The sequence below is a fragment of the Aptenodytes patagonicus genome, chromosome 10 (genome assembly GCF_965638725.1).
Source record: "Aptenodytes patagonicus chromosome 10, bAptPat1.pri.cur, whole genome shotgun sequence".
Taxonomy (NCBI): domain Eukaryota; kingdom Metazoa; phylum Chordata; class Aves; order Sphenisciformes; family Spheniscidae; genus Aptenodytes; species Aptenodytes patagonicus.
In genome coordinates, this window is record NC_134958.1 from 8,865,680 (window position 1) to 9,009,858 (window position 144,179).

At 41.7% G+C, this 144,179-nt stretch overlaps 1 protein-coding gene and 1 long non-coding RNA gene across 3 annotated transcripts in view; both read left to right on the forward strand.

The window, feature by feature from the left end:
• The first annotated feature begins 2,421 nt into the window (after positions 1-2,421).
• On the forward strand, positions 2,422-110,364 carry MCTP2 (multiple C2 and transmembrane domain containing 2). 2 transcript variants are annotated; one of them, XM_076347985.1, is made up of 23 exons: positions 2,422-2,518; positions 3,357-3,859; positions 7,876-7,938; positions 9,095-9,203; positions 21,691-21,833; positions 22,628-22,704; positions 23,885-23,996; positions 26,071-26,106; positions 34,571-34,735; positions 36,574-36,704; positions 43,393-43,579; positions 47,152-47,245; positions 51,003-51,105; positions 53,486-53,588; positions 62,731-62,832; positions 63,569-63,643; positions 64,443-64,562; positions 88,844-88,966; positions 91,800-91,841; positions 102,358-102,467; positions 104,847-104,956; positions 107,278-107,375; positions 109,640-110,364. In XM_076347985.1, the coding sequence occupies exons 2-23, from the start codon at positions 3,386-3,388 to the stop codon at positions 109,706-109,708; spliced, it is 2,646 nt and encodes an 881-aa protein (XP_076204100.1). In that variant the 5' UTR covers positions 2,422-2,518; positions 3,357-3,385; the 3' UTR covers positions 109,709-110,364. The 2 variants fall into 2 exon arrangements, with proteins under 2 accessions (XP_076204100.1, XP_076204101.1); XM_076347986.1 differs by lacking the exons at positions 2,422-2,518; positions 3,357-3,859; positions 7,876-7,938; ... (2 more) ...; positions 22,628-22,704; positions 23,885-23,996 and having other exon boundaries at positions 25,979-26,106; positions 36,639-36,704.
• Positions 110,365-136,211: 25,847 nt separating this feature from the next.
• LOC143165296 (uncharacterized) overlaps positions 136,212-144,179 on the forward strand; it is a 14,721-nt gene continuing 6,753 nt past the window's right edge. Inside the window, exons 1-2 of the long non-coding RNA XR_012996234.1 lie at positions 136,212-136,268; positions 137,143-137,328. This is a non-coding gene — a long non-coding RNA (uncharacterized LOC143165296). The remainder of the gene's footprint in view (positions 136,269-137,142; positions 137,329-144,179) is intronic.

Here is a 144,179-nt window from a genome sequence, read left to right on the forward strand (position 1 = left end):
CTGTGATTGCTTAGGGAATGTTTGGCGATGCGGTTGGCACTGAACTTCTGAGGCTGTAGAAGGAAGAGGGAAAACTTCTGGCCTGTGGAGGATAAGGAGTACATGAACAACGTGTTGGTACCAAGAACACACTTTTTACAAGCAAGGGAGAATTTCTCTCTTTAAAATTATGTGTTTCTATTGATGTTGCTCAGTATGGAAAAGAAAAGCAGAGAAAAAATGATGTAGGAAGAAAGAACAGTTGTGCATGTGAATACGTGCTGGTGTGGCACGCGGGTACCCCAGGAAGCCTGGCACCCCTGGCTCCAGCACCATGCTGGGGAGGGAGGGTGGTCTCCATCCCCGATCTTCCAGCGACCTCTCTGGGGAACAGATTTCTGGGCATGGTGGTGATGTGTTTTTTTTCTGCTTGAACTGGGGAAACGAAAAAAGTGCCAGTCTGTGGATGGCTGATGTCAGAGTGCATTTGCCCTTCAGACTGCGTTTACCCTTTTCTCAGATTAGAACAGATTGTGTGTTTATTTTTATTTCTGTATTATAACCATCATTTGGACTAATTTGTTTGTAATTACAATATTTATAAAAGAAAAGTTATAGCTGCAGCAGGAGTTGTGGGTGTAAGGGTTCAGAGGCGGAGTATGGCCAAACTCCTTGGCAATCCAGGGATGGGTTTGCTTCTTCTGTGGCCTCAGTTCAGGCAACCTGGTGCTCCTGATGCAAATATCACCACCGTGTTGCCCCAGCGTGGGAGCTGGAGTGGGAGCTGCTAGGTGGAGCCGTCCCTGCTATCTTGACCAAAACCCAAAACTTTTCCCCCAATTTTTTTTCTGTGGGTTTTTTTTTTTTTCCTTTCATTGTGATTATGCCTGGCTTCAGGACTCTGCTGATTCTTGGTTAAAGGCAGGTGGGTCTCAGAGATACAGTATGGTCCCTGGTCCCTGCACCGTCCTTGCTGAATAGGCATTTCTATTTAGCAACTGAAGGAATGTAACTGGAGAAAACATTCAGCTGGGGGAAAGTAACTGGAAAAACCTACAGGAACAAGTCTGCTGCTAGGAAACAAAACCTCAGAGCAAACAAAATAAAAATGACAGCAGTGGGTCGTCAAAATGAGAGGGGTGGAGAATAACAGGAAGGGAATAGGAAGCAGTTAAGATTCTTGGGAAGTGGATGTTGTGAGCTGGGTCCTGCCTTTACAATGCCTTTACTTCAGCAGGTTTCTGTGCATGTAGGCGAGCAAAGCAGAGAGCACTGGCAGTAGATGAGTTGTTTAAATGAGTCCCAACAGCGGTGTTTCATAATGTTTTGTGCAAATGTGTTTAGCCTGATAATTTCTGTTATTGGCCATGTGATGTAACGCTACCAAGGAGGCCTGTGGCTGCTTTGTCAAGTTTTTATTTAAAGAGGGAAGAGCCTAAGTGAAAGCGATCAGCTGATTAGAGCAAATTCAGCCACGTTTGAGCTTGCGCAGGGCATCAGCTGCTGCTCCAACATGGGCATTCCCGCCTCTCCGGTCAAATGTGTAGGGCTGGCATTTATTTCTTTTCTGCTCCCCCTGTAAGTCTGATCATCTTGCACTTCACCCCGAGTTCGGTGAGAAAAGAAAGCCCCGCCATGCCTTTGTGTGCCTCAAGTCTCCCTCTGTGAGATTCAGAAAGTTGTTTTTGCTTCTCAGTGATGCTGTGAGGTGAAAAAAGTAATTTCAGTTTGTCCACGTGCGCTTTGATACTGGGTCTGACGTCTGGAGAGAGAGGTGAAAATACTGTGTTAAGCTGATATACTAGCACGTGTTCCTATTTGGGCAAAATTTGTTACTGCTTTGTGAATGCATGTAATGCCATTAAAGCTTATTATTTTTTGTGTGGAATATAATAATGCTGATATTAATCATTTATATACCAATATAAATGGGGGGAGGATTGTGCAGCTTTAGTTATGTAGTAATACAGTTAAAGCATTTTTGTAGATGCCTGAAGACTCTGCAAGTATGGTGGGGTGAGTCATAAAATTATTTCAGTAAGTTATTAAGTAACTGGCTATACAACCTCATTCAAATTAATAAATGTTTCTTTGAAAGCAGACAGTGATTTCTCTGTCTGGATTAATCCAACAGTTGTATTTCTATTGCCTGTTCAGGTGTTTTCCCTAGTGATCAGGAAAACAGTGGGAGAAGTAATTTTTGGTCAACTATGCAATTGTTAGAACGTAAATATGCTGAGTTTTGGAAGCAGCAGTCATGTAGTTAATGGGTATGCATTTCTAAGGACATAGGTATATACTGTAACCTCTGTGTTACAGTATATACACACTGTGTGCGTGTCTTTGGGACTGTAAAGAAGTAAATCTGCAGGTTTCATAAGCTTTTTTCTTAATGAGTTTTGATGATGATTTGACTGTCTCTGCTTCACAGAATAAGGATGATTGCTCGCTCAGCTGTTAGCTGTGAAAGACACTGTCCGTGAGGATATTCCTGTGCGCAGAGGTGTCCATTTGACCGCTCCCTTACGATGCAGATACAGTAGGTGATTTTGTTTTGGCTCTTTTCTTCTTGTCCCTCCCTACTGTATAAATGCTCGGTATGAATCAACTCAGACAAGAGTCCACCAGTAGGTTTTAAAAATCTTTAAGTGATCCATCCGTCCTTTTTTGCCCTCATTTTTCTCTCAGTTGCCTTCTTTATGAGGAAGATTAATTCTGCAGCGGCAACTTTCACTTGCAGTGGGTTAACATGAGGGAGTGTTTTGGGGTTTCAGCTGGGATTTCTCATGTCGCATGTGTCCTCTTCAGCCTCAGCCACTTAGTTTGTGGAGCTGTTTTTCGTGTTGTGCTTGTCCACTAACATGTTGTGTAAGAATCTATGTAGCCTAGGAAATAGCCAAAAAAACCCCTACATGGGCTGGAAAAGCATCAGCAGAAACTACGGTGCCAGCTTTGCCAGCATTTTTCGTGTGCTAGCATTATCGCGATTTGACTGCCATGAGTAAGTTTTGTACAGAAACAGTTTCAGATTTGATAAATCTCAAATTTTCGCAAATCGAGACTTGGCAGAGGAAGAAATACAATGTCTCCTCTTAGCAATCATAAAGTAGTGGGCAGACATTGCATTTTAGTGTAGGATTAAATACTTGTTCTGGCTGTTTTCCTCCTGAATAATCAAACTTACCCACCAGATTGTATTTGGAAGCACTTGCTAATGCGGCATGCTTTGTTTTAACTGTTGAGGAAAATGACTGAAAGTTTCAAGATGAGACAACATGAATCATAATCTTCAGCGGCTGTTCACTTTCGTGATTGACTTGCCTTCTTCCCACGTTCCTTTTAGTCACCCTGGGAATTGCTAAACCTGTTTTGTGCAGGAGGCATTGCTGAGATTCCCCTTGCAGCAATGGACTTGGATAAACCATCCGTCTGGGGATCCCTGAAGCAGAAAACTAGACCATTCCTGCAAAACCTAAGCGTGAAGAAGACAAAGAAGAGATCTAGCAAAATGGTGGAGAGGAAGGTCCGCTCCTTGGACCGATGCCTCAGTGTGTCGGTGCCTGACATGCTGGAGGTGGAGACTCTTATGGAAGAAGAAATGACTTATTCAAGTACTCAGGTGTTGTCGAGCTGCTCCCCCAAGAGCTTCTCCAGGTCTGTGGTGTCCCTGAAAAGCAGAAGCACTTCAGTGAGGCCAGCCGGAGAGGACTGGCCGTGGGCGCCGCAGCAGGCGACACGCATGGAGGTGACGGTCACCCAGCCGGACGCGCAAGTCGCGGGCAGCCCCATGTCCCAGGAGAAGAGGAGATCCAGCAGTGACCTCTTTGAGCTGCTGCAGAGTGCCCGCCTGAGCGCTGCCCTGTCTGACGAGGGGGCAGAGGTAGGTGCTTGGGCATCAGCCGGGCTCAGTGGCCGCCCTGGGCTCGTCGTGCTTCTCCTTAATTGTCTGGGTTATAAAGGGATGGAGGAGGGGGCCCTATTAAAGGAATGAATGGGGGGGATAAAAATAAGCATAAACCATACATGATAAATAAATTATTGGAGACTAATTCAGATATCCTTTCTGTCAATCTGGAGCTGCAATATAACCCCACTCCATTTTTTTTTTTTATTTTGGCAAGGTTATGATACTTCAGATTTTTCAGAGTTGTTGGAATTGCTTGCTTAAGTCAAAAGTTCTTGCAGCCCTCTGAGCTCTGAAACGTGCTGCTGATACATTTGCCGTAGTATTCTTTTTAGTTAATATAGCTTTATCAGGATTGCTGTATAGCCAAATCAACTTACCATCCATCCACTCAATATCCAGCTGAAGGCAAGAGGTGAGAAATGACAGGTGAGCAAGGTGAGCTCCACCTGTACCTGGAATTAATCAAAATAAGCATGATGGAGTATAGTGAACATGTAGTGTTGTGCTCAGGGCTGTCCTTTGGGTTTGCGTTGTGATTAATTAGAGGTGCAAAATCAAAAAGCTTCCTCTGCATTCCCCATCTTGTCCTCTTTCTTCCCTTTCCACCCCCCTTTGCGGTAAGTACTTCTGTGGCTGGACAATACTGTCCCATGTACAGGAGGATCTGAGTCCAATGCGCTTCAAATCTGACATGAAACAGTAATTCCTGCCTGGCCTGAGCAAAGTGGGGGAATCCTGTGGAGTTGCATGATGGCTTTGTAATATAGACAGCAGGTGAAGATTGTGGCTGCATGAAACACCAAAGTTAATCCTAAATCCTGCTTTGACTTTGGGCAAACTAAGTCCTTCAGGAGAAGGAGGTACCTGTATAGTGATGGAATAGCTTAACTTCAAGTTTCCTCCAGACGCACAGTCTGAGTCTGGCTTATTCTCTGCAGCATTTAAATCTTTCCCAAATTGTGTATTTGTATATGTGCTTGTGTGTGCAAATCATTTTGTACTTACTTTTATACCAAATCATCTTGCTATGTTGAATATCCTACCTTCCTTCCTATAATCTGCTTCCAATTACAACTTCTAAATGCAGATTTTTTTTTCTAAAAAATACATAGCAGAGTGAAGCAGAGAAAAGTAGAAATAGATAAGGAATATTGAATTTAATTCAATAATTTAATATTTTAATAATTTAATTATTTTTAAGTTGAATTTGGTAAACCCCTCAATATTCAGCTTTTCATGTACCTCATTGAACAGCTACAAAATTTGTACTCTGTGTGCCTTGGATGGGGACGCTTTATTGCAGAGGTTATTGGTCTCCTAATACTGGGTGGGGTTGCTGTGAGGAGCACGACAGTAGCTCGCGTCGTTCTTTTGTGGGCATTATTCACTGATCAGCACCTCAGAAGGCAGGCAGATCCCTGGAACAAAACAAACTAAAAAAAAAAAAAGCAAAAATGTAGGTTGAGCTTTTTTCCCCCTGAATTGTTTCTCACATGCCACCTACTCATTTCCTGGTTATCTTTGGTCACCCAATATCATCAGATACTTTCCGAGCCTCATGCATGAGCTCAGTGTGGGCTTGTGGTTTTTTACACTCGTCTAAACTGTCAGTACAGAGCTGTCAGTGCTCGGAGCGTACCATCTTCAGTAAAGGCTCTTGCCACAGGTACCGTATTTCCATTTGCTAAGAGGTTTACTTTCTGTTCTCTACTGCAGCCCAGCTAGGCAAATTTGAAGGGTGAAGAAGCGACCGAAGTTGCATTGAACCCCTCCCTGATTGATTCAGGTTGCAAAGGGCACTGTTAGTGCCACTTTTTGCAGTGGGGTTTTGTCCGTGGTCACGTGTCATTGCTGAAGTGCTCTAACACCACTTACTACTTCGTCTTCTTACTAACACCTTGCAGTGAGTCACTGGCAACCCAAAGCCAGTCCCATTGCTGATGCACTCAAGTGCCTTTGTATTTTGAATCATTCTTCCACAGAAAACAAGAGATAGAGGTTGTAGATCTTGTCAGGAGGAACATTTGATTTGATTTTTTTAATATATATTTTTTCATATATATACACACTCTGGTTTGATTGTTTTTACACAGATACATTTGGGACTATGACGTGCTTGGTGGATGTGGCCACATCTGTTTATACTTTAAAGTTCAGAAATGTCACTGTAGTTAGATAAAAATCAAGATTTCGGGACCATATTTTCAGTGAGGCTTTTGTCTGTAGTCAGTGATCTTATTGCAATTAGGTACCTAGAATGATAGCAATTTACGTTATATGGAGCTAAAATGAAAAACCAAGCTTTTTTTATTTAAAAATTATAATCTTTGTTCAAAATCTGTCCATGTAATGCAAGTAAACAGAAAGCAAGACAAAATCATAACTTTGAGAGTAACTTTTTTATTATTAGTTCTATCAAGCTCGCAGAGAGGGTACTTTTTTATTATGTTCTTTGATTCTGTGTGTACACCATGTAAAACAAGCTGTAAAGAGAAACCATTATCAGTGCCAATGATGGTGCCTGAAAGAGATTCCTGTGAAGCCAGACACTACGAGAAATATTAGGCTTAATGCACATAAGTGAGATTTTATGCATACTAGTCGGGAAATTCAAAGTTAGGGTTCCCCTAGCAGCTGTAACTCAGCTCTGTTGTGCGAGAAAACTCTTCTGCTGCTCTTTATAATGATAATTTTTCTACTTTTAATGTGTTTTTGCAAGGTGGCCAAGTTACGATTACTGTGGGAACCATAATGTTAAATTTCATCTGTCATGCAAGTGAAATTTTACTTGCAATGCTGGATTACTGTACTTCCTGATACGTAATATATGTATTTGGGGGTAGGAGGAGGAGAATTACACAAAAGTGTATTTATTTATTTCAGCATATCAATATCTCTAAGATTTATGACCTGTGGTGCAGGAGCTGGTTCTTTTTTTATGTTTGTATGGTGCTCCATACAACGCAGCTCTCATCTGAGAGATTTGGATGTTACCATGCTGCACATAATAACATTTTTCACATGAGGATTGAATTCCATCTTGTGTGCATTTCTGTAGACTGAGGTTATTCTTAGCATAAATCTTTGTATTTGAATGGGCTGTGATTGCTCTGCATTAGACCAAAAGAGTGGCCCAGGCACGTAGGTCCTCTTCAGCTAAATGATGATCATAGGCTGTTCTAGCAGTCAAAATAGCATCCGAGGTGTCTTGACCGATGAATCCCTTCTGTGTGTCCGGACAGTCTAGATGCTGTGCCACCGTATCCTCAAGTTTTCGGAAGAGTCAGTATTTAGGAAGAAATGTTTGACTTCCTCTCCTATGCTGGGCACTAGATAAAAATCCTTTGGATCTTCCAGTTACTGCAGAAAGTGGGGGGAAGTACATGTCCAACATCTTTTTTCCCTTTCTCTTTGGCCATTTCTTTCTAACTTTTCCCCTGAGCCTTTTTTTTTCCAAAAAAAACCTTCTGGACCTTGTCTTTTGGGTGATGGAGAAATTGTAGTCAAGTGAGAGAGCAGCCGGCTCTGCAACCCCAGGACATTGCTGCTGCTGCTCCCACTTCTGGCATTTTTTTATTTCATCTTAGCGAGGACACTTGGAGATTCAACAAATAAAATTCTGCTCAGGAATAGGGGTCAGCGTTGCAATGCTGACTGATAAGTCACCAGATGCAATAACCTTCAGGCATCAGGAGAGTTTGTGGTAAGGACTTTCAGCACTGAAAGCACAGGTCTCTACTGGGGAGGAGAAGATTTTGTCCAATAGCTGGAAGCAGGCACTTATTTTTTTTAGATTAAACTCAAGAGACTTAAGTGCAGTTACTGTAAAACAGGAAAAAGAAATATCTGAATTATGGAGGGGAAGGTTCTGTAAGCAGAAAAGAATTTCACTGGTTACACATATGTATGAGTACTTTCTTGACTGATACTAGGAGTATTTTCTTGATCCCTATATTACTGTTGTCTAATTAATTTATCTTTTTTTATAGTACCCTTGTGGAGAAATGGATCTAGACTCTTCCATATCGTCTCAAATTTTTGATGATCAGATGGTAAGTCCTTTCATTTTAAAGCATTTTGAAACTTCATCAGAAGGACAATTTTTTTTTTTTAGGTTTAGGTTCTTTGCTTCGTACAAATTTAAAAACCCAGCAGGTGAAGAAGCCTTCTATAGATTTCTCTGGTGTGGTGGTTTTGGTTTGGGGTTTTTGTTTGTTTAGTGGGTGGGTTTTGTTTTTGTTGTTGGCTTTTTTTTTTTAGTAGTGCAAAGCAGTTGCTAATGTTTTAAATAGACCCAAATGTTCTGGATTTTTTTTAAAGTATTCTATAATTTCTATGTTGTACTGGTAACTGATGAAAGAATCAGCATAAATATTCAACTAGCATCCCAGGAACAAACTGGATTAAAATAAAGACAGCAGATACCTTAACATGGCTGTAGGGTTTGACGGACAACAGAAACGGTTTTAGGGCGGTGCAAAAAGTCATTGGCAGTTCTGACACGTGGTCTTCTCATGTAAAGCATATTTGCCTATTCCGGATGAACTTCTCTACCTTTGCCCTCTGATAACCTCTCAAGTGCTGTCCAGAGGCTGTTTTCACAGCTGATGCACATGCCGGCTGGATGCTGCTGCTGCTGAGGTGTGTAACCCTGGCAGCATCTGTGATGAACAAGAATCCTCTCGAGTTTGCTACTGCAAAACCTCACAACTAGCATTACCCACTGCTGCATTTCTCTCTTTTAGAACTGTATAAAGAAATGCTGTCCTCTCAGTAGCTATGTGAAACGTGTACTTCCTCATGAGGTTATCAGATGAGTACGAATGGAGTCGATGATCCTTATGTGGGTCCCTTCCAACTTGAGATATTCTATGAATGCACAAGAAACAGCTAGAAAAAAAAAATGCAGTAAGTTGGTAGGATTTGGAAAACCTGTGCATGCATTTATGATTGTTAATATTACCACTCATTTTCAGGTTTAATCCTCCTTGTGTTACCTCTTGCTTTGTTGAACGTACCTGATGCTGACAATTAGCTATTTGCATAATGAAACAAAGCCTGGGAAAGAAATCTTTTTTTTCTTTCTGTAAAAGGTTGCCCTAAGGAAAGATGAGAACTTTGTCTCTGCAAAACCGAGAGAACACCTGCTTCATTCATGGTCTGCTTCAGGAGGTGTGCAATGGTGACTGATTTCTTTGTTCTCCTTAGGCTCTAGAGGAAGCAAATGATTGCTTGAGTGACCTGCCCAGCCCCTTTGCCTACCTGCTGACCATCCACCTGAAGGAAGGCCGGAACCTGGTTATCAGAGATCGCTGTGGTGAGCCCCACCTTTCAGCTGATTTCTTTTAAAATTCACATGGCTCTCCTTTCACTGACTTCAGTTTGGCAGCAGCTGGCTTCTTAATTCTGATGCAACAAGTCATTGACTTGTGTCCCTTGCCCGGGTGGGAGCGCTCGACGACTGGGTTTATCCACCTTAGGTACACAGGGGAGGGAGCTGCCCTCTGCTTGCTGCTCCTCCTGGCTGACTGCACAGCTGCAAAGCACCTCCTTGGCTGGCCTTAGCATCTGTACCTATTCAGGAACTGCAGAGTGATTAACCTTGAGAAATTCTATTTGAGATTTAAAAAAAAAAAAGGGCCAAAGAATATTTTGAAATTTATTAAATGATGGAGCTTCTCTAGGAGTGCTTTCTGGGTTATCTGCAAAGATTTTAATAAAAGGAAAACCGTGGGAGCAGGGCTTGTAAGCCAACCATCCCCTCTCTAATCTGGGATGCAACCTAAGGAGGACAAAAAAAAAAAATACAAACAATGTTATCAAACAAATTAGAAAAGATTTAGGGAATTCCTGGAAAAACTGTGTGAAAGTGCCTACTGCTAGCCTGGCTCTTTTTCCAGCTGTTGCAACACGGAGTAAAAGTGCTTATAAGCAGGCAGTTGGTACTTTCTCCGCTTGCTGCAGAGGGAAGAACTGTCCTGCTGGAGGCTCTGTGGAGGCTTGTAGGGCTCTGCAGCAGCAGCAGCTTCAGGACCTTTGATCTGAACCTGTCAGAGAGCTCTTCATACGTCCAGTCTTTCTGCATTTTAGATTTATTCTTTATTTCATATTTTTTTTTCTGCATGTGGAAACAGTTCTAATACTTTTGCATTGCGAAATGTATGAGCAATTTCTCTCTTCCGAGATGAAGCAATAGGGTTTATTCATACAGTTTTAAAGAAAATAAGCTTGCACAGCTTGAAGGCCTGTGAAGGTTTGCATCTGGAGGGACCTGTATGGATTTAGAAACCTTCTTGCATGGGGTGCTTGTTGTTGGGATTTCCCGTATCTATTATCTCAGTTAACTTTTTCCATGCTGGTTTTTCATGTCTTCACCAAACAGTAACTCTTGGCCAAGTGTATGCTTGTTTTTGCTCCCAGCTTTTGGAAGGAGTGAATGAATACTTAGATTAAGATCTTCACTCTTTAAACAGAAGCATGTGTTTCCTAACAGTGTAGCAGTTCATCAGATTTACTAGCAAGCTGCACAAGCCAGGACACATCCAGCTGCTTGTATGGAAAAGATGCTATAAATCATAGAATCATAGAATAGAATGGTTTGGGTTGGAAGGGATCTTAAAGATCATCTAGTTCCAACCCCGCTGCCATGGGCAGGGACACCTTCCACTAGACCAGGTTGCTCAGAGCCCCGTCCAGCCTGGCCTTGAACACTTCCAGGAATGGGGCACCCACAACTTCTTTGGGCAACCTGTTCCAGTGCCTCCCCACCCTCATAGTGAAGAATTTCTTCCTTTATATCTAATCTAAATCTCCCCTCTTTCAGTTTAAAGCCATTACCCCTCGTCCTATCACTACGTGCCCTTGTAAAAAGTACCTCTCCAGCTTTCTTGTGGGCCCCCTTCAGGTACTGGAAGGCTGCAATAAAGTCTTCCCAGAGCCTTCTCTTCTCCAGGCTGAACAACCCCAACTCTCTCAGCCTGTCCTCATAGGAGAGGTGCTCCAGCCCTCTGATCATCTTCGTGGCCCTCCTCTGGACTCACTCCAACAGGTCCATGTCCTTCTTATGTTGGGGGCCCCAGAGCTGGACGCAGTACTCCAGGTGGGGTCTCACCAGAGCAGAGTAGAGGGGCAGAATAACCTCCCTCGACCTGCTGGCCACGCTTCTTTTGATGCAGCCCAGGATATGGCTGGCTTTCTGGGCTGCAAGCGCACATTGCTGGGTCATGTTGAGCTTCTCATCATCCAACACCCCCAAGTCCTTCTCAGGGCTGCTCTCAATCCGTTCTCCGCCCAGCCTGTATTTGTGCTTGGGATTGCCCCCACCCATGTGCAGGACCTTGCACTTGGCCTTGTTGAACTTCATGAGGTTCGCACGGGCCCACCTCTCAAGCCTGTCAAAGTCCCTCTGGACGGTATCCCTTCCCTCCAGCATGTCGACTGCACCGCACAGCTTGGTGCTGTCGGTAAACTTGCTGAGGGTGCACTCGATCCCACTGGCCATGTCACCGACAAAGATGTTAAACAGCGCTGGTCCCAATACCAACCCCTGAGGAACGCCACTCGTCACTGGTCTCCACTTGGACATCAAGCTGTTGACTGCCTTGATGAGTAATTCCAGCATAGTAGTATTTCTAAAGAAGACAAAGCATAGTTTGCTCTAGGCTGTGTTTTGTTGCGTAAGAAAGCAAATGCTTGTCTTAGTGAAGCATTGGACAACACAGTGAAGCAACATAAGCAAGGGGGAAAAAAAGCTTTTTTGATGGGTCTCTGTTGCTTTGTGGCAAATGACCACTCATTTAGTAAACTAAGTATGTGAGGTGGTGCTTCATTCAATAAAGTTCCTGCTTTTTTTGCACAGACAGTGGGAGGGGGGGGAAACAATGACTTAATGATTATTCTTCAGTCACCATCATGTGGTGGCTCCTTAAAAAAAGCATGCTGCTGGTGCCCTGATGCACATCTTTATAGGTCTCTGCTGTCATACTCGTTACTTAGGATCTTTGCGTGATGCTCAGGCCTGACCTGCAACCACTGTGCTTTTTGCGGTGTGCTTTTAAAAGCAGGAAGTTGTAAGCTTTGCTCATCTCTCCAACATGAGAAAACCTCAGAGAAAACTTGTGGGCTGGGAGAATGTGACTTCCCTCTTCTCCCCCCATCACGACGCCGGATACAGCTGCTGCGCTGGGGTATACCAGCCTGCTCCGAATAATCTGAATATAGGAACATGTTGTCCGCAGCCAGCGTATCCTGCGAGTCAGACTGCGGCTTGGGCTGAAGGCCAAGTCGTCCTCATTCATGTCTTAGAACAGCAAACCTCTGGAGCTAACCAGGCAATGCTGGCTGACGCAGCCGGGAGAGGATTTCAGTCCCTCTTCCCCATGGTTTTCTGTGTGCAGCGAGGCCCTGGAGCTCTCCAGTGGGTAACGCTGAGCTGCTGGTTCTGTGTTGTGTGTGCTGGAGCTTGAAACCTCCTCTGGTCAGCCTTGTGCGAGCAACTGCAGAGGCGCTCTGGGTAGGCAGGAGTGGTGGCAGGGTGTCAGAGTCCGTGGGTAGGAGTAGCAATGTCCTGCTTTTACTGAAATGAAGTGGTCACACCCAGCAGTAACTGCTTGAAGTAACAACTTCACTGATGGAAACTAACTCCAAATACTGAGTATGCGATACGCTAAATGACAATGTTCATGTGAAAACCACAGAGCCTGAGTGAAGGGTGTATGCCAGCATCTTTAGCCTAAATCAGGTTCAACATAAGTTTTGTAAATTTCCCAAATTTTAATATTTGGTTATTATGATACCAGCAATTGCTCTAAAAAAAAAAAAAGTCTCTCAGCAGTCATTCAAACCCATCGGTTTACATTTTTTGGGGGGTGAAGTTCTGTATCTACTCACAAGATAGTGTCGCTGGAGCCTGGCCTCCTACCCTCTTCTCAGGCGTGCACCTTTCCCCTCCGTTTTAACTTAGGACTTTTTAAAGAGCCCGAGCCGGAGGGAAGCAGCCCCACGCCGCGTGTTCTCGCTGCCCTCTCGCGGCCGTTCCCCGCGCTGCCGGGGCGAGCGGGGGGAGAGGCGGGGGTCCCACGGCCCCCCCCCCGCCCCGCTCAGCCGCCGGCCTCGTCCGCTGCCGTAGATGCCGCAGCTTCAGGGCCGGGCGAGGGTGCTGCGGGTTCCACGTTCGGCTCTACAGCAACTTTCGGTGCGAGAAGCGATGAACAAGATGTAGCTGAAATTCGAGCGGACGGGGTAAAGTCTCTGGTACTGGCGTTCAGTCTTTGCTTCCGCCCATGTTTTGTCCCAGCGGAAGAAGTATATCTCTGTCTGCGTAGGTAAGTATATAAAGATAAATCTAAGGTGTGTGACAAAGGAGAAGTATTTCTGCCATCGGAAACAGCTGTTGCTGGAAGCTCCTGGTTCTACTCAGCAAGTTCTCAGGGCTCTCCCTCAATTTACTCGTTATATGCTTAACAGTTATTAAGTAGGAATTAATTACACTTGGCTGAGTAAAGGTGAGCAGTAGTTCTGCAGATGACTGCAGGCTATAAGACCAACATGTGACTTTACTTTTTCCCAAACTTTCCAGGTATTTTTCTAGACTTTTTGACTCCCTGTGTACTGCTCTTTCCAGGATGTGTTCCCTTTGGTGTGATTTAAATTTCTCTTTCACTTTACCAGATTTTTATTACTCTTCCCCCCTCTCCTTCATAATATTATCCCTGTTAACCTCTGTTCTTTCCTGCTTTTCTCTTCACCTTTTGCCTCCTGCGTTGTTTTTTGTCTGTCTGTTGTCTCTCCAGTCCCTGACTTTCTGTAGCTGCTCTCCTTGTACCTGCTCTCTATAGAGAGGGTGCAGTGCATCAGCCCACAACTCTGGCTCAGCTGCATGTGCTCCCTGTTGCTTCCTGTAGTGCATAAGCAATGTAGGAGAAAAATCAGAATTGCAGCGTTTCCTTCTCCTCTTACCCTTTTTTTTTTTTTTTTTTGAAGGGAAAGAAAAAGCCTCCATACAGCAACACCCAATATATGTACTCCAGCTAAGGAAGCAGAGTGCTGTTAGGATCTTGGTTCTGGTGGAAAGGGGAGAGGCTCCTAAAAATCCCTCTCTGGGTTGAAATTGCAGTGTGTCCCCTCTTGGGGGTGCAGGATGGCAGAGGTGTAACCCGTTGGTCATCAGTTTGCTTGGAGTCCGATTTATTTGCTTCTTACTGATGCTTCTTGGGATACAGTCTAACTCAGTCATACATTAGAAACTGCTGAAGCAGATGGTAAGGTGCACTTGGCAGGCGTTCACATCACCTGCGTGTACGTTTGGTGCCTAATGTTAGACGGTGCATGGGTCCTCCCGTATTTATAGTTTTTGTAATTGATGAACCAAATACTGAAGGTTATAGATCTGTGCGTGTACCTACACAGTGCTAAAAGTTGGGTTTTTGTGTACTTTGTTTTGTATTACTGTTAATAGATGACATGATATATCATGGTGATGGTGGGGAGTTTCTGATCTATGTAGTTTTAATACTGTAAGTAGTAAGAAAGGAGAAATACATTTTATTAGTTAAATATTTGTGGAGTAGTGGTAGTTCTGCAGAAAACAGAGATAATTATATCTTATCTGGCTTAAAAAAATATTAAGCAATCTTAATCACCAGTGCTCTGTTATCACTTTGTTGCACCCTTAGTGGTTTTATGGCCTCGTTGAGCCTTGCTTTTGTGAAGCTCGCAACTTCCAGCTCCACACGCTTTGAACTGGGAGAGGCTGGAGCCCATTTCTACTTGCTGGTTCACTTTCACAGGGCAGGGTGATGCCTGATGTTCATTTGAGTCAGTCTAATGAAATCTGAAATGTCCTGCTCCCTTATAGCTCTGAGATGCTCTGATTGTGCACTTTGCTGCTTGTATGAGTCACCTTTGCACAAGGGTGATGCTGTGACACCGAGCAGCAATGTGATGCCAACAGCTATAAGGAAGTGTTACCTTCATTCAGTTGGCAAACGTAGCCTTACTGCTGTAAGAAAAAACAGAAACTGGGTTTTGAGTGCCTGTAAGGGTGAGAAGCCCCTCCTGTTTCCAAATCCTGTACTTTCAAGGTTTGAGTATATTTTTTCATCTGTTAAATAGTGTGGTTACAAGAAATATGTTTCTCGGATGTGATGTCAGCTGGTGAGTGGCTGTGGTTGCCGTCTTTTTTTTTTTTTTTTTCTTTTTTTCCCCTCTCAGCTGCATTGCTCCAGCCTGAATTTTGTGTCCCTCTTTTCCACATGGTCGTGTGTTTTCTAGATTTTTACAGGACCTTTGTGCCCCGTTTCTTTCTTTCAGGTTTCCCTTGTTGCTTCCTGTTGCTACACTTTGGTTTTGCTCTCATTTCTTTCCTCTCGTGATACAGCTGAATGTGCGAAAGGAGCAGGGTGGGTTGCAGGGGTACAGAAAGTGCTGTCACCTTTCTGGGTGCATCCTGCCTCACCCGTCCAGAGCACATCACCATCTGCTCTCACATCTAACACCACCCGCTGCCAGAGGGTCCCGATGGGCTCCTGGAGCTGGCAGAGAGGCCGTGCTGATCAGCTGCATGGGCAGCTCCTAGCATCACTGCGAGCCGTGTCAAAGCTCAGTCCCCAAGGACAAAATAAAATAGGACAGAATAACACGTACTTTTAACTTTAAGCAGTAAGAAACCTCCAGCAGCCCACCACTCATCGCTCTGGGCTATCCGGTGCCCAGGTCCATGCTGATACCAGAGTGCTGGAGGAAGGGATGTGTTTGTGCTGCGACGGGCGTTTGTCAGCTTAGAGCAAGTCCATTGTTTGGAAAGCAAATGCTCAGAGCAATTAGGCTGAATCGCTCCCTGCAAACACGCTGATTAATTTAGACTTTCTCTGTTTTCAGGGTATTTGCAATTAGATCATTAGTCCTTCAGATTTATTAATTATTGAGATGTATTAGGCAACTTTTCACACTTCTTTTTGAAAGGCGTAATCATGGCTAATTTACAAACGCTAAGAATTTGAGCGGTGCTGGGTAGTTATTTTGATGTTTTCTGGATCCCGTGTAGCTCTGCGTACAGCGGCTTGTGCTGTGAGCGTTTGTGTGCGCCAAATCCGGTTTCTGGAAGTGCAATGTGTGAGGCTGAAACTTTACCCTTATACACGGTGATCCCTGCAAGGCTCCCTCCTGGACTGGCCGTGGGAAATGAATGCACAATTAAGTTAAAACAAAAGCAATTAATCCAATATGTGTCTAGCCACCTTTGGTAAATTAATGTTAGATTAAGAAATACAGGGACGGCAGCACTGGAAGAGAATACGTAGGGCCCAGAGAATACTCTATGACTCTTCTTTTGTAGGTAGTTGTAATTTAGATGAGAGGTTTCTTAAACTGATCAAGCTCTGTCAGTTGTCAGAGTTGGCTCTTGGGGGCAGCTGCCTGCGTTAACAGCTCATACTGGCTCTTTCTGGGACCCCTATAGGGAGGTTTTTATAAGGCCAAAGACTGAGAATATAAGAAGATGCAACTATTTACACCAAAGGTCCTCAGTGCTGGCTAGTAATGTAAAAGTGGCTTCTGCCTTATCCTCGTGCCTTCCTGTGCGTTCGTACCTGAGTCCCGACTGGGAATACGACGTTCGATTGGACTAATGGTGTTTTGGTAGGGTCTTGGGTTTTTTCTCGGTTTGCTTATTTTAGTTTGTTGGGTTTTTTTTTTTTTAAACATTATTTGAGTGTCTTGCGTGGAACATCCTGCATCTGCTTCTTTCGTTCTACTAATGTTCAGTTCAGGCTTTTTTTCCCCCATCAACTGTGGGTTTGTTTGCATTCTTCACACTTCTCTGGTCTCTTTGGTTTATTGGTTTTTGTTGTGGTGGGGTTTTTTTTTTTGCTTGTTTGTTGGTTTATTTTCCCTTGGAACCTATTGGTGATGCTTGTTTCCAAGCAATGTTTCACTTCCATCTGGCCATGTAAAACTAGCTAGGCACAAAACTTTCCAAAATTACCTGAATTTCCTGCCAGCAGAATACTTTTTTTTTATTTCCCCTTTAAACCTTGATCTCAGCTATTTCACTACAAGAATATAGTGGTTTTCCACTTAAAAAGAAAAGTGTGTGTTCCATTTTAAAGTGTCTCTTGCTCCTTGTTGTAAATAACTTCAGTAATTCTATTTCTAGGAAGATTTTAAGAAACTTATTCTTTACGTGCATATAAAATAAATCCTTCATTTCCTTCTTCAGATTAAAGTTTAGGTTTTTAATAAAAACTTAAGATGTTCTAGGTTATATTTCACACTGTTCTTTGATTTATTCTGCCCCCCTCCCCCCCCCCCCCCCCGGGCTTTTAAGGCAACTTGGTGGTAACTTTTTTATTTATTTACGTAACGAGACTTGTTTCATGTGCTACGTTTCCAGTAAGTTTACTCCTATGAAATAGTCCGTGGCTTGAAATCATATCGGGTCTTCTGGTTTGGGTTTTTTTTTCCGAATTATGAAGCAAGTGTGTAGTAGTATTAAAGCCAGTTGATGTGATACATCTCTCGGTAGCTGCTAGAGGGCAGCAGTATCCATTTAAAAACACCGTTAACAGTTTCTTGGGCTACTAAACCCTGTCCTGCTGCTGTGTCCCGGCAACTTCTGCTCACTGAAGCTTGCTCAGATTTTAGCTGATGTTTGGTCTGCCTGCATTGCTTTTTAGTATTAGTGAAAGAAAATAGAAGTAAAATAGATATTACGGAAATGAATTCAAGGGAGCATCACAATTGAGATGCATGTTCTTTCTCTAATGAGAAAACAGGTCTAACTGATGGAATGACTTTTTTAGAGGTCATCCTTTCTTTTTACTCTTACTGGGTTTGTTTTAGGCTGAGAAGCAGATGATCCTGTTGGTTTTATATATTTTGTCCATATATTTTACTGTGTGAGAACCTTCTTGTCATTGCGTAACATTTAAATTAACCTCAAAGCATCACACCTTGCCTTCCCACCAGAGAAGTGTGTTTCTCGGGCTAAATTCTCAACTGATTTCAAGAAGAATCAGTCTCCTCACGTTACTCTGTTGAGACGTGGTTACAGCTGATGTGACAGAGATGAACAGGTTCAGACCTTGCATTGCAGAAGAGCCTGGGTGCATGTGCTTAAAAGTTGACTTGGTTGCCTTCACTAAGAAATGGCTGCCGAAAAGCTTTATTTTACTTTTTTTTAATGGCCTGGCTTCTTCAGAAAATTATTGGGTGCCTGTCACGTTATAGGAAAATTATGGAAAATATATCCTTTTCTAGCCTGGTTCATCTCTAAAATCAGTAGGCGCTTTTTGAAAAGTTATGCTTTTCTGGCTAGATTGTAGATTGTCTCTAATAAATAGCTTTTAATAGATCCAGACATCTTTCCAATCTTGAAACCAGAGGGCTTCAAGCCTTGAATTCAATTGCAGTTAATAATTTGCAGTCTGTGCTGTTTGTCCCGTCAGCTGGGGCTTGTCCACCTGGCTTATTTGTCATTCCCTGTCTCCTTTTTAACCTATTTTGATCACCTGGACCCAATCTGGAGCATCTTAAAGGAAAACAGAAATGGGCATGCTGACCCAGGGAGGTACAGGAGCTTCATCAACATCCCGGGAGCAACTTGGGGAAAGCCTTGAAAGCCCCAAAAGGGGCTGTGGTGCCATATGCAGCCCCATCAATTCTCTCCTGGCCATCCAGGTCCACCCGACCAAATGCCACCGAGCCCCGGTGCACGCCAGCTCCCGCTGCGGAGGTGAAAGTCCATCTGTTTGCCGGCGTGGAGGTGTCAGCCCGTCATTTGTATGATCCTGTGCCGCCGACCCCTTTCCCCCGCCTGCCTAGTTGAGATGTTACCCCTCTGACAGCCAGACAGGCGAGCGCCACCGAAGCCCATGCCCCTCCGCAATTATTTTCCCTAACAATTAACACCGGCACTAACTTGACACCTTTTCCTTGTTTGGCTTTTGTAAACCATCATCCCTTTTTCTATTAATTCCTGGCATTAATATTTTCTTTCGCGCAAGTGCCGCCGTTCACCCGTGAAACAGTTTGAACATTATGTAGCTGTCAAGATAGTAAGGGATTACCCAGTGTGCCTTGCCGGAGTAAGTGACACCACTGAGGCCTCGGTTTGAGATGTTTATTTTGAGAGTAAGCTGACAAGCATGAAGGCCTGATCCCAGAGTGGCAATCCTTTTTAATTAAAGGCCTCTTTTTATTATCGCTTTTTTCCCCTCACTGTTTTTTTATATTTTATATAAATATCTATATTTTTATATACATATATATTCCTTTTATATGCATATATACATTTTTATATATAAAACATATATAAATTCATGTAAATATAGAGGCATTCTTTTTTATACAGATATGCGAATGATTGCTAAAGCCTGGCTCACATGAGCGGTGCTGGGCAGCCCTTCCCCCTCTTTTATTTTCCTTTACTGTATAACAACATGGAAAGCTTTCAGAGCAATAATGCGATTGGGATGCTTACTTAGCTATAGTCGTCTTGCTTCCCATCCTCGGAGAAAAGGCTGGGAGTTTTATACTTGCAGATATTGAACTTGCTGGCTGTTTGCTTTCTCTGTCTCTTCTTTCTCTCTCTCTTTTCAGGTTTTGCCCTCGTTCATGGGTTTTCTGTGCCAAAAGCGGTTGAGTTACGGCCATAGACCACCTGCCTCCATTGCTCTCTTCATGCTTTCGTTTCATCAGTTGCTTTCCTTGTCTTGGCCAGTTGCTATTTCATGCACAGAAGAGGTTGTGGACATTATTATTACTACTGTTGTTATTTTTAATAATGCAGCTTGCTCCTGCTTATCCTGTAAATAAAAGCCAGTTCTTTTTTTTTTATTTTATTTTATTTTTAAATGAGCTGGAAGAAACTAACACCAAAGAGCTCAATGCTGTTATTAACTTCTGCATCCTCTGAGGGCTGCTGCCCACGTTGTGGGACTACGATTTATCTGCGTGTTCCCACTTGTGGAAAGTGTGCTGGTTTTAAGCTGTACGTTTTATATAAGAGTATAATCATAGTTCTGAGAAGTATTCTAGGGAAAGGTCTAGTCCTAACCCATTGAAAACAATAAGAAGCTGCCCTCTGACTTCCCTGGCTTTGGATCGGGCCCTTATTATTCTCTCTTAGAGGAGCAGGAAAGGAGACGTCTTTTTAAATTTGCAGCTTTTTTCACAAAAAGGGGTTGATTTCAACAATTACTATTTAGGAAAAGAATCAACTGTAGGTAGTAGTTGAAAACCAGCTGATAATTTCCTTCTGTCAATGAAACACCCTTTATATGCAGAATTGGCCAGGGCTTTACAACTCTTCCCTTTTGAAATTAAAACAGAATAAAAACATTCTATAATTCTTAAAAATAAGTCTATGTCCCAGGAGCACAGTTCTTTACAGTACTATGTAATTCCAAATAGATGCTAACACATAGCTATTTTTTCTTGAGTCTAAGTCTGCCTTCACATAACACCCATCGGGGCTTTGGATGTTTAAATATGGATTTTCCACATTCTCACCGTTTCACCAAACTACTGACAAGACTGAGTATTGGTCTTAGGCTGGGTTATCCTGAACTGCCATGCGTTTGTCGGCCAGTATCTCAGTGGGACCCGGGGAGGACGGGTTCAGATTATTTCTGAATGTCAAGTCTGGTGTAGGAGTTGGTCTTTTCCTGCCAGCAGCCCACACTGCAGGCTGGGGGGCAGCCAGGACCATCGCGTTAGCTGTTATTCTTCTAATGAAATTGAACTGTTAGGAGGGAAGCTTAATTCCAAACATAAGGTATAATACAGACAATATTGACTATGACAGATGAATGGCACCTGGGATCAGTTAATTGTATAGGCTGCTACACCCCAATTTTATTCTTTCCCTTATTTGCAGCTTGTGAGATTTTTTTTGCGAAGCCTGTGTGCATTACTAAATCAACCATCTAGTTAAAGCCTTCATGCACTTTGTTCCCCCTTTTGTATGGTGTCTTGCACAGTGGTTGGTGTTAATGCAGATGCCACTGGTTTAATAATAATAAAAAGTTGATTCCCTCTTCTGTTTTCCTTTGACAGCTGCAAGTCTTTCTATTGCTGCCGAGTGGCACGAGCCTTACGCTCTGTCCATGGACATCTGCTCCATAAAAATATGGGACATTATTGCCGTGGCAAATTGTGCCACTTGGATTAAAAAATGTGTAACCTGAATATTGTTTGTTTGTCTTTACAGAGTCTATTCTGTGTGTGGTTTTTATCCTGAGCGGGTGAATAATGTCAGTATTTTTTCACTGGAACTTCAAATTTGGTTTTAAGTGTACTGGCAAGTGACACCACTGATGAAATCCTGATGAGCGTTTTAGCTATTGTTACTGGTTTCCTTGCAGCTCCTATCCCAAGTTACGATGCTTTTGAGTTTTGATCTTTTTATATATTCATAGTCACAGGATCACATTTTCTCTCTTCCACTGCCTGTGTGGTTAGTTGGCCTGTAAATAGTCCCTCATCCCTGCTTCTGTTTGCTCTTTTCCCTAATTAAAATGTTAACTATGTTACTAAAGGATAATTAACGTTCTTTAAGAATAACACAGCAGAGATCAAGCAAACTATGAAGAATTTTTGTTGCCTGCTTTCAAACAACTTTCTGGTTCTGTTCTATAGATTTCCTGTATGAACTAGCAATTTTTATATAGGTAATTAAGTATATGCACGTATATATAAAATAAGTCATTACCATTTATTATTGTTTATTGTTTTATGAATATCTAATTTAAAGTTGTGGGGTTATGGGGGGGCATGCTAATCTATTTTTTTATTAATTATCACAGGTACAAGTGACCCGTATGTGAAGTTTAAACTGAATGGGAAAACTCTATACAAAAGTAAGGTAGTCTACAAGAACCTCAACCCAGTTTGGGATGAAACTGTTGTGCTGCCTGTACAGACCCTCGATCAAAAACTCTGGATCAAGGTAAGTTTTGGGTTTAGATTTTTGAAAGATGGGGCAATATTTTTTTAAGCAATTATTTTCAACTTTAGAAACGTATTGATTTTTATTCACTGTAGCAGCGTAACGTAAAACACAATCCGGTTTAAGAGTTTCAGCAATTTCAAATTAAAATGCACATATGTCTGTTCCAGATTTTACTCGCGTGTTTTGCTTTCCATCTGCAAAAACCCAAGTTGAAATAAAACTCCTTGACTGGATATGATTAAAGCTATGGAGCTAAATTCTGCTCGCTCTTACCGTGCTTGTGCAAACTCGGTGAAACCAATCACGGTTTCATAAGCACGTTTTAAGAGTGTAATTTGGCTGGGTTGAACAGAATTATTACCTGGGATGCAGCCGTGACAAGTAGCAAAGCCTTTTCTCATTATGAGTAACGTTACAGTTACCAGAACTGCAAGCTACCAGTTGCGAGCACTAATTGCTAAAACATCTGTAGCCAGAAGTACCTGATTTTTGTGCAGCATTTCATTATGCTATCGCGCAGAGCATAAAGGAACAGGCACAATCCATAGCAGCACACATGTCTCTGTTTACACAATATTAAGAAGATACTTTCAAAATGCTGTTTAAATATTTAGTTAAAAATACAAATTAAAGCAGGGAGATGGAAAATTATCCCTGAATTGTATCTAAGCTTTGATCTTTCAAATACGAAATTGAACTGAAAGGGCTCAAAATATCTGTTCTTTTATTGGCCGGGATAAAACTGGCTTATGATGTGAAAATTATCAATATTTATTTTATTTTGCTACCAGGTGTACGATCGAGATTTAACCTCTTCAGACTTCATGGGTTCGGCATTTGTAACGCTCGCTGAACTTGAACTCAATAGGTAATACACTTGTTTAATTAAAGGTTATTAATGCAGCTTAATTGAGAAACATAGGAAAATAACGAAACGCTTTTGCTCTAGCTTGGAATTTGTCTATTCATGAAAACTTATTTTGATGGAAGGGTGGGGAGCACATTTAAAAAAAAAAAAAGAAATAGCATGGGATAAATCCTGTGCGCGCATGTTTTTATCCAGCGTTACGTACAGGATTCAGCTCCAACCCGGATGAGCCCAGTTCTGCAGAAGGTGCCCTTTCCTTTTCATGTCTAGGAAGAATAAGAGTTTCTATATGTGGCATTGTTTAGGGAGAGCTACACCAGAATAATTTATGGAGGTGGAAGAAGAAAGGGGGGAGAAAGTTGAGACCCCTTCTTAGCCCCACGTAGCGCGGGGTGCCTTTTTCTGTATATAATTGGGCTGGGGAGCGGTTTGCCCGGCTGGCTGCGAGCGCCCCGTTTCCAGCCTCCCCCCGCAGCCATCCGTCCCCGCGGCAGCTCATCTGGCCCTGATTTAGTGCGGAGGCAAGCCCTGCGCCTTTTGTCTGCTGCTGCTGCTCGGTCTCAATGTGGAGCTGGAAGCCAGGAATTCAAGTTTTAGTTCTCTCTTTTATACTCCCTCGCTGTGCGACTCTTTTCTTGGAGAAAATGAGTTCTCCCTGTGTGGGTGTGTTACAGCTCCCATGGCTGTTGTATCTGAATTTCTGAAACACTAATGAATTTATCTGCGAGAGAGTGCCACCAGGTAAATACCAGCATTCCCGTTTTCAGAGAGGGAACTGAGTCACGGAGGGAGATTAAACGCAGGCAGAGATAAGGCAGAATAAATATCTCTGGAGTCGAATCCCAGCCATTAATGTTTGAAAATTCACTTGGATGGGTTTCCCTGTCACTCTTCTTCCCTGTGAAGTGGAGGTAGTAGTAACTTAATTCGGCGTGTATCCGCATATGGAGAGTTATGAGTATTAAGCAATGCTATATAAACACCACGCTGCATTATTAAAAGGGGGGTGTATTTTGTCAGAACTAAGGAGGAATCCTCCAGATTTCCTGTTTTAACATTTAAACTCAATATTGGGAATTTCAGACAAGAAGCTGAAATTTGCACAGCTCAGTGTGACCTTTAATAATGAACTCGAGTTAACTGGAGTCAATCAATGCACGTCTTCTTTTTTTGCTTGTAGAACTATTGAACAGGTTTTAAAACTGGAAGATCCCAACAGTTTAGAAGATGACATGGGAGTTATTGTATTAAACTTGAGTCTAGCAGTCAAGCAAGAAGACATCAAGAGAAATGTAAGTGGCTTAGGAAATCAAATTTATAGCTGGAATGTGTGTGTGAGGGGAGAAGAGCTGGCCTGATCTGCTTCACTTGGAAATGCCACCTTTATTTTCGTCCTCCGAGATTCAATATTGAAATCGAGATAGATCATAGCTTTAAAAAAAGCCACATATTTAACTGGGTAAAAGTTGCTTAGACATCTGTAGCTGGATGGTTCTCTCGTAGCTGGGATGCGCGCTGTGCAGCGCTCTCCGTCTATCAGGGGTGTGGTATCCGTTACTGCGACGTGCAGGTTGCTGAAGTGAATGTATGAACCGTACCTGCTGTGATTGCTATTCCAGAGCATACTATTTTCTGATCTCCACCTGGGAGTTTAACACTTTAAAAAAAAAAAAAAAAGTTGTTATTTTTTCTTTTTTCTTTTTTTTTTTCTCCTATGACAATGGAAAAATATATCCGTGTGAAATCTAAAAGCAGAGATTTGATGTTAAGACTTAAACTGCACCAATCCTGCGGAGGAGCACACTGGCTGAGAGGAAGAGATTGCTTGTAAAAACCCTGATTTGGCCACTGAGAGTTTCTTGATGAGTTCAGTTGAACTTGGCTCCTGGTGCTGAAATATGGTGCATTTAATGATGCTAGAAACCCAGAAGAACCCGGGCAGAAACAGGGAACACCACAACTGAAGCTGATAGTTTCTAAATTTCAGGCCCTGCATGTGTGTTTTTGCTGTTGTTTTCATCTTTTAAGATTCCTACGGGTGTTTTACGTAGTGTGTGGAGCATACCTGTGTTGGTGAACTCATCCTGCCCCTGGCCAGCAAGGGATGGGGAAAAGCCAAGATCAGGCATTTACTTGGACTGGCTTGAAAACCAGAGCTACACATATAGAGCTTACCAATATTACACGTATTAAATATGTGTAATACATATGTAAAGAGAAAATATTCCTACAAGTCTTCTATATAGTCTAGTATGAAAGTTGCTGTTTACAGCACATTATTGAATTATAGGTATGGAATTCCAGTCTGAATGGGATTATTTATAGAAACGTAAATGTTTCAAGGGGTTAGAAAGCAAAATAAGAAAAAGCTGATGTGGGGCGTCTGCCATTCATTATTTATTTTTCAAATAATTTCAATAAATAATTTTCGAATAATTCAATAAATTGCCTTTTTGAGAATTGTAAAATCTCAATTAATATTAAGATAATTGTAGAGCTATTTCTACCTCAATATGTGATTATTTAAAAGCTTAATAACAACATTCAAGACACTGTTGTTGTGTTTATATATCTATACTATGAGATGGCCTTGATCTGGGATGTGAATTCCCCCTCTAACTTGTACAGGAGGGTGTTGCTGGTGGCACACATGTCGCTGGATGGCAGGAAGGGGTGAAGCAAAGACATAAAGTTTCTTTAGCGAAAAAGCAGTTTAGCCAAAAGAACCTCAGGACTTCTTCTGGCATTTTTGGGAAGGCGTGGGCTAAAGTGGACCTAGCCAGTGAGACAGAAAATACATTGGTTTAAAGTAACAGCTTTTGGTACTCTTGGGTGCTTAGTTAACATTCAGAGTGCAGATGATAGAAGAGTTGGTGCGCACTGTAATTTTTTTTTAAAGACGATGTTTTAAGCCCTCATATTTCAAATGCAAATTGCTCAGCCATTTCCAGTGGAATCAGAATAGTGAAATGGCTCTGTCCACATTAGCACTTAACAGCAAGACGATTTTTTTTTTCCCTTTTTAAATTAGCTTACTGTAGAACCAGATGGCACCAAAAGTATAAGCCGTGTTTCTTACTAATGGCTCTGGGTCCCTCCACTTTTTATTCTTGATTACTTTTTTTTAATTTCTTCTTTTTTTTGGTACAGTGCAGGTATTTTGAGTTTGATTGCTTTGTTCCATGAGGGAGGGGGGAGGTAGATGAATGCAGCCATAGATCCAGCCCCCTACTTAGTAATAAGCTTTTCTAACACATTTGACAAGCTGCTGTTTGAATTATGCTACTAAACACTTTCTCCATTTTACTCCTGCTCTGTTTCCTCTCTCTGGGTTCTTTTGGTACGGTGGTGGGGACCCATGGATAGAGATGGTCAAGTCGGAAGAAGCGAACCTCATCCAAGGTAATCCATATTTTTTTTCTCTTAAAAAAAAAAAAAAAGTCCCCTCCCAAAATCTGTGCCCTCCTCTGAAACAGAAGGGGTAAACATAGGAAAAGTCTGAAGTATAGGTGCAACCTGTCTTAATGTGGTGGCTGTGATACCCTTCGCTTTTTTGATTTTTTTCGATGTGATGAGAAATTGCTGCTGTTTTCTTATTGTAGGTGCTATGGTAGCGTGTAGTGGCAAGCGAGAGTAAGACCCCATTCAGCAAAGAGCTGTAGAAAGAGAGAAAAACCGTTTGTACTAAGGAGATGGATGTAAATTCCACCAAAAAAAAGGAGCTGTGGAGGATTTGAGTTGTTTAAGGACACCCAAAAGGTTGCCAATAGTTGGTACTGGAGTTGAACACGTGTCTCCTGGATCCCAGTCTAATCGTTTGGGTCGCCTCTCGCCACGGGAGGACTTTTGAGGCAGTATTTCTTCTGGTCGCTCCTGTGGGTTTTTGAAATTCCTTTTGTTCTTGGGATGGAGACCGAGCAGGCAGTTTTCATTACCAGCAGCGTAACAGAATTTCCAAGATTTGTGTGTTGCTACATATCTACATAACTTGCTTTCCTTGGTCCTCTGTAGTATCCCTGCAGGCTTCCACTACTTTTCTATTCCTGTACTGTCTCATTCTTGCATTAGATTTTAACTTGTTCGGGAGACAGACTGTGGCTTTTTATTTGTTCTGTAAAGCTTTAATTTGCCATTGAGTAAATAACAATGATATAGAAACTGCAGGCCCCAGTACCCAGCTTGAGAGCTATACAGTCTAACTTTCTAAAAAGCAGAATTTGGCTCTTACGAGAACACATATGCATCTTGATATTTTCCCTATATAACTATTGGTTTGTGCCTAAATAAATTGAATAATTAACCTCCTCTTGTTTTATTCATTACAACTGTGATGTGCAATGTGAGGAGCCAACCCTCTCAGGTATTGTGCCAGCAAGTATATTTTTGTCAATAGAAGAAGTGCAAAGTACAGCCCTTGGAGCTGGACGGCAGCTTGGCGAGCCCTGGTTCCAGGGATAACGCAGCCCTTCCCGCAGTGCTCGGCGCAGAGAGCCGCCAGGCATCCCTGAATGCTGTATGACAGAAAGTGATGGAATAATTGAAGAGCTCAGCACTTTAGTTTTTAACTAAAGCCTGGAAATTGCTCTGCCCTCACTCAATCAGTGTAGCTTGATTCCCCTTTTTCTCACGCGTGCACACACAGCTGTCTCTTGACGCTGGTTGGCTTTGCGTCCTGGGAAAGGGAGCCAGGTTTTTAAACTCTGGTCTTTTTTGTCCAGAACAACCAAACTTCTGTCTTGGTTGCTGTCGCTGGAATTCTTTTTTTGGTTGCGCTCTATATCTCGTTGCATTTTGAATAATTTTTTTTACGTACAGGTTTTTGGACCTTTAACTGTAAACCATACCGGCAGGTCGTTCAGTTCTCAAGACTCTGGCTTGTGCCTTAGCATCTTTTTAAATAAAATTAAGAGATGCTGAAGCATGGTACTGAGTTAGGAGAAGTGAAAGTATTGTTTAAAAGAGGAAGGAGGAAAAAAAAAAGAGCTGCAACCCTGTGCTCTATTCTGTTCCAGTCACTAGAGGGTAGGAGAGCTTCAGTTCTTCCTAGGGAAGACAGTTCATGCTCCAGTGTGATCTCTAAAGAAAAGCTCTGTGACCATCCAAAGGCAGTAAAAATATTTCCCGGCATGCGCTGGAAAAATCTGACAAAGCAGTATTTCCTAGTTTATTGATTCTGCTACTGCACTAAAACACTAGTACTGTACATCAATAACCATCTTTAGTTAGGAAACTCTGGTCTGTGGAAGCAGTACTAGCAGTTTGTGGCAGAACATAAAGGCTAGAAAGAAAAATTGTGTGCATGGGGAATATAGGTGTCTAGGGAAGGCGCAAGAGGTTATGGAAGAATAGCCAGAGAGTATGATGGGGTAGAAAACAATGTTGCTGGACGAGATAAAGATACAGGAATAAGGGGGGCAGGGAAAATGGAGAGAGCTCTGTAACAGATACACAAACTCGTCTCTTTTTTGGCTACTGAGCTTGACTGGTTGTTGTGGGACAAAAAGGCCATATACTTTCTATTTGAGCAGCTGAACTGAGACAGATCTAAATTTCATCTCTGTAGGTTTAGGCAAATAAAAGTTTTCTATTTGAAATGGTTTTCCTGGGGTTTTTTTGCGCTGAACTATAGCTGACCTGTATTGTAATGTTTAGCTTTTCTTCTTCTACAAATACAGGGAAAATTACTTATTTTAAGGATGGACAAAATGAATATAACTTTCACAGCTTTTTTTTAATCTGTATTGCCTACATAAAAGAAGTCTGGTTATACTCTAATTTGGCCATTTTATGTTATCTTAGTGCAGATTTGGCACAGCAGTGTCCTTAAATGAGTCTTGTCACATCGGTCACGGGATTCTTGCTGGCTTCCCAAATTCACCCCAAATGGTTAGTACCCCTGTTTGATGGCATTAATACCTGATGCAACCCCATGTCAGACTGGCGAAGGGGTTCACGTGGGCGGTTGTGGATGCCGTGCACTCTTCACCTGCGTTCTCTGAGCTCACTTGCTTTTAGAAGAAAAAGCTACATGTCAGACAACAATGAAAACAGCAGCAGTACAAGGTCTCCTGTCTAGCTATGGTTGTCTCACAGTCATTACAGATGGTATGCAGGAAGGATTTCAGCAACTGAATATTGTCTTTTAAATCACTTTGGTGCAAGAGCTGTTGAACAGGATGACTTAGCTATCTGTTGATTACACAGTATATATTTTTCACTGCCGCTAGAAGGGAATCATCACACGCTTGTGCAGATTCCCAAGACATGGGCAGCACATCCAGATCCCTCATTTTTCACGGGAGCTGAGAACAGCATTGTCCTCTGTGGGAGCTGTCTCCAAGAGTGCACAGCTTTCTTCTTTTTCTCATGGAGGGTAGCACTGCAGAGGGAAGAAGATACTGTTAGGCAGTATTAATATATGCACTCGTATCTGTGTGTTGGCAAGCTCTCCCCTCTTTTCATTTTTTATTTCTGGGGCTATCTGGGGCGCAGGGGGAGTTGGTAGCTATCTCTGCTGGAGCCCAACACGCTGATGCTCAGTAGCCTTGTTTGTCCCGGGTGGCTTGAGTCTCACCTTGAGCGCCCTGCGTGCTATTTCCAGCATTTGTACAGCTGACTAACCTTTAAGTGTTGAACATCTATGAAGCAAATAAACAGGTTTGCTTGGGGTGGATTGACCCGCAGCAGTTCAGTCCTGAAACAAAAGCGACGCCATTGCCACCTTGATAGCCTAAGCTGATTGAATAAATTGGCTGAAAGGCTGACCGGACCCAAGCACTCCTCGGCGTCTCATCACAGGGGAAAATACCTCGCTCTTCTTTTATTCTGCGTGGGCTGTTAGGTTTCATTTTTGCCTGCCTCATTGTATTTGGCTTTCTCCCACAATACCCCGTGGGCAGCGGCGCTCTCTGAGTGTTTCACGGAGCGGAGGGACTCGCTTGCCACAGGGTCACGCATCGTGGCAGCAATCTCGTGTCGGTTCACTTGCCTTTCTTGCTGCCCTCTCCTCTTTCCCAGGGGGAGACTGCCTCTGCAAAATGGTTTCCCTGCCTAATGAGCAGAGGTCCAAAGAGTCTTCCCATTTGCGTGTTGTTGTTTTCTCAAATGGCAAATTACGTGGCCCAGTTTCGATGTTGACCTCTTCACAGGGATTGCAGCAGGCTTTCTGTTGTCCTGTCTCATCCTTTTAAATGAAAGATGTGAGAGATGGGTTTGCTTCACACTTGGCCACCTCGCCATGTCATTTAAATGTACAATTTCTCTGCATCTCTTTATTGCTTCAAAAACAAGTTTGAACTTGGGGCATGTATGTGTGTGTCAGAAAGAGACAGATTTGAAAGCAGCCCTGATGCACCAGAGGGGATTCGCTGGGTGCCTATAGAGGGAGATTATATACAAATGGTGTTAGCAGGGAGACTCAAGTTCCCAAAGGATTCTGTGAAGCCGGGTCAATGAGCCGGTTCTTTCCCCTCCAAAGCTCTGGCATTCTTGCTCGTCTCCTGTTTTTGCCTCTGTGAAGGCAGAATATGGCCCACCTGCTCATTCTTGTCCAGCTTTCTTCTTTAAACCAGAAAATAACAAAAAATCGGAAGTTGGTGTGCAAAGCTTTTATATTCGTTTTGAAACCGGAAACCAGATTCTGAGAATGGTATTGTGAGCACTGATTCTTAATTTTTCTGTTCAGAGACGTGGGATGTTTTCTGGGGAAATGTTCTTTCTAAGCAGCAGGGAGAAGAACTGTCTTCTGTTCCTCACATGGCAGGGTCCTGCTCTATGACCAGGCCATACTTTTGCTTCAGAAAAGATTACTCATTACTTACCTGATGTTGCACAGTCCCTAAATCTGCACTAAACATGGGCTCCTAGACTTTAAAAATATCTAGTTTGTTTTTTTAAGAGTAAAGCTTTCTGGATATTCTTGTGCTTACTACTTTCTTTCTGTCTGGCTTGTTTGATGGATGCTTTTTCTTCAAGTTGTTATCCATTTTAGAGCAGTGAACTGCTCACAAAGGTGACCTTTATGCTATCACTGGTTATTTGCACCCAGAGCCCAGCCAAAATCAGAGCTCTATCTGGAGACAGCCCCTCAAATTCTCTTCTTAAGACTGTCTTGATTTCAGAAGTAATGGGAGGGCAGGAAGGAATAAGCAAACTTGTCCAATGTCTTGTGCTTGGGACGTGTGCCAACTTCCATCATAAAGCATATGTTTCCTAATTTCCAGCCCTATAGCCTGATCCTAGCTTCAGCCAACTTTTCTGTACCTCTGCAAGGCACCTTTACTTTGGTCTGGGACGTAGCCAGAGTGTGAGCTGGCTGACTGCAGAGAGTTTACAGGAAAATATAGCAGCAGAGGTCTGAAGGACGTGGCATCCAGTCTGGGAGCACAGCTGAAAAGAGCTCGGGTTCAGCAGCAGGAGGAGCTGAAATACCCAAGTGCGGAGGCGTCCGTAGCCTGGGAGGTAACAGGGAAAGGGAAGAGCTGGAAAGATAAAACCACTTTAGAATTGTCACTGATTAAGCAGTTATGTCCTCCTTTTCTGGCCAGTGTAGAGAGGGGCTTTGACTTTTCTGGTGTCTCATCGTGAAGGCAGATTAGTGTAGTGCTTGGGGTGGGTTTTTTCAGTGCTTGTTTTGCCCCTGAGTAGCTTTGGGCTGATGAGTGCACTCCTCTGTGCTCTGCTGTGTGATAGTTTTTCCAGCTCAGAGGGAGGCTGTGAAGTTTAATCAATTAACTCTGTGTAAATCAGTTTGAAATGAGTAGGTGTGGAGTATCAGAGAGGAGGTAAGACTTTTAAAATAGATAATGCAATAGCATTTTCTTGTCACCGGGGAGGCATCTTCCCTAGTGCAGATTTCCCCAGGCAACACTAAAGTTGTCTCATTGATGGTCCAGGTCCGTGGGTCTACCACACATCTGGGTTTCCCCAGCCATGCTTCCTTCCAGAAACTGTGAGTGGAATCTGAGACACCGCCTGTTTGGCTGGGATTTCCATCAGGGTGGTCAGAGGAACAGCCTGCCAAGTGCCTGGGGAGGCTGGAGAGGTGGCCACAGAGCATGCACAGAGCGGGTCTTTGGTGTGCGCGTAGACGATATGAGACACAGGAGACATGCCAGACCTGCTGAGCACACGCTGTGGGAATGACCTGGGCATGTCCAGGAAATCCAAAGCATTCCTAAGGTGATGGGCTGGCTTGCAGGGGTGCGAGGCAAGCGGCCATCCCGGGCTCTGTGCCGCTTCATTTGAAGAGAGGCTTGTGGCGGTGGCAGAGCTGGGTTGGGGGAGGTAGGAAGCAGACTGCAGTCATCAAGCCTGTGTTGAGGTGCTGCAGATCAGCACTATGCCCTAAACCAGTTGCAGACATCTTAGCTTCTCTATCCAGTGTGATGCTCTAAAGTGATGCTAGATCTTGTCCAGAAAGTAGCCAGGTCCCGTTAGCTGGAGATCAACATACCCCTCTTCTGAGATAAGCACAGAGCACTTTTGCAGCTGTGCAGCCATCCAGAAAGGGGGTGCACAAGGCCATTTGCTAGGGGCCACCTGTTTTGGAAAGTCAGAGTTGATAAATTGCAATGTGCTCTAGTAATACGGAGCTGCAGGCGCTGATTTTTCTCGGGACTGTGTGGAATCTGGGCTGGTTTGGGTACCTCCCAACAGTCCTTTGAACTGTCAAGTCAATGGCTAAAAGGGTGGGGTTATGTATGCTACAGAATTTGGGTTGGAAGACCCCCAACGCTGAGTGACTCCCTAAAATACTGGCTTGGTTAAAAAATGAAAAGAATCCAAATTTGATTTGAAAACTGAGTGATAACAACTGTCTTTCGTGTTCAGCCTGGAAGCTTTGAAGAGAACTGGATGCTTTGTTTTTAAAAGAAATTGTAACGCGGATAATAAACTTTGTCTGTTTTTTTTGTGTGACCTAACATCAAATACCTCTTCCTCCTCTGAGGAAGGAGCGGGGGGGAGGGAAAATCCTTGGTCCTAAAGCAGCAAGTACATCACATCAAACATGACTATGTTAAATACTAAAATGTTCAAAGTACAACCGAGATAGATAAAGGCTTTGATGGGAAGTGGATATTTCCCAGGGACATTACAAGCAATAATCCAGATGTTATGGTGTAATGCAACGAGTGTCCATGGATAGATGGGGAGCTCAAGCCAAGCAGCGCCTGCTGTAGGCCTTAGCCCTCCACTCCCATGCTGTTACGCCATATGGAAGCAATCTCCAGGCCCCTTTAATAGCCAGCTTTGGATTCCATTTTCACAGGGCTCATAGAGCTAAGTGGAGCTGTTTTATGGACAAGTTAGATAGAAGCCTTTCCAAGATAAACATCCAATTCGAAATTAGGACATACCAAGCTGCAAAATTATTTTAGGGCATATTTCATGGAAGCACTGCCATTTTTCTAAGGCGATTGCCAGACTGTAGAATGCCCTTTGATCCCTTGTGGACATTACTCCCTTTTTTATAAAAAGGATGTTGAAATAGTTCAGTGTTTAGGGAGGAATATATCTGCCGGGACTTTGAAGTATGTCCATGGGAACAGTCATGCTCTAGCTTTTTGGCCTAAAAGACGAACTTTAAAAGAAAAAAATAAAAAAGAAATTACATTGCAGCTGGATTTATGAATCAAAATCTCGTTTTCTTTTTAAAGGTAGGAATTTTTAATCAATGTGCCAGGAAAGCCAAACGGGATGTTTAAATAGAAGTATATTAATATGCTTGTGGGATTCAAAGAGTTGGGTATTTTAACCAGTAAAAAGCGAGTAAAAAATTTGTGAGTTCACCACCCATGATTTAAGAATTTTGTTGCTGGGTAATTGATCCATAAAAAGTAATCTTCAGACATCAGGTGCTTTTGCAATCGTTTTATTTAGCAACAATATTTCTTACTTGCTTTTAAAGCTAACACATCCTGTTTTAAAGTGACTTGTGAAATCTTCTCCTCCGTCTTGCTCCCACCTGTATATGACATGATTGAAGCTCTGAAGTGTGGCGAGTTAAAAGTTGCTTCACGAGAATAAAATACGGCAGGATTTTTACTGCGAGAAGAAAAGTATAGCCTTGAGTTTTAATGTTTCCAGCTCACTCCCCCCAAATAAAGGCCTATTTAATCATCCTCTGTCCAATAAAATATTGCCAGTTAGCAAACTGTTAGCGCAGCCGGGCTGTGTAGGATGAAGCTGCGAAGGTAACAAATGCAGCTACCAGGTAACCATAACTCCAGATAAAGAGCCCGGTGGTGTCAGTGTTTTTTCAGCTGGCATCAGTATTTTTGATTCGTGAGCTCGGTTTCTGGAAGCAGGAGCTGCAAAGGCACCAGGCAAAGAGCTAACGCGGACGACAGGCGGTTGAGTGATTGAGGAGGTGGAAGATGCATGCCCAGCCTTTCACCTGGCCATAGACTTTATGGTTGTGGGCTGTCTCCCCAGAAAGGACGGACCTGCATTTTATGGACGTAGCTGGAGACATTTAGGAGTTTTGTTTAGTTTCTCCCCTCTTCCACCTCTTCTCCCTGTCACGGTCCTGTGTCTTTCCCTGAGCCAAGGTAACAGAGCGCTCTCGACACTCAAGGTCTGCTCTTGCCGAAGCTCAGCCAGGTTAGGTGAAGTCGACTTCTCTGGTGGTTTAAGCTAACCCTGCTGATTTTGCCCCGATGCTGAGCATCATCCCTTCACGGGGCCAGCCGTAGTACAGTACAGGCAGAAAATCCATAGCACCTTTCTGCCCTCCATTCCCTCCTTACTCCTAGGGGATCGTGGTACCTCTCTCACATCTGGTGCTTTCATATCGTAGTCAGTTTGAGCATAAAAATGTGGGTTTGGGTGTATAAATGTTTCACGTCACTGACTTGCTTTTCAGTCGAGTTTCATGCGGAGTGTGCGACTCTCCGACTCTTTGCGCAAGAACCAGTTGTGGAACGGGCTGGTCACCATCACGCTCTTGGAGGGAAAGGACATCCCTGGAGGGGGCTTGGCAGAGATTTTTATTCTCCTCAAACTGGGAGATCAAAGATACAAGAGTAAGGTAAGTATTAAGGATTTCCTTAAGTTTGCTGAGGCCAATACAGAACTTCGTGTTTCTTTTACTGGTGTTGCTAACTCAGATGGAACTATTCTTGAATCTCTTTTATATAAGTGAAATCAAAAGCAGGAGACCAGATCAGGGACATTAACATTTTACTAATATGTTTTATATGCCAATATAGAAATAGGAAGTTAGGAATATTGTGTGTATCTGTTTTTGTGCATTTAACATACTCATCACATTGATGGATGTTTGACATTAATATGAAATGAAATAAAGCTATGTGTGTTTTGATCTCTGCCAGTACAGAAGTCAAGTTTGCAATGTTAGGTGTGCTGGAAAAGCAGACCTGAAATGGTTCCCAGTGCAGGGGAATTTTTGTTTTTAAAGCACCTTTCTTGAAAAAGATGTTACATGTAGCAGAACCTGCCCTCCCCCCCCCCCCCCCCCAAACACACAGAATATTCCACGGGTTTGATTTGAATTTTTATTCTTCTAGGCTGTGTTTACTTGTATCCAGTACTGTTTCATGGGAATCTGAGAAAGGAATGGGATTCCCAAAGATACACACTTTATCTCCAAAGTCTAATAAGGAGAGGGGCTATAATTAAAATAATACTCTGTTGAGAAAGCAAGAGCTTTGCATGTCATGAACTGGAAGTGCGGAGGGAGGAGGAGGAAACAAACAAACCAACCCCCTCCTGTACAAAACGTACAGAGCAAGTTCACAGAACATAAAGTTCAGATGTAGGCGCATCTGAAACCTGCACTCTGTCCCCCACATCGGACCTCAAACCAAGGTCATGATACGATGTTTTTATTTAGAAAAGCAGCTTTGAAAAATAACAAATGGGTTAGTTATTTTAGAAGAAATATACGTTATTCCCATTAAGATCCCTTTTTATGTTTCTCTTTAATGGTTCATAGCCTGTGTCATGAATCTGCAAGACTGCGCTGTTTGCAATCACAGAAAATTAAAAAGTTTAAAATGGGGAGTCAAGCACAACGTTGTCTGCAATGAGTTAATTGCTTAGTATTTCTGTCTGGGGTCCAGCGAAAGTTGGGGCCTGCTGCCTTTACACCCTAATAAGATTTCAAATTGGCAGTACTTCATGTTCTTTTCTGGAGTTTATTCAACTTATGAAGTACCATCTCTCATGGCCTAGAAAAGCGGACAAGGTGGGAGAAATCTCAGCCATGGTCCAGCTAATCCTATCTCCTGTTCTCTCAGTGGCCGTGCTAATATTGATGGTGGGTAGCGTAGTGTGATACGAATTGCAAGTGATATAAGTCCCAATCCGGTGAATACTCAGAGTAACCTGAACACATGAACAATCTCGCTGAGCTCGGAGGGACAATTTACAGATATCAAATGGATGTTAATAATTTCAAGGCTTCTCCTTCCTTGCTATATCTTAACACAGAAGGGTAAAAAATACCGGTTTGGGTTGCTGAATTCATTCAAACCTGTTTTCAGGTGATTGTCCTCAAAAGGTTTATTCTTGATTTCTTCCAGTGTGTGAGTGAGGTTGAATGATGACCACGGTTCACTGAAAGTGGAGCTGGTGGATCCACTTTGCATTTCAGAACTTCTCCAGCCATTCATTCACATCGTGCTTGCATATTTATCGTTATTGGGAGAGAGGAAAGAGTTTTTGGTGGTTTTTTTTGAGAAAGATGAGGCTCTGCATGATAGGCTGGGGAGCTTTGGTTGGAATGACCTTAGTACTTGATGTCCTAACATCCGGCCTTGTTCTTGTAGAAGAATTGATATGTGCTTTACTGTGGAAATAAGTACCGTTTAAGAAAAGTAAATATTATAACTGCATGTTTTCTAGACACTGTGTAAGAGTGCAAATCCTCAGTGGAGGGAACAGTTTGATTTTCACTACTTCTCTGACAGGAAGGATATGTTGGACATTGAGGTCTGGAGAAAGGATAACAAAAAGCACGAGGAGCTTTTGGGAACGTAAGTTGGGTTTTGTTTTTTTATATTTTGGAGGGGATGCAGTAAGTACAAAAGACAATGTGACTTTTATTATTACTTTTAAAATTGAGTAATTTATTTTCATTACCAGCATCATACTGTATGTTTCTCTCCTTATTCCGGTCATGTCCAGATGCCTCTGTAAGGGTGTGTTTATTAAAACCAATTACTGGGTAACTGATTAACCACGACCTGAATGCGGAGACAGCCAAGCTGACTCTGCACATGCTGACTGTAAAATCCCAAATACCATCAGTGGCAGCCGTTTCTGGGAGAGCCGGTGGCAGCAGGGGGGGCAGTACTTGTCTGCATTTGCATGGTGATATTGCTCCAGACCCCTTGTGCTTCACAGGGCTGATTCGCTGCTTCAGGCTGGCGGCAGCTCAGGGATCTTTGTGCTCCTTTTGAGAGTGGCACTGGTGTCCCTCTTCTCTGTTTGCACCTTGGTGGTGTGTTCTTGTAGCCTTGTTTACATATGGGTCCTGTTACCTGGGTTTGCTTTATTTGGGTAAGCTCTTCCCCATTGCCACAGAGGACTGATCTCTGGGGGTTTGGTGCCCCATGCTATTGCACAAGCTCATGTTGTTTAAAGCATCATTTTCAGGGGTGGCCTCACAGGTGATTTACCTATCTCCTGACCGATACCAGATTTTGTCCCACTGCATTATTCCATTATAGCTTCAAATTCTCAAGTAATGATCTTATGCCACGTTAGCAGATGAGACTTTTTGTGGGATAGCAGTCAACATTTTCTTTTAATTTTTTAATGGGAATAGAATATGGTTCCTACTCTTATGTCCTGCTCTTTCCTTTCCGCTCTAACTCCATCTTATTTTGTACAGTATTAGTACAGTCTTAGTTTCCTAGTCATAACTGTATCTTTTTCCTTCTTTTGGCTTGCAGCATTGTCATCTAGACCCATCTCCCCAAACTGCATCTGCACAGTTGGCTACATGCAGCACCACCAAGACCCGTTTAATTTACTGGAGCCCTTCTTGGGTCTGCCCGTGCTTATCTGCTTGCAGGATCAGTGCCACAACCTCTAAATTCTTAGGGGCAGGGATCCTGTCTGCAGTTGTTTGCTGTTCTCACCTGGTGAGGGTTTCACAACTTGCTGACTAAATAACAGTAACTCATAAGAACGTTCTCTTACTTTAAGCATTCAAATAGTTTGAAACTATTCACTGAAAAGAACAATGCCCTTTGGCTCTACAAATGTTTGTGGTTTTGCAGAGCAGGAAATGCTTTCTGGCTGAATGCTGTTGCTCATCACATGGAGAAGTGGCTGAAGATGAATCTGTTCCTTCCATTCTCACAGTTACTTTTATTACTTCTGATATTCTGTTTAGAGTTAGGAAATGTAGCAGTGTTTGCGGCTTGCCTCTGCTCAGTCTCCCTGATGCTGGAGCAATTCTTCCTTAGGTTTTCCCCCCCACTTTTTTTTTTCCTACTGGTTTCTGGCAAGCGGTGTTCAGTGTGGAAAAAAATTATCAGCAAAATGCTTATTCTATTATTAAAGATTTCAGCACTGGGAAAGCCTGCGTCTGTTCGATTTACCTTCAAGTTATTTTTGCTGTCTATGTGGAGAGAAAATATTGCTGTTGTTGCCTTAAGCACAGCAAATTCTCTGTAGCATCAAAACAGGAAAAAATTTTACTAGATTTTTAAAGAGCAATTGCAAGAATAGGTGAACACCAAATGCATAATAACAAGCCTTGTTTGTACACTGTAGAAACTTTTGACACCCAATAAAATTTTATGAAGGGTTCAAGTGCAGTCGAATCTGGAAAAGGATTCTGTAGACAAAAAAGCATTATGAGGTGCCATGTTTATTGTCTCCATGGCTTCCAAGTTGAGTTTTGAGATTTCTGGATTTCACGACATCATTGTAAGAAAGATTCTTTAGTAAAATGTTTGTGGGTTATATTCAGTCATCACATACAGCAGTACAACCCAACTGCCCTCAAATAATTTGCATGGTTTTAAGGAAAAGGCAAAATTTTCTGGATCTTAATTAGTAATTCTGTGGTCAATTTGTGGATAAAGGTAGGATTCATTATGCTCCCTCAGAGCCACGTAGGTTGAACTGTGTTGGTTAGACCCTTATATATATATATATTTAATATTTAAATGAAGTTGAGGAGATGCACAAGGTGGAGTCATGTCTGATAATCCAGACTGCTGAACTTTTGTGGAATAGACTTCTGTTAATTCCTTTAGACCCAGGATTTCATGTAGGATGGATGCCTTAAGCCCCTGGAACATGGCTTTTCTCCCAGGCATAATTTGGTTTCAAGGTAAAATATTGTTCTTGAAATAGGACCTGAAGCATCTGTGGAGACTATGGAACATGTAGAATAAGAAATGTGTGGGACCTCTGGTACTAAGCATTAACACCTGGGGCCTTTGCTTCTGAATTAGTGAAGAAACATTTGGTGTGATTTCATGACACCCTTCTCCTATCACGAAATGAACCCTCACATCGTAAGCTAAATTATTACATTCAGCTTACCTGTGTTCGCCTTAGATTTTCAGCTGGATCCAGTTTCTCTTCCTCGCTTAAAATACTGCAGCATAGAGTGGTTCAGCTGCCAGGGTCCAACGCTGAGGGGTGGCTGTGTTTTGGTGCTGGATGAAATAATCCCTCTATTTAGTCTGCACGGAACTGTTGGTAACATTTATTGAGTGCTTTTTTGCGTCCTTTGGGATAAGAGGCATGCTATAAACAGGAGATGATGTTAATGTATATTAATAAACAAAGGTGTTAACGTGTGCGGAATTTGTCCGGGCAGAGTTAAATTGTTTATGCCAAGTTGTTAGAGAGTGTTTCTGCATTAAGGGATATGTTTTGAAAAAGACATGCTGCAAAATGTTGGTTTTTTTTTTCCTTCACATATTTACCTCAAGAAAGAAGTTTTACAAAAACTGCTAGACTTAAGACCATGAGCTATGAGATTGGAGTGCATCCAATATTTTTATGATGAATGCCTCCAGGAAACAGTGTCTTTGCAACAAGAAACAATCCTTATTTTAAAGGCCATGCTTTTGGGATGGAGCAGCAAAATCTACTATGGCTGCATCCAAACCTTTCATTTAAATTTCACCAAGCTATAGGAAGAATCAGACAACCCTTATCTGTAGAGTAAGTCAGAATAAGACCTTATTAATTGTCTCCCTGACACCTGTGGCATTTATTCCTTTTCAAATATTAATCATAGATGCATCTTGCTGTATACTGTGATAATGATTCTGACCTCTTTTGTGAAGGGCTTTCAAGAATTCTGCAGGGGGAAAAAAAGGCAATGTTTTGTGCAGATTTTTTCATAGGTATTTATATATATTTAAGGATACTTGCTCATCATAATTTGATGAACTGTGGATTGAGTAATAAAATACAACTCCATAATTACTGGTAAGAGGCTAAGCCCAGCACCTTTTAATGAAATTTTAACATTTGATTCCCTGATAAAGTTAAATAATTTAATCCCAAATTTACTGTATAGTGTTCTCAAGTAATACTTCTCTGCAAAATGAATAAAAAAGGGGGAAAAAAAAAAGTTTGGCAGCTAAAGATGAGGGCTGTAAGTCAAAAGAACAGTCTTAAATTAAAGCTGTGGTGTAATCCTCTATGGGACTAAAGGTCAATATAGAGGTGTAGACCTAAATATTGATCAGGAGGAGGAAGGAAAGCATTTGATTAATTGTGGTTAAAAAAAAAGTGATACATTTGCGTGCACAATGCACTCTTAACTTACAGAATTGTATCCACTATAGATCATGCATATAGCCATGTGTGTGAAAGATTATACCTGAATTTAATATGTAATATAGCAAAAGATGACGACAAGCAGAGCTATCGTATTCTGAGATAGGATTACTATGTTGAGAATTTAACTCGAGATCATTTGCATCACCTAAAATACAAATAACCTGAGAGTTTTGCCCTTTGCATTCATATTGGGCAACTTTGAGCAAAAAGTGGGTTGCCTCCATTAGTTTTATACTGTGCCCATCGCTATAGTCTCTTACCACTTTCCTGTGAAATAATTATTTGTAATAAGGTCTTGCAGATAGAAAGCTGAGAGAAGGAAAGGAAAGAGTTTCTGTTTCAGGAGGATGGGGGAAGTAGTTTGGAAATCATTAGACTTGTTTTAATAGTGTAGAAACGTTTGTGTGGAAACTGCTGAATTATATAGTAAATTGAATGTCTAATTGTTTTTACCAACCTGCATTCTTTGCAGTCTGATCAATTATGTTGTGTAACCTAAATGAAACAGCTGTCTTTTTTTTTTCTTAAGCCTTTTGCCATTTGCAAGTGCAAATGTTGGATTTTCTTTTCAGTTCCTCAAAAGAAAATAGAGGCATACCATCACCTTGAGTGAACACAGATGTTTTAAGGAAGTTAGTTTGCACAGAAATCAGACATGATTTGAGGAAGAAATGCTTATACTCCACCTCCTGCTGTTTTCCCCTCCACATGTGCATCCCTCCTACCCCCACACCCTTATACTTGATCTTTTCTTTAACCTTTGGCTAATCAAATTCTTTTAATAAGAGAAACAATTCCTATTTGCCAAAACAAGCTAGAATTATATTTAACTTTGTCTTTGAGATACGAGAGATTTCTGAGGTTATCTATTGGTGGGAGATGCACTGTTGTCTGAACGAGTTGTCTTTTCTGTCTTACCCTATGGAAAGTTCTTAACACAAAAAAGCAAATGCAGCTTTTCCCAGTTGTGGACTGTGAGTGGGTGGTGTATGAAATGCTGATGTGGGAGACGTGGCCTGTATTGCCAGCTGAACCACAGACCAGCTGGGTGACCCCAGAGTTTTCCCCTCTCCTTGCTTCAGTTTCTTCATCTGTAAAATAAAAAAAAAAAAACCAAACCACAAAAAAACCCAACCCAAAACGCCAAGATAATGATACATTCCCCCTTTTGCACTGATACCTAAAGTATCAGTAAAACTGCTGCAGTCTGAGAAGCAACTGTGTTAATGCAGCCAAGGTGATGTTGACCTCCAGTGTGGAAGTGATAAGGTCTTTTTCTCAAATGTTTGCCTTTTTTGTTGTTGTTTTTTATTCCTTTCTGCTGTATTGTCTGTTGTCATATCTTTCTGAAGAGTCTAGGCATAGCAATGAGCTTTAAATGCAACCTCTCACACTTGGAAATTGTGTTGAGAGGCAGCCTACGCGCCAAACAGTGTCGGTACTCTTCCTGGTTTGTTTTCTTTCTCTTTCAAAGCACTTGAAAGCAGTTAATAAGAGTAAACTTGCAACCTGTTGTACATTCAGTGCGGTGAATAGCAAAGAGCACACTTAAGGCAAAGTCACCCCCATTGATTCTGGTCAGAAGAAGCTTACGCAAGAGCTGTGTTTTAATACACGGAGTTACTGGATGACTTAAAAACTCATCAGAGCAATGACTTTTACTTCATAACATAGTTTGGGTTTTCAGGCTGAAATGTTTTGGGATTTTTTTTTTCCGCCCCCCTTAGCATTCGCAGAAAATAGGCTGTTAAGAAGCGGAAAGCATGCAATTTATAGCAGATGGGTATAAACCGCTCCAGCTCTACTACTGGAATGGGATCAATCAGGAACACTACATGCACCATTTACCCAGAAGAAACCCACCTGGGGGAACCCTGTGGAATTTTAGCCTATTAAGACAACACCTTAACAAGTTTAGTTTAAATAAAAACTTGTCGGCAGGCATTAAGCGGAGCGAAAGCTCTCGCCCTCCATCATCCGCTCGCTGTCCCTTTGAGAAATGTGACTCCCCTTGCACTGTGGCAACAAAGCTTCTCCTTCCTTAATTTTTTTTTTTCCTTTTTCATCTGTAACTTTTGTTCAGCCTGTTCTTAAAAGCCAAGCCCCACGGAGGTTCAGAAAAGTTCCACTCCATTTACTGGACTTCTAAATAGAAGGCATTTAGCCGAGCCAAGTGATTAGGCTTTCTGTTGCATTTAACTGCTCCCTTCGTGTATAACTGGCTGTCTAGTGATCCTATCTGTTTTAGCCCATACTCTTCTTTTATTATTGTCTCTTTATGAATTCCTCTTTTTTCCCTCCTTATTTTTATTTTTTTGGGGAAGTATCAGGTTAATGATATATATTATATGTAGGGGTTGGGGGGGACTTTTAAGGCAATCCTTCCCTTTGGGAAATATAACAGTGCACTGAAAATGTAGCTCTAGTAAGGCTTGTAAAAGAGATTGGGGCATACAGTATAATGTAGCATAAAATGGAGTATGTGACTTTAAAGAAACTAATCTATTTTAGGCTAATGTTTTAAATTTTGCGTTGCCCCTTTTCTTTTCCCCTAGGTGAAATAAAATTGTGTTTCAAATCCATCACAAAGCACTAGGGGATTTTAGAGGGGAAGTGAGGCAGGCCAGAGTTAAGTTTTCCTACTGTACTTGCAGCCCAAACCTTTTACCTCTGCTTACCAGTAGGTGAACCAGAAAGCAAAACTGACAGTAAGTGCAATAGAAACTGGCTAATTGATTTCCCATGTTTAACTTTGAGATGCCTTTTTTTTTTTTGCATTCTTTACATCCTGAACAAGCAGCAAGTTTTGGTGCCTGCTTGCTACCGAAATCAAGCTGGTTGCTTTATTTTTTTTTTTCCCAGCTCTTTTTTTCTTATTAACCCTTGGCAATGTCGTTCTAGGTGCCAAGTTGACATTACTGCCCTGCCGACGAAGCAGACCAATTGCTTAGAGCTGCCTCTGGAAAAACAGCCAGGGTCCCTGCTAATGTTGATTGCTGTGGCCCCGTGTACAGGAGTGTCCATTTCTGATCTGTGCGTCTGCCCTTTGGGAGACCCCAGTGAAAGGCAACAGATTTCACAGCGCTATGTGAGTTTGCATTTTTTTTCCTCCTTTAGTTATGAAAGTAGTCAAAATTGCGGGGGGGAGGGGAGGGATTTGTCCAGTCATAATAACATGTCTCCTACCAGAGAAAACTATTACACGGAATAGTTATTATGTTTAGAATGACGAGGAGATTGGCAGGGCAGATAGACCCAAGCAATTTGGCTGCCTGTATTTGTTGATTTTTAAACTAATACTTTTCTTTGCAAACTTGAATTGTATTAACAGATTATTATAGGGAATGAGGCACACTGAATATCACAGAGAGATCATAGCATGCTTAGCTTTCTTTCCTCCTTTGGGGAGGATATGTTCTGGACTTTCAACTGTTGGAAGATAAAGCCATATGATGGCTTCCACGCCTCAATCCTCAAAAGCTGGGCAAGAAGGAATAAGCATGTATCTCTCTAAAATGGGGTGCAAGACTGAGACACGAGGAATTTGAACAACACAAGTCGTTGGCAGGGGAGACGAGGAGGGGGTGTCGCCCTCTATGTCAATGACCAGCTGGAGTGCAGGGAGCTCTGCCTGGGGATGGATGAGGAGCCGACCAAGAGCTTATGGGTCAGAATTAAAGGGAAGGCAGGGACAGGTGACATTATGGTGGGGGTCTGCTACAGGCCACCTGACCAGGAAGACTGAGCGGATGAGGCCCTCTATAGACAGATAGGAGCAGCCTCATGCTCACAAGCCCTGGTCCTCATGGGGGACTTCAACCACCTTGACATCTATTGGAGGGACAACACGGCAGGGCATAAGCAATCCGGGAGGTTCCTGGAATCCATCGATGATAACTTCCTTCTCCAAGTGGTAGAGGAGCCAACAAGGAGAGGTGCTACGCTGGACCTTGTTCCCACCAGCAAGGAGGGGCTGGTGGGAGTGTGAAGCTGAAGGGCATCCTGGGCTGCAGTGACCGTGAAATGGTGGAGTTCAAGATCCTTAGGGCACTGAGGAGGGCGCACAGCAAGCTCACTGCCCTGGACTTCAGGAGAGCAGACTTTAGCCTCTTCAGGGATCTGCTTGGTAGAGTGCCATGGGACAAAGCCCTGGCAGAGGGGCCCAAGAAAGCTGGGTAATATTCAAGGATCACCTCCTCCAAGCTCAGGAGCGATGCATCCCAACAAAGAGGAAGTCTGGCAAAAACGCCAGGAGGCCTGCATGGATGAACAAGGAGCTCCTGGACAAACTCGAACACAAAAAGAAGCCCACAGAGGGTGGAAGCAAGGACAGGTAGCCTGGGAGGAATACAGAGAAATTGTCTGAGCAGCCAGGGATCAGGTTGGGAAAGCTAAAACCCTGATAGAATTAAATCTGGCCAGGGACGTCAAGGGCAACAAGAAAAGATTCTATAGGTATGTCGGGGATAAAAGGAAGACGAGGGAAAATGTGGGCCCTCTCCGGAACGAAACGGGAGACCTCGTTACCCAGGACATGGAGAAGGCGGAGGTACTCAATGACTTTTTTTGCCTCGGTCTTCACCGGCAAGTGCTCGAGCCTCAGCACCCAAGCCGCAGAAGGCAAAGGTGGGGACTGAGAGAATGAAGAGCTGCCCACTGTGGGAGAACTTGCGGTTCAAGACCATCTAAGGCACCTGAAGGTGCACAAGTCCGTGGGACCCGATGAGATCCATCTGCGGGTCCTGAAGGAACTGGTGAATGAAGTTGGTAAGCCACTATCCATCGTATTTGAGAAGTTGTGGCAGTCTGGTGAAGTTCCCACTGACTGGAAAAGGGGAAACATAACCCCCATTTTTAAAAAAGAAAAAAGGAAGACCCGGGGAACTACAGGCCAGTCAGTCTCACCTCTGTGCCTGGGAAGATCATGGAACAAATCCTCCTGGAAGCTATGCTAAGGCACATGGAGGACAGGGAGGTGATTCGAGACAGCCAGCACGGCTTCACCAAGGGCAAGTCCTGCTTGACTAGCCTAGTGGCCTTCTATGATGGAGTGACTACATCAGTGGACACGGGAAGGGCTACAGATGTCGTCTATCATCTGGACCTCTGTAAGGCCTTTGACACGGTCCCCCACAACATCCTTCTCTCTAAACTGGAGAGGTATGGATTTGATGGGTGGACTGTCCGGTGGGTGAGGAATTGGTTAGAAGGTCACATCCAGAGGGTAGTGGTCAACGGCTCAATGTCCGGATGGAGATTGGTGATGAGTGGTGTCCCACAGGGGTCCGTATTGGGACCGGTACTGTTTAATATCTTCATCAATGACACAGACAGTGGGATCGAGTGCACCCTCAGCAAGTTTGCAGATGACACCAAGCTGAGTGGTGTGGTCGACGTGCCAGAGGGATGGGATGCCATCCAGAGGGACCTGGACAAGCTGGAGAAGTGGGTCTGTGTGAACCTCATGAGGTTTAACAAGGCCAAGTGCAAGGTCCTGCACCTGGGTTGGGGCAACCCCCGGTATCAATACAGGCTGGGGGATGAAGGGATTGAGAGCAGCCCTGCCGAGAAGGACTTGGGGGTGCTGGTGGATGAAAAGCTGGACATGAGCCAGCAATGTGCGCTTGCAGCCCAGAAGGCCAATTGTATCCTGGGCTGCATCAAAAGAAGCGTGGCCAGCAGGTCGAGGGAGGGGATTCTGCCCCTCTACTCTGCTCTGGTGAGACCCCACCTGGAGGACTGCGTCCAGCTCTGGAGCATAAGAAAGACACGGACCTTTTGGAGCGGGTCCAGAAGAGGGCCACGAAAATGATCAGGGGGATGGAACACCTCTCCCGTGAAGAAAGGCTGAGAGAGGTGGGGTTGTTCAGCCTAGAGGAGAGAAGGCTTCGGGGAGACCTTATTGCAGCCTGTCAGTACTTAAAGGGGGCTTATAAAAAAGATGGGGACAAACTTTTTAGCAGGGCCTGTTGCAACAGGACAAGGGGTAATGGCTTTAAACTAAAGGGGGGTAGATATAGACTAGATAAAAGGAAGAAATTTTTTACGCTGAGGGTGGTGAAACACTGGCCCAGGTTGCCCAGAGAGGTGATGGATGCCCCATCCCTGGAAACATTCCAGGTCAGGTTGGACGGGGCTCTGAGCAACCTGATCTAGTTCAAGATGTCCCTGCTTATTGCAGGGGTGTTGGACTAGATGACCTTTAGAGGTCCCTTCCAACCCAAACTATTCTATGATTCTATGATTCTAAGTCAAAGTTACTTTTGAGGACAGATTCCTCACTCCCGATTGAGTGTGCTGCCTTCCTGACCAATGCTGCTTCTCCAGGTCTACCTATGTCCCATTTTCTGTTTTAATTGGCAGATGATACTTGCATAAACATGCAGAGCTCCTTTCAGTCTCCACCATAAAGTTAACATGTTAACTTAGGCGAATGGAGAATTTCCTTAGGAGCAGGTAGCTTATGAAGTTGTGAACCTCAGGGTCATGATGCAGTGAGACTGGGACAGTGGAGATGTATTTATGGGTATATCAGCTGCTGAACTGAAACATCACAGAAATAGCAATGGATATAAAAATGTAAATCATTTAGTAGTTCAATATTTTCTGTTTCTTACTGAATTACAAACAATATATATCTTTATGTTTTCCTCCTTGCAGTGTATAAAGAATTCCTTTCAAGACATAAAGGACATTGGCTTCTTACAAGTCAAAGTTTTAAAGGCAGTGGACCTGTTGGCAGCAGATTTTGCAGGTATTTTATTTCTGTTTTCCAGCATATTGATGCTATAATATATTGTGAGTGCCATAATATATTGCGAGTGCTACTTAGATTTTGTGCAGATCAAGGAAAAGTAAATCTCATCATTTCTCCAGTGGTGAAACTTGCCTCAGGGAACTGAGATACTAAATGGTTTTGACTCCAAAAAGTATGTGGGAAGGTCCAGTGGATGGAGATCAGGTTTCCCCTTTAGATCTGAGCGGCGTGAGCAATAACTTAACACTTAGCATGGTGTGCTGTTGTATTTTCCAGCAGGAATATGTAAAATAAGAGTTGATATAAAGTGATGGTGCCTGCAAAGCAGCCTCTGCATCTTTTATTGGGTGCCTTGTGAGTTCATGAATGAGAGCGAAGGATTTTGGGGGCATCTGACATGGTGCTGAGTGCGTGGGTTTGGGTGGTGCTGCAGGCTGTCACCTGAAAAAGAAAGCTTGCTAGCGATGGGGAAGTGAGTGCGATGGTTTCTCTTACAGCTTGTTTGAGGCTTCGATTTGGGATGATCTTTTTGGTGCTCTTACTCCAAGAAAAGGATGGATTTTCCACTGAGCTGCACCTCAAATTGTGCTTGGTCCTGACAGCAATGGACACTAACACCTTTTAAAAATACAACTTTATATTGTTTCTCCAGGGAAGGTCTAGGGAGTTGATACTTATCTGTAGCGACTGCCTGGATATTATTATTTTTATTATCATCTGCTCCAGAATTCTGGAGACCTTTTAATTCCCCTCTGTATCTTGCAGCAGCTCGTAATTCACAGACACAGCATGGTGTGTTGTATATTTGCTGACATAGTCATTTTTTTTAAGATAACTTGTTGATAAAGGCAGGAAGGATACTAGAGAGAAAACACTCTTGCCCCATTCTCTGGTATTCATGCAGATATTGTAACATATATGAACGTCACTCCTAAAATAAGGACCAAAGGAGAAAGCCCAGCATTAATCACGATACTCTTTCAGTTTCAATTCGCTGCTTAACCCTGCAGTGGAAAAAAAAAAAGGTTACTGCAGACAGCAGTACTTAAAAAACTGAAGAACTTAATTTGAAAACAAACAAAAAACCTGCCAATAACGAACGGTAGTTTGTACAGAAATGCACTTCTAGATTGATAGAATGTATACATCTATGCGGAATTAGGAGTGTAACTGCACCTTACTAACAAATTTAATAAGAAGTGTACCACAGCACAGCAGAACCTTTGGCAAACGGCAAGGCTAGGGCTATCTAGAAATATGTGAGGTTTTAAGGTAGACAGTGTCCAGGGAAAGAGCTGAGCCCAGAAGGTTATTTACCCTTTGGAAAACTTCACTGATGCTAATGCAGTTGCAGTTGCATCAGTGATGGATTTGGCCCCCTTTCCCTCAATACTTAAACAGGAGCATGTGGGTGGATAATGAACATTGGAAGAGACACGCAGGTTCTTGATTCTGCAATTCAAAGACTTTTCATACAGAGTATGTGACACACATTCCTTGTGCATAGCACAAAATGAAATTTTGCTTAAGTAAAAGGTTACTCAGTCTGTCATTATATTCAAAATAACCCAGGCTTTGAGCCTGATTCATGAAGCAAATGACAAATTGTTTTTCAATGGCAGTGCTGAAAATATCCTAGTATTATGCTGTAATAGACCCACCAAATTGCAAAAGGATGCAGCCATTTTAGGTAAAAATAGCATAATTTCTGATCGTGAAATGAGAGACATAAAGATTAATTATCTGTTCTGAGCCATTCATAAATGATTAGTGCAGCAATTATGGGCTTCCATAATAGAGCCCTCCTAGAGCACTGCCATATTTCCTGCATTGCCAGGGAGACTGCTCAAATTTATTGTTATTGATAAAAGTAAATTCAAAGTCCAGCTAAAAATCTGATAAGGGGGTAATCGCAGAGACAATCAGAGGTACAAAGATTTCCAGGGGTTAACAGAGGAGCAGTATGAGCAGGTAGCGTTCCCTCCCTTTCCTGTCCCATAGCAGTCATGAGTCTTGGGTGGGTGAACTTCTGCAGACCTGTCGTCTGATGACAAGTGTAATGCCACCTTATACCTTATTCCCATAGCAAAGATTGGATTTTGGTGCGATTGGGATTTCTGTTGTCAGCTGATTGTATGTTGTCATTATAGATCTTAATTGCAAGTTTTTAGCCTACTGTAATAATAGCTATCAGAAAACAACGTAGTATCTGCTTTGGTTTTGAACAGTGTTTTGAAAATCCATATTTTACCATTTGACATAAATTTTAGGCTAGTTTCCACACAGCTATATCAAATATGTAGAAGCTCTTCAGCCACAGCTAGCCCAGTTTGAGCCTTCCCTACTTTTATATTCCTAGATAATAGTTTTGTTGACGTGAAAATGACTTTTTCTGCTTTATTGGATGTTTTCTGTGTACGCATGAGAGTTCTTCTCAAACACTGCATTTGCTCGCTGACCAAAAAATAGCATTCAGAATACCAAATTATACAGTGGGATTGTTTTTGGCATATACCAGTTCGCATGTCAAGCAGTTTCTCTGAAAGGCTCCATGCATTTTCCACACTTATCAGGGAATGGGCACGTAAGCTGAAAAGGAGAAGACAAATAGATTCCAGTAATACACGTGGTCTTTAAACTTTACCAATATTGACTAGTTAATACCCACTGTTTACATACTGAAAAGATTCCTGTTAAGTTTATAAACTTCTCAGAGTAGGAACCTTAAGAGCTCTGCATTAATAATACCAAAAGTAAGGATTAAGAAAAAGACAGCTTTTGCTTAAATCTTTTTTGTCTATCTAAATCCCTGCATTGCTGACATATTTAGTTGCCTACATAAAAGTTAGGCTGGAGTGTCTGTGGCTGAGTTATACATGAACACTGAAGATGAGATTAAATCAAATCTTGAGCCAGACATGCTGATAGAGAGTACTGTCTTCATGATGGAAACTGCTGAGCTGTATTAAGTTGTGAAAGCTACAAATTCATGTAATGCGAGTTATCAAAAAAAAAAAACCAACCCATTAGCAAATGTCTTCACCATAATAGGTTCCATGTTGACATCCTTCTTTTGAGAGGAGGTTGGGTTTTTTGTTTTTTGGTGGTTTGTTTTGTTTGTTTGCTTTAAGTACGATACCTGCTTCACGCATGGATTCTCCAGTTGATGTTGGGTTTTGTTTAAACTGCGGCACTGTGTAGGGTCTTCATAGCTTCAAGGACTTGCTCACGTGGAACTGATTGAAGAAATGCTTCTGATACAAACACAGTGCTGTGCTTCTCTTCTCGTGGTGCGGGTACTGTAATCAACTGAAGACCACAAACTCTAAGCAGAGGATAAAATAGAGAGCTGTAACTGCAGCACTGATGCTTACCTGGGTCAGAATGATGGTACTGCTTGTGTACTGTCATCTGAATAATTGTCAACATGAGCAGATTTTCCTTACTTTAAAGACTTAGAGGTGATTCACTGTAAGTCTCATATTTCAGGTATTAGAGTGAAGCCACCTGAATGAGTTCTAAGGTAAGTGTTAGAATTTCCAGAACTGAGGATGTATCAGAGATATTGTTTGTTTAGCAAATCATTCGAACAGAACGAGGCAATTTGCAGTTGTCTTAATGGATCTTATTTTTATTTGACCGATCACTCCCTCAGCCCTACTGCAAAGAAAGAGTGTGCATGCTAAATACAGTAACTGGTCCACTTCATTTTTTTTTTTCTTTTCTTTTTTTTTTAAATCCGATCTTTCCCTAGGTAAAAGCGATCCTTTCTGTGTATTAGAGCTGGGAAACGACAGTCTTCAAACACACACCGTTTACAAGAACCTCAACCCAGAGTGGAACAAAGTCTTCACATTGTAAGTGGATTGCTTTTGAAAACAGGCTAAAGCACCAAAGAGTTAGTAGCTTAACTATAAAAGCTATCGACATTGGGGAAAATACAAAGGTCAAGTTGAAGATATGTAATTTTTTCATAGTCAGAGAGGATGTTGGAGAAATATCAAATATAACTTAATGCCTTTTGCCTTGTTCTTGCATGGAGTTTATTAATAGAAGTCATTAAAAAAAAAAATTACTGTGATATTTATAGGAAGAATCATGACTAGACATAATGGAGTCATAGCTGGATCCAAGAGATAATATAACAGAAAGTAGAGACCAGCTACTCACGCCTGTGTTTTCCGTAGTTTAAAATAAAATGTTTCATCGAACCATGGTAGAATCCTCGTTGAATTTGTAAGTAAGCAGAAAATTAGAGCTCATGTTGTTCCTGATATATCTTCTGAATATAAACTAGTCAAACATAGCTTAGCCCAAATTAGAGGCTTAGATTTTTATGAAAATCAAAGTTTGGGGGTTTTTTTTGTGACTTTATTAATAACAAAAGTGGTAATTTAGGTATTGCTTTTAGGCAGCACTACTTTTTTAATCTTCCTTTATGCTGACAAAGATTTTTGTGAATAACTGAGCAAGATGAATGTCTCCAAGTCTGTAGTAGTCTGTGGCAAGGAAGGCGACCGCGAGGGCTGGCAATGGAGCATTTATGACATTTGCACCTGTCCACTGGAAGAGCAGTTTGAGAATGATGGACTTCTTGCAAAAGCAACATTCATAAATACTGGGCTGGATGTGAACACAATAAAAAGTATCTGACCTCTTTGATAGAAGTACCTTGCTGGGTTTCTGTTTAATTCATGGCTGCAGCTGAATGCATGTCTCTTGAAGCCCTTTCTCTTACTTTGTCTGTTCTCAAGAAGTTTCCACTCATCACTGTTTATTCTGAGATTGTGCCAGCAGATGATCCTTGTCGGATGTTCAGCCAACAAAAAAAATCTAATAAGAATCCAAAATTATTTTACTTAAAAAGAAAGTTTGTGTCTATGCTTCCTGTGGGTCTCAGAAATGTCAGCTATGGACCATCTCTAACTTTCTTATTGCTGTTGGATGGCTAGTCCAAGCACCAAATCTGCAGAGCCAGTCAGGCTCTCGCACCTCTCCCTAGATTTTTGGCTGTTTTTAAAAATTTCAATTAAGCACCTTAAAAGCTATTGATGATTTAGATTTATTTTGGAGCAGAGTGGATTGTTTTGAGTGGATGAATCCATTTCAGCTGGAGCGTTCAATACCACCAGAGAGCTCTTCCCATCATACTCAGATTTTCCGCAACACGCTTATCTGTGTGTGTCACTGTGGGGTTTTAATGTCTTATACCAGTGGCAGCTATATCACATGGAAAATGATAATGGCTTGGAAAGGAATATGGAAGTATGATTGCAGAAGAGGCAAGTTTCAATATATTTTAAAGCCTTAATGTCTTGAAAACAGTGCATTTCATGGCTGTTTGGTTGCCACTAGTGCCTGGGTCACATCACATGCTGCAGCTGCTAGCTGGGGAGACAACGAGGTGGCTTTTGGGTTCAGACTCTGCTCCATGAGGAGCAACTCCACCATGTTGCAGGCAGAGGTCCTGGGAGCAGAACTGCTCTGAAACAACCTTCTTTTGGACAGAACGGCTGCACTCAGTTAAATAATAAACACGCTGTACCATGTATCTCTTTCTTTAGCACATGGAAAAAGGAAAAGAGGAGGTAATGAATGCAACTCACAAGTCATCTCCAGTTACCCATGCTTTTGAAGGCACACAAATACAACTTTTCTCAAATGAGACTCTGATTTATTAAAGATCTGATAAATACTTATGATTGAGTACCTGCTGCCACACCCGTAGAACATTTACACCGAATGGAACAAAAATATTGTACATTTGGCCTTTAATTAGGGTTGTAAGATTATTTTTTTAAGTAATTGATTTTGTTAGTACCTTAAAAGGGAGGTAATTGTTCAAGTCAAATGAAGTTACATAAGTTTTGTTTCCTGGATTATTTTTTTAGGGTCCTGAAGCCTGGGTTTGAATTCAGCCTTCGACCTCTCCCAGTCACCAGCTTTCTCTGTTGGAGAGCTGAGTTCTGTACTGTTAGCATCAATATTGATGCAAAAAAATGTCACTGTCTGGTAGTTATTTTTTTCACCTAGTTACGGGACTGAAACATGAGGGGGGAAAGCTTGGGGAATACCCATCATTTGATTCATTTTTTGGGGGGAATTTAATTAAATGCTAGTTTTATACTCCAAGGTAATACAACCTTAATTAGTAAAACAGTATTCTCAGATCTTTGTGGAGGAGACTGTGTGTGTATCGAATATTATTTTTTTATGTGTCTGCGCTTTTCGTTCCAGTCCTATTAAAGATATTCATGATGTTCTGGAAGTGACAGTGTTTGATGAAGATGGAGATAAACCCCCTGATTTTCTTGGAAAAGTTGCCATCCCTTTGCTGTCTGTAAGTTACCTTTGCCACGTATATCATTCAAACATTGATGGTTTTGCTGGGAACGAGTTGCAGTTCTTCTCCCCGTAGCACAAAGCAACACAGATTTAGAGATAAACAGGTTTTGTGATCTATATATGCCTTAGTTGGCACTGTTTATAGTTCTCCTTAGTGTAACGAGCATTGCCAACCCATTTTAGTACAAGTTTGGTTGATTGGAAAGAAAATTGCAGAAGTGTTTGTACTTCATCAGTACTATATGCCATGTAGGTCTGAAAATATAATTGAGTTGTTCTGTATGTTCCCACATCATCTTCTGAAGGTAACATTTTAAGCATGTCTTTGTCTTGCTTTTTTACTCCAAGAAAGTAATTGCACATCACAGTAGGATTGACTAGAGATAGCTGTTGTTATTGGCACAGCTGAATAAAATTACCTAAAAGGGGTGTTTTCTACTCTGTAGTGCTTTTAAAGACTGGTGGCTTTTGTTCTGTAAACAAATATGTGAAGAGTGAATGCTACCATGGGAGTATAAAATCAAAACTGGAAACAAAGCGAGCTCAGGGGAAAGTGGTTGCTCTGGAGATTAAGGAGAGTTGAAGCTTTTTCAGAAATGGCCAAAAAAGGCCAAGCTAAAGAGAGGGGAACGTAAAATGGTCATTAAAAGACATTAATAGAGAAATGGGGGAAAAGCAGCTTTGTGTTTGGTAAGACTGATTTAATTTTGGAACAAGGCTGGTGGTAATAGAGTGAGTAAACCAGATCAAGAGGATGTAAACAGCTCCATGTGTATGTGCAGTATCACAGAAGATTCTGGTAACTTTTGCAGTAATGTTTGGGAAGAACTTTCTATGCTGTGGCTTTTATTAAAACAATTAGTAGATGAGGCTTGAAACATCACGGGACTCTTGTGCTCATATCAGTCAAGTCGTGTAAACCTGTTTAACAGTAAGCATGGGGGTTTCCTTCAGTTTTGAGGCACTGATGTTTTGCAGGAGGTTCCCTGTGCAGAAGAGAGGGTGTGACAGGTATTTATGCAGCGAGTACTGCGTTGAGCCCTGTACAAACATCCATGCTTGCGATATAGAACATGAATCAAGTGATACATGCAGTAGTGAGGTGCTTTTGGTAATGCACAGTGTGATGGTGTGGGTAATAGCACGCTCAAATAGGCAGACGGTGAATCCTGATTGAAATTATAGAGTACAAAATTGCAGTATTGTTTTGAAACATCTCTTTGAAAGCATATTCACCTCTGCAGAAAGGCTGGCACACATCTCACGGTTAAGGCAAGAGTTTGTCTTTGAGTTTTAGGGGTGGGCTGCTGCAGGAAAGGCAGTATTGCAATAACGGGTTAGTGGGGCTCTGTCCTAGCAGAGACTGGAGAAGTGGGAGGTTTCTAGAGGGGAAAGCAAAGGTCCCATCTGATCAAAGCGGGCCATGTAAGCCCCACAGAGTCAGCACAGTTTAGGTAAGGGACCAATCAAGATCAGAGAGAGGAACTGCAAACGTTTGATGTTTCCAAATAAATAAGGAACTGCCCAGAAAACTCTTGAACTGTCTTAGAGGGTAATGATCCCAACCTAAGTAATGCTTTGTAGTGGTAAAGAAACAGGCTAATGTGCTCCAGTTTTGTTATTATTTTGTCTAAATAATTGTATTTCTTGTGTATGTGAATTAAAAGCGATGTGGCTTCTGAATCTCTTCACAAAAGTGTGTTTGTTTTCATCCACCGTGTGCTCTTTCCAAGTTATACTGGAGTCCAGAACAGGGGAACCCCTGCAATTTGGGGATAAGAAGAGCCTAAGCTACAGAAGCTGAGGAGTAAATACTGAGCTCTTGGTGCCCCATACACTGTCGTGTGCTTTGCAATCCTCTTCCTTCCGTGGATCGGACTGCAAGTTCTTTTTGAGGCTGGGGATATTTTAGATTGTTTGTCTATTTTAGTGGCTTGAGTTGTCAATATCTCCAGTTTTAGAACAATATTAGAGTCAGTTGGGCATGGAGCATGATTTGATGTTTACAGGGAGGAAAAAAACCTCTTAACATCTTTTATTCCATTTTTGATCACTTTGTTAATTTTTCCCCAAGTCCTCGTATCTCTGATGTTACTGGAAGAGAGTGGCTGGAGCAGCTGCTCTCCTGCAGACCCAGTGCTTGCCAAATGGTCTGCATGATCGGCAGCAGGCTGTGTGGGCTCACAGTGAGAAGATGTTAGATTTGGATTTTCTGTTGATTTTATAGGCATTTGTCAAGTATCCCTTAGGAAGCATGTAACAAGGCAGAGGAGGGGAGTGCATGTGTGTGATAATGTCCAAACTATTCAGCGTAGGATGTTTTGTCCAAGGTTTGAGACAAAAAAAAAAAAAAAAAAATTGTTTATGCTTTCCCTTGCCAACTGATCATCTTCCGTCCCGTCCAAACTTCTCTGCCTCCTATTTCAGTCAAATCTAGTGTAAATATATTCGTCTCTGCTTCTGATTAAAAAACATTTTGCACCTATTAACTTAGTCTGCTCAGACAGAGAACTGCAATTTTCTAAGCTCTTTTTCTTGAAATGGGAATTTTGATGTATGTTGTCATTTTGACTATAAATTTGAATGTATCCTTTGAACCATTTAGATAAATATGCTGAAAGAGAACAATAGTTAAAGACTCAAGGAAGCCTCACAAATCACATAAGCTTAATTTCTCCTAGGTAATCAGGCCTAATATTTGCCTTGCATTAAATTCCCTTTCAAAAATAGAAGTGCCTTTTTTCCTGTTAAAAATGCACAAGTTTGACTTGTGAGCTGTCAGCACGTGAAGTAAGTTTACTTCAGGAATTGTTCATGGATGACTAGATTCTTTTTCTTAATGAAAAATTGCCTTGAATAAAGTATATGTTGGAGGGATATGAAATGTTTGTTTAATTTGACAACGAATTTTGGTTTAAATGTGTTCAGGAGTCTTACACTAGCGTTTTGCAAACATGCGTACACCTTCATCATGGCATTAACGTTAACACACGAATAACCCTACTGCACAAAAATTCAGAGATAGTGAAATTACTTATGCTTTCCATTCATCCTTGTCTGTGATCTAGGCTTATTGCAGGCACCAAATAAGAAATGTAAAAAATTGGGCAGCATGAGAAGAGTTTTAAGGTGTCAGATGATGAATAAAGCTGCAAACTTCATGTTCTTCAGATAGACGTGATGAAGCAATATTGGATGAATACACATTTTGCTTTGTTTCTCATACAGCTCTATTAATAATGCACTGTAGAGACATTGATTTTGGTAGCAGTACACTGAATTTGGGGGACAGAGGGAGAGAAGTTGTTATTTGCTTGCATTTTACCTTTAGTTCTTCCATGTTAATCAACCTACTGTACTTTATTTTTTTTTCGCCTGCCCTTCTTTTTGTCAAACTACTGTCCTCCTCTAAAGCACGTATCTCAAATACAGCTCTGGTCAGCCACATTCACAGAAGCAGAATTTAAACTGGAAAAGACACAGATTAGTGCTATCAAGATATTCAGCAAAATGGATCACTCTCTTGCCATAGGTGACCTATAGAGTCTGGCTTGCCTAACCTTTGGGCTGAGAGGGAGATTGCTTTCTCAGAGCCTGGGGGACAAAAGAGAAGACCGTTTACACCACTGAACAGAGCAGGCTTTTTTGCTAGAAACTGAAGAAGATCCCAGGGAACAGAGAAGAAGGGCAAAAACTTCATTGCTTCAAGAAAGGAGTTTGATAGGTTTAGAAGTTTTGTAGGTTTTGGTGGACTTGAACTAATTATCAAAGTCCTTTCCATCTCTGTGTTCCTTTGTTCCTTAGATCTTAGTAAAAGCAACCATGTTTCTCTTTGTGAGGGTCTGTCTTTTTTGTTTTGCTTCAAGGGTCTCCCATCTCCTAGAAGGCTGCAAGTTACTAGAGACGTGGGAGCGTATAGTGTGCTTCAATGAATTTGAAAGCACAGAGTATCAAATATCCTCGTGTAGAAAGACCTTTGAGTGAAGAGTTGTATCGCAGAATGGAATGTTCTTTATCTGCTGAATTATCAACTCGGCGTAGTCTTCAGCTGCACCCTTTTTTCAGCAAACAGGAAGAGGTCTATGAAATATTTTCAAGTCGGTAGCCAACAATGCAGTGAAAACAAGTAGTGTGACTTTCACAAGCTTAATTGTCTAAACCACGGCCTGGATTCAGAGAGCAGACACCTGACAATTGCAGTTACTTAGCACTTGACCATAAGTGCACAGCCTTTTCCAGGAGAAAGCTTTAGAGTTTGAGAAAAGTGAAAATGCAGCATTTATGCGATAGAGGCAGCTGTGAAGTGTATCGTCTGTTCTGACTTTTATCCCTATCATGAACCAGAAATTTTGGAATGGGGAAAAAAACCCCACATCTCTTCCAGAAAAAATGACACCTTCTTTCTGAAATTAAATTCTCCCCCGACCATGTACTACTCACTGAAATGGCATCAACAGGAATGTTTTTCTCGAGTACCACCTAGGATCCTTGTGCTGCCAGGGTTTTCAGCTCCTCCTCAGGCTGCCTGGAAGCCCTCATGTGGCTGCCTGCTTTCTTTCAGACCATCAGCTCCATATCTGTTTGGTCTTTGGATATCGGTCCTCTGCCAAGAACCTACTTTGGATCCCACAGAAAGTTGTTAAAAGTGAAATGTTTGTGGCAAAGAGTTTTGGGATGAGTGAATGGGCATTTCGTACAAAATCGAATCGAGGTATATTGCAAGACTGGGGAGAAACAAAAACTTCTTTATTCATGTCCAGGTGGATCAAATATGTGGCTTGCTTTCATCTTTTCCTAGGGAAATATGTCCTTTGATAAGGGTAGGTGTGTGTCTATTACAAGACAGCTTTATGTTATTCAGGGCAAATGGTATGACATTTGTGCATCAGCAATGAGCTCAAGCAGGAATATCAGAGGTCCCAAATGCTTTAGATGAATTACCCTTGGAGAGTAGCCATTACCCTTTCCACACGTCACGGATGTTGATGTACAGAGGTTTAACCCAGCGTTCTTCTGTCAGGTCATCAATATATGACATTGAATCTGCATCAAAGCTGGATGCGGAGTGAAGTTTTCTTAAAATCAATGTGAAAAAAAAAAGCCACTAAACCATATTTCTTTGAGACAAGAGCAATGAAAAAACACCCTTTGCTGCGTAAGGGTGCTGTCTTCTCCGTGTTTTGTGTCATATCAATCTCGGCTTTCACTATTTCATTAAAATTCCCAAGCGGTCAGAAGGTTGTTGCTTAATAGATTTAGCATTGGCTGGCTACATCAATACTGTGTTTAGTCACATTTGTTTTACTGGGGACATCTGTGGGAAGAGTTTAGCAAATGTATTCATTCATTTGAAAGGAACCCGGTGCACTTTGGGCCTTGACTGTAAGGTGGTCTCACGTACCTGAACATTTCCTTCAGCTAAAGCACTGCCAGAAGTTGCCTCTGTCTGAAGTGCCTCTGTAGGTCCAAATACTTAATGCACAAAGAATTTTAGCTTTTCTTCCAACTGGCAATTTCCTTTGCATGGTCCTGTATGGAGAAGGGACTGTGATATAGAATATATGAATTATCCTGTGAAAATATTGATACTGATATTTTGTCCTTCTGTGTTGATTCAGAACAGGGAAATGCCCCAAATATCCGCAATTCCCATGGCGCAAAAATCCTGACACTTTCAGAGCTTTTCTGATGGTGACCTTGCAAAGTGAAGCATGCGGGTGGGGTAGGCACTACTGTCCTCATGTTAATCATATGGTTATGGGCTGTCTTGGTCGGTGGTTGAGCCCCGGTATGTCATATGCTATTGAGAAGCTTTCAGAGAATGCAGGCATTAGTATTCAGTGAGGATATAAGGCACCATCAATAAAGGAATAATATTGATTGTCTCTTTTAAGGACCTCACCTGCAGATATTTTCACATTTAATTTGAATATTCCTTTCCTTCCCTTTTCCCATAAGTAGATGTAAACATTCATGGGAAAGATAGCTGTGTCTAAAATAGGTTATCAGGAGTATTCGCTGAGTGAAATCCATGTGAGATCAGGTATGTAGCAAAAGGTGTTTGGGTGATAGAAGAAATCTGATCTTTCTGACATTTAGGTTCATCCTAGGACCCCAGCCCTGGCTGCTCCCCTTTTCCACAGCTGGAGAAAGCATTTAAGCAGTATTTGTGAACAGCAGAGACTAGGGAAAAGTAACCAGAGAGGAGAAAGAAATAGATCCAAAATGAAACTAATATGACTGGCTGTCTCTTGAGATTGAGGGAGATGTTGAACAGAATCTGAGCTCTGGCCCAAGAACAGCATGCAATGAAAATGTAGAGTATTAAAAGCTATTTTGGATGTTTTCTTCTGGGCACAGTTGAGGCATGCCACCGATCTAATCTCCATGCAGTCACGGGTGTTAGAATTACCTTACACCTTTTGCTGAACCGCACTGGCTTAGCATGTTGCCAAAACTGTAAGAGATATTTTTCTTCGACTTTTTTGCAGGGCTTTTTCTGTTTATCCAAATGAAAACACAGTGGAGAAATGCCATTTCATAGCCAGTTGTTCTTTTCTCTTGTGCTTTTTTTTTTTCCCTCTGAAGAAGGTCAAAAGCTAGGATATCTGTATGAATGCTTAGTCTTAGGCTGAGTTATAATTGCGTATCTTTTATCAGACAAGTCAAACACTTAGAATTAAAGATGCCAAATGAAGCTGACTGTAAAACTGTATTTGCACTGCATTATTTTTTTCCCTGTTCAATTTTAAAATGGCAGCAACAACAACAATGACACCATTTAAAAAAGTTTGCCAGGCGACAAACAACCCCTATTTCCAAAGACAGGGAGAGGTGGAAGTTATTTGTTGCCGATTTGAAACTTACTGTGCAAACACACCTGCAGATACACCCAAAGTGTTTGATTCAGCTCCAGCTCTTAAAATCAAGAGTCTTTTCCCCAAAGTCAGAAGCATTTTTTGAGTGCAGAATACCATGATACCAGACTCGGATCTTCTCAGTAGTGACAGCATTTCTTTTCCTTTTTCTATCAATTTATCAGCATGTGACTTTTTTTTTTCCTTGTTGGTTATGCTCTTCAAAGAAGTAAGAAAGAAGTATATCCCCAGGACTATAAAGAGAACGTCCCACTCGTTGTTGCTCCTAGGGTAATAGGATGAAATGTTATGAGAAATATGTGTAACTGAAATACATGGAAATTCAGCCCAGAAATTAGTAACTATGGAGAATCCAGAATTATGATATTGTGATATGTATTGGACACCTACATCTCTGCAGATACACTGAGAACAACATACCTTCTAACCTGTTGCAGGAGAGTCCATGAATCAAAGCTCAGTCTAAACCTGCTGCTGGTGGCATCCCCTTGGACCGAAGGGATAACAACTGCAAACCAAGTCCTTCTGGCCCTGTATCTCTACCATCAGTAAATCCATTTTTCAGTTAATTTGGGAAATTGAACAAAATCTTTAATTTCCAAATAAATTTTGTTTTCATTCAGTAGCTTTTAAAATTATTTTTCGCCCTTGCGTGAGGGCGGGAAAAACAAACTGTTGAAATAGCAGAATCCATTATCATGGGCCGACAGTACCGTATGGGGCAGTTGGCCCGAGGACCTTCTGATGCCGGTCCATTTGGCCCTAGAAGAGGGGCTAGCCACTTCAGCAGCTCTTCTGTTTTGGGGCTGCAGGTTATCTGAGCCTGCTGGTCTGCAAAATAGCATTTTGCCTGCCCCTTTCTTGGGAGCTACAGCATCCTTTGCCACCAACTCCAACCCTACATTTACTCTCTTGCAGTGAAAGCAGAGGTGCTTTGTATCAGTTTAGTGCAGTGCCTAGTATTGTTATTATTTATTTTTATTAAATAAATTCCACATATGTCTGCAAAACTCCCAGCGTCCTGTTAAGCAAAGCTTTGGATGAGAACGTAGTAAAAGCTCTAGTTCCTGGTTGGACACTACAGAGGATGCAAAGTTGGTCCTTCTGAGAGCCCTCTTCCCTTTCAGCCATTAGCCAGAAAACCCATCTACCCTTTAACGAGCTATTTGGTACAGAAAGGATGGAGCAACATTGGGAAGGGAAGTGACCTTTCCCTTGTGTCATGAAATCCCTTGGTTCCTAGTATGCCTTTTTTTTTTTCTCTCCTTACTCATTTCTACCATGGTTTATATGAGTGCCTCTTCTAAATGCCAGAGCAGCAATAGCCATTTTAAATATGGTTGCAATTTCATGCCCCCAAATTTCCTCCGTTATCTTTAATCTTTGATCATTACAGTCCCTGAATGTAGCTTTTTGGTAAGCTGCAGTTTTTTTATGTTACTGCTGTTTAGAATTAACTGGTCTGCTTCCTAAAAAGCCAAATGTTTAATCAATACATATCCTACTGTGTATAATAAATACATTTCTGCCATCACTTTTTGAAGAGAGAATGCTTTTGATTTGAGCCAAATAGTTTACAAAATGGTGAGGGAGGGTTTTTTGTTTGTTTTTTTTTTTTTTTAATAGACATTTAATGCGATAGGGCCAACCGGCAGATTAGAGCATAGAAATAGTATTGAAATTCAGAGGTGGGGTGGAGGGAGAAGTCTTTTACACGAATTAGTTAATTTTGAACAGTTGTTACATTAGCATTCGCTCCACTTAAGCTGATTAATTCCTTTGGATTGCATTTGTTTCCTGGGTAATAATTTGACAACCTTGCAATAAACTAAGCGTTAAGAAGTGGGTTCATGTACTGCAGCGTGCAAGAGGTAGGTAAGTTGTTGTTTGTGGCTCTTTTCCTGAAGTTTGGAAGAAAAATCCCATTTTAAACCTGTAATAACGGAGGCTGATTACTTCCCATCAACTCACTGGCTTCCAGGGCAGAATTTTCAGACTGGTTATTGCGTGCGCTGCTCTACTATAAAGTACAAGGTCTGTAAATTAAAGTTGGACCATAAGAGATTTAATCTGCAATTTTATAGGTCTCTAATCCAACGGTCATTTTGTATTTCAGGCTCCAAGTATATTATCAGGGTTTGGGGAGCGGTTTTTTTTGTGCTTGCGATTTATTTATCTATTTGTTTGTAGTGTCTTTAAATTATATTGTGAATTACAGCCGGGAAAATATTGATGCTTTTTTTCCCCCCCAAACTATAGATTAGAAACGGTAAACAAAGTTGTTACACGCTGAAGAATAAAGACTTGGAACGTGCTTCAAAAGGAGTAATTTACTTGGAGCTGGATGTCCTATTTAATCCTGTAAGTTGAAATACTTTCTCTTTGCTTATCGCTGGTGTAAGAAACGTGTGAATCTGCAAGGATGAGGGTGGGGAATGATGCTTTAAAAACCAGGAGCTAAGCAGGAAAAGTCCCGACCTGATTGCCTCTGGCGGTGGAGGAGTGTTTCATGCCTTGGGTGAATAAGTATTGGGACCTCACAGCTGTGTGATGGCCCCTCCAGGTGGATGGGACAATGCAGGGGCATTTTTGGACTGATGGTGACCACAAGCGCCTTAGGAAGGAGGTGCTATTACCGTATGCCACGGCTTCATTTGCAACAGCCAAAAAAGGGCTTAATGTTTAGATTATTATACATTACTTTTAACACCTACTTCCTCCTCAAAAAGCTTGACCCGTGATGTTCTCTTCCCAGGGTGTTGACAGGAAAATTAATGAGGCATGGACACAGTGCACTTAGTTTTTAGGTGGCTGAGTCAGTCTCAATTGTTTATGCCCTACAGCCTTTTACCAAGTTAAATCCTACTTATTAAGGCCATCATGGGCTGCACCGCGGCTCTGCTTTTGCTGCAGTGAGTCCAGCCTTGCCCAGTTTAACTCATCCACATTTTTCCTAGCAGCTCCTCCTAAGTCACGTAGAGGCTGAAAAGAGTGAAAGATCCTGAAATTCCTAATAGGTAGTGGTGATGCAAAACTGAAATAATGCACTTAAAACTACATCACATCTTTTGTAATTTTTTTTTTTTTTTCTTCTTAGGTAAAAGCAAGTATTAGAACATTCAAGCCCCGAGAAAAGCGCTTCACTGAGGAGAACCGCAAATTTTCTAAAAAGGTGAAGCTAGTCTCTGGGCTAAGCTCTCGCGTTTGTTTTGGAAAGATTTGAGTTGCTGTAGCACAGTTGTAAGAACAAAAGCTATGTATGCATAAAATGCCAAACACATGTAAATTCTCTGTATTTCTGTATATATTAAAAGGTTTGTTGTGTTAACACGAAATTGCTTTCTGATCTAGTTTGCATCAGTAGTTCTGCTTCATGATTCAGAGTGGGGAAAATAATAGCTGTGGATGTTGCACAGTTTGCAGCACCTAAAGAACAAGAACCTTACTCCCTCCTTAGGGAAGGAAGAAGACAGATCTAAATTAGTTATTTAAAAAGTCTATAGGATTTTAGAACAATGGCCATTATCCTTTTTTTAAATAAAGGTGCCCTATAATAAGGCTAAAATTCCCTATTTATTTCTACGGACTAATCCAAAACATGTAGAGAAAGAGGTTCAGTGTTTTGATTATATTCTCTCTGGCCCTTTTCCTGAGACGTTGCTATATTTTGAGAATTGAAGGGGAATGAAGGTATGTTTGTGTTACTATTTTATTTAGTTTTGGCATCAAGATGTGCTTTTTTTTCCTTTTGCTTTTTTTTTAAGGGATGAGGAAAATCTAGAAGGTTTGGGTGTAATCAGAAAGCAGACGGGAGCTGGAGTGTGCCTCTGAGATGGAGGCTTTATTTGTAATATGTGCCCTGGCATGCATTTGTAACTTAAATTATCCCTGTTTCTGAAGCAATAGCAGGATATTAGAGTGTTTGATTAAACTGCTCTTCTCCTCCCCTCCTCCCACTCAATATTTATCAGATCTTATCAAGAAATGTTGATCGTGTGAAAAAAATCACCATGGCAATATGGAATACAATACAATTCCTTCGGAGCTGCTTTCTCTGGGAGTCCACGGTAAAGAGCGTGATAGCATTTGTGGTAAGTGGATTTCTTCTTTTATTGCATGAGGCTAAGTGATATAAGATCTCGAGTGTTACTGTTCGTTCCTCTCCACCGGCGTAAAGCCCTTTATCGTTTGCTGTTACTGGTATTTTGTAGCTACGTGGCTGCAGGGCTGCGGGTTTCAAGGCAGCTTGGGCCACGTTGGGCCTGATGGGCGTGGAAATTAGACCTTCAGGAACAGCCTTTCTTTGCTCGGTGCAGAAGTGTTCACCAGCCTGCCCCGAGCACTGAGGATGCCCATGTCCATGGTGGGTGATGCCACCCTGTAAAGGCTGTGACCGTGTGATGACTCTGGATTTTTTTTTTTTTTTTTTTAAAAAAAAACATGGCAACTGGGTAGGAAAGGAGGAAGGTGGTGGTCAAGAGGGTGATGCAGGGAGATGCCTCTGATTTGGGTGAGGCAGTGAGCTGATGGGTCTTGTTCCTTCCATCTTCCATTGCAATGAGGCGGCACTTCGCTGCAGGTTATCAGTGCCTGCTATGCCCGTGTCCCTATGGCACATAAGCAGCTCTGCTGACATCGCCTGTTGCAAATCTGTTCTCTTGGTGGTAATAATACATTGCTTTAAAAAAAAAAAAAAAAAGAGAAAAGGGAAAGGCTGATCAGTGAGTTCCGCTGTGCTCTGCGAACAAAAAGCCAAGTTCTCTACCTGCCTATCCCACTTTTCAGCTTTCTCCTTTTTCCTCTTGGTGGTAAACACCCCATTTGCAGTTTTCTCATAATCCACTCAAGCACAAAAAGGTTTTGCCTGCTTTTCATTCTGTGGTGTGACATTTTCTTCATGCTTGAAATGTTTGGCATGCCATTAAAGGTTGCAAAATTGTTTTGTGGTGGTCCAGCATGCAGAAAGAAAGTTTTTGAGTTGAGTGTTTATTAAGCAAAACGACAGCCACATCTCCAAGCCTTCTCCCCCTTTTACTGTCTGTGAATTATAAGTCTCTTAAAGGTTGTTGAGGAAAACACTTCACAGTGTATTTGCTACAGATGAGTAAAGTGGACCATCCCTGATTGAAAGAAGCTCAGAGCAAAGACAGAGGAGCTGTCTTTCACCCTGCAGGTTAGAGGGCTGACTGGCACGTAAGAGTAGATAGAATGAGAGGGTCTTTTCTTGTTGTTTTTTTTTTTTTCTTCCTGTTGCTTAAAGCTTATTTCGATCATATCTGAAGTTAATGGTTCAAGAGCTGGTGGAGAGCAGAGCAGCCGGTACCTCGCTGAAGCAGGTATGGCTGGGCAAGGGAGCTCTACGGTTGTGCACAAGGGAATCGGATGGTCATGCACGCTGCGGCTGGAAAGGGAGGGACATATGTAAAATCCCAGTGCCGATGTCCTACCATCACCGTACAGCAAGAATCTAAGCACGTATTTAAGAGACTTGCCCTTAAGAGATTTTACACCAAAATACTTGTGAAGTTACAGCTGTGAAGTTCAGTTTTCTGGAATTAAGAAAAGTTTGGAAGTGGTAGAGAGGCAGAAAAATAAGAAGGTGGGAATGTGGGTCTACAGAAGAAGGAATTGATTCCTAGTGAAAAGGAGGATGAGCAGGTTACAAGTTACAGACTATTAACATCTTTACTGGATACCATAATACTCCTAGTTTTCTGAAAGAAAGTGCATAATGGGAAAGGAATAAGAATACATGACTCTAAGAGTAATTACTGCAGGTTTCTTCTACAAACCAAAATTTGTCTGATTTTTCCTACGTGGAAATAATTCAGCTCTGGCACTTAAAATGAAGGGCTAATTATGTATCTCTCTCACTATTTCCAGCGTGTGTGTTCATAGCATTGAAAATACGCACACAGCATGGTAGGTGCAGCATCCCTCCCTGCCCCAATCTGTATGTAAAATTCACTCTTAACAGGTTAAATAAAAGGTGTACCAAATATTACATTTTTAAAATCATCATTCCCCAGCAAGCAACATCTATATATTTGTAGTACCTGGCTTTGTATCAGCTTAGCTGTACCATATTTGTCCTTACTGACAACCCGCCTGTGGCTGACACTGAACACCAGAGGCGAGGAAGATGCACAAACTTTCTCACCCAGTTTTCAGCTGGGTTCGTGAAACCGTGGCTGGTAGCTTAAGTTTTAGCCAGGCACTCAAACCATAAAATGCCGTTCTTTTTTCTTACAGATGTTGTCCCTTGGGCCACTGGCAGTAACCCTTGTGACCGTATTCTACACGTTCCACATATCTTCACTGTGATAATCCCAGAGATTGGGTGGTCCTTAGGACCCCCCTCCCCTGTTGTATTGCCCTTGGTTTCCCTCTACAGGTAGCCCATGCCCCTTCCTCCCAGGGGGAATAAAGGGAGGGAGGAGGAGACAGACAAGCAGGCAGTATAACCATGTGAACCTTGTTTTCTTAAACAATCAGACAAAAACCACTGCCAGACAGACGAAACATTGGAAGAGGCTGCCCAGGGAGGTGGTTGAGTCACCATCCCTGGAGGTATTTAAAAGACGTGTAGATGAGGCACTTAGGGACATGGTTTAGTGGGCATGGTGGTGTTGGGTCGACAGTTGGACTCGATGATCTTAGAGGTCTTTTCCAACCTTAATGATTCTCTGATTCTCTGATTCTATTTGTGAGATCATCAGAGCATGGCAATAGGTGAGGATGCGGTATCTTACACCTTCCTGTTTTAGTCTTCATTATAGTGCACCTCCCTCCCCATTAGTGCTTACAGCTCACGTGTGTGCCAAGGACATTAGCTGCTACTTCTGGGTGCGCAGGACAAAAAGAGGGACAGATAAAGAGGGAGGAAACAGAGGACAGCACAGGCAGGACACAAGTGAATGAGAAAAATGCTATCACCATGTTTTCTCATTTATAACATACATCATCCCAAGCTAAATTTCTTTATTAGTTTGTAATGGTGAGAGGAGACAATCCAAGAACGTGTGAGTAGATTAATTTTTTTTATGCTATAAAAATGAAATCACATTTTTCATCAGCATTCTGCGATTTTAATCTGATGACTTTTAACCTGACTTAATTGTATAGGTACAGAGGAGACTGATTGGGCCTGCTCAGGCACAAGTAAAATCAGAAATTTTTCAGGTTTAGAGCTTTGGAAAGAGGGTTGAAAGGGAGGTGAGGTGAAAAGCAAAATTTCACTTTTGGTGTTATTTGCCCTGTGCACAGAGGGTTTGGTGCAAATTGTGTTACACGTTCTAGAAAAAACATCCTGGGTCGGAGGAAAGAGTCACACGTAGGTTTTCTGGTTTCTTTATAGTGTACATTTCATCGTCGGTCTGGTGTGAAAAATGGACACACATGTTTGTGCCTGGGAATATCAGGAATATTCCCACGTGTGGAAAATGTTGCCTGTAGAGTTAATAGTGTTCATATACTGGGGGAGATCTTAAAAGACTGTGTGTGTTCTCCTCCATCAATTCAGGATTTGGGAGGATTTGTAGATTTTTAAGATCAAAAAGCTCTTCAGGCATTCTACTCTGCTTTATTTAATTTTGATATAGTTATCTCTGTATTCAAGCCGAGATGTTGCATTTTGACTGAAACATGCCTCTCAAAAAGGTCTTTACTTTGAGGATACCCAGAGATGTAGTTTAGTACATCCCTGTATGGTTCTGCTAGCGTGCCTGACACTATCCATATCCTACCCTGGACAACTTGCTCCCAGTTTCCAGGGTGAATGTTGTGGTTTTTAGCCTGGTCTTCATCACTCCTTCCTCTTGTCACACCCTTCTCCATTGAGACATCACTTCCACGCTGCGTTACTGGTGTTCAAAAAGCTGGAGCTGCGTGGCGAAATGTGCCTAGGGGAATGTCTGCTCACAAGTCATGTTGTATATCCGTGTGATTATAAGCTGCTTGTTTTTCCCACTCGTGCATATAAAAACTTGTGTTCTTACCTTTCTGATGCACTTTTAAACTGAATTCCTGGTCCTTCCTTCCACATGCAAACACTCACTGCCTGCTCTGCTCCCTCTTTGTCCCTGGTCATGGAAGTTAAGTCCATAATAACTGAATCATTCTTACTGTACAATATGTATTTTAAAAATATTTTAAAAGTTAATTTTAGTCACAGAATGATTTTCATGAGGAATTATGCATCATTGCACATTGTGCTTGTGATTTTATACAACATAATTACACCTTCTATTGACAGTTTTCTCTGCATTAACGGTAATTATGTCATTTAATGAAATTACAGTAATTGCATTAAAAAAACCCTATAATCTGGTGCAAATTAAAAGGATATATTGACTGCAATTTTTACTATCATGTATTTTTTTTTTAAAGTTTGCATGATAGTTGCAAGAGACATTGACAGGATCAGGCAAACGATGGGAAACCAGCCACCATAGCACCTCCGGTGTGACTGGCAGTACTCGCTGCTGATTTGCTTCAGGGTCCCTGCACACTCACCCATGCCAGCATACTTCATTTTTACTGGCAGCATGTCCTGCTATATCAGGTTTAGGCTTCTTGCTAATCAAGGCTGCTGCCAGGGTGGGTACAGGTGGGAGCTATTTTTCAGGCTCAGCCCTAGCTGGCAGCCTGGGTCAGCCGGAGAAGGAATGCAGCATGCACAGGCAGTATTTATTTATTTTGCAGTGACATTGTAGCGTGTCTGATAATTATTTTATGATGGGTTAGTACTGGGAGGAAAGGAAGGAATATGTGGTGGTGCAACGTAACGTCTTAGAAATGTGGAGTTTCTGGTCAAACTGACTGCAGTTATTTAATGGTGGGCAGCTGGGAAAATGACAGGCGTGGGATCATTTTGGAGCAGTTTCGGCTTCCCAAAAAGCCAGCTGATGCAAGAGTGGGGAAGCCCTGGGATTTCTGGATGCCCAGCAGAGCTGGGTGGGGGTTGTGGATGCAGCAGGAAACCCAAACTTAAGCTTTTGAGCTCCTTGCTGCAGAGGTGAGATTTTGGCACTCTTCTCCATTAAGATCTCCAAAGCTTTTTAAATCCAGAGAGAGCCGGAGGATGCCCCATTTTTTTGGTGCTGGCCTCTTGGGCTGTGGGAACTGGAGGCCCGAGGAGTCACAGGGCAAGCTGGGTGAGGCTGCATGTATGTGCATTACTGTGCCAGTTTGCTTCAGTCCTAATCTGGGATAGGAGAGAGAGGTTAGACTCTGCAGCCCATGAACTTCTGGGCATCTCTGCTGCGTGTGCCATTTAACACGCTGCCACTTAAGCTTGCGATATGGGAGCTGGATCTGAGCCCAGTTAAACTCATCTCATAGACCAACCATCTTAGACATGAACAATTTTTAATCGCTGTTGACCTGGGCTATATTTATACTGATGACCTACAGGCAAAAGGCCATTAGCTTGTTGACAGTGTCCTCTAAAATTGCTAATTGCGTATCAGTAAGAGGGAAATGTTCTTTTCCCTTAGGAAAGATGTTTGTTAACTCAAAATCTAAGCCTTCTGGAGTTTACTTGGGGTAAATTTTTCATTCTGCATGTGGACAAGTGTCTCCTGCATGTTATGGTTAGACTTTCCCAAGCAAAACACAAAATGTTCCAGTCCTGTTTGTTCTAAGCATAATTCAGCCCTGAACATGACAACAATATACGGGTAAAACATCCAATTTAACTCGTGCATTGTTTTGCAACACAGTGATTCTCCCCCCCCCCTTGATGGGACGGGAATTATAGATCAATAAAGGGAAATTCTTGGGGCAGAAGTTCAAGAAGGAACACGAAGAATCTATGGAGAAGGGAGACCAGTAACAGCTATGAAATCCAAACAATTTAGGATAGAGACAGCGTCACTAAGCATCTCTTGGACCTCTGACCAACCAAGCAGAGGATAGACGATAATTTTCACTGAGACTTCGCTCGTGGTTTACCAGTAGATGGTAATAATTCACTTTTCTATAGAGTGGGGAAGGAAGATGTGTTCTCACGTGAGCTTCCCTAAAATCTTTCTTATTTTCCTCATGAATTGTCCGCTAATTGTGAACAAGCAGTTCCCCGATACAAAGCACAAACCACCCCGCCATGACAACATGTGTAACTGATGAGAAGGGTATAGTCTCTCCCCCCCCCCCCCCCCTTTTTTTTTTTCATCCTCATAGCTAAAGACAAAATATAAATCATTGTTCCCAAACTATTCGGGAACAGCATTAAAGCAATGGTAGATTGAAATGTCTCCACATTAAAAGCTAAATAAAATGAATAGATGTAATCCTAAAGAGAGAAGAATGAGTATTCTTCAAACACTGAATAGGGAACTTGGAAAAAGAAAAAGCTTAAAAAAAAGAAAAAAGTATTAATGCAAAAGAGATGGTCTTTACTTCTGCTTTACTGTAGAGCTTTTGCTAAGGGCTTTTCTCAGCTCATTTGCAGCTTGTGTTTTGCTACAGTCTTAAAGAAGCAGTCGGCAAAGGGACGAATGCAGTTCCTATTTAAATAGAGGAGCTGTAAAATAACAGTTTGGTACAAAAATTTGTTCATATTTAAGGCGAGAGCTAGTGCTAGAGGAGCAGTGAAAGGCAGGGTTTCGGGAATTTGATCTGGTAAGTAATTCTTTAGAGCCCCTAATATTTCCTCCCTTCTTTCCCTCTGTAAATCACTGGCAAAGGCACATCTTTAAAATTATCGTCTTGAACTCTGGTGAAAAGGCTGGATCAGAGGTATGTTTTTATTTTGAGCTATTATAGCCCAGTAAAAGCATTTTCCTAATGATGGAGGAAATGTTTACATCCCGCTTCCTCCACACAGCTCATGGCAGTGCCTGTGAAAATTCACCATTTGTGCACGCAGAGCTGTTAGGAGCACGTTACCTCACACATGCAAGTAACTGCTGAGACGAGAAACAGGCTTCTCTAGACAATTAAAGGAGATGGTTTTACCCTTCTCCCAGCAATTTTTACATTTCCAGTATTATTCTTCTTCGGTTGAGGGGAATACGATTTAAGTTTGAGATTCCAGGCTTTGCTTTGCTGCAGCATTTAAAATTCCTGGAATAGCAACAGTGATATTGATGATGCCGAGAGACACACAGCAAAGTAAACACATGTTATTTCCAGCTCTTTCAAAAATGTAAGAACAAACAAGGACAACGTTAATAGGGAAATAACCACTTAGAAGCTTGACAACATGATAAATAAGATTTAAAAAGCAAAGTTGGAAGCTTTGGAGTCGGGGTGAGATGGAGCTGAGCAGAGACCAGTACAAATAGCCTTTTTAACTTCAAAAAGGATAGATGGTCTTATGTTTCCAGCTCAGGGGTTTTGGGGATTTGCTTTTTACCAGTGAAATGTTCCAAAATAAAAATAAAAACAAAATCGTATTTTGCATCTGAGGAGTTAATATTAATTTCCTGCGGGCCTGCTTAAAAAGGCACTTAACCTGTATAGAGAGTCCCTTGCTTTTGGGGTTGGGGAGCTTCCTCTTAATTTAAATCTATGCTGCGCTCATATTTTTGAGCAATAGTAGTGCTTTCTGTGTCGTGTACTCAAAACTTGCATGCATCACATAGGCACGATTCCCTCGCACGTGGTAATGACAGACCCAAATCCCTGCCTCTCAGTCTTTAATTGCATTACGTTGTTTTTACTTAGTGATAAAGCCTTTTAATACCTTGGTGGTGTGTGTTAAACTTTATAGTCAAAGTATTCAGGTAAAAGTCCAGATCTGCTGGAGGATAAGCCTCTGTACAGCTGGTCAGCAGGAATGTGTACACAGGCATCCAGTAAAGGATTAAGGCAATGAGAAAGAAGTTCAGCTTTGTTATAGTATATAGATATAGCCTTAAAAGGTGCCTGCGTTAAGGTATGTGTAGCTATCTAGCTATCTGTCTGTCTCCACAACTGGATTAGAAATACGTAGTTTTCATCTGTTTGGCTATCTAATGACAGCCCACAAAGCCAAGCCCAAATGTGCAAACATTTTATCTAATAAAAAAAAAAAAAAAAGCCACTGAAAAAGGGCTCTTTATAGCTAAAACCTGAACTAAATGCATCAGCAAACAGTTCTGACTGGCTTTCTGCTCGAGTTGTGACCTGTTGGAGAACTCTGCTCGGCGCTTGCATTTCCAGCTAATTTGATATTGCCTTTTTTTTTTTTGTGGTCGAAGCTTTGTCATTTGTTTCGAAACTGTCATTTTTATTAGTCTCCCTGGCTGATCTTTTTGGGCTCTCGTCAGGTGGTGTATGTTCTCCATTGTCTGCCTGGTCTTGGCAAGCTGTAGGTCCTTTTATTGCCATATGACGTGGGCGTGCTTGCAGCAGTAGCCTGTAATTATACCCACCACAGGTGACAGTTACAAGAGAGCTTTGGTAATAATTTTAGCTGCCTGATCTGATGTTTATGAAGAGCGAACCCTCTTTGTGGTCTGGCTGGAGTTTGCTATATTGTTTTGTACTTTAGCTGTTTGATTTATGAAGCCCATTTTTTTTTTTTTCCCTAATATATAACGTCTTGTGTCTTTTGAAGTTCTGAAGTTTTGTGAGAGATTATTGTTGATCTTTATGCCGTTTTGTACATTTTCTATTTATTTTTGCATATCTTGTATTTATTTTGCTTTGTCCGGCAGGGTAAAATTGTACTCTTGCTCGTTGTTGGTTTTATTTGTATATTTAACATTGCTGAACTCCTGTTTCTAACCACACATTAGCAGATATGCTGTGTTCTCCTAGCTGTGAGACTAATCACAGATTAGCATTTAATTACGGTTTTTTTTGTCTTTGACTATTTAACGGTTTTATGAAAAAACAAATTCAATATCCTTGGAAGGCAGCACTGGTTCCTTTACTTGCAGTGGAATTGCAAAACTTGCATATGCCAAGGTGAATTTAGCTCACGATTCTTACAGTTACCTTACAAATCTACATCCCGATGTTAGGAATTTGCTCCAAAAAATGTGGGAAAGACTGAAGTGCACACTGCCTGAAAGCTGGCTTTTCTCTTGTGGTGTATTTCTTTTTCCAGTTTTAGATTCTTTAGAGGAACTCCAGATCAAGTATCTTGAGCACCTTCTGAATTTGTGAGAAAGCAGTAATTTGTAATTCTTATCAATTGACTGGTAGGTTGAAAACCAAGAGGAATTTATTTGTAACCATTTGCTAGCTTATCTGGTCCTAAAGAAACGATATTCCGTATCAGGATCCAGTCACTTTTTTTTTCCCCCCAATTTGCCTGTTGCCTTTCCTGAAAGTTCACTTTATTCATAGATTAGAAATTGCATAAACAAAGATGAAATTAATATTCTAAGTTTAATGAATGCTGCATCTGTGTGGGACTCATTAAACAGGAGCATGAGAGAGAAGCTACTTACCCACCACTATTGGAAATACCAGAATTTGAGAAGCTTATGTGTAAAATTCCCAAAGTCTGGCACGGATTTGCACTATGCAAGCTGTAAGGAAAAAGGTATACAGCTCAGCCCAAACTAAAAAAAAAAAGGTAGGAAACCCGTGGTATCTATTATGAAAAAGGTATGTATTAGGAAGTGAAATTGTCATTGAAAGTAAAAAATTCCTTTACTTTCTTAGTATGTGCTTTTTTTCCCCCAGAACCCCAGGTGTATTGATTTTCTTTCAGTCAGGATCTGCTTGGTTTTGTCTCATTATTCACATTACTTTGACCTGGTACCTCTTAGAAAGTACTTTAAAGCACTTAATAGTCATCATCTACAATCTTTCTGTAAAACTATCTCCCTTGTCATTGGTGGAGCAACCCTGTCAGTATTTTGTGGGGTTTTTTTTCTTTTTTTTTTAATTTTTAAGAAGGCAAATCCTTTATTTTTAACACAGATGTAAGCTTAGAACAGTGCATTGCCTTGAAACATATAGGCAGTTTTTATTCTTCTAAAATGAGGGAATAAGTAGAGACATGTCTGTAGGTGGTTTAAATCACTGTAACTCCATTAACTTCAGGAAACCTATGTCATTTAACATCAGTTAAAAATCTCCATCCTCGTTTTGGGGCAAATCCTGTGTGAACACGAGTAGCAGGTTTTCTGAAGAGGAGGAAAATCCTGTAGGTGGCGATGGACCCTCGTGAATGAGCCAGCTCTGGCACTCAGGCTTTTGTCAGATTTTTCTGGCAGGTTTTCTTTCTCTTGCTTGAACTATTTTATTTTTAATTTAATTCACCCGTTCTCTCAGCGCTAATCTAACACTAGTTGCAGAAATCTTGACAACTGGAAGAAATTTCCTATTTGAAGGTAATGCAACAATTTGGTTTTATGATGGAGACAGATGCACCTTGAGGGGTTTCTCTTAAAGCATTCTACTTGTGGGGCTTTTTCTTATTTAAAAAAAAAGGGGGGGGAAAGAGTTGGATCCTTTACAAGATCTGAAATAAAAGGGGATTAGTACAGAAGCTACAGAGCAAATACATTTTTTTAAAAGCCTGTTCTCTTTTAGTTTTACTTTTCATCACTGGCAACTAAGATGTGCTTTGAACTTAGAGGTTAGTCTTAAGCAACCAGGAAGTTCTCAGGTTGTTTAAGGATAGCAATAAGAATAAAAATACCCTAAATCAGAATACATCCCTTCCGTTTTTTCAGCGTTCATTGGAAAATAAAGCTGGAGCAATGGGATAACTACAAAATCTCAGAAATCTGATTTTAAAAAAATCTGTACTATTAATTATTAATAAATTTGACTACTGCCACAGTAAAGGATTACACTGGTACCGTTAGCATCAACAGTTTTGATAACTTCCCCCACCACTTCATGAAAATTAAATCTATTAGTCTGAATTGTGACATCCACGCTGCAGTCAAACTTAGCTTGGTTTCAGGTGTTTTGGTTTTAAAGGCAGTGCTGTGATTTTTGAGAAGTGTTAATAAATATGTAAAACATGTAGTGTGTTGTCCTAGTCTAATACGCTGATTTATTTTAGCCTTAACATTACCCATGTAAAGTCAGCATGTTTACTGAAAGATGAGTGTCATATGCGAGCAAAAGTCTGCACTAAACCAGCCTTTATTTACTCTACTAGCTCAGGTTCCAGAACTTTCTACTTGCTTTTTGGGAGAAGTCGCTGTCTTCTGTACTTTCCTTCAGCTTTCATCTTTTAATGGAACAGAGGAGCTGCACAGCTCTGTATCAAAGCCAATTGTCAACTTTCATTAGATGTATTCTATTGTTTGTTCAGATTAGAAATAACTGCATTACACTTTGACTTTGAAGGCTTGTTTGTTTTTAAATATACTAGGTATACGTGACCTTTTTTGTCATTTGTGATGCACTTGGCTTGACAAATTTGAGATACCCATTTAAACAGGAGCAAAAACTATTTGTAATGCAGGTACTTCACGAAAGGCACTATTTGAGGGTCTAGAAAGTAAAACAAAATCGTGCAGCTAATACAAAGTCTTAATAGAGTCATATAAAGTATTGCTAGCTAGCACTGTACCTCAAATACATTGCATGGAGGGGGAAAAACCCCCACTGCTTAGTGAGACTGCAGCACCCCTTATTTAGCAGTGGGTGGGAATCCAGTTAGTTGCTTTTAAAACCCCATTATGCATTGTCCATATGAGAACTGTTCAGACATGGCCTCTGTCAAAACATGATGGCAAGGAAGTCTAATTCCATTTAAAAAATGCACTAAGCAAATTTTCTTTAAAATGTTTAGAATATTAAATGGAAAATGCATAATTGATACAGTGATACTAGCTTTTTTGTTTTTTATGTCTTTTTTTTTGCTGAACATGCCCATCAGGAATTAGATGATGACTTGTTCTAGCAGTTAAGAAAACTTCCCCAGATACTTCCATGTATACATTTGGGAAAATTATTTGCAATGATATATTTCAATTTCCTTAATAAACTAGAACTGTCTTCCTAATTCCCTTCCCCTCAAGTCCCTCCATGGGGGTTAAGAAATGAAGTATTTTGAAATTACGATCAGATAACTGTTTCTATGAATAAAAACCTAATCTATGGGTTTTTTTAAAAAATAGATTTATATTCCAAAGCTGGGAAATAAACAGTGGTGGTAGAAAGGAAATATGAGATTAATAAAAATGAAGACATTTTGCAGAGCTACTCTGGATTGTTTTAATTTTTTTCTTTTTTGTTTTTTTTTTTGTTTTCTTTTTTCTGGGAAGTAGTACTTCTGTAACAGCGTGCATTGCAATGGCTTTCCTGCTTTCTATTTTAAAAGTTGTATGAACACTAGCAGAGATCGAGGTCCTTTAGTGCCCAGTGAATACTGTCTTACACACTGATACCTACAGTAACACATACAGAGTGACTATGAGATCAAATGCTCTGGTTAAAAAGCCTTAGGGAAGCATTATGTGTCTGAGGTCTGATCTATTGTCTGGGAGGTCGGAGAGTGTTAATGCACTCTGCAAAGATTAGTCTCCCTCTCTAATTGCTCCAACACTTCCTTAAAGGATTTAAACAGTCAGGAAAGGTGATGCTCCTTGTCAATTTTTGTCTTCTGACAGCCGTTGAAGTTTATCTGTCTTTCCGCGGAGACCAGTAGATCACGTAAACCAGGCAATGTCAAAAGCATGAACCCTGAATTAGGACTGAGAGCAACGAATGCCATTATTTACAACTTCGTTATTTCAGCTTTTAAAAACTTTAAGGGTTGGGGACCAGATCGCTCTTACATGCCATTCCATTTACATCTGGTGATGAGAACTCCCAAAGTCCCACGAAAAGTTTAACTCGCTGAGTCTGATGAAAGGTCACCCTTTCAATTCTGAAGTGGATCAGATTGGCTGCATCCCTTAGAGCATGGCTGGTGCTTCCCCACCGCATCTCTGCCGTACCGAGTCGGTACGTGTAACAGCCACTGCTGTTGTATGCAGTACTGCTTATTTATCTAACTGCAGTGCTAAATCCGAGTTACTGTGAGGCACTCTTTGCTATTTACCCAAAAATTTGCCTTTCCCTCACTAAGTCTAAGTACTTGATTTCCCTTAGTTCATAGAGCCTAAATCATGTATTAAAAAAAAACCCCGTTCAAAAATCTGGTAAAGCTCATGCAGGAAAGTTTTTCTGCTGCTTAACCAGCATGTCCACGCTGGCAAGTACCTGACCCCCATCACTGGTTTTACAAAGCAAAACAGAAATTTGCCCAATGGATCAGAACCACTTAAAAGAACCAGATTGTTATTTTGCAGCCTAGCTATTTGAAAATCAGCACCAAATAGTTCTTACTGCTGGTTTAGAGGACTATCCTATTAGAATGGCTTACGTTTGCAAAGGATGCTTCTTTTGCTTGGAAAAGCACTTTAAGAGCAAGGGATGGAAAAAAAGGTGAATGTTACTGAGAAAGGAAGAGCACGGCTCAACGCCAGGAGAATTTGGAAGATTTAATATTTCTGCAACAAGGCTATGGTATCCTCACGTTGACAGTAGGGTAACATTATTGTAATGAGAGTGGCATTTGACCCATCTTTTTAAGAATGTCTGTTCCTGTTTCACAGACAGATGTGAGTGTGTCCTGTTCCACTGCAGCTCACACAACACGACAGGTCCTGCCCAACAGAGTGTCATCCTGTAGTTATTTTTTCTGGTGGATCAGAAGCTTTTTAATTTGAGATAGTGTCTGTGTTTTTGCTAGTCTTGCAGCATCTAAATGTGTTGGTGTATATAATCTATTTCACACATATAAGTGTATAAATATGACCTATATAAATATACATACATTTAATGCCTCTTTTCTAGACTCTGAGCAGATGACTAATACAGCTGTTCAAAGGAGAAAAGGATTTTTTCTTTCCCTTTTTTTTTTTTTTTTTAAAAAGCCCTCTTGGCTCTGAATCGGAAATTGAGGAGCAGAATTCATCAAGTGTATTCTGATCGTTCTCACATGGGTAGTTCCTCCTTCCCTTCCTGCATAGCATGTTCCTTTGCACTGTTGCTATATTACATGAAATGTTTCATCTGTATATAAAAATTAAAAATTCAAACAAAAATCTGGCCCACATGAAGAACAGGCCCTTTGGGCATATGGTTCATTATGCATATTCGTTTAATTACTAAAACACTTGGGATGTCTCCACTGCCCTTGCTTTCAACTTGTAAAGTTGGATCTGTTCTGCAGCACAGAATATGTTGAACAGGCATGTGTCATAAAGGACTTCAGTTTTCTCCTGCTTAAAACTCCGTATAATGTTCTTGGCTGGATTGTTAGAATTTACTGAATATTAGTTCAATCCACTGCATCAAAACAGCAGTTCGGGATCTCTTTGCCCTTAATACCTTCTCTAACCCCAAAAAGGCAAATTTTACAGTGGTTAGTTCAGAGTTGTGTTTAGTATCGAAGTAACGTGAGACTAAGGATTTAGATTTCAGGCACATTTCCACAAAGCACCTAAAGTCGCATGTTGAAGCTGTGTAACTTTTATTAGCTAAGAAGGGATTGCTGTGATAGTGTGACTTTAATTGATTTTCAGGGCAAACAGGTGGTGATGGTTTAGGCATCCCCTAGTCTCCTGCCATTCCTAATTTGGAGCTGCACATATAATAGCTTTATTAAAATAAACAATCTTCTGGCTTTAGTTTTGCCTGAACAGCTGCCTGAAATTGCAAGTGTCTTGCAACTTTTTTTTTTTTTTTTTTAGATTGTTCTGTATTTTGGAAAGCAAGATGCTATAGGTCTGCTAGTGGAAAATCTCTATTACACAGTCATGCTGTCAATACTTAGGATTTTTTTGTGTCGCTGCTGTTGTTGCTAACTTACAATAGTAACATATTTAGGGTATAATTACAGTAAGTGTCCCAGTCATCTTCATCCGTTTGTTCTGTAATGCAGCAATTTTGCCACACTGCAGATTATGAACCTGCTGAAATTGTCTGTGTGTTGTAATCACTCTCGCTGTTCGCGGTGTCCAGTGTGTGTGTGAGGTGTGGGGAGGGCTGGGGTTCAATTACGATTTTTGCTCTCCTCTTGCCTGTGGGAAATGGGTCTCAGGTAGATTAAGAGACCTTCTGAGCTCCGGCACAGGGCTGTGGTGGGGAATCCCGTGTACAGCATAAGGAAAGAGAATAATCTGAAATTCTTTGCTGGAAAGGATGTCATCTTACTGCTTTATATGTGCTTTATAGCTGGTTTTAGATTTCTGGTTTTGTGATCTGGGTTTACTGGGATTTTTTTATTTTTAATTTTTTCAATTTAATTTTTTTGCTCCTTCTGCTCTGTTTCAGTCTGGAAACATTTCTTTAGGACTGGAGGTGTTGGAAAAGAGGGTACCAGATAGTTTTGCAGCATTAGTGTGTACAAGCGTCTATTTCTCATTTATGTGGGTTTACTGAAATCTGATTTTTTTTTTCATGCCATAGTTGGAGACTGCGAAGGCAGTAACCTTATGTGCGATCCTCCTGCCACTGAACGCCGAATTAAGTCTAATTAAGCATACTTGCTTTATTAGAGAGCCCTTTTTCCTTTACTCATTCAGCTCTAATACACACTATGAACGTGAAGGAGGAAGTCATTAGAGTAGTTTAAACATATCATTTAAGCCTCCCATTTGCTACCAATTGTAGCCCAGTGTTGAGAGCCCAAAGTTAAAGAACACTTCCACCAAATACTCTTTCCACTCGCTGTACAATTACGTCACCATCTGACCCTCACTGCTAATGTTTCTCACAATGTTAACAAATATGTCTCCAAAGTAAGTGGACGTTTATCAGCTCAGCTAATGATAAATTTTTTCATGACCCTTTTAAGGTGTTCACCTTATCCAGAATAAATAAAATTAACCTACATTTTTGCCTCCTTTTAAATAGCACAGATATTTTTTTCTGACACTTTTTGGAAGAATTATTTACTATTAAGAACAGGCTTTTAACTTGCATAATGCCTGTCTTCCCTGCAAATAGATCATAACTTTCTGTATGAGAGTAATTCCAAAACTATGACCCTGCTGATAAACCAAAATATTAGAGATAAAAACGACCATTTAATTTAGCTATGATACAAACCAACAGATTTTCTTTTTTTTTTTTTTGGGTATACCACCCCCCCTTTGTTTTAGGATCTTCCCCCATTGCCTTTGCCTGTGATAGTTACCCCTTTAGAAATAGCATACAGATTTATTCCCCTGACCCACTCCCAGCGGATTACACCAAAAGATAGAAAACTGTTGTAATATTTTTTCCGTTTTTTCAATTTTAAGCTTTATTGCTTGAGGGTCTTAACTGTATTTTACTTGGCACAGGAAATGTAAAATACGTTAGATAAAAGCATGAGGGAAAAATTAGACCAGTCAGCATGCTAGCAAACAGCTATTTCTTCAGTGTCTGCAGTCTAAAAGGATTTGAAGTCTTTTACTGTAAAACTGTTGTACGTACATAAATGCAGAACCCAAAACTTGCGGTGTTGTAGTTGGTTTTGTTTTGATTAACCTCTTTTGGGGTTAGGGATAAAGAGAAAGTAGAAACCGCAAGAAAACTGTATAGAGGCACCCTGTTAGACTTGCGGTGGGCTGTTAGGCTTTGGGGTTTAAATGTATGTGTCTTAAAGGACAAAGACGACACCCCCAGACACACACCTTTTTGTGCTGAAAATTGTCATCCACACTAATTTGATGGATAATCTTCAAATATCTGGAATGCGATGTATAAATCTTAACTTACAAACTTAACAGGTGATAAGTTCAGTGAAATAAACTTGAACCAAGCAGCTCTTCCCTGACCCCTCATTAAAGAAAGATCTCTAAGGCTCTTGTTTTTCAATTTCCTAGCTGGCTAATCTCATTAATGTAACCAAAATAATTAAAATAAAGGAAAACCCTCACTTTTTAGTTGGTTTGATTTTATTTTCTTGTTATTTATTGTTATGAATGAAGAATAAATCTATTGAACGTGCTAATGATAAAAGTAATTCAGGATCAGAGTGCAGACATTTTGTAAGTGGTTGCAGTCTTAAGCGTAGCATCCCAACCTTCCCTGATGAAGTTACCAATGGCAGTGTCCCAAGAGGATGCTGGAGAACAGATTGTAATATTGTCAACTCTTCTGATTTCGCTGTGACTTTTGCACAATAACATGCTTTTTCTTAAGGCGCCATTTCTTAGAGTCCTGTGATTGAACATGAATCACAGCTTTCATTTAAAACACAAATGAGTTTCTACTTCCTAGCAGCAGCAAAGAAAATTAGATCCCCCTGAAGAGTCTAAACCAGACAGTGATAAAAAAGGCCCTAACACATATTGACTTAAACAGTATGAGATTTTTTGGATGTTCTTCAGGGATTTTTTTGTTGGTTGTTTTATGTCTTATTTTGTTGGGAGTGGGGGACATCGGGGGTTTTTTTCTTTTCTTTTTGAATGTTCAAACTGGTGTTAAAATTGTGACCCTGATGAGTGTAGTTCCTATCCTCCTGCCTCCTTCCTTCGAAGGCTTTATTCTATCACTCCTGTTCCTTGTCGCATCCTCACACTATAAATTGTCAAGCACAAATTGGGCCTCTTGGGTTTTCCACCCCTTAATTTCATCCTGGGCCACTTTCTCAGCAAGCTGCAGCTGGGACGAGCAGGGATGGGACACGTGGGTATGGCAGCAGGACATGGCTTTGAAGCTGTGTCATTTAGCCTACTGTCGTGGTTTAACTTCAGCTGGCAAGTGAGCACCACGCAGCCGCTTGCTCACTCACTCGCTCCCCACCCCACCCTGGTGGGATGGGGGAGAGAATCAGAAGAGTAAAAGTGAGAAAACTCATGGGTTGAGATAAGAACAGTTTAATAATTGAAATAAAATAAAGTAAAATAGTAATAATAATAATAGTAGAAGACTATACAAAGCAAGTGATGCACGATGCAATTGCTCACCACCTGCCAACCGATGCCCAGCCAGTCCCCGAGCAGCAGTCGCTGCCCCCTGGCCAACTGAGCATGACGTCCCATGGTATGGAATATCCCTTTGGCCAGTTTGGGTCAGCTGTCCTGGCTGTGCCCCCTCCCAGCTTCTTGTGCACCTCTTTGCTGGTAGAGTATGGGAAGCTGAAAAGTCCTTGACTAGTGTAAGCACTGCTTAGCAACAACCAAAACATCAGTGTGTTATGACATTATTCTCATGCTAAATCCAAAACATAGCACTGTACCAGCTACTAGGAAGAGAATTAACTCTATCCCAGCCGAAACCAGGACACCTACGCAGGCAACTGAGGTGGGCAAACGTGGCCATGTTGTTTCTGTTACCCAAAGCATCTTCTGAAAAAAAATCAGGTAGATCTACATGGTAGCAAATTGTACAAACATATCCTTTATTCCTACTTCTCAATTCTGCACAGTCATGCGTGTAATAAAGACTGAGTTATTTTGGGGCAAAATTTGATATTTTGGTTTGGCTTTGGGGTGTTCAGGTAGATTTTCTTGTGTGTCTTTGTTTTTAGATTCCAATTGTGTTTGTGCTTGCAACAGAGAGCTTGCGTAGAAGAGCTAAGCTTTTTGCCTGTGATACACCCTTAAAAAATTAGTAACTTGTATGCTGATGCGTGGAGCAATGCAGAGATAATTTGCAATATGGCATAAATATTTAAAGACCTCTATTCCTTCAGGTCATTTTTGATTTTGGTCATCGCTGTTCAATACAGCACACGTTTCATACCACTGTTGAGATGCTCTGCGTTCTTTTGCTGGGGACACAAAAAGCAAATTGAATCTCAAGTAAATAGGTTTCTTCTGACAGTGCCGGTTTATTTAAGCATAATTTCTCTTCCTGCCACGTTCTTCGTTACTGCATCGCAATGAGGGAGCGAGTCTGCTCGTAACCGACCCCTCCTTGAGCACCAGCTGGGTGGCTATGAAGTGGCATAGGAGCGTTCTCAGCTGAGCATGGCACGGTGAGAGAGCGTCATACGGAGAGTATTAGTAAGAGAGATTCTGGAGTGCATCTTTGGAAGAGGATCTGTTCTTAAAAAAAGAAAAAAAAAATCTTTGGGAGAGGGACTTTAGTGGGAAATACATGCTACGTGACCGCCTCAACCTTTATTTGCCATGCCCTGAGGTGGGGCTATATTAGACTAATTTCCATAATTGTTATAGACGTCTCTTTTTAAGATTCTCACTAGTCCAATGCACAACCCAGCCCAAGAGTGCAAGCCTCGTTACTGCACTTACATCAGGCTGAGCCCACACCGGGTACCCTAATTTCTGTTAGCGTGGGCTCAACACCACTGTGTTCGTGCATCCATATTGCCCGTATCTGGAAGAGGTACCTCTGCATGTACAGATATATATATACACACGTATGCATGAATATCTTGCTCTATGTTGAGTGTGTTCACTCCCTCCTCTACTCTTTTACTCTCCCTTTCTAAGGGCAGGAATAAGTATCTGTCAGAAATAATTTGTTGTCGACAGGCTTATTGCCTCCAAGGGATTCAAATGCCCTTTTGGGGAGCCAGTATCTTATGTTATTGGCTAATATCCTGTATTTTGTTAGGGGCAGAGGGACTGAAAGCTTAAAAAAAATGCTAGAGAGTTTGTCCCTGAATATTTAGCTGCAGAAATTTCTCCTCTTTTATAGAGTCCATTTGTGTGTACATGGCAACTTGAGGCTCCATAACCCGGAGATAAGTTAAAAATATGTAATTCTTCTCCCCTGTAAATAAAAGGGAGCATGTCTTTGTCTCAGATAAAAATCAGTGTTTTGATTTAGTTCAAAACATAACTTGGACATTCACAACAGCATCAGCTCAAGTTTTTCTCCTGACTTCATGAATTGTATAGACCATGTATGTAAATTGCAAGGAAACTTTTGACAAAGCTGTTAGTAGTTTAGAGTTCAGTTAAATTGTGTGTGGTTTTGAAACTAGTTTCGAATAATATTTTTCACAGCTCTGCTGATGAGGCATTTCATTAGCATCGGAGCCTACGCTGGCTGAGAAAGTAACCTTTTACCATAGGTTCCTTGCATGCATTTAATCTCCTTTCACTTTTATTTTTTCCATCTGATGGAATGTATCCCTCTCCTTCTCCCATCACTGTTGTTTTCCAAGAATTATTCTGGCACACGACACAGCATCTTTTACTTCTCCACAAAGACTTACCAGGTCAAAAAGAGCCTGTTTTTTAGAGTTAAAAACATTATAATTGCTGTGTAGAAAAATTACACAGAAAATCTTATCTAATGCTAGGTTTCTAAACCTCTTAAAACTGTTCTATCCCATGACTGTGGGTTTGCTGGTGACAAATCTTTTATGGGCATACTTTAGTAGACACCCGTCTAAAATCTGTTCTTAATAGTCAGATTCTAAATTGGAACCAGAGGGGCAGAAAAAACAGATTTGAAACGTGTTTCTAAGGGTTTGTTTTTACTTTCAGTTGAGACTGCCTTCTCTCATCTTTTGTACTGCTGTCAAAAGGGCCACTCTCATGGTTGTTCAAACTCCATGCTTCTTGACAGGAACAGTTGGACCCCTCTTCAATGATTTTCAGATGAAACGGCTTCCAAACCTCCAGAGCATTAACTTGTAGTTATTAGGCCCTTTGAAATAGCAACACATTAATCAGCTGAAATCAAGTGGTCCTTTCTCCAAGGCTGTGATATTGCTGTTCTCTTCTAGGTAGAACCCTAGTCTAAATATAAGTTTCAAGAGCTCTTTTTTTTTTTTCCTCTAGATATGTCTATCTCATTTCTGTTTCTGTTTCGATCATTGTTTTATAATGCTGTGAAATAAATTGCTCAGTTCTATAATAGGCTTTTGTACTCTCAAGCTGCATTAAAAGTAGTAACACAGAAAGCTAGCTTTCACTTGTTTGACTTTTTTTTTTTTTTAAAGAAATTGGCTACTGTCCTTTTAACTTCTCTCATGCACAGTATGAAGCCCAGAAGAAAAGGTGTCAATGATGTAATGGATTATATCTGACAGAACTTAGTCTAACGATGATGTGAAATATTGTGAAAAAAGTGTGATTTGTTAAAACCAGATCACTTGAAACGGTGGCTTGGATTCTGTCCCTGACTTCTGTGATATTGAGCAAGTGATCTGAACCTGTTAATGAATTCCCTTACCAGCCTACGTATTAGGCAAAAGACAGACTAGGGATTACAAGAAATCAAGAAGATATTGTTCCTTTTAATGGCCATTGTATACATCAGCAGCTGAACCATTCCCGAGTTTTGGCAAAAGGTGTTGCTAAGAAAATAATTTAGGGAGGATAATGCAGGAGCTTCTCCCAGGCATAAGGAATCACTGGGGAGAAAATAAAAACATGCGTGATTGAGAACCTTTTAATTTGAGAAGTGTGCGTCTATATCACAGGGCTGCTGATGCTGTAGTCAGTGTCAGGGAGCTGCATGAGAGTTGATAAAATAGGACATGGGCCTGTTTGGGAACTGCTTTGAAAGCTGATGCTGCAGAACTACTCAAAAGGCTGTTAGAATGCAGAAATATTTCTATTCGCTTTATAAACGCCCTCAGAACTTTTATTATGTACTGTATGTTCACAGCAATAATTTCCCATACCTCTGAGGCTAAATAATTTCTGAATAGCTAAATGAATTTGTCTTGTGTCTGTGTTGTGTCACAGCGATGAAAGTTCCTTCTGCTGCCTCGGTAGCAGTAAAGCAACTCTTCTTAAGGGGATGTGGGAGCTCTATCAAAGCATTACTGTCTGAGTTATAACTCAGCAACCGATTAACCAGTCAGCATTAGAAAGGAAGTGACAGTATGCCTCAGCTGTCAGTTGAGACTACAGTGAGATTTTGTAATTACGTTTTAAGTTTTATTTAAGGTCTGAAACTTAATGATACACAAAATGTACTGTTGGATCTAAAATCACCAAGGTCTTGATTTTGTATCTTGCCTAAATGACCTGTGATTGCAAGGTTGTATTATACTTGCAACTGAGCAGAGTGATGTTCATATAGGATGGTGACAGATGCACTAAATTTGGTTCGTCCTGCAATTGAATGAATGAATGAAGAGAGGTTCTTCAAGAGCTTCATTGACTCCTGTAGGACCTTGCCTAGCTGACTGCCGGTGGAGTCTTTTTGCTGTGTTAAGAGAAGACTTGAGTTTGCTAATACCCCAGGGAGATGATGTAAATGCAAGCTCCTCCAACAGGCTGAAGCAAATGTTTTGAATTAATACCTGGCAATGTGAATTTCCATGAAGGAGTTCACATAAGGATCAGATGTATATTTATATGCGTGTGTCTATTTTTATCTGTCTATATATACCTGGGATAGATATCTGTATAGATATGTACAATAATAGGTCCTTGTTCTTTAGAGTGACATTTGAGGTAGGACAGGAGCTGGTATCACCTTCACTTTGTCTTACAAAGCAAGTAGAGATTCATCCAAGAGAGTTGGAATAGCTTCAGAGGAACTTGTTCGGGTTAGAACTTTTCATTTATGGAAGACTTTTTAGCTTGGAATATCACAGTTTTTGAAGTCTTTATTAGCTAAAGCCATGCAAGGCTCCTGTAAGACAGATCAAGTACCGTGCCTTCTTGGCCAGGATTCTTGTGTTTCTGTTGCCTTGCTTACACATGAAATGTGGCTGTTGGAATCGTTATCACTTCTAATTTTTTAGTATGTTGAAAAGCAGGCTCAAAAAGGAGGGGGGAAAAAAAAAAAAAAGCAAAACCAAATCCTCTTCTACGTTCCTATGCTGCAAATCAATTGTATGGGGATATATTGTCTGGATGTCAGCCCATTTTATAAATGAATATATCTCAAAGATTGCTTTACTGGCCTACGAATGCCAAGAACAGGATGACAGTCTAATTCCTTGCATAGCAACAGCTAACATGAAATCAGGTTCACTCTAGAAAACGCAACTGCTGTTTGGGCAGGGTTATGGATACAGTCATTGCGTCTTGCTTTATGTTTGGCCCCTGGTAGATATTAACTGGCCATTTGTCTGATGTCCGACAAGTCTTTTTGTTGAAAGTTACAACAGCTGCTGTTTTGTAGGGGTATAAATTCTCACCCCACTGAAAGCAGTGGGAAGTACTGCTTTGGTACAGTGTGGTTAGACTTTCAAGTCCATAACGCAAAATACATTGCCATAAATATCCCATTCTGCAAGTGCCAATGTTGCCTTTATATGTAGTGTCTGACGGGCCAAGGATGAAGGGGGGTAGAGATTTAGCTTTCTGATCACCCATAGAGTTTTCCCTTTGTTGCAGTTTGAGATACATTAACTGGACCTGACTCATTTTCACCTACCTGTATTATTCTAAAAATGGGATTTTTGTTTCTGTTCATTCCAGGTTCCTTTTGGGGTGTGTGTGCGTGTAAATCAGATAAATGTGTTTGTGCCTTGTCTTTAAAGGAAATTGTTTAAAATAGCTTCAAGTTATGACCAGCATTAGGCAGTTCTGGAGACACTATGTATGAGTAGAAAAGGAAATGGGATCACAACACTCATTTTATGGCAATTCTGGATTTAGTTTATTAACTTTGCATTGCCAACCACTCCAAGTTTGGAGTCCATTCAGGTATCGTTGGTAATTGTAAGATAGGATTGCAGTTTGGCTTGGTATCATTTGTTTTTAAAAATCCTAAGTGCTTTTTAAATCCCCATCATGTTAGGTGCATGTTTTGCTGATCCAGTTTGCAGAACAGAACTTCAAAATCTGGCTTCTGATCTTGGTATTAGTGGATTTTGTCAGATACCACTCCAAACGCACAAACTCATACCGTTCCTGGGCAGAGAGACTCCAAGCAACCAGGGAAATCGGAATATGCTGTGCTGAAAAATGGCAAGGGTATGGGAATGGAGACGAGGCTTACTGGATCCCTTTCCAAAATAATGCATCACATGCAACCTAGAGCCTTGCCTCCTGGAAGGTCATGGTCCTTTCTCTGTGCTGCTATGCCAAGAACATAGGTGGATTAATGGTGAAGATGTATTTGCTGATCATCACCTGTGGAGTGACAAGGGAGCTGGATGGCTCCTGTTGCACAAGAGGAAGAAACTCTCCTCTAGCCGGTGAAAGACCCCCTGGCAATTAGCGTTTGATGAAGTGGAGCAGGTTTACCTCTACAAGTGGGTCTGTTATGCACTAGCACTAAGGACAAAGGGCTTTCAGGCTTGAGGGGGTCCCAGGAAGGAGTGAATAAAGCCTTCGGACTAACCTGATGTTCATGGCCTTGTACTTCACCAGATACAGGGGAGGAGAAGCTAACAAATGGCAGCCTAATAGATTTAAACAGAATAGAAAGAGAGCATGCTCTGCCAGCAGATTTTCTTGACCAAAATAATAATATGAATGAGGTTAACAGAGATTCAAGGATGAACGTACATAGGGATAATGACTGAAAGGCTTTCTGTATGTCTTTCTCTTTAAACACTTGTATGTATTCCTTTCTGCTGCTTTATTTCTCCCAGGTATTTGTGGTCACCGTCTGGAGCGTGGAACTGTACATGCTGCCCCTGGCTCTGCTGGTGCTCTTTGCATACAACTTCTCCCTCATCAAAACAGGGAAGGTCAACAACACCCAAGATGCCCAGGCAAGTAAAGTAGCAGGAACATTTCTGGCAGCCCCAGCTTGAATTTGCCCTTGAGCAAAATGTCATGCATTTTAATGGTATTAAGCTAGTTGTGTGGCTAAACAACATTTTTATTTCGAAGTTACTGAAAAGAAACCTCAACCCTCTCGATTTTCATGATTCAATTCAAGCAATAAACCATTCCGAGTAGTAGGAGAAGACGATGAGAGTGTGTAGGAGGGGGATTTCACTTACTAAATAACTACAAACGTTTTTAACTAAGTTGAATTAAGAAAGATTTACAAAGCAACAAGTTCCTAAAACCCATGCCCCTACTGCTCTTACACTTTGCATCACACTGATGATTCGTGATTCACAGAAGTAGTCAATAGAAGCTGAAAGAGAAGTTAGTAGTTTTTAAACTTTGTCCTGTGATCTGAGACTTTAAGAAGCCCTTATTCCTCCTCCCCACCCCCCACTTTTAAATGACAAATGCTTTTTTCCCCAGAAATTTAGCCTTCAGTTTTTTAACTTGATCTGGGAGAAAAAAAGATTGAAATACAAAAATAATTACAAGATGTGTGGCAAAGTGCTACTGTTGGGGTATGAAATGCTGTTTGATGTTGACCACTGACTTTACTTACATAACAATGGTAATTACAGTTAGAAATGAGAGTAAATTCATGGATGTCCATAATATCCTGTTTTTAAATGTGTAGTAAGTACAGTAATGAAATATAGGCTGAATTATAGCTTCTTTCTAACTTTTGATAAAAAGATGATTGACATTTGTATCCATAAAGAATACCTTTACCTAAACGAATCAAATGGATTTTATACAAAGAAATAATGTCCCAGAATTAAAAAGGTCAATAGCTGGTTTATTCGTTTTAGCGAGAAAAGTTGCTCCTAGTTCAGTTTTCATCCATTCCCAAGTGGAAAGATTGTTAGAAAATAGGGAAAGTTGCATTATCCAAACCAGGACATAGACTTGATTTGAGAACAAATGGTAAAAGAAATGCTTTTCTCCAATTTCAGCCAAGTCCAGAATAGTGTAGAAAGATAATTGTGTGTCTTCAGTGCCTACTTTATTTCATCAAGCAAATGAGAACTTCCCATGTGGGAGAATCCCAAGCAAACAGGTGTTTTTTTTTTTTAATACAAAAGACGATATAAAATAGTAACTTGCCCAGGAAAAAATACACAGAGAATGCCTTCCAGCACCCATCACTCATCCTGTAGTGAGTTTGTTGCATGTTCAAGTGAGGAGAGTCTCACGTAAGTCAGCAAAATTGAGCAGTACATCATTTAGGTGGATACTACAAAAAGGCTGTATCTGAAAATACAGGTTAATTGTAGTAATACTGAAGAAAGGTCCATCAGAAAGCTGGCCCTTTTCCTGTCACACGTCCTGCGAACAATGCAATGCCATGAAATTCAGGGGTGCGTTTTGCATAAGCAAAGTTACACATCTGCCTAAGTGCTTTGCAGGATTGGGATCATATGGAACAAGTAGTCAAAGTGCCTTTAATATTACCTGATTTCTTTTTTATGTGTGTCTATTATTCTAACCATCTGTAGGTCAAAAATAGACAATCAGGTGCTACCCCATGTCACATCTGTCCTGCAGATGAGAAAAGGTTTTCTTCAAAATACCGATGCTTTTTACACAGTCATTTATTTATTTTTCGCTTCTTCAGACCTTGGTTGCATGTGTACTACCTTTGGTTTTTGTGTGCCAGCATGCATGTTTCATGTATATAGCGGAATGCGAGCAACAGTCTTTGCAAAAGTGGACCTCAAATTCTCTCTGATTTCTGTGCTATAAAATGGGAATAACAGTATTAACCTTGTACGCATGATCCAATTGCCAGGAGGCTAAATTTGTGAATACTGGTAAAATGGTTTATGATTTACAGATGGGGAGCTTCTATAGAAATGTAAACCATGATCAGTGTTAATTCAGCTCCTCGAGGTATTCCAGAGAGCCAAAGAGTAAATCTGGGTATCTAAGCTCTCAGTACTTTCTGCATACTAGATGCAACTGCTTTGCTAAGGAAAACAAACAAACAAACAAAACCAACTCCTCAAAACTTCCAAATCCAAAACATCTTTTATTGTGATTCTTCACATTCTTTGCATGTTTGCTGTATTTAAGCTTGAATTAAACAATTCAAATGTACCTATTAAATAACCAAGAAAAACTTGGAGGACCCTGTTAAAGGCTCAGCTTATTAAATACCTGAATTGAAAGCGAAGTGCTCCTAATTTCAAGGCTTAGCCAAGTCTTTTGTTTTCTCCCCTACCTGTCAGCGTAGAAGTTAAAGGGAGGAAATAATGCTGCATAGAAATCTGACTGTGATTCGTGAGGTTGATTATGTTCATACTAATGTATTTTCTAAAGTCTAATGTTTCAGTAATGGCCCTAAAGGGAGGGAGCAGTTATTGTAGCAATGAGGATGGAAAAAGTTGAGTACAGAGTCCTCAGCCTTGACACGGCAGCTGGTTCATTTGTCAAACTAAGAACAAAGCTGTTTACAGACAGTAAAAGTCGGCAATGAATTTGAAAGCCTGTTGCCTTCAAACTACTGGACACAGCCACTAATGCTTTATTTAGACTTAAAATTTGTATAGGGTATTGCATGCTTTGTTCAGGATATCACAAAAAAGAAGTCCTTGAATACAAAATGTTATTTCTGAGAGGTGAAAGCGGTGGGGTTTTTTGATGACTTGCAATAGCAGTGGGAGAAAACTGTGTAATGAAATGTTGTGGGAGTATCATAAGCTTTTTGAACATTGCCTGTCACTGAAAAGTAAGTGTACTGTTTTGTAATACGGACATCTGCTTTTGCAGGAGCTTATGGGCTTGGATGAAGATGAGGATGAAGATGATAAGGTAAGCATATCTCACGATTGTGTTAACTAGAATCAGAAGGAACGTGGGAAAGCACAAACCCACCATTCTATCTCCATGAGATCTTCATTTATTATCTGTATTAACTGGGAAAACAATTGTTACCAGTTTGCTGATTGGCAAATTTGAAAGTATGAAAAGATTGGTTTGTATAACGTTCATCAGTGGCGTTACCTACGCAAGACCTCTGAACATTAATTGAATCTGAGCAGTCCCCAGTTTGTGCTTGAAATCGTAACAGGCACGTGTTCTTGTATGTGCACTTATAGGTATGTGTATGGGTGGACGAGGTGCAAAGACATGCATGACTATGTAAAATCCCCCATCACTTCCATTTCGAGTGTTGGATGACATTCTGTACTGATGGCTTTCCCCAGATGATTTGGCATTTCCATTTCTGTAGGCCAGAATTAGTGTGATTTGTGGAGGACTGGTTAGAATTTTCTCAACATTTCTTTGAGAGACTGGGAAAAAAATGGCTTTAGTTCATCGGCTGAAATGTAGAAAGAATTGGAATTGGCAAGGCCGGTTTCTTATTTTATTGGAGCGTACTTATTCTTCTCACTGTGAAAAATTCATTGGATTTTTTTTTTTCAAGTTTATCAAACCACAGTGACAAATGATAAAAGGATTAGAGAGCATGACATATGAAGAAAGATTAAGAGAACTTAATGTATACAGCTTGAAAAAACATAAGTAAGTGAAGGAGGATCTGATAATCTATAAATACTTTAAAGTTAAAAGGTGAGGAATTATTTAACGAGCAACAGCATGCAAAGGAACATTAGCTGTTAGGAAGAAAATGTTCACAAGGCGACGTGAAACTTTCAAATTGCATACTAAGTTAATAACACTCTTCTTGAATATTCTGTGATTTAAGAGTGTTACAGTGAAATTGTTGATCATTGAGAAGTAAATCAATACCACAGTTATCAAGTGCACCTTAACTCTTCTTAGTCACAGACACTAGAATTGAAGCTCCACAGAGTAATTGATGGGAATAGTTATTTAAATTTAACCTGCTCTTCTGTGGTGGTTACATTTTAATGAGCAACCAGAAATCCATCAAAGTTATAAAGTGAACTTTAGACAATATAGTTGAATTACAGGTTTCTTGCAACACACAATAATTGTTTAAATGTTCTCATTTATAATTTACTCTTTGCATCGTAAAATTGGTCAACTAGATGGACCAATATCTGGAACTCATCAGAAGTTGCTAAATGAAAGTTGCATCTTTTTCAAAGGAATACTGTGTATCTCTAAAAGTCGATAATTTCTATTTTGTGGCTACCCAAAACTGGACATCTGTAAATGTTGACCCTACATCTTATTTGTGTGATGCCTAAAGGTGTAAGTTATTCGCTGGAACCAATCCCATTTACTTTCTTCTTTTTTAATATTTCTCTTTTTCGTTTGCAAGTGCTGAGGTGGGGAAAAAAAAAAGTAAAAATGTATTAAGTAGGTATTTAATCCTCTGTTTCTTGTGCTGTGCAACAGCTTCATTGCTGTGAAGCCAAAATATTCTAGGTTACCCTAGATTTAACTCCAGTGACTTTGGTTGTCTCTCTAAATACAACTGGGTCACTTAAATATGGATCTAATCACTTTGCATTTTTGCCACCCCCACCCCCCCTTCACTGTCATTCTCTTTCTTGGTTTCCTTTAACTAAGTATGCAGGTTTGGGAAAACTCCTGAGAGTCAATGTTGAGCTGCTGATGATTTGGCCCTACCATTTTGTAATCGGCATTGCCTCTATCTCCACTTCATACATGGACAGTGACTCTTTGAAATGGAGAGCTGGTAGCACTGGCTAAAGCTACTCAAAGTAGACACCTCCAGCAGGCTTTCTCATCAAGATAACACTTTACATCCTAACATTACAGCAATAACAATTCATAACTTTTATTAATTGATATACTAGTGTTATGGGTCTATGGAATTCTGACACGGAATTACCAGGAGAGAGAATTGCCAGCCACTACATGTGTCCCATGTCAAGTGCTGTGCAGCATTGCCTTAATGGCTTCATCCTGTCCTGGGTATATCTCCTTTGCATCAGTGATGGTCCATGCTTACACTCTGATGACTTGCATCTTTAAGTACATTAGGTTATTCTAAATGACTTTTCCAAGTCTGAGGGTGGCCAATGCTCTCCAGGGAGTGTAAGAAAAATGTAATTTTATGACATTATCTCATGGCAATGTCAACATTTAAACAGACAACTATACTTTAAAAAGAAGTCCGTGTGTTTTTTTTTTCCTCCCTAATACAAGAGCTTCAGCAGTTGAAATCTGCTAGTTGGGTTGTGGTATACGAGGCCACTGTTTCTGTTTCCTATCATTGTGCTGTATCAAAATAATTGCACACATAGCCTTTCTGGGTTCTGCTGCATGTTAGACATAACAGACAATGCTTCTGGGAATTGTAACACACCCTCTAAGAGATTAACTGTTTACAAATTATAAATACACAGACGCTTAGTTCAAAAACCCGAGAGCAGATTAACTCCCTCCACCTAAACTATCTGTCTTAAATGACAGGGCTTAATTGCCAGCTCCCCCTTTCTTTCCCCCTCTCCCCTCCCAAAATACCAGCATGGAGGACTGTAAAAGATAAGAGAGCTCTGTCCCTTTGGCACAAGCTGTTCGGTGGATGAATGCCTTCTCGGATTTGTGCCATCTTGGACACAGAGTTCAGGCTGCGTCGTGTCAGCTCTGGGGTCTGTCAGGCTGTCTGAATAAGGATTGTTTTAAAATTACATCACTGAAACATCTTTCTCCCGCCAGTAGAAAGGTATAGAGAAGTTACATGCATTCCAGAATGTAAGCTGTCTGATCGTTGACCGTTTATTTATTTTACTTTTTTTTTTCCCCTTTTTTGACAACGACTGTAGAGCTTCACAAGCAGTTACCTTGTTGAATGAGTGTATCATAGCACCCGACTGGAAAGAGTCTTGGAGTCTTCTCATGATCTTAAGCTGTCTGGATAAAAGTTTGTATCTCCTCCAAAACAGAAAAAACTTAAATTACTACCATTTCCAGGTCTGGTAATTGATTCAAAAGAAAATCAGAGACAAAACTAAATCAACAACGATTCCTGTGGTGTGTTTTTTTTTTTTTTCTTGGAGGGTTTCTATCCGGTGGTGAGCCAGCGTAGCCCTACTTGGCTAGTGGGATGTAGTAGGGAAGGATCAGATGACACTGTGGCTTTAAGCCAAGTTATTTAGCAACTTCCAAGAAATGTTTAGTATCTCATGTATTGGAAAAAAGACAATTGGGAAAAAATCCCCAAAGAAGAAAAATCCAATGTTTCTACTGTAGGAAATTCTCCGTCAAAAATAGGTACCAAAAATATACAAAGTTTTATGAGCACAGTTCAAAAAGACTCTAGCTGAACAAATTAAAGTCAAATTCATCCAGTAGCAAACAGCTGACATTTTCCATTTGAGTTAGATTCAGCATGTGGAAACCTTCCGTATGGATCTTATTTGTATGGGTGGATTACGATGAAAATTGCATTAATTTTCTCCACAGTAAAGGTCAGTAATTGAAACATGAACCAAGAGTCTATTGTGTAAGATGCTATATCCCCATACTTAGGAAAGGTCATTCAAGACAATATCATCTCATTGTTTTCTTCCCTGAAAGTATAAATAATTTAATTAGTTTTCCTCTTTTCTCTTCAATACAACAATTGCAATATAATATTTCAACATCTCCCATTAAGATTGCTGAAGAGAAATGATGGTAAATACTTGAAAAAAACCCATGATACGCAAGGTATGTTCAGACCAACAAGGAGCACCCACCTTCTCCACAAAATTATGGGCAAGATCATGTCCTAAAAACACCCACAAGGTGTGTTTTTGTGTAGGCGTGGACTCCCTTAAATTGCCACTCTTTCTTCAGTTGGCTCTTTGTGGCTTCTCTCTCACGGCTTCCTAATGAGTCTATGCACAGACCGTGAATATGTTAGTGATGGAGAAGCCTAAGGGACAGATTCTTCTGCTTGCCTGAGCTATGCTCGGTGCAAAGCTGGAGGATGGAACACTTCTAAGCACATATAATCATCTGGTCTTGCAACCATCTTGACTAAAGTGTAATACAAGTTTCCAGGTATCACTTAAGACACAATTATAGCTTCTGTAAGTTTTCTCTAAGCTTCTTATTAGCCCGATCAACTTTTGGTTAAGACAGAGTGCAGGGGTTGCTCTGGCTATGCTTTGCTCTTTGCTTGGGAGCAAGACACTGGAAGATAAATGGTCTGTTGTTATTTCTTATTTACACTGCAGCATTGTTTAGGACTGCTCTTATCCGTAGGCATTCCATAAATTGGCGCAATCCTTGTCCCAGCATCATGACCCACCCATTCATAGGTTTAGGAGTGATGGGAGAGAGGAGTTGCAAGGAGGGACTTGCAGAGGACTTTTGGGTATCCTGGGGACGGTGGTATGGCTCTCCTCATATATAAAACTTAGCAGCCCTATGGCAGTCTAAAATTCTTCCTCTTGCCCTGGAGGAAGGTAAACTAACACTGTAACTTCTCTGAATCTCAAGGAATATTAAGTAGCGCTGGGCAGGCCACTGGACTGAGCACATAAACCTCAGGGAGTTCTTGTCCCTTAAAAATTCCAACTATTTAAAATGTTGTTAAAATTTCTTTTGAATTGGGCAGATGTATGAATAGGTCTATCTTTCTCCTGTACCCCAAACTGCTAAAGATCATTACCTAGATTATAGATGATGATCCAGTAGTTTAAGTCTAATCACCATGCGATTGTTCTTAGGTCTCGTGTATTTCCAGGAGAAAGCCCTTATTTTAGCCAAAGTTGTTTTCTTTCCCCTTCCCTTTTTTAAATCAAAGATGACTGATGACTTTTTATCTCCATTCAGGCTTCTTTCTTGTTGCTTCTTATGCATATGTTCCTCACCTGAATGGTGTTCTATTCTGTTGTGACTACCGGTATTGTTTTAAGACTTTTAGCAATACCACCAGACTTTGGGTTACTTTACATCCCTATGAAAACGTGAACCAGTACAGAAAATGCCTCTTAAACCCCCTGCATTTCACGCCTGTGCAGAGGGAAAGCAACAGAGTTATGACCTAAGCCTCTCCACGTAAGGTTTTTCTTGGGTTGGGCTTAGGACACTTTTGCTGGTCGTCTGTGCATAGATGAGATTGGTCTAATGTAAGCAAAGAAAGCGTAAGCATTGCTTAACAAGGCATGAGGTGGTCATCTTCTGCCTTTTAGCCAGTGGTCTTCCCAGCCTTAGCTGTAGGATGATGTAGCCTGCTGTTAAAATGTGTCCTTTTAAGGCTGATGGTGCTCTCCTTCATATCAGTCTGAAGTAATTCTATTGGGTCTGGTGGAACTATTCCAGATTTCACACCTTTTTAACTGAGAGCATAAATTGACCTGTATGTGTTGCATTTCCTCTATTTGGTAATTATTTCAAGTACACTCAGATCCGCTAAATTTCCACAGCCACAGGCAGGCACATTTGCAGCATGGTGTTAATAAACAAAAAGATCCTGTGATGCACAGTTTCGGGACTGCACGAGGCAATCGCTCAGAGTTTGGCAGCCATCCTCTCTGGGTACCCATCCTCCTGGAAGTGCTGAGAAGCCCTCCTCGACACGCAGCAGACATTGCAGCACAGGGCAAGACAGTGACTCAGCAAGGCAGATTGCTGGGTTCGTTTCAGCTGCCTTTGGCTCCCACTGAAGGCAGGATCCAGTTCAAGGTTGCTGTGGTGACTATTTTCAAAGCTCTGCCTGGAATTCATTTTAGCTACCAAGAGACTGTCTGTCACTCCATGGCTACCACCTCCCACAAGAGCTTCATTCTGCTGCTAGACTGAAGCTGTTAGTGAAGTGTTCCCTGCAGACAATAGAAGCCAGGTTTGCTGTTTATACCCAATAAAATCTTTTTGGTTTCAGAAGTTCTTCATCTACAAGTGTTTTGGCCTTAAGATGTTGTTTGGCACAGGTTTTGCTGGACACCGCTAAGGTTGGTGTTTTGTAGTCTAGCACAGAGCAAGTTGTAAGTGAAATCCAACTTTGGCTAAGTCTGCTTTTCTCTAAATAACTACAGTGTGGGTTTTTTTTTTTAAAAAAACCCAGAATAATAGTGGAGCAAAAAGACATGCATGCCTGAACTTTTTTGCTTTCTTTCCCCTTTCCATCAATCTCCTTTGTTGCTAATACACTGGAGAATTCATATCTGGTACGTGGGATAAATCCTGTAAAACATTGCCCTAATGTGCTTGTAGCAGCAGTGGCATAATGACATAGCTTCTGTAAAAAAGCTAATCCTGAAAGTTAGGCCAGCCCAGGGCTTGGCAGACTAACTCTTTGAATTCCTGAAGATATTAAAGGTTTTCATTCCTGACTTAGTTGCCTGTATCCTGTTTTCTTCCTCCTTTTGCATTAATCCCTATTTATTTTTTCTCCTCCCCTTTTCCTCATCCTTGCCCCCAAGTGTTCCTCGGCTTTATATATTGAGTTTCCCTTAGCATGCCAAAAATCTGCTGATGAATACCACTTGTTTGAAAGTCGCATACAAGATTTCTTTTTGTACGAGTGTTTTATATGAAAACCAAGCGAGCAAGTATTTAGAACTTGCTCGTGACTTCAAGCCTAAGTTTTTAGTTGTGTGCGTACGATATTTGCAGTGTACATCAGAAATACACTTAGAGAACAACATTAAAAGTTGTCTGTGCGTTTGGAGCATTGCTTACTGGTTTGGATGTATCCAGAGGAAAAATATCTGAAGGATAGATTTAAAAAATAGGGAACAGCTTTTTGTAAAGATGAAAGCTATTAATCACTTGAAACAAATGATCACAAGAAGTAGATGATCTCCACCATCCAAGTTTTCAGTTCAGTAACGGATACTTTGCTAGAGCAGAAGCAGTAACTAGTGTATTTGGTCTTTGTTGCAGAGCAGACTGGACTATTGGTAATTTTTGCCTTCAGTCTCTTTCTCCATAGGTCTTATGATTTCCCCGTGCAAGCCCGGCTCTGACCATTGTAGCTTGCCTGTCGTGAGTTGCTGTGTTAATGCTAGAGATGTCCTCTCCTGGCCTGCCCCATATTTCACACACTTTCAAAGTCTTCATCGTTGGAAGTACCTCAATTTTGCAGTCATGTGACAGTTTCTTTTGCAACTGTCCCTGAATGTCTGGGAGCAGCATAACATCGTAGGAAAGGGAAGGAAGATCACAGAGCTGTAGTAACCCTTTGAGTGCGTTTACATGTCCTGTTTATTAGCTGTTACGTATTTCAGAAATAAATCTAGAAGCACCTTTCTTTCAGTATGGAAGAGATTTGGTGTCTTCATTTACAAGTTTAAGTTGATGTACATTAGCTGGACACAAAAGACTTCATTTCTGAATTTGCTGGGTGTGTGTTTTTTTTTCCTTCCCCTGACATGCCTAATCTTTTGTAAAACCCCTTTTGTGTTTTTGTTCAGGCAATTAATGTAGAAATGAAGGTTTCTTAAATCAGGATATGCAAGGAAGATTTGAAGTAACACACTGATTATATAATTAATTCTCAGTTGTAAATTCATTTTGATGGAGTTAATTCTTTCCCAGAGGCTGAAAACTAGTTTTGGTCCACCCACAGTGCTGTAATCAGCTAAGAAAGAAAGAAGAAAAAGGTCTTGAAGGAATGGAAGTTTCACAACTGGTTTTAGGAAAAAAAAAAAGCCAGAAACAGGCAGGATATTTTATTTTTAATTCAAGCAAAAGCTTCTGAGCTGTGATTTTGAACCATGGGTATCCAAATCCTGTTTTCAAGCAGCATAATATGTTGAGTCCAAAAGAAATCGGAAAGGAGTAATACCTGAGGAGGCTGGAGAAAAGTTAGCTGGGTGGTGGGATCTTGCACAGATGGGAAAGTGTGTTTAGTGAAAGATGTATTTAGGATCATTTTTTACATCTTCCACAAATATGGTAACGTTTAAATATAGCTTTCTGTATGGCAGTTGCCATTTACTAATAAATATGGACCAGTGACTGTCGTCTTGATGGACTATGAACTCTCTTACTGCTTCTGACAGTGTTTTGTGAGGTGCTGACTTCAGAAAGCATAAACAGCACTCCAAAACCTAAATAATTTGGAAAATCCTGTTTGTCATACTTCATTTGTCTGCTTCTCTCTTGCTTAACCAGTGACCTAATCATCCTGTCGATGTGTTTAGACTGCAGGTTTCCAGAACAAAACAATAATAACAAAGACAAGACATTGACAAATTTCCAGGATTTTCAAATGATTCTGCACACATATTGCAGTGCATACTGCAAGGGCAGTTGCTAGCCTATTTTCCTTTCCAATAACTGATTTCATTTATGAGGCTTTCTAATCCCAGTCTGTCTCTGCCTTTTCCTTGGTTGGGCATATTTTGTATTATAAATTGAAAACACCATCGTCTAGGGGTGATTTTAGCATGCATGCTAGGTAAGAATGTGCATGCAATTGTCATTATATCCTAGGAACTGGTAGTCTGCTTGGTGGCTGCAGCAGAAGTTATGTTGTATTGGTTAAATGGCATTATCACTACGTTTCTACGCTCAATCGAAGATGTGTAAATGAAGTCAGCATGATGCAGATAGAGCTGACAGATGATCTTCCTTGCAGCTCTGGGTAGCAAGAGTAGGCTTGCCCTGGAATATCACTTTATCTAAAGTGATTTCTTTACCTCTCTGTCTGAATTTGGACAGAATGAAATTCCCACTGGCTGGTTCTCCATGAACCGCTCTCCAACTTCTACTTCCAAGTTTGGTGCAAAAACCCAACTATGGCTAAGGGACTGTTTTGTACCCTTCTAGCGAGTGAATAGTTAAATATAATCTTAATGTGTCATTTACATTTGAGCCTAACAAGGTTATAACTGGAGTTGTGTGAAAATGACTTTTTGGTGCTATTTTCACATAAACTGACTATTTATTTATTTATTTTGTTCTGGGGTTATTTCACACCCCAAGGGTTTCATTTTTGTTGGTTGTTTTATTAATGTAAAAATACTCATTTTCGCACCCAAATGTGTGATTATTTAAAATGCTGCTTCTATTCATTGTGCACTGACTTGCAACCTAAAGGCAAATATTCAAATGTCTGGAGCTTGATAACTCTGTGGTAGTTTTGGCTGACTTTTTAAATTCAAAAATTACTGTGAAGAGAAATGGGCAGTAAGTAATTCAAAGGGTTACAAGGGCTGTACTGTCATGTCTGCCTCTCAGCACCCAAGGGTGGTTCATATGTTATTCTAGCACACAACGACGTAGTGCAGTGCCCTCTCTGATGCGCACAGCAGTGCCAAAAGGCTGCAGCAATGAGCCTTCACCTCTCTGGCCCAGTGCGACTTTAAGTGGCCTCTGACCCTCTCTCCTGCATGGAGGAATAACGTGGGTTCACAACACAGAAGCAGAATTGCAGCAGTGTCTCTGGCCCTTGCTTACTCCCACCCACCCACCCTTTCCCCTGCCCAGGATGGTGAGCACCACGGAGGACATGAATGCAACTTGCGTTTTACCAGCGTCTCCCCTCTCTGGGCACTGACTGGTTAAAACACAAAGTGTCTTTTTTCTAAATTGGGCTGATTTTGGAGAGTCTAAATGTGATGTAAAATCAGTGTCCAGGGCTCTGCATTTTGTAATAAGTGAATGTTTTGCTGATTTCTTGCTAGAATATCTGCAACCACACCAATTTGCATGCCTGTATGTGTGTTAGATTGCTGGCAAAGAAATGCTGAATGCTGATAATTGTATACTGATTTCCAAGGCTGATTTAAGTCATTTTGATTTTTAATTCATTCTGTGCTTCCTTTTTATTTCTGCACATGTGTAGTAATGTCCTGTAATGTTGTTGCCTAAAATAAGCAGTAAGAAATGAAGTTGTGAGATGGCTGCTGTAAAAAGAAAATGACATTTTTTCCTTTGATTCTTTTTTTCCCCCCCCCCAGTAAAAGAATAGATCTCTCTATACAGAATGTTCAAAAAACGTATTCACTGTCTTGCTGCTAATTTATATACAGAAAGCAGCATGGCTGTTGGGAGCCTACAAAGCTCAGAAAAGTGATATTCAGAAGTTCTGCACAAGAATATTCTTGTTCTTGAGAAGCACTGAGCACCCAGCACTCCCCTACAGGTCAACTGGACTCAGGGGTGCTCAGCATCTCTTCTGGTTGGGCATGCAGCTGGGTTCTTCAGTGAAAGCCTGGTTTGAGATCCTGCAGTTGACTTGTGTTGGAAGATGTAGAAGCCTCTGCCCGTGTGCTGAGAAAGAGGAAGAAGAAAATATAGGGAACTATATGTCTTCATGTTAATTGTATGTGATAAACCCAGGGTGTGTGTTCTCTCCTTCCTTCAGTGATATACTTGAGTTCATGGATGCATCAGCAGTACTGGGAATCTTACTTTCTTCACGTGAACATGTTAACAAATACTGAATGTATAAAAAGTTTTGGTTTTCCTTTTTTTTTTTTGTCAGGAATCTGAGAAAAAGGGGTTAATTGACAGAATCCACATGGTCCAAGAGGTCATTGTAGCTGTTCAAAGCATCCTAGAAGAAATAGCATCATTTGGAGAGAGGATTAAAAAGTAAGTCATAAATTTTTCTTGCTTAGCCATGATTTGCAATGAAGCAGAGCCAGGAGGATTAAGGTAAAGTGAATGTCTTGCTCCAAAAATGACTGCAAGGTACAGGAGAACCTGGCCAGTCCCACCACTTCTTCTTCTCTTGGAGTCTTTTACTCCAAAACCCTTTCCAAAGCATAGAGAAGAGAAGCCGCCGTGTGTTCTACTGATGTAGCTCCCACATTTGCCCAGATTTCTGGTCTTGTCTGTTCGTGATGAGGTAGGGAGTTGTGATGCCACACAAAGGAAAATATTGCTTGAAGATGTGAGTGCATTATCCTATATCAGGCATTTCCTTTCTTCATGGAAATTAGGTAGGAATTGATGGTTGATGTTGCCTTTCCCACGCCCTCCCCGCCCTGGCCTGATTACAGGGGTTACCAGTCACTTATTTCCCTGCCCAACGCATTGATGTTCTTCTCTCTTTACCATTTTGAGCTGTCTGCTTCCTGCTGGTGCCACGAGGAAGCCTGAAGGGGGATTTTTGGGCCTCCTCGCAAGGGGAGGCACATAGGGTGTTCCTGACCTTACACAGGAGGGAGGTGAAAAGCCTAAAAAAAAAAAAAAAAAAAAAAAAAAACACCACACAAACTTTTATAACCCAATCTTTACTGGAGTTTAATTGACCCACATTGTTTTCTGTTTTGAACACAGTGATGGTTTGTGATCGAGCCACACTTTAATGAGGAGCTGGGTTCAAGCTAAAAATACAGCAAACGCATGTGCTGTGGTTCCATGCCGGACACCCCAGCTGGGGTGGAAGTGGCCCAAAGATATATTCTGGTCTATGAACAGGGCACTGTTCTGCCCAGCTGCATGGCAGGAAGACTCAGAGTGCTTAAGCACTATTAATTCTTGTATTCATTTTGGTAACAATGGTCTTAAAGAACACATTGGGTATTAATGTGGATGCCCAATGTAATTTCAGAAGAATTCCATTGTAACTCAACAGTAATGTACCATTAAAAAATTGCCACCAAAGTTTTTCTGTAAGTGACAGACTGAATTGTGCTGCAGTTTCCGTCTGTCACTCTAGTTATACAATTATAGGCAGTTTTAATAGATTAACTGAATTGAGCTGTTTTCTATTTTTTTTACTTTAACTTAAGCTACGTTGATTGATAATGATGGGTCCTCTCCCACCTATCTTTACTTAATATTTAATACATCTATTGAAGCTTAAAAGTAATTCTTTTAGCGTCCTATTAATTTTACCTGTCAGGGGAATTTTGTCTTATTTTGTAGCCTGATAAGTGGTCCACGTTCATTCTCTCTTCTTCCTACTCCCCGTCGTCATGATGTGATGAAGTTAGCAGGCAGATTGTATGAAACAGAGATGCCCAGACCCATAAATCCACCTATGGACTAATTGGCATGCGTGTAGTCCAGGTATCTCAATGCTTGGTGCCTGCTGTAGAGATGTATCTTACAAGGGCACAGGGGGACAAAATAACTCCAAAGATGCGTTCGCAATAGCTGCTCACCTTAAGTCCATTGTGGGCTTACGGATGAGTGGTCTGAGTGAGAGGAAGTCCTGTTTTGTGCTACAATGCTGCAAAAGTCTCAACGACTGTAGTAACTGAGCCTCTGGAGAGTGCTCTCCTTGGGAAAAATCTGATGCGGGTTGGTGGTGTGCAGAAGCTTGGACTGCTGCTGGCGTACTGTAGCTTACCCAAGACAGCCTCCTATATACAGCATAGTACAGAATTGTTGAAAGCATAAGGAAATAGAAGCAAATATATAAATATTAAGAGAGATTTATATAGAATATTATTCCCTAATAGTATACAGAGAAATTACTTTAACTGCTCTTTTAAGGTTTAGCATCAGTCATAATTAATCCACTCCAAGTTATTGGCGGGGTTGCGTCTGGCTACCTGCCACATTTGAGTCGTGCACTGACACACATCCAATGTCATCTCCGCTGTGGCCCAGTGGAGAGCCATCTGAGCCGGCTCACCTGCGGCATGGCCTTGTCTCCAGATCAGATAATCCACCCATGAATAATGGAGAGCTGACTGGTGAGCAGAGATGTGTAACAAGTGCGACACGTATAAGAAGAAACAAAAACAACTCGCTACATGCCTAACAACTTCACTGAGCTCCCCAGAGACTATCCTCTCTCTCCTTATCGTGATATCTGCCTCTCAGATATCTCCCTTAATCCGTTATAGCATCCAGATGCAGGAATCTGCTTATCCACCTTCCAAAGGGCCTGCAGTTTACGGTGCATTTGAAAGCGCCGAGCACTGCAAAGAGGTCATTAAATTATTATTGGGTAGCAGAGTACAAGCAGTGTCCAAGAGCAGAAACATTGAGAAGGATTATTGTTTTTCTTTACAGCACGTTCAACTGGACGGTGCCTTTCCTCTCTGTCCTGGCCTGCTTGGTCCTGGCAGCAGCAACAGTCATTTTGTATTTTATACCACTGAGGTACATTGTTTTAATCTGGGGTAAGTACTCCACCGTGTCTCATTTGCATGCAATAAATACAATATATATCTACAGAATGAAATCAAACAAGCTTTAAATGACCTGTTACACAGACAATCAAGTGCTGTTGCTTAGAGGTGAATAAATATGCTATGAACTTGTTAAAATTACCATTTCCCCCCCCCCCCCGGGTGATCTGATGATCTGCTTTTTTTAGGGTTCTTTGTAGGCTTCCAAGAGCACCACAAGACCATTAGTCTAGATAAGCTACTTTCAATATTATTATTATTCTGCAGGAGAGTAATTAGCTTCCTGGTTCTGGAGCCCTCCAGTTGGGAAATGGTAGGGGGTGGGCAAGATGTGTTCGAAGAGCTGGACCACGGAGGCCTGGACTCCGGGAGCCTTTTGGGTCTTAACTCCCCTGCAATCAGGAGGAGCAGCGCGCCCAGTAACCCCATGGTCCAACGGGAGGCACTGAGCATCTCTTTGTATCACGGGTCAGAAAGTATTTGTAGGAAGGTGCATCATGAAGTAAAAGAGGAGCTTTTAAAAATGAAAACTTTCCTGGTGGTGTTATGAAGAAGAGTAAGATGGTCTTTCACAAAAGGAGATGGATTCCAGCTGCTGAAGACTTTCTTCATCGCAAAATGGCCTTCTATCTTATTTCGGCTGATAGCTTTTATCTCAGCCTTGAGGAACGACGGCTGAGAACATAATGCAGGTAATCCTCACCGAACCACTGAAGCTCAGCCCCGGTGCGGCTCTGGGCTGTAGGGAGCCCCTGTCACCCTTCCAGGGCTGAGCCATCTGCTGCTGTCTTGGCTCTCCTGGATGCAGAAAAGGGAGGGAATGAGAAGGTGGCAGTACAAAAAGCCACTCTTGGGCAAAAAAAAAAAAGAAATAAAGGATTAAACCAAACAAAAGAAAGGGCAAAAGGGAAGGAGAGAAATTGCTAGGAGTAAAAAGTTCAGTAACAAAATATTGCTGTTCTTGTATGGAAGACATGGTGAGTACATGAAAACTATACATCCATTCAACATCATCTAGACTGACAGGGCCTTCAAATATGATACATGTTAAACAACTACCCTGTGGCAAGGCCTCAAAAGACCTTATGGTATTTTCTGTTTTTTAAAAATCAGGTACACAGAAAACTGTGTTGACATTTTGCTGCAAGTATATGGTTTAAGAGCTGAATTTCAGACGTGAAGCAGGTACATTTCAGAGAGAGGAGAAGGCTGGAACAGCCATCGCATTTGAAATCACTTTCAGGGAAACTACTATGAGATTTTGGACAGGGGCATGATGAAATTGAGTGCTGTATTGTGATCCTCAGGGCAACCAACATTTGAATATTTTTGCTGTTCTTTAAAATGGGTTAGCCGCTTTTCTTCGTCTAATGATCCTTTGCTCTTTACCACACCTTTACGTAACCACACTACTAGTTGCTGTTTCTTAGTGGGGAAGTGGTGGCAGTAGGGTGTTAAGTGGCTGCATTGGCACAAGGGGAGAGCCTCAGGCCTCTCGCTTTCTCATCCCGGACCGTGCAATAGAGATGGTGCTGGCTGAGGGCTGCTCGTCGCTCCCTTTCCTCAAAGGCAGAAGAAAAGACCTCATGATCTCCGCAGTAACATGAACAATACACTCCTATGGATCTTGTCCCACCAGGGACCACCTCTGATAGCTGAAGCATAACTAAGTCCATGGAGAACACTGGTAGCACTGTTGCTGCAGTGAATAAGCCAAATTATTCACCCTAAGATCAAAATAAAGAAAACCTTGTGATAAGTTTTTAGTTTCCCACAGCATCGTAATACGACCAACTTGTCAAATCTGGTTCTGCAAAGAGAGGACAAGCTATAAGACGTGATGGGGAAGGGAAGCTTTCATTTTCAGAAGAAACGGAAGGAAAAAAGCCTTTATCCTGCCCAATTATTTTCAGAGCCCTGCAGTTCCCTGGGCATGAGGAGAGGGAATGTCTTTGGTCACATAGAATAGCAGATTTAGCAGTAGTCTCAGCTGCAAATTTGTATATTCTCCCCACAGTATCCCCCAGAATGAATGCCTGCTGTTATCTTTTTTTTGCCATGTTGTTGACAACAGATGATACCCAAAGTAGAGAAATACCTTTATAAATAACGCCCTCTACTTCCTCCAGGAGGCACTTGTGAATGATTCCCCATGACGGGGAACATGTGCATGGCTTTAAGTCCGAGGCACTGTTTTCACACTAATTTTTACTTGTGAATTCCTCTTCCCTTTTCCACCTTGCCTGAACAATTTAGGAGGGAGGGAATAGAAAGGGGTTGTATTATTTTGTTTGCTCTTTTTTTTTTTCTAGGCATAAATAAATTTACTAAGAAGCTTAGAAATCCCTACGCCATCGACAATAATGAGCTACTAGATTTCCTCTCCAGGGTACCATCTGATGTTCAAAAGGTAGGTAATGAATGGCCACCGCCAACAGAGGCAACAAGCGGCACTGAGAGCGGCTGGGTGCTCTGCTTGGGGAATACGATGCCAGTGCACTTTTGAATAACGGAGATAAGGAATCGGGAAAATCCACAAAGGGAGGAGGGGGAGGGTGTTAGAAGAGAGGGGAGCCAAAATCCTTTGTCAGAAGGATAAAATGATTGCAGAAAAAATTATCCTGAAAAGACCTACTTAAAAATGATCTGGAAAATCACCCAGCGTGGTTACTGAACTATGGTTTCCGTCACCTTTCTGCTCCAGTATTTGTACGGAGGGAAGAGAAAAATAGTCTTTTTGATAGAGATAACCATCCAAAAGGATTTGCTGAATTCTCCCTTTTCTCAAGATGGAGCTGGGCAGGGGGGGCATTATTTCCGTGACTCTGTTTGCTGTGGTGTTTTTCACATCAGCTGTCCCTCAAAATTCTTCCTCCCCACCCACCTTGAACTCCAGGCCTCCCTTGGACAATGCTCCGTTCGTCTTTTTCTTTAGAGAAAGCCCTGAGATGTGTATAAAATACTCTGCGGTTGATCAGATCAATCTTCTACCATTATGGAATTATAACTTTTAATCTAACCAGAATCTATCCTCCCTCAATTTCAGTCAGTTCTTGTCTTGACAACAACACTGTCTTCAGTAATCTCGCCTATCTTCCTGGAAATTATTTGAACAATAAGTCCTTTAGAATGTCAAGATCTGTTTATTTCTCTTGAAGGAAGGAAAATAGTCTTGCTGGGTAACAAAGCCACACGATATAAAGGATTCTTGCTTTTGTTTTAATCAACTGGAATCCGTCTCCTCAGGCCCTGATCCCGACGCCCTGGGTGCCACTGACATTGTACCTTCCTCTGGCACTTTCACAGCGAGGTGCTGCTCACTGTGGATAAGGGGATCACGATCTCACCTATAGGGATTTTACTCTGCTGGAGACAGAAAAATAGTTGCCCACATGCAGTGTCGAGGCATCTGGTAGAAAGAAGGTTGGAAAAGACTTCTGGTGACATTTATTTCAAGAGGCCACCAGATTGGTTGGTGGCAGCACTAATAACTTGAGAGAAATCTCGCCGTAGACTGGTGGAGGGAAAAAAGCTAAACAGAAATGACCATAGAGACATTAAGCTTCACTGTATTTTTATTTTTTTTGTCATTGCTCTTGTAGAGCACGCAGGATTTGCAGTGATGGTTTGCATATGCCCTTTTAGTGTTTATGTTTAAAGATAAGCTGCTTTTCTATTTATGCTTTATTTAACATTTACATTTATAACATTTCCTTGAATGGTTTCTATCATTTTGGGATCCTTTGAGCTCTCTGAGGAAAATAATAACCATTTTCTATGAGGGAGGAGTGATAAAAGTTCCTAGGATGGGACAAACCTCAGAGTTTTCCACTAGTGCTAAATATAGTGAGCCTGTGTGACAGCCACACACACGCTCTAGTGAAAAGTCATCCGTGGCAGCTCCAGAGCCCCTCTGCTTCATTTTATGTGCTATCAATGCATCAGCATTTCACTGTAGTACCACAATGAGTTAGAAATTACCTCTGTACATTAGCCATTTACAACCCACGTGTTGGACAAAAGGCAGAGGAGGAGTGAAAAAGATGGCACGTTCAGCAAAAGTTTCCTGTGATTTCAATGGGAATACTTTTCTGTAGCACAACAGACAATTTGGAGATTACACCATCCTTGTCAGTTTATCACACATGTTTTAACCATTATATTGTATATGAAATTGTTTTGAAAAGTGGAGGCAGCTTTGTCCAGGTTCTATTTGGGAAAATATTTTCCTTTTTTGAAATGATTAAATATGTCAGCATCCCAAGGTCTGTGTACGGTTTTGACAACTGTCATCTTACTGTGTATTGGGATCCACTTGAATTGAAACTCCTGAGAGAAGTTTATTAGACTTAAAGGTTAATGCCAGAAAGATAAGAAAAACAACTCCCAAACCAAAACAAACCCAAAAGACCTAGCCTACGTTGCTGAAATCAGGTAGAACCCCATGTATCTCATTAGAAAAATCTGCTTTTAATATTTTCGTTTCAAGAAATGATGCATGACTTCTCAAATCCTTCCTGCAATTAATCCCCCATGTTCCTGTGTTTAGAAAATGATTCATTACTTCTGAACCTTCCTTAGTTTCCCTTGGTTTGTCCTCGGGGAGCCATTAACACACACTGTAGTGAGCTAGAGTTACCTAACTGCAAACGTCATGTCTATTTGTTTTTACAGGTGCAGCATGCTGAATTGAAACCATACAGCAGCTCCAGTCCCATTAGGAAGAAGCGGAGTGCGCTGTAGGATGCAGCGTGATTTCGGAATGCAGCATCTCCCTCCGTACCCCCGACGTGTGCACATGCGCTTCCCCCGTCCCCTTCTTCTTGCTTCAGAACAACACTATAATCAGACACAGACTTGTCTTTTTTTGAAGACGTGGTTTTTGAGAAACACCTATCTTTGGTTGTCTTTTTTGGGTTGTCTTTCCGGCATGGAGTCGTAACCCAGAAAAAGAGCAAGGTGGAACATATGAACTAGTTTGTGGGGTGGGGAGGAGAATGGGAGAGGATGGTGCAACTGTACCTTTCTTTTTCTTTCTTTTTTTTTTTTTCCCTTCGATTGCAGGGGCAAGGCTGGATGTGGCAGCACTCCCTGTTTTATGTAGGAAGAGATAATTCCGCTTAGTATAGCAGATCAGCTGAGTTGATGTGAGGAGATGCTCTGAACCAGTTTTTAACATATCCAACAGATTTACATTAAGATATGAAAGCTATTCTTTTCTGAGTTAAATCACTGTGCCTAGAAAGGTTTAAGCTCTGAATTAACGAGTCTTTGATACCCATCTTCTGTTCAAGCAGTGTACATTTTAAAAAGTTTTTTATCATAATTAGCAGAAAGAGCTAGGAGCTCCAACAGTATCTCAATGTTTCATCCAGCACTTGTTGGGTTTTCTTTTTCCTTCCCCCCCCCCCCCCCTTCTGTTTTTAAAGCCCACCCTGCGGTTAACTCTTTGGATACTGGAATCGTCGGAGATCCATTGCTGGCAATGGATGCATGAGAACCTTCTGCCGTGAAAGGATTGAGAGACTGTAGAAAAGCCTAACTCACTGACCTGGAAAGACTCTGTTGACTTGCCTTTTATAATTCCATCTCATCGGATATTTTCAGCATAGCTGTTGTTTTCCTGTCTAAATCCAGAGGGGTCAACACTACAGATCCAAGAGAAAAAACACTTTACAGCCTTAAAGAAACAAGTGCTTGTGCAGAAAGAGAGCACGGTGCCCAAAGACGTGGTTGTGCAATAGTGTGCAGGTTTTGGTCCACCACTGATGTCTCACTGGAGTCTTTCCTGGTGGTTCGCAAGGAGAGGATCAGAAAGTGAAGTCATACGGAAACTGAGCAATGAAGAGACGGGAGAAAGGACCCCATTTTCTATTCTGAGGAGAATGTGATTTCTTGCTTGCTTACCAATCTTTTAGCTATTGTGCTTTTGCTTTATAAAATTCAGATAACCAGCATTATCCATGTTGTTTGACTGGGGAAACTGAAACACAGAATCATACGTAAACCTGCTTAATTTTGGTGAGAGTGTAGCCCTCGGTCCTTTAGGTGCTGTAGGACGTTGTGGGAGCCACTTGCCACCACAAGTCATTGGTAGCACAAGAGCTGAAGTTGCTTCTTGTGATTCCCAGGCATGGGTTACCACCACCATCCCCTGGGGTAGTTCACAGTACAAAGAAATAGAGAACCCCGAGAGACAGGTTTCTTTTTAACAAAAGAAGACTTTGGAAGTCATCTAATTAAAGGTAAAACGGGTAAAACCTTGCTTATGGTTCGGCAATCCAAATGGAGTCGTGCCGTGTGTTCAGTAATGCAGTCTTGTGGGCCTGTTGCATGAGTTTGAAGAAGGAAAACTAACACCAGAGTATCTTCCACTGGATTATTAGCAAGATTCAGTGATTTTTAAAGAAGTTTATTTTTCAGAGTAACGAGCCTCGCTGTGCCTTTGAATAAGGAGAGGCACGTTTTCATAGACTTGATTGGATAAAGAAGGTATTTTGCTCATGCAAAGCTGTATGTAGCTGCAAATGGAAAGATAGAAAAAAAATTATCCTGGCTTAAAAAGCCACAAAAATGCCTCTTTGTGTGCACATGTGCTTGTGTACCCATGCATATACAGAGTTGTGTGTAAAGAAGAGTACATGTATAATGTATTTATAGGCAAGTGGGGGGGGGGGGGAAGGGAATGGGTGAATATACAGATTTAAAAACCTTGAAAATGTTTATGAAAAATGCCAAAGATTCTAAAGCTTATCATCTTGCGTCTGTTCTTCTTCATTTTGTATCTTTCCCGGCATGTCTTTCTGGCTGAGCCAGATCTCTGCATGATTTGATTTACTTCAAGTTAATGAAGCTGGTTGGAAAGAACCTTGTAGAAATTATAAAATCTCCAGTAAATCTCCTTCTTCTACATACAATAGTTGTCCATGGACCCCTTTTGTTAAACCAGTTTCTCAGTCTTCTGTGTAAACAATGCCTCATTGTCTCGCTTTAAACTATCATCTGGTTTATCATACTGTAGTCTTGTCATTTTGTAAGGACCAAAGTCAGACATATTTAAGCAGGCATGTGAGAGCTGATCGTTGATTTGAGTGAAAACATTCAACTGCAGGAAAAATTGTTTATTTATTCAGAAGTTGGGACTGATACTTCAATAGTGGTTTTTTTTTTTCCCCCCTATAGATTTTTCCACGTGGAACTGATTTCTGTTCAGGAGACAGGGTGATGTCTTTTTTTTTTTTTTTTTTTTTTTTACATGTAGATATGTCGTGTTTCAGAATAATTTGTGTTAGATTGTTATGCTGGAGACATGCCAAATGAGGGGGTTTGGATGGTCCAGTACCTATATATGTTGTAATGAGCTCTTTGTTTTGATAAATGCTGTTTGAAATGCAATAAATATTTGAGGTTAAGCTGATGCTTTTAATTTATCTGGATTAGGAGATACGTTTCCCATTCTTTGCAAAATGCTTACTGTGCTATAATTCTTAGTATCTGACTAGGTAAGCAAGCACATCGCTTGACAGTGCAGTGTAACAACTAACGCTGGAGGTTACTTGTCATGGAGGCTGCGGCAGGAGAGGTGGTAAAGCCTTACCCTACCTGCTTACAACTCTTTAGCAGGATTTCCTAGCCCCTACCTAAAGCAAAGGAGGGTTATGTGCATTTACTGCACACTCCAGTAATCAAACTCTTTATTCAGACTTCTCATTTGATTTTTAAAGCAAGAACATTAGTTGATATGTATCTCTGTGTGTCCATTTGCCCATGCAAATTATTGTTTTTTACATTGTTAAACTATTCAGTGTATAGCATGGAAATTATAAACTTGTATTTTTAATTTAAGGTAGTCATTTCAGTGCAACAATATGTACATTTGCAGACTAAAGTCTCTAAGGCCAGAAGGCATTCAGAAATTTAAATCTAACTATGGGTCTTTTGGATGACTCTGGATTACAGAATCATGGAGATATCGGAATATGACTAAAAATGTCCGCTACCTGTACATTGTGTAAATAACTGGAGTTGACATATATGTGCAAATGAGATACGTACTCATGTTTGCCCAAACATAAGCTGCTTCTGCAGGTTGGTTTCTTGAGTAATCATGAATAGGGCTGAGGACTCAGCTCCCCTATGGATCACTGTCAGTAAAACTCAGTCACTGAAATGCACCTCGTGGAAAGCAAGCAGACAACTGAGTAAAGCAAAGTCGGTGGAAATGTCACGCACCTTTTCTTTATTTCCGCTTGCAAAGCTCCGATTTTAACCTTCAGCCGTAGCTGTTCCTCCCTCTGCTTCCCCCGCAGTCCTCTCCCGAGCCACCCACAAAGCGGTGGAGAGCTGGGGCTCTGCCCTGCTGACCTGGGGCTCCCAACGGAGAGCGCTGCCCAGCAGACCAGCCACCCTGCGCCCGTTTGCATCGGGAGGGGAAAGTGCTTGTCCCCTAGAAATTAGACTGGCTGCTGCTAATTCACTGCCCAGGGTAAGAGTACTAACAACTCCCGGAATTGGGCTGTCCCACTAGAAAACAGAGGCTTGCTATTTAATTTCCTGTACTCTACATGGGGCTACATTTTATTTTATTTTTTTAATTTGGAGGGCCTGATCCTGCAGGCATTACCACAAGTGGAACTGGAGTTACTTTCCCATCAGACCAGTAGGTTCACACCAGGAAGGAATTTGGCGGCTCTGATGTGTTAAGAAAAAAATCGACAAAATATGTTCTAATCAAACCTTAACCTTTAGATTTTCCATCCTTTAAACTAAGCTGATAGACTGTTTGGGAAATGTTAGCTTTGACTTTAGAGACTATGGCACGTGTTAGAAGTGAATCCTGTTCTGACTTAATATTGTACGTGTATTTTATCTGTACAGCTACATGTGTCAGGGCCCTGGTGCATCTACCCCTTCAAATCACACAAGGACATGATAAGAACATCTGCTTTTTAGCATCCTTAAAGTTAGCAGCTCAGAAGGAAGCTGAGATACTACAAATGATTGTTAATCTGCTGTATTGCAGATGGAGTGTTTTAACTTACCCCAATTTAAGAATGATTAAGCCAGGTGAAATTCCATCATTTTGGGACAAAGTATCTGCCTGACAGTTTATCAGTGGGGAAGACCCTCAGCAGCAACAGCACTCATCTAGTTCAAGGAACATGTGAGCAAAAGATATGTTTATGATTAATGTAAATATTCACAAGCATTTAGAAATAATGTTGGAGTGAAAATACAGCCTCTTGAGATTATAGCATTTTTAATCTACTTTCCTCTGTGATGCTTTGACTTAAAACAGTGTAGCATTTCAAGAGAATTTAGAAGGTCATTTTGTTTTGAATAAAAGACGTGCTTTTCTGACATGAATCATAAAACTGAGCATGGGGAAAGCAGGAGGTGGCATTCAGGTCTCGGTGTTTGCAACAGCGGCAGCACCTGGGCAGGCATGAGTTCAAGTTCTCAGCGTGGTTTTAACCTGAGGCCTGCTGATTCTTGTTAAATTTTACGTGAAGGAACGTTGCCAATCAGTTCCTGAGTGTTGGATTGAACACCTGCGATTTCCCTCTTGGCTGAACAAGAGGCATATGCCTCTTACAGGGGAAGAAAGCAAGAGCTAGAAGACATGCTGGTGTAAACTTCTTTTGTGCTGATGTCCTAGTGCAACCAGCCTACTAACCTCTTGAGGACTTCTTTGCAGAAGGAAAGTAGGACAGGCTCATAGACTGGGCACATACATCTGGTTCTGGGTCTTCCCAGGGCCAACCATGGTCAGACTTAGATGGTCAACAGATTGTGCCTCGCACTAGGGCTCATTGGCTGCTTAGAATGGCTCCATGAAGCCATGTGCTCACAGCTAGTGCATTTAAAGAGTGGCCTTCAGCCCATGAAGGAAGGATAAGGCACTGGGCTTCAATGATTTGAGTGGTAGATGGATGGGTATGAGTAGGGAATCTGTGCTAGAGACTAATTCCCAAGGGAATCTGGGGCTGCTTAGCTAGGGATTTCTCTTCTACACCTGATTTGTTGTGATCAAATTTCTAGCAGATGAATGAAGAATTTTTCTGCCTAAAGACTTGGGACTTAGACTTCCAAATGCATGGTCTCCTTCAGAGAAGTGAAAAAGCCTGCCCACCAGTATTGCTACAGTGATTTCAAAGATGCTGGCAACTACTTCAGTTGTATCCTCAATAGAGGTAAGTGAATAAAAGGATTTTGTCTTAGTGACACTGCCCTTTATTCCTACTATGGGTATTTTTTTTAAGGAGATCACCTGAAAAGAAGCGTAACAAAATGCATTATTTTTATTTCTTGAGCAAATACTTGCTGCTACTCCTATTCTAGCTACTGTATGTGGAAGATGGAATTTGACTGCTTCTAAGGTCCCGAGTCTGTGCATAGCAAAACCATATATTATTCACTTGCTCAGTACCGCCATCTCCCAAAGTAGAGTAAATATCTTGCCTTCATTTTCAAGTGGAGATGCACAGTGGAAAGAGCATATGTTCCTATAGACAAAAAAAGACTGTTAGTTTCGTTGACTTGTGTACTAAATTTTGCTTTGATCATGGCTGTCTGATTTCTCCCTCCACCTTCTGTCTGCCCGTGGTCAGCTCACTCCACAGAGTGAGTATCTGGAGCAGCACAGCAGCTACAACCGTAGAAGAAGGGGCAGGGAGGGGGGGAAGTCTCCCTCCATCTCTGGCAAGAGACAATTTTACTGAAAGTCAATGCCATTCCCTTGCATTTATCACTGCCACTCTTGCTCTGCATATTTTTGGTATTCGCCATGCATTGTTAGCAGTGATTGTCATGTAATTAAATCACTGCTCATCACAAGAGCCTATTTTTATGCTGAGATAAGCATCAGAAGTCTGCTGCAGCGTCCCCCAGATCAATAAAGATGTTCCCTGTAGGATTACAAATAGTCTGGGGTTGTACAGGGCACTAGAATTAATTAGGAATGATTTCTCTTTTTCTTTCTTCTTTCAATACATTTTTAATTGTTTATCCATTTTCGATGGGCTTGTTTTTAACTCTACCATGATGGTCCAGATGCTTCTGTTCAGACCTTTTGAGTATGATATGATACGAATTTGGGCAATACCATTTGCTGTAAGCAGTCACTATTATCATCATCTTTCCACAGTCATGTGCAACTATTGCTTCAAAATACGTTTCTGAATGACATATTTGCATCTCGGGCTTTGCACTTGAGATTATAGTTAAATGGGTTTATTAAGTGGTTGAACTTGGAGATCCAAATACAATGCATAACCTTCAGGTGCTATCCTGAAGGTTTTGGTATTTTGATTGGAAGACCAGAGGGCAAGTGGAGAAACTTGAGCCACTTACTGAGGAAGCATTCGCCCAAGGTCGCAGAGCAAGTCTGTGACAAAAAAAGGACTAACACCCTGGATTATTGTCGTTTATACTTTCCTATCCTCAGCTGTCCACTTCCCTTTGCCTTGTCTTTAAATTTTCTCCTACTCATGTGCCAAACCGCTTTTATCACCTTCCATGAGGCATTGATCCAACGTCAGGATCTGCTGCTCCTCCCTGCCTGCTGACCTGTCCTACCCACAGGGAAGTCCAGGATTAGCAGCAGCCCCGTGTCAGAGTCCTGCTGAGAGAAGTGTGTGCAGGCCCCAGGAAAGCCCCTCGAGTCCCATTGTTTGCTGTAGAGGGTAAGAGCAGGTAAAAGTTGCAACAGATCATGAAGGATAGGATTACTCAAAAGAGCTCTTTAAAAAGAGGCTAACTGGAACAAAGTCAATTAAGGTGTGTGTCTGGGAGCAGGATAAACTAGAAACACAGTGTTGAAATTATATAGTATTGACCAGGTACGCGAATAGAGGCTGTGGACTGTGTGTAGGACACTACAGTGAGACAGAAGTTTCTGGAGAGTTTCTAAAAACAGAGTGGTGGTATCCACAAATGGATGAGGAAGGTGAAGGTCTTCATTTTCACTGCCCTTCAGTCAAATGGCTGAGTGCCATGTCCTTCTTGCCCAGCATCATCAGAAATGGAAATGGCTTCTTCAGCTGTGCTGGGGAGGGGAGTGTTTGCTCTCTCAAAGGCTCAGGGAAAAGGTAAATTCCTTGTAGGGAGAAGAAGCAGTGTCAGGATTCCTGTAGGGAAATATAGCCCCTTTCTTTACATGAAAAAGAAATTAACAGTTGAGTGTTGTTCTTCATGAGCTGCACCTGAAGTGCACTGAGGTCAACTGCCTGCTGAGCTCAAAGGCTTTGGATCAGTCTGGCTACCTCTATGAAAGGGATAAATAGTGGCCAAATTTGCTGCTGATAAACTAGGGGCACCTAATGCAGAGAGGATGGTGATGCCCTGGAAGAGCTCTCCTAAATGCAACATGGTGCTCCTTGGAAATGATCCTTCTAATTGTGTCGTACCCACTGCCAAACGAGGGAGGAGCAGCAAATGTTGCCGTAAGCAGCTCTCACCTGATTGTGCATGCTCCATGTTCATGTCAGCTTGGAGGAGAGGGCTGGAGCTTGCGCTCTGCTCTCAGTTGTTCTGTCCACATTATTGTTTCATGGGGGTGAAGATTAATTGGCCCTCAGTTAGTGGCCAGCCCTGCTGACATTATGCAAGGGTATTCCCATTTTCTGAAGAGCAGAAAAACTTTGCCTTGATTCAGTGGCAAAGAATTGGGCAGCAGCTGTACTTCAAAGAGCACAGGAATCCCCAAGAGCTCCAAGCTGGTGCAAAGATGCTAATTTGGGTGTAGCCTCACCCAAAGGCAGCGGTAGGACCTGCTACAGCTAAGAGATTAAATACCTTAATTTGGACCCATCAGGATCCAAGGCCACGTGAACTTACTGCCTGCTTTCTGCTTGCATCGCAAGCCAGCAGAACATAACGTCTCTGTAGGTGGTGGGGTTTTGGGGAGCGCAAAACTCAGCAAATCCCCCCTGCCACCTCAGGTAGCCTGGGGTTACGAAAACAAGCTTTGCATGGCGCATGCATGTGACCGTGCCCATGCAGAGGCAGTAGCGGTTCAGCTCCTGCCAGAAGCTGACCATGCCCAGGGCGTGATACGATTCAGGCTCCTGTCAGCCAGCCAAAACCGATCTGCCCAGCATTTGCATGTGGTAGCACAGGAGAAGAGCTGGCAGCCCCTGAACATCTCTGGGTTAAAAGCTTGCTCTGAATGAGCCTCTTCTCCTATGATCAGCTAGGAGGGAGCTGCTGCATAGCTCAAACTGCAAATGTGGCATGTTTTCTCCCCCACTGCAGTGTTGTGCTCTAGTAGCAGAAAGGACTGCATCGTTCTTGCTTGTGCCAGTAGAGACCTGGTGATTTCGGCACTTGGTCCTGGCCTACCTCAGTACAACAGAAAATTCAAGCTTGCCGCTTTTCCAGTTGTCACCTCCCTCCTTCCTGGGAAGGGGCTCTGAGGGATTTCGTTTGTCCCCTGAAGCTCTGCAGAGCTGCTGCTCACCAGAGGCAGTGCCCGGGGTGCAGTGTACGAATATGCTCAGAAAGTGAGGAGTCTAGGGAAGTGAGTGGAGTTTCTGCAACTTTTCCATTGCACATGCATAGCATTAGTCTTTTTTACAGGGGATTTCTTTCCAAATAATTATTTTCTGTTTTCTCATGTGTTCAGTCTTTTCCATCATCACAGTGTGACTTGGATTAAGGTAATTCAGAACAGGAGACTCCTTCTATAAAATGCATGCTTGTCCCAGAAATTTATGCCAGAAATAATTCTTCCCATTGCCAGCTCTTAAGGTCAGTTTGCTTGCCATAAGCCTTCTCATTTTTTTATTATTATCCTTATTATTATCATTATAGTTCAAGTGTATATGAGATAAATTTAACCTTGTTATACATTTTGATTGACTGCAGTTTTGGGGGAGTAGTTGGCGTTCATGCTTCGTCAAAATATGCAATGTTACGGAAAACTGGAATACCTAATGAAAGGCTAAGTATACTGAGATTTTCGGTGGGCAGTTGCCTTGAATTCATTGGGCACCATCCCAGTCCTGCTGAAGTCAATGCAACTCTCCCATTGCTCTGAAATTAGCCCTGGACAGCGTTGCTGGCTAGTCACCTCCATGGCCTATGCCGTTTGCAGTTGCATCGTTGCCTCATAGATAATTTGCAAATTGTCCATGAACCATGTGCACAAAAGTGTCCGGTATGGTGCTAATTTACTGGCAAGATCTGGGTACACAGATCCAACGTGCTGCTCAGGGGGAGCTTCAGCCATGCCCGGCAGCCGGTTTAGAGGTTTGATTTCTATGCAGCATGTCAGGGATGGCTGATGGATGGGCTCAGTCTCTCCTTCACATGTGTTTAGAGATCTCCAGCCGGGCCAGGATTTGCCAGATGGCCATGGTGGGGAAGGCATCAGAAATATCTCCATAAAAATAACCCCTCCACACCCCCAACAATTTATCTAGTTCATGCATGAGTGTTACAAAACCCTCGTTCATGGCTACAGTACATGGCTGGACATTATCTGTCCTGTGTTCCGGCTGGGTTTATTTTGGGGTGGTCAGAAAGGAAGTCCCAGTGTAGAGGTGGGTGGAACATTTTTGTTGAACCGATGTGAAAAAGAAAAATACCTGGCCATTTGGAAGGGTTTGAACTCTTAGCATAAGGCTCTGGGAGATGGATGAATGGTCAGAGAGGAGGTGACGGGGGGGTCACAGGTCCTATAACATAACTCATCGCTGCGAGAAGTCCCTATCTCACAGTGAAAGTATAAGAACTGGCTGGCAGCGGTGTGACCCCTAGCAGTCAATTCATCAGAAGGATTTCCCGTCTGAATATGCAGATGTGTGCACAATTACTTTACCTATCTTCGCAAACACAGTCCACATCCCTGCACGCTTAAATAAATCTTGGCGCTGTCCCTTTCAGAAGGCATTTCAGGTTCAGCCTGGTTGCCTGCATCCTGCACAGTTTTGTTCAGCAGAGTCCTTGCAAACAGCCCGTCTCCTCTTCCCTTTCCGCTTCCCCTTCCTCCTCCTCCCATCCCACCGCAATCACTGCTGCCCAGACCCATCCTTTACTCGCACAAAACTGATTTCTGTTTATGGAGCAGCTGGCAGCAGCAACGCTCAAGCACTGAGCGATGACTAAGAAACAAGCCCACTTTTCCCTTAGCTGTCAGGAGCTTTTAGAAATAACACCCTCCTCTGAGGAAGTCAGAATAGCAACAGGAAAATAAGTAAAACCTATTATAAAACAGTTGTCCAAGAACTTAGGCACGGCGCGGGGTAGAGATCAATATGCTGTGAAGGTTAAATCTATTTTCACACTGTGTTCTATTTCACAGTTTAATGGTGTTTTAATGTGTCTGTCACTGAGCCCCCTTCATGTTATGCAGGTAGAGCCTTTACAAAGGAGAAATAACGTTGGCTTTACAAGCTTCGCAGTAACATCTTATTTACCAGCTGAGATCTGACGCTTTCCTCTCTGGAGATACACCAGGGTTTGACTATTTTATTTTATTTTATTTTTTAGAAGACATAACGTGGTGTTGCATTTACAATAATTTTTAGATGGCTTTTGGGGAATGCCTGTAGGGATGGGAGCAGCAGGAGCGTGTGTGCGCCTGTGTAGAAGGGACAGAAATATCTACTGCTGTTTGTAGAAGCTGAGTACATGGAGGATATGCAGAATTCCTAAGCTTGAGTTTGCATCCAACCCAAAATGGTATATTTGAATGTTTTAGCTTGAACTCAGCTGACACTGGGATGTGCATTGGGCTTGGGGAGAGCATGGAAGACAAAGCCAGTGGACAAAGAGGAGTGATCACAGCCCAAAGAAAAGATGCTGAGATAGGGTGGGGTAGAAGGAAAGCTGATTTCAGCCTGTGCCAGTGGAAAGGATGAAAGGGGAGGGAAGGAGAAAGGGAGAGGGAGCAAAAGCAAAGAAAGAGGTGTGGTATAAAATCCAGGGTATGTGCAGTGCTAAAGCACACATATAGGCCTGTCCTCGGTGTTTGGGATGAAACAGTTTATATCTCCACAGCTCAGCTCACACCCTTTGCCTAGAAGTCGAAGAAGGAAAAAACTCTGTTCTGCTTTATCTCTCTTGAGCTTCAGCTAGGGAACGGAGAGGCTAGGACATCCTAGTCAAAGGGTGCTGCTGGTTCAGGGCTTCAGATGTGTAACTGGGTGTGCAAATGCTGTGTGTTAGTGTCCTGCCCTGCTTGGTGAGGATGCTTTGACAAACCACCCACTACCATCGGCTGAGCCAGCACCTGGACGCAGCCTCCGGCCATTTACATCTCCCTGCAACGAGCCGGGGCTACGCACAGCTATATTTTTCTCACACTGACAAGGCTGGGTAAGCTGCAATCGAGTAGCTCCTCTGGTTTTGCCACGAGTGAATCTGAGTGCCTGCATTATTCGGAGGGACTCGTTCCAGACATCCTCGCATTGTAATTGATGTGTGGAGTCATGGGAGGACAACCTTCTTATGCCATTGGCTTCTCTTGCGTGATCTCTCTCCCTCCCATCTTTGCCCTCAGCAGCTCCCTCACATAGCTGGGAGAGCGCTCTCCTTTGCAGCTGCGTTGCCTAGCCACCTCTCCCATCTTTTGCTCCCTCAGCTACTCTTTACCCTCCTCTTCCTTTGTCTCGCAGCCAAATGACTTAACTCGGTGCAACCTCCTGGGAGGGCTAGGCTGTAGGAAGAGAATGCAGCAGAGAAGGAGATATAATATTAAGTCTTCTTAGGAGCAACTTGTTAAAAACCTCAAGCTTCCCCTCTACTGGTTGCTTTGCCAGAGTAATATGCCTTTGTTCTGTCAGGGTCCTCTGAGGGCTGGTGCTTGCCGGAGTGTGAGTTTTTAGACTTGCAGAGCGTTGACTTGGCTTAACCTGCATATCCCACTGTAGCAGAAATGTCTGCAATGTGTGTTTTGGCTTTGGTGCGCTGCGTGCTCTGAGTTCATCTTTCCCCCCTTCCGTTTTCCATTGTTGGAACAACAATCTTCTGCTGGATGCAGAGTGCAACCAGCCCTGTATTGTGGGGCCAAAACAAACTCCCTGCTAGCGTGTTTTCCATCCTCCACAAGGTAAAATACCAGCGCTGAGAGCAGCTGACCCCCTGGTGGGAGTCTGTTGTCTGGAAATCCAATGACTGACTTCATGGGGCAAAACTTTGTCTCAAGCAATACTGCTGAGAAATGAATTTGCGTCCTTTGGAGCTGGGGGATCAAAGGGTTTGGACCTGTGAGCGGAGGTGACTTACCTTCGGAGGGCTGCAACAGTTCCCTCCCCGACCACCACTGCCATCAAAGTGCAGCCTGTTGCATTAAAACATCACCGACATTCTGGACTGCGAATCACAGTATTGCAGCACTTGCTTTAACTGTCCTTTCCAAATGAATGGAAACCTCTGAGAAGGTCAGAGCTGGGGATGGGAAACTTAAGGAAGCCAGAGTCCCAAGTAGGTGCCAAAATCCATTCAGCCCATTTTTCTGCCCTGATTTTGCAAGTCCAAGATATTCAAGGAAGGTTGTCACCCAATAGCCCTTACGCAAAATCCATAACACATTCACATCTGGCCTTGTGTGAAATGGTAAGAAAAATATTTTCTGCTCCTTAACAGAGCCTGGAGTTTGAATCTTGTGTCTTTGTTTTTTGTTTTGTAGGGGGGATTCACTTGCCTTTACTTCTTAAGGGCTATTTCTCCTACTTCAACCACTAGAGCAAGTCCGTGAATATTTGAATTACAAGCTTGGACATACACATTGACGAACACTTGCCCAAGTGAGGCCACCTTTCTGAAAACAGAACTGAATATTTGTTATGGTCCTAACATTTAGGGACCAAATTTATGCAAATTTGCATCCTTAATCCTAGAGTTATAGATTAAACTGAAAATTTGAGAAAGCTGCCCAATCAAGCGGCTTTGAAGTTTAATGCCAACTTTTAGAAGAGAAACTTTAATGCTTTTGGCAATCCATGGCCATGTGCCTTATATTAGGCATTGGAGTTTCGGAAAAGTGACAAAAGCACCAGTAAAATAGAAATGTTTCATTATTATAAACTCACTTTCCTGCTTTACAGAGGGGACCTGGGGAAAAACGTTTGGTTTTTGTCTTGCTTAAAAAAAAAAAAAAAAAATTACCTCATATTTACTGTGAGTTTCCTCCTGAAATATTAAAACACTGAAATCACAGAATAGAAGAAAATGAAAGGTTAGAGACAGGAAGACATCCAAAATAATGTGACTTTTAAAGAACCAGTTAATACATAGGGATTTGATTGTTTGGTGCTGGCTAATTCCTATGTGTAGAAGCTAATGGATGATTTTCTGGTGCAAGAGAATTAATGTTCCTGGTAGCTGAGAGGTGGAAGAGCTTTGCATCTCCTGCTGCGAGAAATCCAGCAGTCCCTTGGGATTAGGGAGTTTCTCCACGGCTGGGTGTTGTCTGCCTCCCTTAGTTGTATACACTTGAGTACTTGCTGGGGCTCATCTACGAGGTCACGTTGGGAGCAGAGGATGGTGGCAGAGATAGACTTCACAGACCTGAACAGCGCCTTGAAGGAAAATGGGTCTGGATGCTCACAGGTAGAAGAACAAGAGAATTACTGAGCATCAGCCAGGGCAGAGGTTGTGTTACTGCCTAGAGAGAGAGAGAATAATGACGTTTTGCTGGTATGGTCCATAGAAATGAATAGTTCTTAGAATATAATTTAGATTTTTTTCTTCTACATTTTCTGTTCATAAAGCTTGGACAATATTTTTCAGAGCTTTTTCAAATGAACATTTGAAAATGATGAATGATCCCACATGGAGATCTTGTCCTGGTGGATCGTCTCTAGCAGCCTGAGAGGAGGGTCGTGGTCCAGGACTCTGAGATAATGAAGTTCTTCAGAAGTTCATAGCCAGTTCCACTTGTATTTCACATCATTTCTGGTGGACTCTTACCTGCGGAGCTTTTCAGCTTCTTGACTGGGTGAGCATATTTTTCAAGCCATGTTTCTGATACTGATGTTCACTTAGGGCTGCTCATATTTTCCAAGTATCTTAAATTTCCTTACTTCACATAAAATTCTTTCCCTGTAACATTAACCCTACAAAACACCAAAGAAGCATCAGCACCACTGAAGCAATTCAAGTGAATTCAAATATCAGCAAAATATTGTTTAAAACCCTTACCTGGGTCTAATACATTGTGAAATTTAATGGAGAACAAACACTATCAAAAAATCTCATATTTCGCTACTCAATAAGTAGTTTCTTTTAAGGAGCTCCTAGTAATGCAGCGGTGGCATACAGGTACATGCTGCTAGAAGTTATCTCTGTGTCTTTATAGTTATAGAACTCAACTTTATATCACATAGTTTTGTCAGTAATGCTTCTAGTTTTTTTCTCTTTTAGTCCTAAATTTGCAGGTGTCCAGTCAGTTACGTATGAGGAGCAAATCAGTTCATAACCTAATAGTAAGTACTGTAATACAAATACAAATTTATACATTGCTCTGAAATGCCAAGACCTTTTTGCCATTTCCAAAATGGAAAGTGGCAAACTGTCAGTTAAAACTTCTAATCACATTTTGTATGTTTTATTTAAATCTCCAGCTATGTTTCATTACAAGACTTTGGAAAATATTTTGTAACAGTGCAATAGTTCTGATAAGTCAATCTAAATATCATAGAAAAAAAAAAAATCTCAACCATTATCCTTCCCACCCAAATCTTTTCTTAGAAGCAGTATTAGAAATTTTTAATAGCATTTTACTCCTACTATTGCCAAAGAAAGTTTTATCATTGACTTGAAGGGAAGCAATGTTTAATTTTTGCATTAGCAGAGAGTAGTTCGGTCGTTAGTCGATCTTGGACTGAGATGCAGTTGTTATAAATAAGCCCAGTTCCATTTAACCTGAATTGAGCAGCTCCCAGTTCACCTCAGCTGAGGTTCTCATCCTCTGCTTGCATGCCCCCCTAAAAATCTCTGCTCAGGTGCTGTCATGATGCAATGAAAAATAATAATCCACTGATTATAAAGAAATTACTACACTCTGCTGCAGGCAATGCACAGGCTGAAATGCCATAGTCATGGCCCTGACACAATGCCGACGGGAAGCCAGGAGCTGTCAGAAAGGTCAGAATTTCAATAACGTGTCTGTGCGTTTCCAGCGCTCATTGCATTCCTTTTTCCTGGTCTGTTCTTTCCTTTCCATACCCCTCTGGAGCAAATGCATCCTCCCAACAGACCTTCCTGGACAAAAAGTGTAATAAGTAAATAAATGAGGAAAGTTTCAAAGTCAGAAATCTCCTTCAAAGCCTTATGGAAGGAGATATATTTTGGAGCGTGAAGACCACTGCACCATTGAGCTCTCTCAAGCAGCTCTCCTTTCTACTCGGAAAGGTTTGTACCTTCCCTTTTTCTGAAATGATTTGCTAATGACCTTCTTGTCCTCTGTGTACCTGCCAGTTCTTCTCACAGGTGTTGCTTAAAATGAAGCATTTACAAGGTGTGATTGACCAGATTTAGGTCTGAAATTTAGTCCACTGCATTTAAAAAATTTAAGAGTTGTGCTCTGATTTGTGCCTGCAAAATTATATCAACTCAAGTGCAAATTAGATAAACTCAGGACACCAGTTCTCATCTGAATTTCAGCCTTACCTGGAAGCATCAAATTGTTACCTACACTTCTGCTGTGGGAGCTCCGTGTAGGCTGCAATATCTGTCTGAGGAGCTGGATATGTAGCAGGGCTAACTCCTCCTGAACCGGGTCTGATCGACTTGCCCGTGGTCACGCAAGAGGGTTGTAACATGTCTAGGGATCGAGTTGAGGTCTCCTGACAGTCAGTCCAGTGCTGTAACCATGATACCATCCTTTTGAGCAGATTGCTGATCTTTTTTCCACTTATGGTCCCATAAAATATTACCAGTGGAGATGAGGATTCCTGTGTAAACGTGAGCCTGTGAGAATGGGCTTGATCTTCACAACAACCTTTGCAGACTTTTTGGATGTGCATCCATAGCTCCCTTCAGCTTGAAATATTCAGTGGTTTCTTTGAAACCAGTTGCATACTTTTTACCTTTGTCTTTAAGGAAATGTTTACCTTTCTTCAGTGAACACAACAAAGTCACAACAATTAATAAACACTTAACAAAAGCAAAAATATCCCCCAAATCCACATCCATAGCCAGTCATTCCAAGCAACCTTTTCTTTTAGACATACCATTTCTACAGCCTCTTTGTTAGGGCTTTTTTCCCCAGATTCAGTCTTCAGATTAAGCCCGGACTCCACTGTGTTGTGGTCCCACCTTGCAGCTCTGCCACATGATGCATGGGAGTGCAACAGCGAACAGCGTCTGCCTGGAAGCATGTGGACCTCGCTTTGACTGGAGCAATTTTTATTCTGCAGGTGAGTGCCCTGTATAATGCTGTGTGTATGGCGGAGTGAAACAGCTTATTTTCATCCTTTACTTTTGTCCATTTTTGCTTGCTTCAGAACTTGATAATGCTTGCAAAGCAGCAGCTGGGGAAACAGGCACATCTCTTGAGTAATACGAGGAGGATTTTAAGCATTGCTAAAATCAAAAGAAGCTATGGGCCAATCTCAGAGAACTCCTCTGCAAAACTTCAAATGGCCAGTAGGAATTAAAATGGCCATTTCTTCCAACAGCTTGCAGCCCTGCTTGTGTATAATTGTGCTTACCTGTATCATCATGCTCAGAGGGAAAAGTCCCACTCATAGGAGGAGTGTTAGTAAACCAAGTAAGCCAAGGGGTGTGGAGAAAGCTAATATCTTTTATTTGACAAACTAATCTCAGTTGTGGGTGGGGAGACAAGCTTTCAGGTATTCAAGCCTGTGGTCAGGTCTGAGACAGCACACTGGTTTTCTGGTTGCAGCTCTCCAATTCAGCATCGAACATGTCTGATCCTACCTCAGGGGATAAAACCACTACCAGAAGATGCACGTCTCTTTTAGTGGGCCTTTCTACTGGAAATGCAGTTCTTTTCTTCCATTAAATTCTTTAAGAATGAGGAATTATTCACAGCTGCTGGATTTATGAACTGGGCTCAGCAACTGCACACACTGTATAGCCTAAAAATGAAGCTAACTTTGACTTTCAGTTTGTTCCTTAGCAAATTGGCCATGTGTATTCCCAGCAGGATTGCTGGAGGGAAACAGTGTCCACTGTATTCTGGCCCAGTGTAATCTGCATTTCTAATTAAGGCTATTCACAAGTCCACTTATCTGACATGTGCAAAGAGCAAATAATAAAGCAATGAGAAAACAGCAATCTGCAATGAAACCTTTGTTTTAAAATTCCTTCTTTTATCTCTCTCTCATATAAATGCTGAGTGCAGATAGCACAAAGGATGCCTTGACAATGGGACTTGCTGCTGCAGAGGGTTGTGGCACTTTTGGTTGTTCTGATCTGCTTTCCATCTCTAGGGAGTTACCCATTTGGACACTGAGTGTTTGATCAGAAATGGTTCTGTGTTCTTCTAGATCCTATTGATTTGGGGTAGTTCAACACCTGGCAGGGCTGGGTCTGCTGCTGCAACTTGGCATTCATTCAGCTTAATGATCCTTTCCTCTTGGAGCCCTCCATGGTTGGTTCAGGGGCTGACCTGAAGCGCAGCCATGTTCAAAACCAGAGCTTCCTAAATTGCTCACTTGTGAGGTTTCCAGTTTTTGCTCTCTCTTATCTCTTTTGGAAGGACAGATGGATTTTGAAACTTCGAAAACAGCTTATACTTTCAGCTTTTCTTCTGATCGCTTGACATGTTTTGCAAACACCCTCTGCTTTCACCCAGCTTGAGCCTCACTTAGAAGCTGAGCTTCTTTCACCCACCTTGCCACCTTTCTTGCTTGGTACCTCGTCAGCTGACTTTTGGCTCTGGTGTTTGCTGACAAGGTACCACACTCTTGGTGAAGCCCCAGGCTGGGTGAGATGGTCATCCAGCCTGCCCCACTGATTAGGCTGGTTACCTCTGATTTGGGAACTGCTCAGAAGATGGGAGAAAATGGAGTGGAAACCAAATCTCCAAAGGTATGAATTATCAAGGGAAAGGTTAAACCCATCTCTCTGGGCTGTGGGTTGCTGATAATTCCTCTGAGAGTTTACCAAAAGAAGCTGCTGTGGGCCAAAATTTAATTTAATTGGAGAACAGTCTTCAATGGCATTTTGTTTATCTTTTCAATTGTCAATATGTAGCCATACAGGAAAATGCTTTAATGGGTTTAAACACCACATTTCATCAAGTTGCCTAGGGAAACTGAGGCTGTCTTTTCATTTTTTTTCTATACAAATGTAAACTGGAGGTAAATTTTATTGTTTCTTTTCAGATTTACATTTCCAGTGCTGAGAGAATACAAGCCTTGAACGTGCATTGGCAGAGGAGTACTCCGAGACACCACAACCTCCCCGTGCATCCATCTGTTGGATTTAGAGGAGAGTTCATTTTGGGGTTTGGTTTAGCTCTTGAGACTTCTGCTGTTGCTGTCAATAAAGGCACAACCTGCAGCATTAGATCACGGTTTCACTCCACGGAGCTTTTCTTCTATGACAAATTTTTCTAAAACCCCACTACTCAGTCCTCCTCAAGTACATAATCTAACATGGTGTAACCCCAGTGTTCAGAATTTGCAACCTGCTTGTCTAAATCATGGATTGCTTTAAAAAAATCAAAAGCATTTACACCTCTGTGGGGCTTTTTTTTAGGTTCCCTCTCACTGCTGAACAGTCCCCTTCTTTCTATCTTTCATTATTTCTCCACTGTTCTCATACTAAGATGTTCATACTGTTTCTTGCTTTTAGAAGCCAGTGCTAAAACAAAAATTTAAAAAAATCAAAATATCATAAGACTTGTGATATATAACCACAAGACTTGGCAATACTTCATTTTCCTTCAAATTTAGCGTCTTCTTTTCATACACAGGTTTTCTCAGATTTCTCTTGCTTGAGGAAGCAGCCTGGAGCTTCGATTTTGCTGGGCATAATATAGAAAAAAGAAGAGAGGCACAGTGGGCCATTGCTATGATTGGGAAACCTAATTTTTATCTCAGTCCGTCCGTGAGTCAATGCTGGCTGGATGGAGGAGCTTGCTTTTGTGACCAGATGGAGGAAAACTGGGACTGGGATGTGTCATCTGAGAGCTCTTTTCCGTGAAGAGACGGGAAACATAACTGGAGGGAAGCGTTCATAAAAGAGGTAAATAGTCTGTGAAGTGGTTAATCTTTGTTGTGTTTGGGCTGCTTTGTCTATTCGTCATTGTGTTGCTCTGCCCATCCTTCTTTTTTGTTGGAACCAAGGTGCACCATGCACATCGCCATTTTATACCTTTCACAGTTTCCGCTACCTCTGGCCTTTGGCACTACAATTTGCAGAACCACGTGGTGAACAGGATGAGAGACAGATCCACTTCAGTCATTTCTCACTTTCTGCCTGTGGGTTAAAATTCAGCAGGATCTCGTCCCTGGTATGATTCATAGCCTGGAAGACAAGAACACAGCTGGGGGCTGCAGTATGCAACAGGTATGAGAAGGGAGATGCTTTATGCCGCTGTTGTCACCAAAAATAGATCTGTAAGACCAATGATAGAAACCCTCAAGATTAAATACAAATAAGAAAGAGCAGAGGTGAATCTTACTTTTTTGCTAGCCGCAGAGGAATAAATGTTACGGACGTACATGCGCTTCACAGATAATCCCAGCCTGTGATATGCAGCTTTTGTTTTCAATACGATCTTATAATAACAGCATGTAAAATGAGAATTTCCTGCTTCTCCCAGTCCTTGCAGAGGCCCAAACCAAGACATCCCATCTGTGACCCTTGGGCTAGGAAGATCAGACCCGAGCAAGTCTCACCTACTGTGTGAGAACAGTGACGACTCGCCTCCCTCGCCCGTCGCAGGCTGTGAAAATGAATACAAGGGGTAAAGTGCTTTGAGATCCTCAGATTGGGAAAGGTCAGGAGAGCGTCGCCGTCTCTTTCAGGAGCTCCAACACCAAGGGGAAAAATAAATCACACAAAGCTTAAATAGGAAACCGCAGCTGCTGTCAGATTAAATCTGTTACAAGTGCATTCCACTGCCTCGCTGAACAGTGTTTTATTTCACACCTCAAAATGCGAGGCCCTGTGCCACGGACTTGCTCCTTTTTCCCTATTCCCCCTAGATGACTTAACAAGCTGAAAGTGCAGCTGGAAATTAATGCTTCCTGTCTTTTTAAATAATGTGACTTTGAAATCCCGGTATTTAATGCGTTGGCATTTAACATGCCACAATATTTCAGTTACTTTGCACTGGTTGGGGTGCAGAAGTGTTATTACAGCTGTTCTGAAATTCTGACAAAGAGGTGCATTTCTCTCTTTTTATTTTTTTCCCTCCACTATGTCCCACCATAATTGCTTTTTGCCGCATCTCTGAACCGTAACCATGGCGATCCGCCACATTCATCAGAGGACCCTCTTGTTGTTTTGCTTGTGTGAATGTAAGAAGGGGGAAAAAAATTAAAAAAAAGAAAGAAAAAAGAAAGAGGGGGCATAAAATATTTGCAGAACTTTCCAAAAAAGCAAATTTTTCTTTTTTTCTCTCTTTTTTTTTTTTCTTTTATTTTTTTATTTTCCTAATGACAGAAGCTGTACTGGAGAAGTGGCCGGGCCAAAACACCAAGGACTTGTTCATAGCCTAAAAAAGGGAGAGGAGGAGTCTGGTTGTGGAGGTGTCGCTCTTTGTGGAAAACAGACTTAGATAACTGGAGCTTTCAAGCCATTCCCCCCTGAAAGGAGGGATTGTTATGTGCAGAAGGGGCAGGAAAGGTTGACCCTTTTCCATTTCTGTCTGATGACAAACAGGTCCTTGTTTGGAGAACAAGTTAATGCAGAACATCATTACCATATTAAAGTCATGCCATTTCTGACTGGGGAAGGAGAAGCTGCCTGGCTTTGAACAAAGATTTGGAGCTGCCGTTTTCTGGGTTTGCTGGGTACGTTGTCTGCTACTCATACCATGGGTGGTGAGGAAGGAGAGATGTTGAAACCACTGGCTGTCGTGGGACAGGCAAGAGATGCAGGGAAAAGAGAATGTTCTTGCTCTGAGATGTTTTTCAACGTCTGGCATCTCAGTATACTTCTCTTCCACTGCTTCAAAAAGCTTCGAAAATCAGCCTGGAGACTTTCATGTTGAGGGACTTGGTCAGTTCATCTTTGCTCAGAGTCTGTTCATGTCCTGGAGCTGCTTAGAAGGGATGGGAAAGCTGCCCGATGTTCAAAGTGTCCTTTGATTGGCTTTGCCCACCCAGAGTAGCAATTCCAATCCATCAGTCACCGTTGGTGGATTCTCCAGGACATGAGGAAGGAAAAGCCAGCAGTAGTTGTTAGAGGGTCTGCCTGGGATCCCGTAGTGCAGACCACAGGCATGGCACGATTTCCACTGTCCGGTCTGTCAGGTGAGATGGCTGGGGACGAGGGTTTGGTGCCCTGTAAAACCTGGCTGCTCTTTCCTGAGGAAATCTAGGAGTCACTCTACATGTATTCATGCAGTGTGATTTAGTTGTAGAAGAGATTTGTCCCCCTGTAGAGGTAACATGGCTTATTTCCATGGAGTAGAAACAACTACGTGATACTATTTTACTATCCTTCAACATGACAGCCAGGAATGGAGTGATGAAGCAGCTGTGCTCTGGATCCTATGGCAGCACTCACCAGATGACCTTGAGAGATTCCCCACGTGTCCTTGCTGTGGCAATCATCTGTGGCAGTACCTGATTGTCTCGTAAAGCAGTAGCTCTTGACAAAAAGCCTCATCTGAATTAATAATTATATGTCCCAAGGCTGTAAGTTGTTATAATCAAGGACTAGGCTTTGTTTTGGCTTTACAGCATTTGGCACAGGGGGCTCTGGTCTCTGGGACTTCAGTGCAGCAACAGGCTGATGCAGTTCGCCCCAAAGTCCAGTGTGAAACTCCTTCACTCGGAGTCCGCTTGTGTCCCTGCTCTGCAATGGCTGATAGCACTCATCAGCAATGATTGTGGAGCTGTGGCAATTGGAGGGGCTTCTGCCCTTCCTCATTTTCTCTCCCTCAGCCAACTACACCTCTGCCCTCTCTACCTTCCTCACTAGCAGTGCTGGTGGATCAAAGCCTATGTGCAAGCTGCGAATGTCCTAGTTCACAGGTTGGGATCTCAGCACACACCCAGCCTGTGTCAGTGGTTTCAGCCAGCTCGCTGGACCATGCATGGTGCTGGCTGAGGCAGGGGCACGCATCTCCTCCTGCCATCAGCACGGAAACCCTAGAGGAGGAAGGTTCCTCAGGCAAAGCTACTTATTGATGTGCCTCAGCATGGGCATTTGCTGGCGAGGCAGAGCCACCAGAACATTGCTCAGTGACCTGAGAGGTATTTGGTTGGAAAATGTCTGGTTTTGTTCTCGTCTGAGAGCCATTTGATCTATCCCCAGAGATGCAGCATAGCAAAGGCCCTGGGGCCTTACCATGGGTGACAACAGATACACTGGGATTGGTAGAGCAAACTGGGTTGTCTACAAGTCAAAAAGTCTTAGACACCCATTTCTAGGTGGGATTGTCAATATAGAATAACAAAGCAAAAAGCACTCCAGGCTAAATGTTATCAGTGATTATTTTTAACTCTATTTTTACTCCTTCTGATGTGTTCTTCAATCTGTCTTGTTGATGTTTATTTTTCCATTTGTGATATGGGTCATATGTCATGCCTCCCTTGCATCAGGTGCTGTACAACCATGTGCTGTCCTTCCCCCAGACAGTTCACAAAGTGAACTCTGTGGATGGGTTCTCACTGGCACTGCAGTCACCGAGTTGTACATTCTTCAGAGGATGTAGGACTCCTTATTTCTCTTCCCAACAGCAATGAAAAGGTATGAACCTCCTCACTGGAGGAGGAAATAAAACAGGACATAAAAAGCCCAATAAAGTTTCAAAATATTTTCCCTAATCAAAATTCTCAGCTATTTGTAATAATTAGCAACACCTCAAAATTGAATGATTTGGATATTTAGTATAGTAAAGCCTATTTGTCCTTGGGTTCTTTTCTTGATTTCTGCTCCATTTTCCCACATAAGGAAAATGAACTTCTTCCACACTGCTTAAAAACCTGGGACCTAAATGTTAATCTCAAAATATCTTTTCAGATATTTATCAACCATAACATACAACTTCCAAAATACTCAAATTCTCTGCTAAATTCAAAAGAAGTGTCTGTCTATGGAAGAATGTTGTATGTGCTGTTTGCAGTGTGCAATCAGAGGACAAAGGTAGAACCTTTTTTTCAAGGAAAATAGCACAGTGAAAGAACTATGTAAGGTCCCACTGGGCCATGTAAGGTCCAGCCTGTGAGGCTGCAGGAGCTCTGGGAATGCAACATCTCCTCATCTCAAGCAAAAGGGCCACAGTATCAGCTGGACTCTGGAGGTAGTTTTCAAACAGTGTATGCTACAACCCTGAGGTGCTAATTTAAACTTAGTGCTTTTTTCCCCTAGATTTGAGCAATGCCCAGAGTTTTCAGTCTCCTGCGGATGAAAAAAATTAAACAGGTTCTCCAGGGATGCGTCTTGGTGGGGCTAGAAAGGTGCACTTTCCATATTGCCAATCTCCAAGTGAATTGCTCTGGTATAAGATAGATAGGTTCTGAGCCACAAATGATTTTTTTTTTTTTGTAGCTCTCTATTTTGGTTGTTATGGCTGAACACAAAGTGGGGCTCAACGGGACCATTTGGTGGAGCTGCCATAGGCGGAGGAAGCTGAGGTTTCCTTGGAGCAGTATTGCAGCGGTCTGTGTGATGAGCACCAGAAACAGTAATGCCAGGTAGAGCAAATGGAACTTGGAGCTGAAAATTAAATATTTTTAATTAAAATCCACATCTGCAAGCCGCTCACTGGGAGCCAGGGTTTGGCTGCTAAATTATGCTGACACGCTGGGATCACCAGTGTCAGAGACGGTAATCCCAGAGAGGCAGTCAGCAGATCTCACTGGTTAATATTTAAAAAGCTGCTGGCGCCTGATGGGAAGACCGTTTTGTGAAATACTCCATCAAGGCTGATTGTTTCTGCTTGTAAGTAGTGTCATACATGGGTAGCTTAGCTGTCACTTCTGTCTACAGGGCAAGCCTGGCCTTGATGCAGGTTCCAAGAAGTCTTTAAGCTGTTTCAATGCGATGGCCGCTGAATTTGGTGTTATGCCAGCAATGTGCCATGAGCTCAAATGAGGCCATCCCCTAATGGGATTCTTCTATGAACCCCTAATCGGTTCTTCTAGATTGCTCCAACTGCTCTTTCAGTGGCCGTGGATAACACCTCTTGACCGCTCTGTCTTCTCTCCCAAATATTTTTAGGCAGGAGGAGGCTGAGGAGAGATGGCTAATGAGCTGCTAGGGCTACCGAGCTGGGGGTTTGTCCCACGTACCCCGTGCGTCCCGCTCCGCTGCTGGCTCGCACCCCTCCACCTCCCTCCCGAGCTGCTCAGTTGGCCACCTTGCAGCTGTGACCACAGCATCCCCCTGAGCAGGAGTTTTGTCTCTGTGTGGTCTGGAGAGACACTCCGGGGCTGGAAACACGTGCCAGGAGAGGTTTCAGTTCATCGTCTTTTGTTGCTGTTAATGGAATAACTCTGAATCAGTCTCACACAATCCTTTCTAATGCAGCTACGGAGGCAGGGAAGAGCTGAGGTGGAGTTAATTACGTTCCTCTGCACCATTCTGTGTACGTTATAGGCCATGAGAGAAAGGCTTTGAAGCCTTTTAGCAATCATTTCAAAGCCAGAGAGTAGAGCAGCACATTTATACCTGGTTAATATGCCTCAGCTCTCATCAGCATTTAGCAACCCCCTACCCTGTCTTTACTGCTGTGTTGATTTTCTATGCAAATGGATCTAATAGTATGTTTTTCATTAAAAATCAACAACAATAAAACTTGTATCCTAACATCTTTTAGCAGGAAAGGAATAATGTCAAGTGACAGATTAAGAAAGAGGTGCCAGAAATGTTTTAGAAAGGCTTTTGGGAAGAGAAAAGCTGGAGCTTTCTGTTCAGCTCCTAAATTTCAAATTTGGTGTTTAAGTTTGTGTCCGCTTAAAGGGAGAAACAGGGGGTGGCAAGAGCGAGCTGAGAATTTACAGACTTCAAACGTGAAGATCTCTGCAAGACAAAAGCTTGTCACCCTCATATATCTTCCCAATCAGCTGGGAAACAAGACTTAATCAGTTGAGACTGTCTGAGCAAACAGGCTTGTCTTTCAACTTTCTTTAAAAGTGGCCAGATTAATACTTAATTCTGTCGAACGAGAAGTGAAGTCAGGAGAAGCCAGCCCGCCTTGGAGAAGTCCTGCTGTCAGTGCCACGGAGGAAGCGATGAAACACAAATGGTCAGGTTCACTTTTGTTTAAAATCAATTTCATTTGCAAACCTGGTTGTGTTTGTATTTTCAGTAATGGCTGGGAATAATTATTTCTCCTTCATTTAACAGATCCCTCGCTCTCTCATCACTTGAAAGAAACCCCCAAATTATATTAAAAAATTACTTTGACAACATTAACTCAAGATTTTAAACCAGTTGTCAGCGTCCCTTTAAGTCAAATCCTCTTTCCACTTATAGCACAGACGCATGAAAGAGGAGGCTGCTGTTCCTCAGCGAGCAGGGAGGAGGATTGAGCTGTGCGTGGGAGGACAGAACAGGAGAACACTCCAGCTACTTGGGCCACTCCTCCAGCAAAATTAATAAGTATTGTTAGAAAGTACATTGCAGGAGAAAAAAAAAAGTTAATCTCCTAAGTGTAGTGGAATGATGGGGCTGAGCTGGCAATAATAATAATTAAGGAAGAAAAAAAAAACTTTATTGAAAAAAGTTGGCTAATTTTCTCCACCATTCAGACTTACTCTGGGGAAACAGGAGATAGCATTTTTTTCACTGTTTCCAAACTGGATAAATCACCCAATCTACAAGCCATAACAAATCCTTCTTCTGTTCCAGCTCTTTCTGAAGTTATTTTTCCTCCAGAGAGGGAGAATTGCAGCCCCAAACTTGATTCTGAAGGGTCCAGGATATTCAAGCCTTCAAAGGTCATTCAGACACAAACTAAGACGGACCATCTAGCAAGCATGTGGGGATTAAGTTCAAAATCAAATCCTAGGTAGTACAAATACCCAGAAGAATTTTCTTTCCATTTTCTATTTTGCCCCATCGCTCATATATTGTACTATTGAGTTATCTAAAGAAATAAAGCATGTTTATGTTATCTAGGTATATTCAGCCAACTTTATTCCTCTCCCAAGAGTTCATTCATCAGTTCCAGCCTCCATCTAAGCTGGGGACGTGTGGATCTGTAAGTATATCACTGCATCTTTCTACACCCTGTTCCTCATGGTGGCCGATCAGCAATACTTCAAAGAAAGGCCAAAACTGAACCCAGACAAACCCCATAATTCTGCCAGAAGAGAAAAAGGGGGGGTGGGGTGGGGTGGGTAAATCCTACTTGCTCTCCAGAAGTAACCACAAAAACCTGATGCATAAGATAAATACAATGCAAATAAAGAGCAATCCAGTCTTGTTTCAACCCTTTGGGGATATACTGGCATGCAGGATTCATGTCTCCTTGGCAATACAATCCCTTTCAAATTCTTATCAAGTTCCAGTTCAGACTCCTTACTATAACTGCTTAATTTTAGAAAACCATAACAGAGTTTCAATACTCAAATAATCAATACTCGTACTTTAATTTTCATGGTAAGATTATTCATGGTCAATCTATAATTAACTGATCTAGTTCCAATAGTGTCCTTCAACTTAAATAATCTCTTTCTTTACTGTTCCCCTGGCCCCCCACCATCCTGAACCCTGATACATTTAAGAAGTGTCGTCATAACCTCTTTTAATCTTTAGCTGCTTAAATAAGACAAAGTCCCTTAACCTCTTCGTAAGGGAACCATTGCATTCCTGTCACATATTTATACCCTCCTCTGCACTTGTCCCAATAAGTTTTTTGTTCTTAAATACAGGTACCAAAACTAGATGAAATATTTCCACAAGTTTCTATCAGTGCTTTGAACATTGATACCATTATTTTTTTTTTTTACCAAAACCACCTCTCCTAACGCAGTCTAGTCACTCCTTGGCTGACCAATAAACCAGATTCTTTCTTTCCTCTGTGGCACTTAATGGATTACTTTTTTCCAAGGCTTTGACATTCTTTTTTCCAGGACTTGGTAGATCTTTGGAAGAGTACAGCTGTGGCAATTCCAGTTTGAGGAAGCCAGAGTACCGTTGACCTTTGCTGGTTGATGAAATCTTACTACTTCATTTCTTCTTGGTATCTCTTCAGCCATTTTCAGCATGACTTGCGTTCAAAGCAGAGCAGGGGTTGTTTCTGTGCCTGGATGGAACTGGTAAGGCGAAGTCACAATTCTATAATAATACCTGTATAACGATAGTCTAGCTGATCCCCTCTTAGCCTGTGTTCCTAATGTGGTTCCAAATTAGCAGTTGAAAAGGGATTTTCAAAAACAATGAGGGTGTTAGTCATACGCTAAGCATCTTTTACTACCAAGTTTTGCAAAATTACAAATCAATTCATGTTGCCTATCACGTTTCCTAACAGCCACAAAAAACAGTTGAAGCAAATTATGGGGACTGTGTGGATTGCTCAGCTGGTGCTTCAGCAGCTCCATGGTGGTTTCCTGTGTGTCACCAGTTTAGACCAGTAGAGACTGTCCCAAATTATTGTTCACTTTTGGATCAAAGATCATATTTTTATATGAAGAATGCAATTATAAATAGTTTATAAAGTGTTAGTAAATTATTAATAGAGAAGAATACTCAAGTCATGAATAACGTGTTATAGATTATTTAAAGCACATCAGTTCTAGTAGCGTAGATGAATATAAACCTGGCTAATAAGCACAGTATTGAACAGTCCATAACAATTGATTTACTCATTATTAATATATCTATTACTACCTTATTAACCTGTTGTTCACTATTTATGTGATTGCCCTGACAGTAAATGAATCTAAACTGATTTCTTTCAAAACAATCATTTGGAAAAGTCATGCTAGATTCTGAATTTTGAATTTATTGAAGAAAACACGTAAGCATTTTTTTGTCCCTGTAGCAAATTAAAAACATGTGATTAATTGTTTTTCATGGCTTCCCAAAAGGTTGTGTTCCCTCTGCCACCGCTATCAAAACTCTTTTCCATAAGCTAATCAAGTTAATGTGCAGGCAAGGGAGTAAATGAAAATAATTATGTTCATCTAGGGCTCTGAAAGGAAAAAAGTTTACAACTTGACAAATGGATGTTAACAGGACCGATGGAAGTGTCGTCCATGTGCAAGTACATTGGTGAGGTGGATGGAATGTACAGCTCTGGTTGTACACGACATTATCTGAGCACAGCTCCTGTGATAACACTGAGGAAGGAGGAGGTAGGGTGAATATCAGGATGCATTTCCTGGCAGCGAGGTCTGTCGGGCGGTGGAATGATCTCCCCGGAGAAATGGAGGAAGTCCTGTCGCTAGAGTCAATTAAAGGGTAGTCTAGACAAAAACCCCATTAGGATATTCTCCTAAGGACCAGCCTTGTAGATGGGGAGGGAAATGACATGAGGGATGGGAAAATGACCTCATCTATCTCTGTCACCTTTAAAATGCAGAGGCTATGTTGGTATTGGCTACCCCTCCACAGAGGATGCCAGTAAAGATGTTAATCTTAGGGATGGTTTTGTGATATGGGTGGGAAAGAGTCAGTAAATATCAGTGACTCATAAGAATTGGCAAAAAAGTTATGACGTGTCTTCTGGTCACTATTTTTTGGTGAGGTCTGTATAATATTTAGCTAAGCACATCGGAAAAACTCTTTGGTCCATTAATAGTGCCCAATCAGTTAGTGTTTGGATTTCATAATCTTAAAAGATAACAAAAGAAAAAAGATTGAATTGCAGTACACCTAAAAACATTGGAGCGTCCCATGCCGGAGACAGTCATCTTGGCTCCATCCACGGCTGCATTACTCTAGAATTAATGCCGTAGCATAATCAATAAAAGGAGCTCAACTATACCGGGGTAATTGCACCTGGCTTTATTTTCTCTCTCATGACAGACCTTGGCCCCGTTGTCTGTAGCGGCAACGGCTGCTTTGTAGCCCTTGCCAATGCAAAGCAGCCATCCCGGTGGGAAGGTTGGTTACCTCGGACACCCGCCGGCAGAGAGTCGCTGGCAGCGAAGGAGGACTCTATTGACATCTCTGCCCTCTCTGTCCTGGTATCTGGCAGATGGGACATAGTCAAGGACCCCGTCTGCCTGCCTGGCTGCGAGGTATTGGAGCAGCTCCCTGTTGGTTTTGCAGGCAACATAAATGTGATCAGATTTTAGGGCTGCTCCAATTTATACAGCGTTGGCACCTCCAAGACAGCTGGAAACCAAGAGTACTTTAAAACATCTCAGGGATGCACCAAATAAGTGCTTAGCTCAAAAACTAGCCCTGCGCCTCATGCAGACTGACAAGGGTCTGTCAAACTCTACCTGTGCTGAAGAACAGGGAGGAGATAATGATGGTTTTTGCCTTACTAAGGTAGGAATTATTTTCGTCCTGTGCAATAAAAGTTTAATAGTGTACATCCAAGGCACAACTGTTCAATTCATCTCATAGTCAGAATGTTATCCTGAAAATTACACTTTAGTTAACAAAGTGCACAGCAATCCTCTCCTTGTCCAAAAGCTAGAAGTCCCAAAAACTCAGGTAGGGAAGGCTAAAAGTAATTTTCTTTCTCTCACGCAATGTAAATTGCTTTTGACTGTTTTGGTTTTTTTTAAAGTGAGTTTCCAAGGTCATTAAAAATGAATGTGGGCCTTTAAATTTCTAAATACCAGAGGAGATCCCATTAGCTCTCATCCTCCTGTCACTGTCTTTTTGGGAATACTGAAGCCACAGATGCGGAGGAAATGCGCCCAGCCGGTAGATAACGCCTGACTGGCCTCTGACCCTGGGGTTAAACTGCTGTCTGGGCTGTGCGGACCAGTATCGCCCTTCCCAGGGATGGAAAGCTGCCAGCTAGCTGTCAGCGTGCCAAGGCATTGCATCCAGCGCAGGGACACGACAATATGATATCTTTTTAATGTCCTTTGCTTTCATGCCCCTCTGCGTTAGCAGGGACGGGGGGGCGGGAATTGTGCAAGCCGGTGCTGAGCCTCCCATCCGTTGTGTTTTCATAGCTGCCAACTAAATCTGATTAGTTTGTCTGGATTCCCGGGAAAGTAAATCTGCTGTTTATCGCCGGGTCCATCAAATCCTGGGTATTTCGACTGATGCTTGTTAAGGCTTATTATTATTTATTTTCCTTATTGTACAATGGCCACAATGATTTTTACAGTCTGTTGAATTATAGGTAAACGGGTGGTTTATCAAGCTAATCCAATGAGACTGGTAGGCCAGAGCCAGCCTCTCTGAGCCTCTGGTGCAATAAGGGAAGGGACAGAAAGACAGAGATTCATGTAGCTTTGATTTGGTCCTGATGGTACTAAGGAGGGAAGAGTGATCGTTGTTGTTGTTGTTGTTATAGCTGGGCAGGCCACCAAAGCGGTTTGCTTGTGGATTGAGCCTCGCACAGAGACGGGTCCCCCCTGACTGCCCTGCTCACAGAGGTTCCCCCCGCACACCCGCTGTAGAGCAGTGCCTGCTTGAAATAATTAACCGGAATGTGCCCTTTCCAAAGCCTGGATATGCTATGGCATTGTTAACACCATCTTGAGCTGATTTGGGTTGGGTACTAGGGAACGGGGCACTTTTTCCTCCCAATCCATCATAAGTGCTGATGTTTGCTGCTGCTCTGGTGACTCGGCCCCTTTCAAGTTCCTCCCTGCCCTGGCAGTACTTGCACTTGCAATAATACTGTGAGTTTACGGATGGGAAATTGAGTTTAAGTGACTTGCCCCAAGCCATACACAAAGTCTGTGCAGAGCGAGGCACTGAACTGGGGAAACTCAGGTCCTGAAGTAACCCCCTGCCCATCCTGACACCATCTTCCTTCCTCCAACCTGAGATGGAAAACAGAGGGCACGACCAGGCGTGCTTAAAGCACAGCATATAAGCAAGAGTAGACGCGGGACTGAATGGCTTCCAAACAGGATCTTCCTACCTAAAATACATCCGCCAGTTCAGCTGCAGAAAAAACTCTTCACTTCCCTCTATATTATTACTTATGCTTAGCTGCTGCCTACCCCAGATGTGCCTGCATCTTTGTGGTGGGAGAAATGCCTCCTGGGAGGACACAATCTAGACAGCTTTTATTGGAGCCAGTTTTCCTGCACTTGGAGCTTCCCAAGCTTTGACTCAGCACTGACTGTCAGTGGGATGCAACATGGTCTTCAAGGAATACACATGAACGGACAAACTCCTGGTGCTCATCAGTCGCATGGGCAGTATCTTCTGCTCTCAATATAGAAGCTTCTAGTCTTTGTTTTTACCTTTTTAAAAATTATTATTATGTATTTAGAAACTAGATTCAAAATATATATATTTTGCCATTGTTGCCATGAATGAATTCTTCTAAAAAAAACCAGAAGTGATTTTCAATCTGGGAGTAAAGCAGTGAGTACCATGACAAAGCTTAGCAGGTTCATAACGGATCTTTTCTTCAGGAGGTAAAGGCCTACAGTTTGTCTCAGTTTGAGTCTTGCCTTGTTATGCTTACACAGAAATTTGAAAATCAAACTCAAAATACTGCAAGCGCAGCAGGTTTGGTTAGCAGAGTCTCAGGGTAAGAAAGCGGAGGACAGCACAAGTACAAATTACTCTGATTTGGGTGTAAACCATTGCATTTGGCTTAAATTCAGCATTGCTTAAGCTTCCTCCATACATCCCTTCCACACCAAAACCCCTCACACACAGAAGTATTCAAGTTTATGCTTAAAACACATATAGACTTGGGAGAGCACATCTGCTGGCAGCAACAGCAGCTGTACAAAAGCATCCTCTGCTTGCTTTCATCTCCTTTCTAATGGAAAGGAAAATGGAGCATAAAGATATTCTGCAGAAGGTTAAGTGCTCCCTTCTAAATGCGGTGGGTTTGGAAGAGTCAATGAAGCAAAGCGGGGCGGGGGGGGGGGGAAGCGGGCAGGGGGGGGCCTGGAAGGGATGCACCGGTTTCTGTTGTTTGGCTGCAGATGTGTTATTCCAATTAACTTGAAAGCGGGAATGCGAGGGGTGAGCGGGTGGGAAGGTGAGGAAGCGTTTTTATGGCAGGAGGGTGAAGTCTGCACTGTAGACAGTGATGGAGATGGCCCTCCTGGTCTCTCTAAGGTCATCTGGTTTTATGTGAGGTGAGAGGTGTAAAACCGGTACGTGAAACCCAAACAGGAAGGGCCTGAATGGCACATGTGGAAGAGCTTAACAGGCACATGCTTGACCCAGGGCTTAGATTGCTGCTCGTCACCGAGCAGCCCCCGTAATTACAGGCTTTGCTGGACACGTCACTATAGCAAGTTACAGGATAACCCACTTGCCTTAATTTGATGATAAGCACTGCAGTTTGACTATGTGTGTACATCAAGGTCTATGGGCTTGTTGGATGGATGGCTAGCATAGGATGTAGGTGGAAGAAGAGATCTTTAAAACGTCCCTGCTGGACTGCAGTGCTGAAGGTAGCTATAATTGCACTGTGGTGTGAGAGTCTGGTGTGTTAAACAGCATTCTAGGCTGGAAAAGAGGAGAAAAGGAAGTGGGGGGCGGGGGGGGAGGACTTGATAATACTGAGAATAAAAGTTAATTAAAAAATAAAATCAAGAGAAATGTGTCTCTAAGGCCGCTTCTTTTGCAGAGACCACCTGTCAAACGCTTCCCTGTCTATAAACCCAAGATTGGCTTCCAATCTACTCTGCAGTTCTTTAATTTTTAATGCCTCTCCCCTGGTCTCACAGGTGGCCATTATAGGCAGAAGCTGTCGCCTGTATAGATACAGATGTGTGTGATGCACGCACTGAACATGAATGCTCAGGATTCAGGAACCAACACCAGCCGGGAGCAGGAGCTGCCAAAGGAGGTTGTTAAACTGCGGAGAGCAAGGTGTCTCGGCATTGTTAGGGATTGCCACGTCTCTTTTCTTCCTTCTCTTTTTTTTTTCTTGACTCCCCAAAATGTCAGCTTGGTGCATTTGAACTGACAACAGCACTAGATCGTGAACTGGAGGCAGACAATTCAAGGTGCGGTTTGTGTATGGGATTTTGAGGCAAGAACCACTGGTTTTAATCCAAGCCTCCTCTCTGTTACAATACTTAGCTTCCCCAGGGCTGCAATTCCAGGTAAAAAATGGGGGAGTCATAATTCTTTTTTTTACCTGACTCACAGGGGTGTTGTGAGGCTCAGTTAGTTAATTATAGTAAAGCTTCTGAATAATAATCATAATAACACTTAGCAAATGAAAAGCGGGTATTATTATCGTTAAAGTAATGACAAGGCACCCTGCTGAAAGAAGCAAATATAATGCTGATTATTAAAATCATTTGTATTTAGTGGCAAATGTTGCCGCTGTTTTATAAACTTAGAGATGTAATCTTGTCCCCAAGCCATAACAATAAGTAATTCTGAGTGCTTTGTTGTTAGGTTTCTTGGGATATAGTAACAAACAGGTACCTTCAGTCAGAAGGGCTTTTATTTTAAAAATTAAGGGAACAATGGAAGAAAAGAGAAGAAAAGCGACATCTTGCTGAGAACAAGGCCAAAGGTGTGTGTCTTATCTGAGCACAAGCTGGCTGCTCTGCCCTCTCCCTCTGGTGCCAGCGTGCCCCAGGAGCAAGGGGTGAATGCGGGAGAAGTTGCAAGGGGAGTAAAAGAAGGAGGGGAAGTTTGAGTTTGGAGGATATCTGAAGGTAAGATTTTGGTACAAATGACACACATTAATTAATTATTTCCACCAAGCCCAATGGTAAGCTCTCAGGTATGATACTGTCCATGTAGCTCACGTATCTTAGCTTTTATTTCCATTACCTCCCTTGAGCTCTCAGTGCCACAGCCCAGCCCAGCTGCCCTGGCTACTCTTTTTTTCTCATGTACATGGTTGCAGCTTTCTCCCGGGAAACTTTCCTACCTTGTCAGGGTATAGTAGGAATATGCCCCAAACCTGCCAGGGTCTAAACACAGCAGTGCTGTGAGGCTATCCTGCTGGGAGGAGCAGCTGGGATGAGGAAAAAGAGGGAGAGTTTGGGTCAAACCTAGTGAAGGGAGAAAACAACTTGTGATTTTGAAG

Coding starts and splice junctions, on each gene's coding strand:
- MCTP2 (XM_076347985.1), top strand. CDS start 3,386: ATGGACTTGGATAAACCATCCGTCTGGGGATCCCTGAAGCAGAAAACT. Junction 63,644..64,442: donor ACCGCAAATTTTCTAAAAAG/GTGAAGCTAGTC, acceptor AATATTTATCAG/ATCTTATCAAGAAATGTTGA. Junction 104,957..107,277: donor GTACATTGTTTTAATCTGGG/GTAAGTACTCCA, acceptor TTTTTTTTCTAG/GCATAAATAAATTTACTAAG.